General features: G+C 46.9%; 4 protein-coding genes across 4 annotated transcripts in view; 3 read left to right on the top strand and 1 right to left on the bottom strand.

The window, feature by feature from the left end:
* Nucleotides 1-3,961: 3,961 nt before the first annotated feature.
* Nucleotides 3,962-80,905, top strand: kcnh1b (potassium voltage-gated channel, subfamily H (eag-related), member 1b). The gene is made up of 11 exons (XM_056279987.1): nt 3,962-4,034; nt 9,164-9,287; nt 12,307-12,413; nt 12,838-12,966; nt 13,981-14,099; nt 15,327-15,719; nt 21,304-21,733; nt 39,031-39,230; nt 48,975-49,227; nt 56,681-56,877; nt 80,039-80,905. The coding sequence occupies exons 1-11, from the start codon at nt 3,962-3,964 to the stop codon at nt 80,903-80,905; spliced, it is 2,892 nt and encodes a 963-aa protein (XP_056135962.1).
* Nucleotides 80,906-103,662: 22,757 nt separating this feature from the next.
* On the bottom strand, nt 103,663-130,881 carry pex6 (peroxisomal biogenesis factor 6). Its single transcript, XM_056280243.1, has 17 exons — nt 129,772-130,881; nt 125,783-125,952; nt 124,307-124,390; nt 122,555-122,666; nt 122,165-122,301; nt 121,701-121,809; nt 117,705-117,907; nt 117,088-117,274; nt 114,867-114,943; nt 114,086-114,224; nt 113,271-113,476; nt 112,421-112,482; nt 111,689-111,797; nt 110,369-110,485; nt 109,577-109,654; nt 108,696-108,835; nt 103,663-104,244 (listed from the first exon to the last, which is right to left on the bottom strand). Exons 1-17 carry the CDS (start codon nt 130,876-130,878, stop codon nt 104,108-104,110), a joined length of 3,174 nt encoding a protein of 1,057 aa, XP_056136218.1. The 5' UTR covers nt 130,879-130,881; the 3' UTR covers nt 103,663-104,107.
* Nucleotides 130,882-135,359: 4,478 nt separating this feature from the next.
* Nucleotides 135,360-143,109, top strand: part of tpcn3 (two pore segment channel 3) — a 62,858-nt gene continuing 55,108 nt past the window's right edge. Inside the window, exons 1-2 of the mRNA XM_056280171.1 lie at nt 135,360-135,394; nt 135,892-135,974. Coding sequence (XP_056136146.1) covers nt 135,972-135,974 — 3 coding nt within the window. The 5' untranslated portion in view covers nt 135,360-135,394; nt 135,892-135,971. The remainder of the gene's footprint in view (nt 135,395-135,891; nt 135,975-143,109) is intronic.
* pgap4 (post-GPI attachment to proteins GalNAc transferase 4) lies at nt 135,369-138,038 on the top strand. The gene is made up of 3 exons (XM_056280172.1): nt 135,369-135,394; nt 135,892-135,974; nt 136,121-138,038. The coding sequence occupies exon 3, from the start codon at nt 136,271-136,273 to the stop codon at nt 137,456-137,458; it is 1,188 nt and encodes a 395-aa protein (XP_056136147.1). The 5' UTR covers nt 135,369-135,394; nt 135,892-135,974; nt 136,121-136,270; the 3' UTR covers nt 137,459-138,038.

Raw genomic sequence — 143,109 nt, forward strand, 5'->3', positions numbered from 1 at the left:
TCATAATGATTAATGACAGAAATTAATGCTGATACAGACTGAGGCAAGATAGAATAGAAATGTATAATTCAACCAAGGCTGGACACTTTTATTCGGTCTTTCCTCAGACACGACGAATAAAAACCTCAGAAAGACATTCATAATACAATACATACATTATAAAAACCATACAACCACACACAAGCCACACAAGGTCAAGGGTTATCAAGTACACTATGTTCATCTAGTCCATTTGTGCCACAATGAAGATGAGTTATTGTGAAAATATATCGAGAATTTTTATCCATAATTTTATTTCTGCAAACTAACACATGACGTGTAACAAAATAATGTAATGTATACAAATCTATAAATAATACATCCATTGTACTGTCATGAAAACTGACACGATGTGAATCCACTCTGTGACCTCACACGCCTGAAGGTGTGATGAGGCTGAAGTCCTTCATCATCATCATCATCATCATCATCATCACAGCGTTCCCTTCACCAGCTTGGCTTCATCTTCTGAGTTTCATTATTTGGGATTTCATTAGGAATTATCTGTGGGCCACACATGGATTCAGTCAGTGCTGCTCATCATATTCCTCAGTGTGAGAAGTCGGTTGTGCAGTGTGGAGATGTGGCCGGATCTTCACTGTTTTCCCACCAAACAGTGGAAAACCAGGCCTGTCATGCCTGCAGCAGATTCTGATGCATTACAACATGTCTCAGTTTCAAGCTGCAGAAGGTTGGTCCGTTCTTCCACGACCAGGACAGAATCTGCATTGTTCCTCCTGGATCCGAGGTTCGACAATCGGTTGGAGCCTTTTTTCGAGGCCCTGATAATTGGAGCACACCCTCCAGTCGCCCTTTTTGAATATGGGACCACCACCCCAGTCTGCCACTCCACAGGCACTGTCCCCAACCTCCATGTGACACCGAAGAGGCATGTCAACCAAGACAGCCCAACAGTGTCCAGAGCCTTCAGCATCTCAGGGCAAATCTAATCCACACCCGGCACCTTGCCACCGAGGAGCTTTTTAACCTCGGAGACTTCTGCCAGGAATATGGGTGGGGCTTCCCCTGAGTCTTCAGACTCTACCTCCTCCACTGAGGATGTGTTAGTCGGGTTCAGGAGCTCCTCAAAGTGTTCTTTCCACCGCTCAACAACATCCCCAGTCAGGGTCAACAGTTCCTCTCCCCGGCTAAACACAGCCTGAGTCAAGCCCTGCTTCCTCTTCCTGAGTCGCCGGATGATTTGCCAGAACGTCCTTGAGGCAAACCGAAAGTCCTCCTCCATAGCCTCGCCGAACTCCTCCCACACCCGAGTTTTTGCTTCCATGACCGCTGAAGCGGCAGCCCTTCTGGTCTCCCGGTACCTGTCTGCTGCTTCAGGAGACCCCTGGGCCAATCAAATCCGAAAGGCCTCCTTCTTCAGCCTGACGGCTTCCCTCACCGCCAGTGTCCACTAGCGGGTTCTTCAGTTGCCGCCTCGACAGGCACCAATGACCTTATGAACACGGAATCGCTCTTAGTCTGGCCAGGACCAATTTGCCTTGGGAGACCCTACCAGGGGCTATTGCCCCCGACAACACAGCTTCCAGGATCACCGGGACACACAAACCCCTCCACCATATTAAGGTGACAATTCACCTTAACATACTTACCTTTGCGGAAGTGCTGAAGGGGGAATGGGAGTTTGACCGCCCAGTCTACATGTGTTTCGTGGACTTGGAGAAGGCTTATGACCGTGTACCCCGGGGCACTCTGTGGGGGGTACTGTGGGAGTATGGGGTACCGGTGCAGTTACTACAAGCCATCCGGTCCTTGTATAACAAAAGTGAGAGCTGTGTCAGCAATCTCGGCACAAAGTCAAACACGTTTTCGGTGGGTGTCGGACTCCGCCAAGGTTGTCCCTTGTCTCCGATTCTGCTTGTGATATTCATGGACAGGATCTCAAGGCGCAGCCAAGGTGAGGAGTGTGTCTGTTTTGGGAACCTCAGAATTGCATCTCTGCTCTTCACAGATGATGTGGTTTTGTTGGCTTCATCAGAACGTGACCTCCAGCGCGCACTGGGGCGGTTTGCAGCTGAGTGTGAAATGGCCGGGATGAGAGTCAGCACCTCCAAGTCTGAGGCCATGGTTCTCTACGGGAAAAAAGTGGATTGCTCCCTCCGGGTTGGGGATGAGTTGTTGCCTCAAGTAAAGGAGCTCAGGTATCTCGGGATCTTGTTCACGAGTGAGGGTAGGATGGAGCGGGAGATTGACAGGCGGACTGTACCGGATTGACGGATTGTACCGGACTGTTGTGGTGAAGAAGGAGCTGAGCCAGAAGGCAAAGCTCTCAATTTACCAGTCAATATTCGGTCCAACCCTCACCTATGGTCATGAGCTTTGGGTAGTGAACGAAAGGGTGAGATCACGGATACAAGCGGCTGAAATTAGTTTCCTCCGTAGGGTGTCTGAGCTCAGCCTTAGAGATAGGGTGAGGAGCTCGGACATCCGGAGGGAGCTTGGAGTAGAGCCGCTGCTGTTTCGCGTCGAAAGGAGCCAGTTGAGGTGGTTCGGGCATCTGATTAGGATGCCTCCTGGGCACCTTCCTTTGGAGGTTTACCGGGCAGGGCCAACTGGGAGGAGACCCCGGGGTAGACCCAGAACTCGCTGGTGGGGCTACATGTCCAATCTGGCCTGGGAACACCTTGGGATCCCCCAGGAGGAGCTGCAGGGCGTTGCTGGGTAGAGGGATGTCTGGAGTGCCCTACTTAGCTTGCTGCCACCACGACCCGACCCCGGAGAAGCGGCTGATGAATGAATGAATGAATGGGAAAAAAACTGCAGAAGGTTCTGATGCATTGCAACACGTTTCAGTTTCAAACTGAGTGGAGACGGTGGCGCTCCGTTAGAGCAGAGGGTCCTGTAGAGCATGAGGAGCTCCGTTAGAGCAGAGGCTCCTGAGGAGGATGAGGAGCTCCGTTAGAGCAGAGGCTCCTGTAGAGCATGAGGAGCTCCGTTAGAGCAGAGGCTCCTGAGGAGGATGAGGAGCTCCGTTAGAGCAGAGGCTCCTGAGGAGGATGAGGAGCTCCGTTAGAGCAGAGGCTCCTGTAGAGGATGAGCTCCGTTAGAGCAGAGGCTCCTGTAGAGGATGAGCTCCGTTAGAGTAGAAGCTCCTGTAGAGGATGAGCTGCAGCTTTCAGCCAATCAGCGGAGAGAACAGCGCTGCGCTGCACCTCCCACGGATCTTGTCCTCCTCCTCCTCACCACAATTGTGTTGTCTAGTCAAGTAACACATGTAGAATATCTCTTTATCGCTCTCCGCTCTCCCTCTCCATGCATCAGTCTTTTCTTTCTTCCCTTCCATCTCTCCCCATTTCCCTTTCTCCACCTCTCTCTGTTCCTCTCCAGCCCCCTCCCTCTCCGCTTGTCTCTCTCCTCCTCTATCCATCCCTCTCTCCTCCTCTATCCATCCCGCTTCCCCTCACTCTCGCTCTCTCTCATACACACACGCACACCCACACACACCCCCATCCACACACACACACACGCACAGCATCAGCCTCCTACCGGTTTCTCATCAAGGTCACAGCGTCGGTAAAAGGCGGCGCGTCACCGGAGAGAGACGCAGACGCCGCGGCAGCAACGGCCGCGGTGACGGTCTGCCCGGCGGGAACCGCAGAGCACCTTCTGAAGAGGAGGGGGGGCGGGGAGAGAGAGAGAGAGACACGGAGAGAGAGGGGGGAGGGGGAGAGACACGGAGAGAGAGAGACACGGAGAGAGAGGGGGGGGAGGGAGAGGGAGAAAGGAGTGACACGGAGAGAGACCGAGAGCGGGGGGGACAGAGAGAGGGAAAGAAAGAGAGGGGAGAGAGAGAGCGAGAGAGAGAGAGGGGGGGGACAGAGAGACAGAGGGAAAGACAGAGGCTCCAGTGTGAACGCAGCAGTGACATGTGAGCTCCTCACGGAGACCAGTGGTCCTGGTCAGCATGGCGGGGGGACGGAGGGGTCTGGTGGCCCCGCAGAACACTTTCCTGGAGAACATCGTCCGCCGGTCTAACGGTGAGTCGTCCATGTGAAGACCATTTATAACGATCTAGAACATCTTCCTCTCTTTCAAAACCTTCCTCTCTTTCTACTGTCCCATCTGCTGTTATAACGTTTATAACAATCTAGAACATCTTCCTCTCTTTCAACACCTTCCTCTCTTCTACTGTCCCATCTGCTGTTATAACGTTTATAACAATCTAGAACATCTTCCTCTCTTTCAACACCTTCCTCTCTTCTACTGTCCCATCTGCTGTTATAACGTTTATAACAATCTAGAACATCTTCCTCTCTTTCAACACCTTCCTCTCTTCTACTGTCCCATCTGCTGTTATAACGTTTATAACAATCTAGAACATCTTCCTCTTTTTCAACACCTTCCTCTCTTCTACTGTCCCATCTGCTGTTATAACGTTTATAACGATCTAGAACATCTTCCTCTTTTTCCAACACCTTCCTCTATTCTACTGTCCCATCTGCTGTTATAACGTTTATAACGATCTAGAACATCTTCCTCTCTTTCAACACCTTCCTCTCTTCTACTGTCCCATCTGCTGTTATAATGTTTATAACGATCTAGAACATCTTCCTCTCTTTCAACACCTTCCTCTCTTCTACTGTCCCATCTGCTGTTATAACGTTTATAACGATCTAGAACATCTTCCTCTCGTCTACTGTCCTATCTGCTGTTAGTCAGATGATGTGGGTTTGGACAAGTGCTATATTAATAAAGTTCATCATTTTATTATTGTCATTATCTTGGTTATTGATAATTTGTATTAATAATCAAAATTGTGTAATATTGTTTGTTTTCTAGTAGTAGTCTTACTAGTTAGTAGTCGTATTAGCAGTGATCAATTAATATGGTACGTTGTTATTACTAACGATATTTCCTGTGACGTTTTTGTTATTGAGTAGCGTGTGGGAGGCAGCAGGTCCTGCTGCACGCTGTGTGTGTCTGTACGTGTGTGTGTGGGCGCGCGCATGTAGTGTATGTATGTAGTGTGTATAGTGTGTATAGTATGTAGTGTGTGTGTGGTGTGTATAGTGTGTATAGTATGTAGTGTGTGTGTGGTGTGTGTGTGTGTGTACTGCGTGTGCGTATGTAGTGTGTGTGTGTAGTGCGTGTGTGGTGTACGTGTAGTGTGTGTACTGCGTGTGCCTATGTAGTGTGTGTGTGTGTAGTGCGTGTGTGGTGTACGTGTAGTGTGTGTGTGTGGGCGCGCGCATGTAGTGTGTATGTAGTGTGTATAGTATGTAGTGTGTGTGGTGTGTATAGTGTGTGTGTGTGTACTGCGTGTGCCTATGTAGTGTGTGTAGTGCGTGTGTGGTGTACGTGTAGTGTGCGTGCACGTGCAGTGTGTGTCTGTGTGTGTGCGCGTGCAGTGTGTGTGCATGTAGCTAGTGTGTGTGTGTATAGCTAGTGTGTGTGTGTGTAGTGTGGTAGTGTGTATGATGTGTAGTGTGTGTGTGGTGTGTATAGTGTGTGTGTGGTGTATATGTGTAGTGTGTGTGTGTGGTGTGTGGTATGTGTGCATGTATGTACTGCGTGTGTGTGTGTGTGTGTGTAGTGCGTGTGTGGGGTGTGTGTGTGTAGCTAGTGTGTGTAGTGTGTGTGTGTGTGTGTATGTAGCTAGCGTGTGTGTACGTGTGTGTATGTAGCTAGTGTGTGTGTATGTAGCTAGTGTGTGTGAGTGTATGTAGCTAGTGTGTGTGTGTGTATGTGTGAGTGTGTGTGTATGTAGCTAGTGTGTGTGTGTGTGTGTATGTAGCTACTGTGTGTGTGTGTGTGTGTGTGTATGTAGCTAGAGTGTGTGTGTGTAGCTAGTGTGTGTGTGTGTGAGTGTGTGTGTATGTAGCTAGTGTGTGTGTGTGTATGTAGCTACTGTGTGTGTGTGTGTGTGTGTGTATGTAGCTACTGTGTGTGTGTGTGTGTGTGTGTATGTAGCTAGTGTGTGTGTGTGTGAGTGTGTGTGTATGTAGCTAGTGTGTGTGTGTGTATGTAGCTACTGTGTGTGTGTGTGTGTGTGTATGTAGCTAGTGTGTGTGTGTAGCTAGTGTGTGTGTGTGTGTGTGTGTATGTAGCGAGTGTGTGTGTATGTAGCTAGTGTGTGTGTGTGTGTGTGTGAGTGTGTGTGCGGTGTTGTCAGGATGTTGGTCCGCTCAGTGTGTATTCAGAATAACAGCAGGGACTTGAGACCAGTCACTAGCAATCTGGCACGGCCACACGTGGACTGTCAGGTCTAAAGATAACCTCATGAGGTCCAGATGAGACTAGGACCTGAGTTATTTGTCACATGAAGATCCAGGCAGCGCCTAACGTCCCTGTTTGAAATCTGCTTCCGCCTTCTGCCTTCTGTTAACCACTCGTCTTTTCAACTTTGCAGTTTGGACATTATCACATAGACAGACAGGTACAAAAACCAGTGTTTCCAAGTGTTGTCACCCCCGTGTGTGTGTGTGTGTATTTAACCCCCATCCTCTCCCTCAACCCTCTTCCTCGGGGGTGTAGCACAAAATTCTGCGCCCTCTACATAAGCCGTCTCTGTGGGCTCCTTTCCTCTTTTGTCTCTCACGCACCACGTTTTTCAGTTCTAACATACTGTATATTATTTATAATCACAGTATATTAATGTATTTGAACCTAATTTAACCTAACCTGACCTTAACCTAATCTGAACTAATTGGCAGTGATTGAAAAAGTGTATAGCAGGTGGCTAGCTTGCTGCTACCTAGTAGCAAGCTAGCTAGCTGTGGTAGCAGGCGTTAGCTAGCCACCTTTCTTTTAAAAGCCCCTCGCTCACCTTCCTTTTGGAGGAAATTACTCAACAGTTGTTGTCCCTCAGTTGGCCTTCTCTCCCGTTCCTTTCTTTTCTTTTCTTTTCTAGAACCCAGATTTTGCCTTCTTTGGGAAGGACGCGATCTGCTCGCGCCTGTATCAGCGGTCAAACGCGAAAGGACTAGATGAGCTGCAATGGGAGACGCTCGCGAGGCGGGCTAAACCATTTTGCATCCTTTGTAAGGGGTGAGCGGGGCCCCAGAGAGGGGGGGGTGAGCGGGGCCTCAGAGAGGGGGACTCAGAGAGCCTCCACTATTTTCTTTAAGTCCCTCAACCGACGTACTGAGCCCATTTTAACTGAAGTTATGACACTAATTAGTTAGAAATAAACATTTGCAGACCAAAGCAAACTTTTAATTCCAGGCTTGCCGAGGGCCCCCCCTCTCTTCTGGGCCCCGATAGGTCCCCCCTCCCCGCCCCCCACTAGCGCGCCGCTGCTCTTCCTCCTCATCCCTCTTCCTCATCCCTCTTCCTCTTCCTCGTCCGCCATTTTAGCCGTTAGTAAGGCTCCCCCCGGCCCACCGTCGATCTCCAGGATGGCGCCGGTATACAGTTGACCCGTGTCCAACTTGATAGACCAGCACAGGCCCGTTTTGGCTTCGCCGGCAGGATGTGAGGAAGGAGACCAAAACATTCAGGTTTATCTTATTTCCCTCGAAGGAAAACGGCTAACTGCTAACCGTTTTAGTTGGGCCTTTCGGCTAACGCCGTACTCTCGTGCTAGCTATGCTGCTGCTATGCTAACGGCCACGCGTTGTGCCGGGCGTCACGTAGGCGACATGGCGGACAGGAACCACGACGACTTTCTCCGGGTCAACAGACGAACGTACAACATGCTAATATGTCTATCTTCGCTTTTATAAAATCAATTGTCCATTGATTCATTTCAAAATTTGTTTCAAACATGTTTAAATCATAAACGTCACTGGACATTGGAGCGAAATTCTAGCGTCTGTTGATCGATGCTGAAATGGTATTTTACATTTGCGGCAATATTGATGATGTGATAGACTATGTGTGTTGTGTGTAGGCCTGACACAGACCCCCACAGGAGGTACTAGCTGAAAACTGCTGTGGGATATTCCGCATGCGGTGGCCCAGTGGTTAGCGCTGGCGCCTCACAGCAAGAAGGTCCTGGGTTTGACCCCCGGGGTTGTCCAACCTTGGGGGTCATCCCAGGTCGTCCTCTGTGTGGAGTTTGCATGTTCTCTCCGTGTCTGTGGTGGAGTTTCTCCGGCTGTTGCGGTTTCCCCCACCATCAGAAAGACACGCATGTTAGGGTCAGTACTCCTGCCTGTGCTCCTGACCGAGGCGGGGCAAGACCAACTGGAGCCGGTCCCCGGGCGCTGCACGGTGGCTGCCCACTGCCCCGTAGCTAGGGGCAGGTTACATGCAGAGCGTAATGTCCCCCCCAGTTAAGACGTGTCAGACAAGACGCCTCTTCACATGACCGCCACATCACAGGACACCCTCTGTTCTGTATCATAATCATGACTTGCTGAGAGGCACATTAGACTCCGCGTTGGTATACAGCACTGCCTGACAGAGCACCAAACACGTCACAGGGTCACTGTCATCCAGAATGTTCCGTTAATCATTGGCTTATGAGGCGAGTTTTTCACAAGCTCATCGTGTAATCCCCTCACAGGTAACCAACCGGCCCTGGTGACGTTTCAGTAGGTCAACGGTAAAAGTGCAGGACAGTATTTGCTCCTGAACTCTGTTTGGCACACATCAGCATCCTACAGCAGCCAAACAACACAGTCATTAATACTGATCCCCACCTGTTCACTTTAATTACCCGTGCGTGTAAAGCGGATGTGACTGATGACAGCGGGGAGCCATGAATGGCTGTCACACAGCTGTTCCCTACTTCCTGTTTGACTCCACCACCCTCCACCACGCTGATGGACATGGCTTTATTTAGGGTGTGACTGCACTGTCCACTGTTATCACACACACACACACGCTGCGTGTGTTGGTGCAGAGATGTGTTTCTGGTGTGTCTGTTGGCTGGATACCAGCTAACAGGATCTGTAAAAGAGAAAGTCGTCGTCCATTACGCTGTGTTTGAATGCTGAACTAGCTCTCACCTTTACGTAGACGTATCCCAAATCTGTACTACTTCTTAGACTAACACTGAGTCTTGTAAGTCTCATCTACACAATCCTGCTGAGCGAAGGACATCGATTCAAAGACAGACAGACAGACAGACAGATAGAAAGATAGATAGACGGATGACTCCTGAGGTAAACATTCTCTCTCTCTCTCTCTCTCCCCCCCCCCCCCCTCTCTCCCTGGGTAGATACTAACTTCGTGCTCGGCAACGCCCAGATCGTAGACTGGCCCATCGTTTACAGCAACGATGGGTTCTGCAAGCTGTCTGGCTACCACCGGGCTGAGGTTATGCAGAGGAGCAGCACCTGCAGGTACTGACCCCTCCCCACCGGAAACACCGCCCGGCCGGCCAGCCGACGCTGCTTCACCGCAGCACCCACATGGCCGCTGCAGGCACAGTAGCACTCTCACCCTGCAGACTTCGGGGCTCCAACGCACTACTGTTAAGACACAGCCACCTTTAACCTAAAGAGCATGGGTCATTCCAGGGAAGGTGCCGGCAAGGCTGTGCAGCCGGGAATGACAGCAGTAACGCTGCAGGGAAGTCCGTAAAGCGTCCCGTCCCTATGACGAAAGACGCGTTCACGTGGAGCGAGCAAACCAATCACAAAACTCCGCTGATGACGCATTTGAATCTGCGACGGTTGCCTTGCCTCGGGGGTAATTACCTTTAATGGTACAGGCTAGTTCCCATCGATGCAGAGAACGGTCAACTGAGCATGCGCAAGTACTCGTTGCCTCTTGTTTGGGTAGGTTAGAGTTAGGGCGGGGTTAGGGTTAAAGTTAGCTAATCAGAGTAGGGGCGGGGCTTCCTATAATCCCAGCGCCTGGATGCTACGCGGGGCGTGTGGAGGCGTGGTAGAGGCATTTCGCGCATGCTCAGTTGGCCGTTCTGTGCATCGATGGGAACTAGCCTCTACCGTAATTTAATAAGGTTGACGCTAGATCCAACGGGTTGTAGGCACGGAAGTAGCTGTGATTGGCTGTTGCGTCGGCCAATAGACAGCGCGGAACCTCGAAGCGCACTGACTTGAAACAAACGATGCGCCCTGAAACATTTAGCTAGCTAGCTTACAGCTGACCTTAACATTGCCAGATCGTACTGTAACGATGGCTAACGCTAACGCTTGCTAACAACAGAAATTCAAAAAGAGTTTGAACCCTAACCCTAACCAACAACCAATCACGGCTACTTCCGTGCCTACACCCCGTTGGATCTAGCGTCAACCATTTAATAACTTAGCCGGTCCAAGCTGACCTTTAGGAGCCACCGTAGGGATAGGTGTGCCATCCACTTCCGGGTTAGTGAATACTATTTATTTTTGTTTTTAGCAAAAACACAATACAGCTGCCTTAACGACCGGTTCCCACAACCAGTTTCATATGCAGACATGGGTGTGACCTTTAACTAGCGTTTCAAAGGCCATGTGTACTATTCACGTAGGATTAGGGATTGCTGCAATCACAGCATTGTAAAATGGCGACAGACGTATAGGCACTGTATTGTACTGTGTTGTTTATAAGGCTGGGCCAGGGATACTTGCAGTCAGCTTAGACTGAAGGAGGTCACTTAGTTGAGTGATGAAACGTATGTCAATAAACGTTGTGTCCAGATGAACCGATTCAACCTTCTTACCTGGATTATTGAGCATGCATCAAGACAAGTTGCCATAAAGTTGGTGATAACCAAACCCACCCAATTAGAGGGAAAATATGATCAGTCAATTTTGCTGTCGTTTGAAATTGAATTGCTATTGCTCGGACCTGTGTAAAATTATAGCTGGACCACCAATCACAGAGCTGAAAGCAGAGCGTTTTCTTCCCAGCAACTGCAGAGGCAGCAAAAATTCTGATAGGGAGACAAAGGGGCCTCGTCCATTTATTCACTCAGTCACTCTAAACCAGTGGTTCTCAACCTTTTTGGGGTCCTGGACCCCCTGCGTATTTTTGATCTACCCTGAGGACCCCTCCACCGGATCTTGGGGGAGGGGGGTTGCAATTTGATAGAAACAGTAGAAACTGCATTTTAAATTGCATTATAGCATTTATTCACTCTTTGGGGCAAAAATAAGAGCTTTCAGTTGTAACTTAGATATAGTTAACAAAACAGAATTCTTATGCAGTAACTTTCAGATATATGTAACAACAGAATTTTTATGCAGTAACTTTTAACAATGCAAACGGGAGCGAGATCTCTTATTAAAATACAATAAATTACACTTGTGAAACAGATGTAATTAGAGAAAAAAGTCCTGTTACCCTTTATAGTTTAGGTAGATAAAGGTCTCAGTCACATTTGAGTAAAATAATCCTATTTCTATAAATGTCATAGGATATTTTTTTAAAGATATTTTATTTTCACGGACCCCTTGCAATTACACCACTGACCACTAGGGGTCCGCGGACCCCCGGTTGAGAACCACTGCTCTAAACAAGGTGAGCGCCAGACATTTGCTGCTGTAGGGCTGGCTCTGTCAGGCCACATTGTGTCCAGGCTGCCAAAAGGCGTCCGGGTGACGTCACCGCCACGCAATCGTGACAGCGTGCATTCCTGACATTCCTCTCTCGCTGTAGCTCGTAGAGCCGGAACATCGCGGGCAAAATCAGGTTTAACAGTGTACTCTTCTTAGCTACATCGTACAATACATGCGCAGGGCCACCTTTTATAGTCGACTTGCAGTTGTTTATATTAGCATATGTTTTTCGAAGAGCACAGAAAAGCACACTTTTAGGCGAAAGTTCATCTACTGGTCGATCGCCTTGTTAGCTAGCTAGCTAGTGAACTACCTAGCTAACAAGGCGATGTAGCGTTGAGGAGATTTTCGATAAAGATGTTCTGTAAACCTATTTTCCATTAAAATGAAACGTCCAGTATTTGCAAACTAAAGCTAGCTAGCTAGCTAGCAATCTTCATTCTGAGGCAAGCAACGAACGCAAACAATATCAGCACAATATACAGGGAAATTATATAAGGGCTATCTGATGTCTTGGCAGTGATATTGTCCGTGGTAAGTCACGGTTCTTAAGTGAAGCAGGAGTTTATCTCGCCACGGTCTCTGTCCATGCTGAGGCAAGCAAACGTGCCAACGCTACTGGAGAATGCCAGGAATGCGAGCTGTCACGATTGCATTGCGATGACGTCACCCGGACACATTTCGGCAGCCCGGACACAATTTGGCCTGACAGCCCCGTTGGCCGGTCCAGCCAAATATGTTAATTTGTGTTCTGAAAGGGTTTGTAGCACTCAGAGAGAATGTGGCTCGTAAGTGTAAATGTTGTGGGTATTCAAATGTCAGTGGACATCAGTGAAACTTGGGTGTCTGTCCACAGCTTTATGTATGGGGAACTGACAGACAACGAGACAATGGAGAAAGTGCGCAAGACCTTCGAAAACTATGAGATGAACTCATTTGAGATTCTGATGTACAAGAAGAACCGTGAGTACACTTCTTCAACTGTACACTAAACATTAGATCAAGTTCATTTTGCTGATCACCAAGCAAGTTTTGTGCATGCAATGAATCAGACACCATGATATTTTCTCACAGAAAGACCCAATAGATGGAACACAGCTTTTTTGAAAAAGAAAGTCAATTATATTTGTATAGCCCATTATCATGAATTACAAATATGTCTCAGGGGGCTTTAAAGCAATACAACATCCTGTCCTTAGACCCTCGCACCGGATAAGGAACAACTCCCTAACAAACAAACAAAAAACATTTAACAGGGAGAAAAGAATAGGAAGAAACCCCAGGAAACCTCAGAAAGAACAAGACGGTTTGAGAATATCTATTTGCTGAGCCCGCCTAGAATAAAGCAGCAGCCAGTTGGCATCTGTCTTTCCTCTCCCGTCTCCAGGGATGCCTGTGTGGTTTTTTGTCAAGATTGCGCCAATCAGAAATGAGCAAGAAAAAGTTGTCCTGTTCCTGTGCACCTTCAGTGACATCACCGCCTTCAAGCAGCCCATCGAGGATGACTCTTCAAAAGGTCAGCGGGGTGCCACACCACTTATAAGCCATTTAAAAACCATTCCTGAACTGTGGCTTGCTGCCCTCTGTTGAAATATATCAACTTGATCACTCAGTCAGTTTCAGGTTTATTGTCTATACTGACAAGGCAGGTTTAAACTGATTTGTAAAGCACTGAAATAAAACAGAGCACTTACGTTGTGGTGAATATTCTCAAAATGTAGATGTTCAAATTAATTGCCTCTAATTTTCAAATGGACTGTCTGGAAAAAAATATTTTCCAGTCATAGGGTAGCTTCCCTTCTTCCATCTCGCCCAGCACACTATTCCTGCTGTGGGCTTCTCATCTGTTTAGCTTTTATGTGCTTCAAAACAGATTGTGATCAAGTTGCCATTCACGCTTTGGTTTTAATATAAAGTACGTTAATAAAATACCTGATTCTTCTTGTTCGCTACAACATAGGATGAGAAGCTCTTTCTTTTCTAAACTCCTTTGTTTATCATCTAAATTAAAACTAATTAACCTATCACGATTTGCTCATTTTCTAACTAAGCATATTATTCTATAACAGGTCAGTTCTTTTTTTTTCTTTTGGATTTTCCTCCTTTTTCTCCCCAATTGTATCTGGCCAATTACCCCACTCCTCCAAGCTGTCCCGGTCTCTGCTCCACTCCCTCTGCTGATCCGGGGAGGGCTGCAGACTACCACATGCCTTCTCCCATACATGTGGAGTCACCAGCCACTTCTTTTCACCTGACAGTGAGGAGTTTCACCAGGGGGACGTAGCACGTGGGAGGATTATGCTATTCCCCCCAGTCCCCCCCCCCCCCGAACAGGCACCCCAACCAACCAGAGGAGGCGCTAGTCAGTGACCAGGACACACACCCACAATTGGGTCTGTAGGGACGCCCGACCCAAGCCGGATTAGAACCGGTGATCCCTGTGTTGGTTGGCAACGGAATAACCGTTATGCTACCTGGAAGCCCAAAGATGTCGGTTCTGTGTTTGATTCTGGTGTTCTCTTTTTGTCAGGTTGGGGCAAATTTGCCCGCCTGACCCGGGCGCTGACCAGCAGCCGAGGAGTTCTACAGCAGCTGGCGCCGACAGTCCACAAAGGCGAGAATGTTCACAAGCACTCCCGTCTGGCCGAGGTAAAGTCGAGCAACCAAGACGTGCAAACAGCAATAATATTTCAACCAACAATTCAATATTTCAAAAGGCAAACTAGCAAATCCGAAACAAATCAAACAGATGGAAAGTATAACAATCATAAAATCAGTACAGCGTTTCATGAAACTAATGAAATAGTCAAGAACCACACCAACATTTGACAAAACAACTTAAAGAATGTAAAACCCGATCATTGTCTGAGAAATTATTTTAAAGAATCAACAATCACATTTGCCACATGAACTCAGTATTAGAGAAAGTGAAACGCAAGTGATCTTGTTAATGAGATTGGGACCTAAGCAGCATCTGGATACAGTTTATATGTAATGGAACAGATAGGTAATTATGTTATAATTACCACAGTTTATTTTACTGTAATGTTTCCTTGGTTTGTTAGTAAGCTCATTACCATGCTAACTGATCAGTCTGGCTTGATTTGTTTAGGAAGATCCATGATATGGCAGATGGAATGGTTTTATGAGGTACTTATGAGACTTGGGTTGGTACTTGGGTTAAAGTGGTGACCACCAACCCTGCTCCTGGAGCACTACCATCCTGCCGTTTTTCACTTCAACCCTAATTTAACACACCTGATTCTACTAATTACCTACTGACCAAGACCTTGATGAATTGAATCAGATATGTTAAATCGAGGTTGGAGTGAAAACCGGTAGGGGGGTAGCTCTCCAGGAGCAGGGTTGGGCATCACTGGGTTAAGTGGTTAAGTATAGGAGTAGTACCTTTCCTAGATGGCCTTTCATGGTGTTCTAGACTGGACTCCATACACCCCAGCATCATGTGAAGCGCAAAATATAGCCTCTCCCTGATGAATGGCCGTCTGTGCGTGGTGAAGAGCCACACCCTCCTCGCGGTAATCCTTTTAACGTTGTCAGGAGACAGCAGAGCAGAACATGGTGGATCTAGAGGAGTAAACCTTGATAATAAATTCTGCTATTCCTATGGGTAGCAGTAGTCCTAGGTGCATTCATCGATAGACTGATGTTATGGACTGGGGGACATCGTGGCATCATCTTTTCAAATATCCGATGGCTGGATTGAGTCTATTCCATGAGGACATGCTAATGTTTAATAGATCAAGGTAAGAGGAAAGTGTATGTGTGTGTGTGTGTGTGTGTGTATGCGCATATTGGGGCAGGGCACTGATCTGTTTTTGCTCTGTTGTTTTTGCTCTATGTTTTCTGTGCCAGGTCCTGCAGCTGGGCTCAGACATCCTGCCACAGTACAAACAGGAGACCCCTAAAACACCCCCCCACATCATCCTCCACTACTGCCTCTTCAAGACCACCTGGGACTGGGTCATCCTCATCCTCACCTTCTACACGGCCATCATGGTCCCGTACAATGTGTCCTTCAAGACCAAGCAGAACAATGTCACCTGGCTGGTGGTGGACAGCATTGTGGATGTAATCTTCCTGGTGGACATTGTCCTTAACTTCCACACCACCTTCGTGGGTCCAGCAGGGGAGGTGATCTCTGACCCGAAACTAATACGCATGAACTATGTGAAGACCTGGTTTGTCATCGACCTGCTTTCCTGCCTGCCCTACGATGTCATCAACGCCTTTGAGAATGTTGATGAGGTGAGTGGCCAGCCTTGAGTTTAGTTTTGTTATTTTGTTTTTTGTTTTGTTTTTTTAAGTGGTGTCTGTAAATTACCTGAAGAGCTTTGGTCCATTACTCAATTAAAAAAAAATTTTTTTTGAACAAATATCAATGTTATCAAGTGTGACTTACTAGCAAGAATCTAGCTTTGGCCTGCCTCTGAAGCCGTTTGTATGGAGGTGGTGGTAGAAGGGGACTGGTTTAGAGGAGGGGGTTGTGGTTTATAAAAAAAATGATGGACGTCATGCAGTAGGGGTGCATAATGGGCTATCTTTGTATGTCTACTGGTATGTGCTCAGAAACTCGCTAATCTATTAATCATCATCGGCGGTCATTTGGGATCAAGAATGACTGTCCTCCTTCTAGGTCCTTGTGGGTCTTCAAGTGAGTGTAGAGGCCAATCCTGGAGCTGCATATTTTGGGGCAATGTTGGCAAGGGTGTGAAGAAGTGGTTGAGGATGTGGTTTGGGCCTTTCTGGTAACTCGCTCCTTTCCAAGTCTTTGCTTGTTTTCTTTTGCCCTCCCGCGGTACGGTGTCTTGTCACGAACTGAGAGTCAAGAACTGAGAGACTTGTTTTGGGAGGTGAGAGTCACACATGCGGAAGACATGGCCAGTCCATCTCAGCTGATGTTGTGCGATGGTGGCAGGTATATTAGGCATGTTGGCCTCCTTGAGGACACTGAAATTGGTGTGCTTATCCTCCCAGTTGATCTTAAGGCTCTTTCTGAGGCATCGCTCTTGGTATGGCTCAAGTGCCTTCAGGTGCCTGCTATATATGGTCCAGGTTTCTGCCCCATACAGTAGGGTGGGCAGCACTACCACTTTGTACACCAGAATTGTTGTTCTGGCCTTAAGGTCGTGGTTTTCAAAAACCTTTACTCAATCTTGAGAAGGCCTGGCTGGCACAACTGAGACGATGGTGTATTTTAATGTCAATGTTGGCTTTAGAGGAGAGAAGGCTGGCAAGATAAGGGAACGGTTCCATGTTTTTGAGTCTGGAGTTGTCTACAGAGATGGATGGGGGCAGGGCAGGCATATTTGGGCAGGCATATCTGTTTATCAGTGGTTAGTGCTGTCGCCTCAGAGCAAGAAGGTCCTGGATTCGAACCCCGGGGTTGTCCAACCTTGGGGGGTAATCCCAGGTCATCCTCTGTGTGGAGTTTGCATGTTCTCCCTGTGTCTGCGGTGGGTTTTCTCCGGATGTTCTGGTTTCCCCCACTATCAAAAGAAACATACATGTTAGGGTTAATACTCCTGTCTGTGTCCCTGAGCAAGGCAATGGGAAAAGAACTGGAGTTGGTCCCCGGGTGCTGCATCAAGGCGGCAGCCCACTGCTCCTAGCTACACAGATCACAGCTAGAATGGGTTAATTTGCAGTAACTGAATTTCCCCAAGGGGAAAATAAAGGAAACCTATTCAATTAATTAATGAAATTTATTAATTATTTCTGTTGGGTGGGGGCTAATCTATTATACATCCATGTATTTATCCATGTATCCATGCATACTCTGAAGTGACATACTACACAGAAGAAGAGCACTAGTACATACTCATTCCACATCATAGTTAGCATATAACATGTGGGCAGTGAGAGTTGTTGAGTTCTGGTTAGTAGTTATCCTCCAAAATTCACAGAATTACATCACATCACAGCTTCTTCAACCACTGACCATGAAGAAATAGACTCTCCATCTCTAACTGAACGCTGAGTATGAATTCTCCATCTCTCATCTATCTCTCGGTGTTTCAGAGCATTTAGTCTTCTGGGCCGAGCTTGCTGTGTGATTTTATATTCATAGCTTGTGGTCCAGCATCATCTGGTGTGACTAAACAGTCTGATGTATTTTGGTAGAGACACAGATCAGAAGAGTAATGAATTTTAAACAAGGCACAGAGCCGAGCAGAGACAGACTCCATATTGAGACTCTTTTATGGACTAATTAGCTCACATTACTCTACAACCTGTCATAAGCTCTCAATGCCCCCAACAAATCTGACAATCTAGTTTCCTCTGTGAGAATATGGAAACTGATGCATATCCCCATTTGATATGGACATTAATGGGGTCAAAGTTTCCTGTTTTTTTTTGTTTTTTTTTACATCTTAGTCAAATGCTGACAGTGTTTGGAGCAAATGCTCAGCATGCAGAAACTGGCACAGTTCGATGTAAATTAGCAAGTTATTACTAACAAATGTTGTTCTGTCAATTTCTACTGTGACCGAGTCCTTAGAATGAATATGTGAAGCCTTCACATTCACAGATATCATTGGACAATCACTGTCCCCAAACCAAGCCTCAGTTTGGGATTTCCCCTCTGACAGTCAGGATTGGCGAACTGCATCAGCACTCCCCCCCTTTTTCTCCCCAATTGTATCCATCCAATTGCCCCACTTTTCCGAGCTGTCCCGGTCGCTGCTTCACCCCCTCTGCTGATCCGGGGAGGGCTGCAGACTACCACATGCCTCCTCCAATACATGTGGAGTCGCCAGCTGCTTCTTTTCACCTGACAGTGAGGAGTTTCACCAGGGGGACGTAGCGCGTGGGAGGATCACGCTATTCCTCCCAGTTCCCCCTCCGCCTTGAACAGGCGCCCCGACGGACCAGAGGTGGCGCTAGTACAGCGACCAGGAAACATACCCACATCTGGCTTCTCACCCGCAGACATAGCCAATTGTGTCTGTAGGGATGCTCGACCAAGCCGGAGGTAACACGGGGATTCGAACCATCGATCCCCGTGTTGGTAGGCAGCGGAATAGAGCGCTACGCTATCCGGACACCCTGCACCTTCTTTTAAACCAGGCAGTGTAGTTGCTGTATGGTCTCTGTTATGTCTTAGCAAATATCGAGCAGGTCCTCCCCAACTGAGGCGTGAAATTAAAAAGAAAGCAGCCACGTAGTGGAACATGGCTGCTCAAAATCTAATTAGATTCCATGCAATGGCTTCCACTAAAAACAAAAGGTCAAGACATAGCAGTGTACATTTACTGGGACGGCAAAGGTACTGACAGTACAGACGATAAGAAGTCCCTGGGTGACTTCAGACAGCAGTTAAACCTCGGTGTTGCTACACAATAGCACAGCTATTGAGTAAATCTATCATTGCTGGTAAATAATGGAGTGACTCAATTATCCTGAGGAGACCATCTGGTTAAACAGATCTGAGGACTAGTCCTGACTGCTTTTCTTAATGTCTCTATGCATGCTCAATAACCCAGGTAAGGACATGAACGGGTTCAACTTTCTGTGATTTCCCCCAGATAGCAAAGACTCTTTGGCCCAAATATGGCCCACATCTGCAGTTACGTTACGGCCCACATTTGGCCTTGAATGATGGCGTTGACTCAGGGTGAGTGTGGCTGCCTCAACTCAGCCACAGGTCCACCTCATATGGCCCACATCTGGCCCACATAGTAGGTGCTGTAACCCAAGTCAAGCCCGGTTCATTACATTTGGGCCATGACTGGCCCACACAACACTTGCCGTAACCCAAGTCAGGCCCGGCTTATGACAGTTGGGCCACGTCTGGCCCACACAAGTTGTCAGTACTGTAACTGAGCCGTAAGTACCAAAAGTGTCCCAGATTAGGCCCAAATGTGTCTGCTGCGCATGTTGAGGGATGTTACTGTGCTTTGCTACAGATACCTGCATGCACTAAGAGGGAAAGACAGTTGTCAGCATACGGGGTGGAACCAACCAGAAAATAGCTAATGTGTATTCATGTTGAAGGGGTTATAGGATTAGTCAGAAGGAAATACCAGATTCTGCAAAGTAGGGCCATGCCCATCGAACACATGGCAGCGAAACTAGGCGAGTCGCTGTCATTAATTGGTAAGATTGGAGTTAATTGCTGTGCGTTGTCAATTTCATCAGTCTGTCATCCCATAGGAGCAAGAAATTAGGAAAACTAGAGGAACACGGCTTCTAGACGGGTCACGGTAGGTAAAAGTAATGCTCTACCAAGTGGTTGACTTGTCATTTCAAGCTACAGTAACAAAGCTAAGTAGTGCTAAACAAATAATGCAATAAATACTGACGGAGGTGAAACGGGCCTGTGTGTGTGTCTATGTGTATATGTGAGAGTGTGTGTGTGTATGAGTGTGTATGTGTGAGTGTGTATGTGTGTGTGTGTGTGTGAGAGAGAGAGAGAGAGAGAGAGAGAGAGAGAGAGAGAGAGAGAGAGAGAGGGAGAGAGAGAGAGAGAGAGAGAGAGAGAGAGAGGGGAGTGTATGTGCATGTTTGTGCGCTGGCTAACGTGACGCGGGGCAGCAGTCTGTCAGCGTGGGTGGGTGGGTAATGGTCTGCTTCAGCTTCAGAGGAGCGGTGCATTATGGATGTGTCCACTGAGAGCAAAGTGTTTTAAAGGAGGAGAGGAGCAGTGACATTATTACATTATCACATTATTACATAATCACCACACATGGCATGGAGTCTGTGCTGGCACAGCATCACACTCCATCACCGTAGGTGTACTGAACATATTCTACTGCCAACCCATCACCCACACAACAACCAGTGTTGTGAACTCCATCACAGTCGGTGTACTGAACATATTCTACCGCCAGCCCGTCACCCACACAACAACCAGTGTTGTGAACTCCATCACAGTAGGTGTACTGAACATATTCTACTGCCAGCCCGTCACCCACACAACAACCAGTGTTGTGAACTCCATCACAGTAGGTGTACTGAACATATTCTACCGCCAGCCCGTCACCCACACAACAACCAGTGTCCTGAACATGCTGTGAGCATACATGATTTATACATGTTGGACACAGTCTGTATCTGGCTTGGTTTGACTTTAGAGGTACAATCCTCGATCCACATGTAAACCAACGGGTCTCCCTGCTACCAAACTGCACACCACAGGGTTTAACCCTGCTGTCACTCCCAGACTGACTGACAGCTCTCTTAATACAAGGACTAACAGTAAACAACAACTAAATCTGAGTTTCTAATGTTTTCTGATACTGTTAAAGGTTTGTTTGGGCGTAGTGTGGTGGGCTATTCTGTTGTCTACCAACACAGGGATCGCCGGCTCGAATCCCCGTGTTGCCTCCGGCTTAGTCGAGTGTCCCTACAGACACAATTGGCTGTGTCTATGGGTGGGAAGCTGGATGTGGGTATGTGTCCTGGTCGCTGTACTAGCGCCTCCTCTGGTCAGTCGGGGCGCCTGTTCGGGGGGGAGGGGGAACTGGGGGGAATAGCGTGATCCTCCCACGCGCTATGTCCCCCTGGTGAAACTCCTCATTGTCAGGTGAAAAGAAGTGGCTGGCGACTCCACATGTATGGGAGGAGACATATGGTAGTCTGCAGCCCGCCCCGGATTGGCAGAGGGGGTGGAGCAGAGACCGGGGCAGCTCAGAAGAGTGGGGTAGTTGCCCAGATATAATTGGGGAGAAAAAGAAGGGAACATTTCAAAAAAGGGAAAAAATTTTTTGAATTTGTTGACACCAGCCATCAGTTAACATCTCAGTGCTGTGACTACGTATGTGGAGCCATCACATCTGAACCTTTGAACTTTGAACTTTTGAATTTTCTCCATCTTCTCTGTTCGCAGGGTATTAGCAGCCTCTTCAGCTCACTGAAAGTGGTGCGTCTGCTCCGTTTGGGTCGGGTTGCCCGCAAGCTGGACCACTACATCGAGTACGGTGCGGCGGTCCTTGTTCTGCTGGTCTGTGTCTTCGGTCTGGTCGCCCACTGGCTCGCCTGCATCTGGTACAGCATCGGAGACTACGAGGTGATTGACGAGGAAACCAACGTGGTGCGGAGGGACAGCTGGCTCTATCTGCTGGGGGAGGCGGTGGGAACACCGTACCGCTTCAACTACACGGGGTCAGGCCACTGGGAGGGTGGGCCAAGCAAGGACTCAGTCTACATCACCTCGCTCTACTTCACCATGACCAGCCTCACCAGCATCGGCTTCGGGAACATCGCCCCCACCACAGATGGCGAGAAGATCTTCGCTGTGGCCATGATGATGATAGGATGTAAGTCAGGTCTTTTTTTGGTGCCTTTTAGCCCTTATTCACTGTTGGAATCCAGCAAGCTGGAACTTAACAGGCTTTGTATTTTGTTTTATCTTGACTATGTGCATTATTTTATCCTTTTGTGTGAAGCACCTTGTAACGTTGTTTAGAAAGGTGCGATATGAATAAAGTTTATTATTATTATTATTATTATTATGTTTTAGGTTCCAATTTTGATCCATTGGTGATGGCCTGGTTTTGGATAGTTCCCAGATCCTAATTTTATTCCTGCTCAGGAGGTAGTACTAAATCAAAGTACTGAGAACTTTGAGGCGGAGCTAACACCACTGTCAATCATGATCGGTCAAGTAATGTGTCAGCATCCTGTCCTCATGACGCTCTAGCTACAATCACCGTTTTTAAAAACCGCAGCGGGGGAAATGCTGTTGTTTGCTGTTCACACTAACGTCACATGGCAAATGATGTTGACGATGTTACTGCTGCTGTTTGCAGAGGCGATTTAATGCTCGGGCTTTCCTGGGCTGAAGCACAGGGGCCCTAAAGGTCAAAGGGCCTCTGTCTGGACGTGTAGTGCAGAGCCCATTCGGGTGTAATCCCCCGTCTGACCACAATGTGGGTTCTAATGCCAGAGTGGCGCTGTTTGTCTGGTCGCCAAGGGAAGAACGTCGGTCTGTATGTCTGTCCTTCAATTTCTTTGGCATCCGCTCATCCAAACAACTTCAGACTCAACACTGCACTTCCTTGGGTCCTCAGCAATGCATTTGCCAAGTGTGAAGTCGATCAGGTTAACGGTTGTCCAGAAAATCGAAGGACAGACATACAGACATAGAGATTCCTTCCATTTTAGTTAGATAATATTGTAATATAATAATAATAATAATAATAACAGTAATTTTTAGGGGAGGGTTAATGTCCTATATCCTGTGTACTGGTTGGCCAGTTTGTTGCCAATGGTGACTTTTTTGACACTGATTGGGCAGGTTGGTGTCATGGTGTTGCGATGTTATGAGCTCTGGTGACCTCTTGATTGAAAAAAAAAAACAACAACAACCATGAGAGCGAAAGGCCCAAAAAGAAAAACAAAAGCGAGACCAGGAGTTGTGTGACTCGACTACCCGACAAATCTCAGGAATTTCGCTGCCAAGAGAACCAGCCGTAGACACTTCTAATGGTAGATCAGTGTTTAATTTTAATGCTTGTTATTGTGATATTAATATGCGTTGGAGCAGGGGTCGGCAACCTTTTGGATGTCCCGTGCCACTTAAAAAAAAATTAAAAAAATCACAGACCCGAGTGCCAGTTCATTTTCATAATGAGCATTTATCCATCATATTTACTGCTCCTTGTTTCCATGGCTAGACTCCACATGCCAAAAGATCTGTGCTCTACACACACACACATCCTCACAAATGTATCCTTGTGGGGTCCCCTCATTCACTCCCATTCATTGACATCCCTTCCCTAACCCTTAACCCTAACCTTAACCATGCAAACTACATGCCTAACCTTAACCCTTACCCTAACCTTAGTTCTAACCTTAACCCTAAAACCAAGTCCTAACCCCAAAATAGAATCTTTTCCTTGTCGGGCCCAATAAAATGGCCCCGCAACACACTTTATTTGTGAAAATTACTAGGGTAAATTAATTCAATCTTAACTATTTAGTGTGACCCTTGTTTGTCGCAATATGTGGTAACCACTGCTAGACGCAGAGCGTCGTTTATATCCACACTCTGGTCTCGAGCTACGCTGAATACTGACACATCTTTCAATGCAGGAGTCTGCTGGGGTCTTAGGTTTTCAGCCATGTCTGTAATGCGCCTCTCCACAGTTCTCACAGGAACAGGCATTTCCTTTGGTCCTGTTGATGATCGTGTCTTTGTTTGGTAACCCATCAAATATGACCTGCGAACTGCTGAGGAAAGCCTCCTTTATATTCTCTCCATCGGAGAATGGCTTCCCGTGTTAAGCCATGAACTGTACGACTTTATAGCAGCCCTCTGTAGCTTGGTTTTGTACATATAGCAGCCCTCTGTAGCCTGGTTTTGTACATGTAGTGGCCCTCTGTAGCTTGGTTTTGTACATATAGCAGCCCTCTGTAGCTTGGTTTTGTACATATAGCAACCCTCTGTATCTTGGTTTTGTACATATAGCGGCCCTCTGTAGCTTGGTTTTGTACATATAGCGGCCCTCTGTAGCTTGGTTTTGTACATATAGCAGCCCTCTGTAGCTTGGTTTTGTACATATAGCGGCCCTCTGTAGCTTGGTTTTGTACATATAGTGGAGCTCTGTAGCTTGGTTTTGTACATATAGCAGCTCCTCTGTAGCTTGGTTTTGTACATATAGCAGCTCCTCTGTAGCTTGGTTTTGTACATATAGCTGCTCCTCTGTAGCTTGGTTTTGTACATATAGCGGCCCTCTGTAGCTTGGTTTTGTACATATAGCAGCCGTCTGTAGCTTGGTGTTGTACATATAGCTGCCCTCTGTAGCTTGGTTTTGTACATATAGCGGCCCTCTGTAGCTTGGTTTTGTACATATAGCTGCCCTCTGTAGCTTGGTTTTGTACATATAGCGGCCCTCTGTAGCTTGGTTTTGTACATATAGCTGCTCCTCTGTAGCTTGGTTTTGTACATATAGCTGCCCTCTGTAGCTTGGTTTTGTACATGTAGCAGCTCCTCTGTAGCTTGGTTTTGTACATATAGCGGCCCTCTGTAGCTTGGTTTTGTACATATAGCGGCCCTCTGTAGCTTGGTTTTGTACATATAGCGGCCCTCTGTAGCTTGTTTTTGTACATATAGCGGCCCTCTGTAGCTTGGTTTTGTACATATAGCAGCTCCTCTGTAGCTTGGTTTTGTACATATAGCTGCTCCTCTGTAGCTTGGTTTTGTACATATAGCGGCCCTCTGTAGCTTGGTTTTGTACATATAGCAGCCGTCTGTAGCTTGGTGTTGTACATATAGCTGCCCTCTGTAGCTTGGTTTTGTACATATAGCGGCCCTCTGTAGCTTGGTTTTGTACATATAGCTGCCCTCTGTAGCTTGGTTTTGTACATATAGCGGCCCTCTGTAGCTTGGTTTTGTACATATAGCTGCTCCTCTGTAGCTTGGTTTTGTACATATAGCTGCCCTCTGTAGCTTGGTTTTGTACATGTAGCAGCTCCTCTGTAGCTTGGTTTTGTACATATAGCGGCCCTCTGTAGCTTGGTTTTGTACATATAGCGGCCCTCTGTAGCTTGGTTTTGTACATATAGCGGCCCTCTGTAGCTTGTTTTTGTACATATAGCGGCCCTCTGTAGCTTGGTTTTGTACATATAGCTGCCCTCTGTAGCTTGGTTTTGTACATGTAGCGGCCCTCTGTAGCGTGGTTTTGGCGGCACATCAGGTTGTAAACACACTGCGTTGCTTCCCGTACTGGGCCGCTGCCCTCTGGATTGATTCAGCTTCATCAGCCTCATCTTGGATGTTTTTCTCCTGTCTTGTTTCAAAACGACATTTTACACTTTAAGTTCGCCACACATTTTCACAGCAGAGAGTGAACACTGCTCTGTCCTTTCGTGAAATAAATCCGAATTCGTTTGTCCAAGACAGCTTAAAGAGGTGAATATTAGACAACCTACTTTTTTTTGCTTCTGTTGTGTTTAGTTGTTCTTGACATGAAGCAAAACAGGAAGCTAGCTAGCTGTGCTAACTAAAGTTTAAGAAAATGTTTCACAGTGAAAGAGGAGGAGCCGCTTAGTTTCGGAGAAGGCCGCTCTCTTCTTCGCCACCGCCGCAGTGTACCCCGGGAAGAGGCCCACTCTCTTGCTGTGCAGGGTCAACAGAGCCGAACGCACAGCTTTGTGGAAAATCTCCTCTCTCTCTGAGAAAAGTGAAACGGTATGAATGGTGAAAAAAGGCACCGCCCTCTTTTCACAATTTAACAACTCCCCCCCAAAAATTAGCCTATTCAAGTCATCTGGTGAAAATTCCTGTATTTTTTCATATTGCAATATATATCGCAGAAATGGAAATATCGCAGTGAGTTTTTTTCCCAATATCGTGGAGCCCTAGGAGGAACTAATGTTATATATTATTAACATCCTGACTGGATGCTTAACGTTGAGATCATAAAATATTTAAATAGATGCTTTAGCAGCAGTTAAGCACCAAAGTTAGCTTGTCTGAATCATGTTTTTAGCTAACTGACAACCCAGAGAAGCAAAGCTGACACATCAAAAACACTTTATAATGTTCATCTAAAGCTTTGTGTGAACTTGTGTGAACAAGGTAAAGGTGGTAGAGGACATCTTACTTATGTCTCTATTGATGGTGTTTCAGTGAAATCCTACCTCTAATAAAACCACATTGGAAATACCATGTGATAGACCAGGGAGAGAATAAGGGAGAATTTGGAGGGGGGGCGGAAAAAAAAGAAGATTTTTGCCAATTTTCTAGTCAACGCAAAATCTTTAACATATTATAGCAGCAACTCTGTTTCGAAATCTTAGATACACTCACTCACAAGTACTTTTGGAGAGGTGGCAACCCCCCTCCTTCAAATCTACACAGATGGTACGGCTGAACGTGAGGCACGATCTGATATTGCCATGTTGGGTGTTGTTCCCATGACGTCACCATTAACGTTGCTGCTGGACCGTCATAGCAACGGACCAATCACGTTGTTGTGATGTCGTGCCTTTGTGACGCGAGGAAAAAGACCGCAAAAATACCAAAGCGATCCAAACATAACCTCAACTTCAACCTAACCCCAAGTTTAGCCCAACACTTACCTTACCCTAACCTGAACCGATAGCTAACCCACAATCTAATCCCGCAACCGTCTCTTTCCTCCGAGTCATAAAGGCACAAAAGCACAACAACATGATTGTTCCACTGCAGTGATAATCCTGGAGCAACAGTACTGATGACGTCACCAACACGGCGGTACCACATACTACACCGACTGGAAGCTTAAATGTCGGTTTGTGAATGAGTGAGTTAGAAGGCTCTTGAGGTGCTTCACATCTGAAAATGAGTTTGACCGACTCATCATCTGAATCCAGACATGTTTCTTTTGTTATCTGCCAGTTTTCATCATTGAAACAACAACAATTTAGTTCACCGAAAGTACCGCTGATGCCCGAAAAAGGGCTCTTTAATCTGACCGGATTAAAGATTTAAGATGACTTTTCTCAATAAATGTAGAATAAGATAGAAATTGCTGATATTACATTAACTCTTATTATCTGATCTACTTGAGATTGTTAGCCCGTAGCATGTACAGAAAGAAACTGTCCCCCAATGATTCCTCCCTAATTTTCTGCAAATCAAACGTTTAAACATTTTTTTGGTACAAAATTAAAAGAAAAGCTTATCAAGGTATTTCACCGTGTTTCAAGTCTCATAATGCTTATTTCAAGATGTTGCTGGAAAATCTTTCTTACCCCTATGATAGATATCACTGTTTTCAATAAAGTGCACTTGTTCTATGATAACAGGACTTTGTGAAAGATCTCTAATGCTCTAAAATGCCTGAGGAGTGGAGAAGAAGCATACTGGTACCGAGTTTCAAGAACAAGGGTGATGTGCAGAACTGTAGCAACTACAGAGGTATAAAGTTGATCAGCCACAGCATGAAGATATGGGAAAGAGTAACAGAAGCTAGGTTAAGAGGAGAGGTGATGATCAGCGAGCAGCAGTATGGTTTCATGCCACGAAAGAGCACCACAGATGTGATGTTTGCTTTGAGAATGTTGATGGAGAAGTATAGAGAAGGCCAGGAGGAGGTACATTGTGTCTGTAGATTTAGAGAAAGCATATGTCAGGGTGCCGAGAGAGGAGGTGTGGTATTGTATGAGGAAGTCAGGAATTGCAGAGAAGTATGTAGGAGTGGTGCAGGATACGTATGAGGGAAGTGTGACAGTGGTGAGGTGGGTGGTTGGAATGACAGATGGGTTCAAGGTGGAGGTGGGATTACATCAAGGATCGGCTCTGAGCCCTTGTTTGTGGTGATGATGGACAGGTTGATGGACGAGATCAGGCAGGAGTCTCCATGGACGATGATGTTCGCGGATGACATTGTGATCTGTAGTGAGAGTAGGGTGCAGGTTGAGGAGAGCCTGGAGAGGTGGAGGTATGCACTGGAGAGAAGAGGAATGAAAGTCAGTAGGAGCAAGACGGAATACCTATGCGTGAATGAGAAGGAGGACAGTGGAATGGTGAGGATGCAAGGAGTGGAGGTGACGAAGGCATATGAGGTTAAATACTTGGGGTCAACTGTTGAAAGTAACGGGGAGTGCAGAAGAGAGGTGAAGAAGAGAGTGCAGGCAGGGTGGAGTGGGTGGAGAAGAGTGTCAGGAGTGATTTGTGACTGAAGGGCACCAGCAAGAGTTAAAGGGAAGGTTTACAAGATGGTTGTGAGACCAGCTATGTGGCACTGACAGTGGCACTGATGAAAAGACAGGAGGTGCAGCTGGAGGTGGCAGAGTTGAAGATGATAAGATTTTCACTGGAAGTGATGAAGAAGGACAGGATATTCTTCATGTATCTTATAATGCCATTATAATTGTGTTATCCTCTTTCAATGTTGTGTGTGTAAATTGTGTAAACACAACATCATTGCACGTTGTCCGTCTTGGGAGAAAGATCCCTCCTGTGTTGCTCCCCCTGAGCGTTCTTCCTATTTTTTCTCCCTGTTAAAGGTTTTTCTTTTCTTTTCAGGGAGTTGTGAGGCTGTAAGGACAGGATGTTGTGTTGCTGTAAAGCCCACTGAGGCAAATTTGTAATTTGTGATAATGGGCTGTGGTGGTGTCAGAAGTGGGATGGTGAGGCCGTGAGGCCATTGGAAGCGCGTGCGCCCAGAGGCGTGAGGGAGCTTGTATGCTGAAGCGCGGGGATGCACTTCCCGAAGGAGGGGGGGTAGGGTAATGACCATGGATAAGTAGACTCACTAGCCCTTGACTAACGAGTCGGACCCTTTAGTCGACTCGTTAATGTAGTCGTCCGTGGTGTGGGAGACTCAGGTTCGCGTCCTGGCTGTGGCAGTTCCCGGGCTGCCCCCCAAATTCGCTACATTCGCTCTGTCTGCTGTTGTGTGTTGGGGCAGCAGGTTGAGGGCAGCGGATGCAAACAGGCTCAATAAACTGATCCGCAAGGGCGGTGACATTGTGAGGGTGGAACTGGATTCTCTGGCGGCGGTCTCTGAGAGGAGGACGCTGTTGAAGTTATGTGCCATCATGGACAATGTCTCCTACTCACTTCATGACGTGCTGGTTGGGCACAGGAGTACTTTTAGTAATAGACTCATTCTGCCGAAAAGCACCACAGAGCGCCACAGGAGGTCATTCCTGCCTGTGGCCATCAAACTTTACAACTCCTCCCTCAGACTGTCAGACACTCGGAGTTAATTGTCATTAGACTGCCCTTCCACTTGTTTTAACCTGTTGGGTTTTGTTTGTGCTGTTTTTTGTGCTGCGGTAGTGCAGTATAGATAGGGTGTTATGTGCACCATGCTTGTTGATATATTCTGTTGTTATTTCTATTTCTTATTTTATCTTTTATTTCTATTTGTTTCTATTTTCTTGTTGTCTTGTATCTTGTTAGTTTTTAGCTTTTTCTTACTAGAGCATGAGCGTCTGTAATAGAACCCAGCTTCTCCTCGGGGATGAATAAAGTATACTGATTCTGATGCAAATAAAAGGGACTTGACAGGATTAGGAACGAGTATATTAGAGGGACAGCTCAGGTTGGACGGTTTGGAGACAAAGCGAGAGAGACAAGATTGAGATGGTTTGGACATGTGTGGAGGAGAGATGCTGGGTATGTTGGGAGAAGGATGCTGAATATGGAGCTGCCAGGGAAGAGGAGAAGAGGAAGGCCAAAGAGGAGGTTTATGGATGTGGTGAGGGAGGACATGCAGGTGGCTGGCGTGACAGAGGAAGATGCAGAGGACAGGAAGAGATGGAAACGGATGATCCGCTGTGGTGCCCCCTACCAGGAGCAGCTGAAAGTAGTAGTAGTAGTCTAAAAATTATTTTTAACAGATCTTAAGTGAAGTTTCTTGTTTTCATGTTTTGTGAAGATTCCTTATCATGAAACAATTACACTTTCTTGAAATAAGGAATAAAATCTACCAGTGGGGTGAGAACATTTTACGAGCAATATCTTCGAATAAACATCGTGAGACTTGACAGAAGATGAAATATCTTGATAAGCTTGTGTTTTTTTCACAGTGTAGATGATCTGTAACATCCCGTGTTTGTGACTTTACAGCCAACACCCCGCTGAGATTAAGTCATCCTTGGTAAACTTAAACTGGGAGTAACGGTCGTAGCTGCCGCAGAGCCCAGCATTGGTTTCGCTGAAGCTGTTCAGAGATGAGATGTGACCGGATTTCCCTGCTGGACTAGAACCTTCCAACCAAATGGAACAGTCCTTCTTTCCTTTGCCCTGTTGAAACTTACCATTACAGTTTTTTTAATATTTATAAAGCCTGTCTGTTTGAGTCCAAAGCTACAGACGGCGGTTTGGAGCCAGCTGGTGGAGCACTGATGGGATGGTGGTGCTGTGAGATGAAGTCTCCTCTTACCTGATGAAATATTAACCGTCCTGACAGTGTGATGGAAAGTCTCTTCCTCTCTGCTGTCGGCCGGGTTAAAGTGTTCCCTGTCAGAGACCAGCAGCAGGATGGAGAGTCTTACGGTTTCAGTCAGGTTACAAAGCAGAATGCTGAGATCAGCACTCAGCCAGTTTGGAGTATTTAGGCAGGGTTGTGAAGGTTGGTCAGTCTAACTGTGTTATTTAAGTGAAGCAGAGAAGAGGATTTTCTTGAGCTCACAGTATGGTGGCAGTAACCAGGGAGGCCCAGAAGTCAGCCCAAGACAAATGAAAGGAAAAAGAACATATTAAATATGTTCAGTGGAGGTTTAAATGGAAATGGTTTCTTTCTATGATCCCAGTGAAACACAAACAGTGATCCATTTCCATGTCTTTATTGTTTGGGTTTAGTCTGGCACTCCCTGCAGTTGTACGAACTCTCTCCAATTTGGGGTTGAAGGCTCTTTATTCTTGCAGTTGTAAGATACTTGGTGTGGTTTTGCTCAATAGTCACGCCGCACAAAATGGCTGACAGAGGCAGCACCCTCTCAGTCAGCAAATTAGTCAGCAGTTACGTCTGTGTTCTGTAACAGGATAATTTCTTTTGTTATTTTCATTTTTATCATTTCTTCCAACAAACTGACCATCTACATTACCAGTATCAAAAAAACAAAACTATCAACTATCTTTGCCTTTTTGGAATCAGAATAAACTGGGAAATGAGTGGATTGGCTCAGTCCAGTAGAGTTTCACCATTGCTGGTCAGTGTGTGTTGTTGTTAGCATATTGGATTTGGAAGTATGTCTGCCAGAGAGCCTTCTACACGTCTTGTACTTCCAGAGTGCGTGAACTGCTTCACAGCATCATTTCCTTCTCAGTGTGAACATCAGGTTGTAATTTCATATTTTCTTGATTTCAAGATGCAAAGCAACTCACGAGATTGGAAAGGAACTCACTCATGCACTTACATATTAGGTTAGCAAGGCTATCTCTGTGGGGCTGAGCCCGGCAATAATTGTATTTCTAACCTCCTTCCTGAGTGTATCCTCCTCTCTACCCATCTAGAGAGAGACAGAGAGACAGAGAGAGACGGAAAGAGACAGAGAGAGAGAGAGACCTTTGACCTTTAACCGAGTCTTTAATGGTCCAATTTTTCATTCACGTTAAAATAACAGCAGTATTAACACAGATACTCATATACATATTGAACAACAATCCCCATACACAGCAAAAACAAAAGATACAGACCTTCCCTTTTTTAGAAATGAAAAATTAATTGGTTTTCTACAGTGCACAGAACATCTCCATATTCATTCATTCATCATTCACCATCAGCTGCTTCTCCGGGGTCGGGTCACGGTGGCAGCAAGCTAAGTAGGGCACTACAGATGTATCTCTCCCCAGCAACGCCCTCCAGCTGCTCCTGGGGGATCCCAAGGTGTTCCCAGGCCAGATTGGACATGTAGTCCCTCCAGCGAGTTCTGGGTCTACCCCGGGGTCTCCTCCCAGTTGGCCATGCCCGGTAACCTCCAAAGGAAGGCATCCAGGAAGCATCCTAATCAGATACTCAAACCACCTCAACTGGCTCCTTTCGACGCGAAGGAGCAGTGGCTTTACTCTGAGCTCCCTCCGGATGTCTGAGGTCCTCACCCTATCTCTAAGACTGAGCCTAGACACCCTACAGAGGAAATTAATTTCAGCCACTTGTATCCGTGATCTCACCCTTTCAGCCACTACCCAAAGCTTATGACCATAGGTGAGGGTTGGAATGAAGATTGACTGGTAAATTGAGAGCTTTGCCTACCGGCTCAGCTCCCTCTTCACTACAAAGGTCCGGTACAACGTCTGCATTACTGCTGATGCTGCACCAATCTGCCTGTCAATCTCCCGCTCCATCCTACCCTCACTCGTGAACAAGACCCTGAGATACTTGAACTCCTTCACTTGAAGCAACAACTCATCCCCAACCCGGAGGGAGCAATCCACCATTTTCCGGTAGAGAACCATGGCCTCAGACTTGGAGGAGCTGACTCTCATCCCGGCCATTTCACACTCAGCTGCAAACTGCCCCAGTGCGCTGGAGGTCACGTTCTGATGAAGCCAACAAAACCACATCATCTGCGAAGAGCAGAGATGCAATTCTGAGGTTCCCAAAACGGACACACTCCTCATCTTGGCTGCGCCTTGAGATCCTGTCCATGAATATCACAAACAGAATCGGAGACAAGGGACAACCTTGGCAGAGTCCGACACCCACCAAAAACGTGTTTGACTTTGTGCTGAGAATGCGGACACAGCTCTCACTTTGGTTATACAAAGACCAGATGGCTTGTAGCAACTGCCCTGGTACCCCATACTCCCGCAGTAACCCCCACAGAGTGCCCTGTGGTACACAGTCATAAGCCTTCTCCAAGTCCACGAAACACTTGTAGACTGGCTGGTCAAACTCCCATTCCCCCCTCAGCACTCCCGCAAGGGTAAAGAGTTGGTCCATTGTTCCACGGCCAGGATGGAATCTGCATTGCTCCTCCTGGATCTGAGGTTTGACAATTGGTTGGAGCCTCCTTTCGAGCACCTAGAGTAGATTGTCATGAAAACTGACACGATGTGAATCCACTCTGTGACCTCACACGCCTGAAGGTGTGATGAGGCTGAAGTCCTTCATCATCATCATCATCATCATCATCACAGCGTTACCTTCACATGCTTGGCTTCATCTTCTGAGTTTCATTATTTGGGATTTCATTAGGAATTATCTGTGGGCCACACATGGATTCAGTCAGTGCTGCTCATCATAGTCCTCAGTGTGAGAAGTCGGTTGTGCAGTGTGGAGATGTGGCCGGATCTTCACTGTTTTCCCACCAAACAGTGGAAAACCAGGCCTGTCATGCCTGCAGCAGATTCTGATGCATTACAACATGTCTCATTTTCAAGCTGCAGAAGGTTGGTCCATTGTTCCACGACCAGGACGGAATCTGCATTGTTCCTCCTGGATCCGAGGTTCGACAATCGGTTGGAGCCTCCTTTCGAGCACCCTAGAGTAGACTTTCCCATGGAGGCTGAGCAATGTGATGCCCCGATAATTGGAGCACACCCTCCGGTCCCTCTTTTTGAATATGGGAACCACCACCCCAGTCTGCCACTCCACAGGTACTGTCCCTGACCTCCACGTGACACTGAAGAGTCATGTCAACCAAGACAGCCCAACAATGTCTAGAGCCTTCAGCATCTCAGGGCGAATCTCATCCACACTCAGCACCTTGCCACCGAGGAGCTTCTTAACTACCTCAGAGACCTCTGCCAGGGATATGGGTGGGGCTTCCTCTGAGTCTTCACACCCTACCTCCTCCACTGAGGATGTGTTAATCGGGTTCAGGAGCTCCTCAAAGTATTCTTTCCACTGCTCGACAACATCCCCAGTCCGGGTCAACAGTTCCTCTCCCCGGCTGAACACAACGCGAGTCAAGTCCTGCTTCCCCTTCCTGAGTCGCCGGATGGTTTGCCAGAACTTCCTTGAGGCCAACCTAAAGTCCTCCTCCATAACCTCACAAATTCCTCCCACACCCAAGTTTTTGCTTTCGCAACCGCTGAAACGGCTGCCCTTCTGGCCTCCCGGTACCTGTCTGCTGCTTCAGGAGACCGCTGGGCCAACCAAGTCAATGCCTCCTTCTTCAGCCTGACGGCTTCCCTCACCGCCGGTGTCCACCAGCGGGTTCTTAGGTTGCTGCTTAGACAGGCACCGATGACCTTATGACCACAGCTCCTGCCTGCTGCATCTGCAATAGAGGCTTTGAACATGGTCCACTCAGACTCCATGTCCCCAGCCTCCCTTGGGATACACAAGAACTTCTTCCGGAGGTGGGAGTTGAAGACCTTATGGACAGGGGCCTCTGCCAGACGTTCCCAGTTCACCCTCACTACACGTTTGGGTTTGCCAGGTCTGTCCGGCAGCCTTCCCCGCCATCTGATCCAACTCACCACCAGGTGGTGATCAGTTGACAGCTCTGCTCCTCTCTTCACCTGAGTGTCTAAAACATATGGTCTGATGATATGACCACAAAGTCTATCATCTATCTTCGGCCTAAGGTGTTCTGGTACCAAGTACACTTATGAAATACCTTATGTTCAAACATGGTTGTTTGTTTATGACCAATCTATGATCAGATCAGGGAGGCCGTTCCTCCCAATCACACCCCTTCAGGTTTCTCCATCATTGCCCACGTGAGCGTTGAAGTCCCCCAGCAGAACTATAGAGATAGAGTCCCGAGGCGGAGCCCTATCCAGGACACCACCCAGAGACACCAAGAAGGTCGGATACTCCAAACTGCTAGTCGGTGCATAAGCACACACAACAGTCAGAGCCTTCCCCCCAGCGACTCACAGTCATATAGAGGCGAGTCAGGCGACCCTCTCATTCCCCGGGGAGAACTCCAACATGGCGGCACTCAACCGGGGACTTGTGAGTATCCCCACACCCGCCCGGCACCTGTCACCTTGGCCAACTCCAGAAAAGTAATGAGTCCAGTCCCTCTCCAGGAATTTGGTACCAGAGCCCATGCTATGTGTGGAGGTGAGCCCAACTATATCTAGTTGGTACCGCTCCACCTACCACACCAGCTCAGGCTACTTCCCTGCCAGAGAGGTGACATTCCACGTTCTGAGGACCAATCTACGATGCCAGAAGTCAGCACGCCCCGGTCCCCGCCTTTGGCTGCCGCCCGGCCTGCATTACATCCTACCCCAATGCTCATGCCCATGTGTGGTGGGTCCACGGGGTGTGGCTTCATGTTGTTTTTTTTTGGGCTGGGCCTGACTAGGCCCCATGGGCCAAGGCCCAGCCACCAGACGCTCGCTGGCAAGCTCCTCTCCAGGTCTAGCTCCAGGAGAGGGCCCCGGTTTCCCTTTTCCGGGCGAGGTGCTGTAACACTGCTGGTGTAAATTCACTGGGTTTTTTTGGGAATCGCTCTTAGTCTGGCCCCTCCCCTGTGACCAATTTGCCTTGGGAGACCCTGCCAGGGGCTTTCCTCTCATTTGCCACCATCTAAGGGACACTGAATGATACACATATTCACACACATATTTCCTACTTTTTACACAAAGAAGCCCAAGACCACACTCAGACACACACACATGCACGCACACACACACACACACACACACACACACACACACACACACACACACACACACACACACAGTCAAGCCCAGAGACTCATAAATGCACATGCACACACAGATAGTCGTCCTAACTATCCTACTGCTTTAAATAAAATAAAATTAATAACAGTAATAATAGTTAAATACTAAATAATTAATAAGTAATACTGGTATCTCATTACCAATCTGGTTTATATACTGCACCTGTATATGCTGTGATTTCTTGTGTCAGTCTGTAAGTACATGTTTGGTATATGTTGTGATTTCTTGTTTGTAATGACTGCTTTGGCAATACAAATGTCTATTTGCCAATAAAGCACTTCTGAATTTAAAATTAGAGAGAGAGAGAGAGAGGCACAGAAAGCGAGAGAGTGGCAGAGAGAGAGAGAGAGAGTGGCAGAGAGAGAGGGGGGGGCATGTACGTATATGTGACTTGGAGAAATAGTTTTGTTTACAGTGGGTCACAACACGTCAAACCAGCTCTCAAGGTGGTTTTAGGACTCAGATTATAATCACGCCCAATGCATCTGGGGTGCATTTACACCTGGATGTTCAGACACATTTTATCACCACGTGTAAACGGGTCTTCCTAGTGTCCGGATGGTCGGTTGGTGTCCGAGGTCCAAATAGGATCCCACATCTGTCTGCAGGTGGGGGCTTCCTCACATCTGCCGGCTGAAAGGCTGAAGGTGGGCTTGATGGATTTTGATGATCTGTCTGTGCTGTCGGAAGCTGCCGCCATCACCCTCTGTCTCTCATGTATCCCTGGTCATGTTAGAGTGCTTCCCTGGAAGCAGTTCAAATGAGAATCATGTTTCCTCTCCCCGACGGCAGGTCAGCCTCCCACATAAACTGTGATTTCAGATCCTAGACCTTCAGACTGGGGCCTGGGGCTGGATTAACTCAACCAGGTTATTAACCTCCCATGAATTCATTTGCATCACTCAGTCATTTTAGTCATATATCATGCACACATAGGACAGTTTCTCTTCTGTATCTTACCGTGCTTTTAATCATTTACCTTTATATTAAACTTTATCTTTACTTTGTTTACTAGTATGTCTACACTCCACACTGATGAAACACATCAGCCGGTACGAGTTTGTGTAGAAATTGAGTTCCACTTCATTTTAATTGTGTGAAAATGAAATGTTTGGTTCAGTTATTATGGTTTGTGTATCAAACAAAAACCATTTAAAATGCTGACATGTATTACACAGTAAAGATATATTTTCTAAGGCTGAAGTGTCAGTATGAGAAGTCATCTGTAGTCCTGCCACACCTCAAGGAGACTGGTCTGCCTGGCGTTACTGAGACATCTGCTCTCACATCCATCCTCTGGGAAAAGGAAGATGAATTCATTCTTTCACCCTTTCTGCACTTGGCTGTCGGAAAGCGTGGGCCGATATGTCAGTAAAAACTCTTGATTCCCACACGAAGCTGATGCGTCACTGTTCTTCTAGTGGTTACCGACATGATGGGAGCGACAGCACTCTGAGATGTTATCCAATTACCCCACTCTTCCGAGCCGTCCCGGTCGCTCCTCCACCCCCTCTGCAAATCCGGGGAGGGCTGCAGACTACCACATGTCTCCTCCGATACACGTGGAGTCACCAACTGCTTCTTTTCACCTGACAGTGAAGAGTTTCACCAGGGGGACGTAGTGCGTGGGAGGATCACGCTATTCCCCCCAGCCCCCCCCCCCCCCAGAACAGGCATCCCGACCGACCAGAGGAGGCATTCGTACAGCGACCAGGACACATACCCACATCCAGCTTCCCACCCGCAGACATGGCCAATTGTGTCTGTAGGGACATCCAACCAAGCCGGAGGTAACACGGGGATTCGAACTGACGAACCAACTTGGACTGTGAGGAATCTGGGTGTGACCCTGGATGACCAACTGTCGTTTGCTGAAAACGTTGCATCGGTTGCTCGCTCCTGCAGATTTCTCCTCTATAACATCAGGAGGATTCGCCCATTCTTCACCGACGAGATGGCACAAGTGCTCATCCAGGCTCTGGTCATCTCCCGGCTGGACTACGGCAACTCCCTCCTTGCTGGCGCTCCGGCATCAGCCATCAGACCTCTGGAGCTTGTTCAGAAAGCTGCAGCTCGTCTGGTGTTCAACCGCCCTAAGTTCTCCCACACATCTCCCCTTCTCATGTCCCTCCACTGGCTCCCAGTAGCTGCTCACATCCAGTTTAAGACTCTGGTGCTAGCCTACAGGGCAGTGAAAGGAACAGCTCCTTCCTATCTCCAGGCCATGGTCAAGTCCTACACCCCCGCCCAACCACTTCGCTCTGCTGCCTCGGGACGCCTGGTTACCCCGTCGCTCAGAGGCCCCTTGCTGCCGATCGACCCGGTCACGGCTCTGTTCTGTCCTGGCCCCTCAGTGGTGGAATGAACTCCCCACTGATGTCAGGACAGAGGAGTCGCTGCCCATCTTTCGCCGCAGGTTGAAAACTCACCTCTTCAAGAACTACTACCCTGTTACTTGTTCTTACCACTTATTGTATTCACTCATTTAAAAAACAAAAATCTTCTTTCTTGTGCTTTTACTTTAGCACTGGTTTTGCTCTTAGATGCTTGTTTAGATGCACTTATGACCTCTGATGACTAGTAGTTCTCCTGATTTCCTACGTTACATGATGCACTTATTGTAAGTTGCTTTGGATAAAAGCGTCGGCTAAATGACTGGAATGTCATGTAACGAACCCCGTGTTGGTAGGCAATGGAATAGACCGCTATGCTACCTGGTCGCCCCTTAACTCGGGATAGTTTCTTAAATTGATAAACGACTTTCTATGGTAGCTGCAGCTTCCAAGTGGCCTCGACGCCCTGACCTTTGACCTCCTGATGTCAGGTTATATATAATATTGGAAGTTTAGGAGTTGAACCTTGTTCTGTTTTTTCAGGACTTTGTGGACCATGTCCCCTTTAATGTAGTTTTTGTCCAAAAACGGATACCAAACTTAAAACGTACTTCTTATAGATTTTAAAATAATAATTTTGTCCAATAAATTTGATCTCCTCTCATCATCAGCCGCCTCTCCGGGGTTGAGGTTGGGTCAATAAATTTTCCATCTTTATGCTGAGTTGTTAAATTAAATTTATGAGTTTTTTCATGGTCTCTGTTGTGTTACAGACACTTAATTCCTCTGGGGAGCATTTCATCTTTAAGTGCTTCATAAATTAAGTTGACATGTTTCCCCTGTAGACAAATGGTTACAGCATATGCCACATGGTCGCAACTGTCGCCAGTTTGATTCCAGCCAGGGACCTTTGTTGCATGTCATACCCCTCTCTCTCACCCATTTCCTGTCTACCTCTTTATTGTTACTATCTAATAAAGGTAAAAAAACATTTTTAAAAAGTCAAAAAAAATCTTTAAAGAAAAAAAAAGTTGACATGACTCAACTGATATCTCCACCAAAGCCGCGCTGCTGCATTTATGTCTGGCATCAACACCTCCTGCATGTCTACAACAGGTCTGAAATGATGTTGTCATGAAGACAAGCACAGAACCACACACTTAAAAAAAACTCTCCTTTGTTTATTTGACAGCGCTTCTGTATGCCACCATCTTCGGCAACGTTACCACCATCTTCCAGCAGATGTACGCCAACACCAACCGCTACCACGAGATGCTGAACAGCGTGCGAGACTTCCTCAAACTCTACCAGGTCCCCAAAGGCCTCAGTGAGCGAGTCATGGACTACATCGTCTCCACTTGGTCCATGTCCCGTGGCATCGACACAGACAAGGTACAACTAGAGCTAACTAACCACTGTGTAACACTAACAACACTGACAGACACTTGTATAGGCATTTTCACACATGCAGCCTTTAACGTCAGTTTAGCATCATCTTGCCATCAAGGGGTCGATGTGTGAATAGGGGTCTGGTATTGATGTGACGTTCAATCAATGAAGGCAAGCTGACAACTTAGGACTTGCTAACATCTCCTCAGAAGTTTAGCACCAGCAAATGTGTGAACACAGGCGTTACGGTACCGCTGAGCATGCACAATGCCACAATGTTCTGATGTACAATGTTGTTCTGTCGCCCTGTTTGGATCAGTCACAAAACTCTCAGGAGGTGACCAGATTATTTATTCATTCATCATCAGCCGCTTCTCCGGGGTCAGGTCGCGGTGGCAGCAAGCTAAGTAGGGCACTCCAGATATCCCTCTCCCCAGCAACGCCCTCCAGCTCCTCCTGGGGGATCCCAAGGCATTACCAGGCCAGACTGGACATGTAGTCCCTCCAGCTTATTCAGTACCATCTAAAGTGATTAAAACATGTAGTGCGGGAGATTCTGTTGTTCATCCATCCATACAACACGTCTTCGGAAAATGAATATTTTGTCAAGTGGTTCGATAATGCTTGGCAAAGGTGTGAGGCAGAGCTGATTCTACTTTAAGAAACACATTCCAGTGAACCAGATTCTAAATTTTGGAAGACACAATGGGGTAATTTGATTTATTTTAGCCATGATACCAATCATTCAGTAGGAATCTCAATCCTTCTACATAAATTTCACCAACCTGAATGTCTTCTACTGCAGGCGTGAGAGGGACAAATTCACACCCCTTACCCACCCACAACAGACGCAATCACACCCCTGGCAACCCCCCTACTCCCCCCCCTCCCGATATTCGAGCCGCACTCAAGATATGTGTAAAGGATGTGTGCTGGCTTTTCCAGAGACAGAAGCCCAGGAAAGCACCAAGACAGCACCGGGTCCACATGGTGTCTCCCCCTCCTCTCTTAAAGCCTGTGCTGACCAACTGGCTCCATTCTTTACGCAGATCTTCAACAGATCCCTGGAGCTGTGTGAAGTCCCCTCCTGCTTCAAAATGCTCCACCATCATCCCAAGTAACTTTCCATCACAGGACTGAATGACTATAGGCCTATTGCTCTGACGTCTGTGGTCATGAATTCCTTCAAACGACTGGTGTTGGCCCACCTGATGAACATCACAGGGCACCTACTGGGCCCCCTTTAGTTTGCCTACCAGGCAAACAGGTTAGTGGATAACGTAGTCAACACTGGAATGCACTACATCCTGCAAAACCTTGGCTGGCCAGCAACATATATAAGGATCCTGTTTGTGGACTTAAGCTCAGCATTCAACACAATCATTCAAGAAATTCTCTCATCCAAATTCTCCCAGATCACTGTATCCCCCACCATCTGTCAGTGGATCATCAGCTTCCTGACAGGCAAGACACAGCAGGTGAGGCTGGGGGAAGTCAATTCTGCTATGCAGACAGTCAGCACTGGTGCTCCCCAGGGATGTGTCCTCTCCTCACTGCTCTTCTCCCTCTACACAAACGGCTGCACCTCCAAGGACCCAGTTGTTAAACTTCTATAGTTTGCAGATGACACTACATTCATCGCAATCATCCAGGACAGTGATGAGTCTGCATATTGGCAGGCGGTTGAGCGGCTGGTGCTCTGGTGCAGTCAGAACAACTAGGAGCTGCACATGCTCAAGAGTCTGGCGATTACAATGAACATTAGGAGACCTCCATCAGCACTGCTCCCTCTCACAATATCCAGCATCCCTGTGTCAACTGTGGAGAACTTGAAAGTTTATGGGAACTACCATTTCCAAAGACCTGAAGTGGAAGACCAACATCGATTCTATCCTCAAAAAGGCCCGGCAGAGGATGGGCTTTCTGCAGCAATTGAGGAAATTTGGTCTGCCACAGGAGCTGTTGAGCCAGTTCTACACCGCAGTCATTGAATCTGTCCTGTGTACATCGATCACGGTCTGGTACAGAGCAACAACAAAACAGGATAGAAACAGACTGCAGTGAACAGTCAGGACAGCAGGAAAAAAAATCATTGGCACTTCCCTGCCCACCCTGCAGGACTTGTACACCTTTAGGGCAGGCAAAATCAGCACAGACGCCCCCTGTACCCAGGAGGACACAGTCTGTTTGAACTACTACCCTCTGGCAAGCGCTACAGAGCAATGTGCACACAAACCACCAGGCATAGGAAGAGTCTTCCCTACAGGCCATAGGAAGAGTCTTCCCTACAGGCCATAGGAACAGTCTTTCCTACAGGCCATAGGAACAGACTTCCCTACAGGCCATAGGAACAGTCTTTCCTACAGGTCATAGGAACAGTCTTCCCTACAGGCCATAGGAACAGTCTTCCCTACAGGCCATAGGAACAGTCTTCCCTACAGGCCATAGGAAGAGTCTTCCCTACAGGCCATAGGAAGAGTCTTCTCTACAGGTCATAGGAACAGTCTTTCCTACAGGCCATCTCTCTCATGAACACTTAACAGCATGGTGCAATAATGGACTTATTATGTAAATATGACACTTATTAAATACCCCCCTCTGGTCAAGATGTCTCACTTATATCTATGATGTGCACTATCTCTGTAAACCAGATGTGCAATACAAATGTAAAACTGTACATACACATACAACTGCTGTATACTGGTTACAAATTATTATTGTTTTGTTATAATTATAACATAAGTATGTAATATAGTATATGATTATATCATAGAAAATAGGTAAATATATAGTATATACTTTTAGTATACAATATTAGTATATAATAATATATAAACATAATAAGTTATTACTTATTCAGCTATAACAAAACTCTGTATAGTTGTGACGTACCTGTTGTGCATTCATACTTAACTCAAGTATTCTGTTTATTATTCCATTTATTCCGTTAGTTTTTCATTTTTTTCTTTTTTGTTGTTTTTTTTTATATGCAAGTACTAGAAGCTGCCATAAACGAGAGTCAAATTCCTCATAAGCGTAAGCACACTTGGCCAATAAAGTTGATTCTGATAAATTATAAATATTTTAGAAGCGGTAGCGTCAAATGACAGCAGATCTTTCTCACAATTAAGCAGGATAATAGTACAATTATTATTCGCAATTTGTATGGTTACAACTCCTACATGTTTAACAGAGCCTTACTTGGTCAGATAGCTTGCAGACTGAAGGAACTTCAGGCAAAATACCAAAGTCTGTATACAATACGCTGTGGTGACTTTAATGAGTCTCCTGATGATATGTTGATTCAAAAAAAAAGGACTGGTTGTTAAAATCCCTAGTGTTTGCACTGCAACAGATTCAGTGGAGATCAAACTGGAGATGTCTGCCAAGGTGACATTGCCACCACCAGGACACATCATCAGTTGTGTACCTCAGCATCACAGGGTGTTTCGGCCTTTTATCACAAGACACCCTCCGCTGAGGCAGGCCCACCACAGGTTGATCGGTCCTGGGTGTGTGACCTGTGGTTAGCTGTTCACCCTGGCAGCCCAGACGGCGTCTCTCCTTTTGAGCCAGATCCAGTGGCTAGTCCTCTCAGCAGTGTTGGCTAGCTCTTTGATCACTCTCCTGTGGGCCTGCCCCCTGACTCCTAGTTCCCTCAGGAGTTTTGCTGTGGAGCTGGCAACAAAGCCCCTACAACCCACCTCCACAGGGCGCACCTTCACCTTCCAGCCTCTGTCCTCTGCTTCGGCTGCTAGGTTGGCGTACCGCAGCTTCTTACGCTCGTACGCTTCATCGACTGCATCCTCCCAGGGGACTGTGAGCTCAATGATGTAAGCGAGCTGGTAAGCGTTGGACCAGAGGACGAGGTCTGGTCGCAAGGTGGTTGTTGCGATCTCTGTCGGGAAGATGAGCTTCTGGCCTAAGTCCACTCGCATTTCCCAATCCCTGGCTGGGTTTAGTGAGCCTAAGTTGGGAAGTGAAGGGTTGGCCTTCAGTTTATCCCCCTCTCGAATGAAAGCTGGGAAACGCCGGGGCCCTTCCTGGTTGTTGAAGGGTTGGGCATTGATGGAAAAACCCTCTTGCAATCGAGTTCAGCTGCCAAGCACCTGAGCACCTGATTGTGTCGCCAGGTGTATCTGCCTTGGGTAAGGCTGGTCTTGCAGCCAACCAAGATATGCTTGAGGGTTGCTGGGGCTGTACACAGGGAGCAAGATGGATTCTCTCCAAACCAGAGATTTAAATTTATGGGAGAGGGCAGGACATCATATGTGGCCTTGATGATGAAACTCAGCCTGTTTGATTCCATGCTCCAGAGCTCACTCCATGTGAGTTTCCTCTTTTCAACACCCTCCCACCTCATCCAGCGACCCTGTTTGGCTTGTGCTACGGCTTTAGCACATCTGGCTGCTTCTTCCTGTCGGCGGACCTCCTCAACCACCATAGTTTGCCGTTCGGTAGTAGTCGCCTTTTGCCAGGTAGGTGTTTTTATTCCCAGGCCAAGGCCGCCTATGCCTTGTTGAACATGGCTTACTACGTCTCGGTGGCGGAGGGCAGATTTCGCCTCCAGTACAGCTGCAGCCGGGGTCCATTTCTTCCCTGTTGCTAGGGTTGGAGCAACTCCTCTCACTATTGGGTCTCGGGATTCTGTGAGGGACATGTCCAGCCTCACTTTGGCACATTTGAATTCCTCAACCAGGCTGGAAATTGGCAGTGCGAGGGCTCCATTGCCGTAGAGTCCAACACTGCTGAGGCACCTTGGCAGTCCAAGCCACTTCCTCACCTGCGAGTTCACTAGCCTCTCCAAGCGATTGGCATGAGATAGTGAGACTTCGTACATAGTTATTGGCCACATGAGTCGGGGTAGCAGCCCAAACTGAAGGCACCAAAGCTTCAGCTTCCCGGGCAGTGCCGTGTTGTTGATTTGCCTGAGGCCACTGATTGTATCCTGGTGAAGTTGCTCCAGTTGCTGGATGTCTTTGAGGTCTGCATTGTACCACCGTCCGAGGCTCTTGATGGGCTTCTCCCGGACCGTGGGGATTGGTTGATCACTAATGCAGAACCGTTCATCTACTAGTTGGCCTTTGATAATGGAGATGCTGCGAGATTTGCTTGGTTTAAACCCCATTCGTGCCCACTTGATGTTCTCCTGGAGTTTCTGCAGCAGGCGCCTGGTGCATGGTTTTGTTGTTGCTATGGTGGTCAAGTCATCCATGTACGCCCGGATTGGTGGAAGACGCAGGCCATTCCTGGACCTTTCGCCTCCCACCACCCATCGAGATGCACGGATGACGAGCTCCATTGCCATGATGAATGCCAGGGGGGAAATAGTGCAGCCCGCCATAATGCCTATTTCCAGATGTTGCCAAGTGGTGGTGGTGTTCTGTGTTGTGACACAGAACTGGAGATCCTGAAAATAGGTCTTGACCAACTCTGTGATATTTTTGGGGACATGGAAAAAATCAAACGCCGTCCACAGGATCTTGTGAGGAACTGATCCAAAAGCGTTGGCAAGGTCTAAGAAAACCACGTGCAGGTCTCTCCGTTCTTTCTTGGCAGCTTGTATCTGGTGCCAGATGATATTAGCATGCTCCAGACATCCTGAGAAGCCATGGATCCCGGCTTTCTGCACTGATGTATCAACAAAGTTGTTTCTTTGCAGGAATGTGGAGAGCCTTTGGGCAATCACACTAAAAAATATCTTTCCCTCTACATTAAGAAGGCTGATCTGGCGAAACTGACTGATGCAGGAAGAGTTCTTTTCCTTGGGGATCAGAATGCCTCCTGCTCTTCGCCATGCCCTGGGTATGACTCTTTTCTGCCATGCCACTTTCATCAGCTTCCAGAGGTATTTCAGGACTCCAGGAGTGTTCTTATAGAGTCTATACTGGATACCATTGGGCCCAGGAGCTGACATTAAAGTTGGATGGATTTCCCACCAAACCAGCACAGGGTACACAAGGAAGAAGCCTTCTTTTCCTTTCTGCTCAGATCTTTCTCTGACTGATTCATGGTGATTAATAAACCCAAACAAACAAGATTTTACTTGGTCTAATAGAAGTTTAGCATTGATCTAGGACTGATCTATGTTTGGTTCCTACATTGGCCCTCCAATATGTGAATGAGGTGGTCCATTTAAGTGCTCCGCTGACCATAAACAAATTCTTTTAAAATCAGGTTGTGCAAGGGAAACCTCTGGAAACTAAATAACTCCCTTCTGATTGCTCAATTACTCTTTTATCTATATAGATGATAAGATTTTGGCCTTGGTCTATGCTAATAGATTAAGAAAAGGATTGGGTCAAATAATAGCAGAAACTCAAACTGGCTTTATGAAAAACTGACACATAAGCAGCAATATTGGATTGGTGTTTGACCTGTTGGATTATACAGATGAAGTAAACTCTCAGGCTCTCATTTTGTTTTTAGACTTTTACAAGGCATTTAACGCACTTGAACACAGCTTTCTTCTTCAAACTCTGCAACTATTTGGCTTTTGGGATACATTTGCCTGCATAATTGATATAGAAATATGAATAGCTCTGTATTACTTAATTTTGATACTTATATAAAAGATTTCCAATTTACAGAGGAGTACACCAAGGTTGTCCAAATTCTCCTTTTTATTTATTTTGGTTACAGAATTATCTTTGAATATCACCAGTAACAGAAGTTTATAAGGAATCTCCATTTTTTATAAAGAAATCAGGCTCTCTCAGTTGGCAGATGAGAGGACCTTATTTTTAAGACAATAGTTAATTGCCACATGCCATTAACTTAATCAACTCTCGAATGCCTCAGGTCTAAAGCTAAATCTATGGAAGTGTGAAATGTTGTCCTTACATGACTGTTGTGACTATGTAAGGGGGGTATTTCAGTTAAGGAATTTGTCAAGTATCTTGGGATACCTGTTACCAAACCCCTGGTGGCTAGGCAACACCAACATTTTGCCAATAGAATCAAAAAGGTCAAAAATATTTTTAACCTATGACTTCAGAGAAATCTCTCTGTTATTGGGAGGGTGCTCGTCTCTAAGGCAGAAGGTCTGTCCTGCTTGGTCTACCCATCTTTGTCTCTGTTTGTTCAAGACTCCACAGTTAAAGAAATTAACAAAAACCTTTTTAGATTTTGTATGGAAAAACAATTGATTTGTTTTTCCATACAAAAAGGTTTTGGAAAGATGTAGGATCTCACATCATCTTAAATGCAAACATCACACATTCTTTTACCCCCAAAGACGCAGTTTGTTATTATGGCAATTCACACAAAATAAAGCCATATTAATAAAACACAATTAGACTGTTTTTATTTGTCATTGCCTTATATGCATGTCTCATACATACAAGGGAACGAAATTACGTTTCACAAGGACCTCAGTGCCACATAAAAACAAATAACACACAATAAATATTAAAAACAAAAAGTGCATTAAAAACAAAAATTACTTCACAGACCTAAACATCACAAGCACACCTGACACGGACAGTAAGACAGAATTAATAATAAAACACAATTAACAAATTAATACAACAGAGTGAATTAATTATTTCATTAATAAAACACTACTCACAAATAAAATGTAGTTAATTTTGTAATTTTATTGGCAAAATTATTTGTTCACAGAAATTTTTCTAATTCCCAACCTAACTTACATTTCCTGCTTGAGCTGGAATCTCTTAAGATCCATTAGAGTATTAAAAGACAATAAGAGCACAAAATTGTTAAAATACTATGAGTCTTTAAAGAGTCCCCTGACGATCCTATAACTTAATACTAACTTAATCTTATAGTTATTTTTAATTTCAATGCAACTGTTTTATGTTTGTTCTCTTTTTAAATGTTCAATTTTATCTTATTCTTTTCATTACATAGAACATTTTGACTTGTTTAATAAGAAGAGTTTGTATTGTTCATTGTTAGTTTTTCACTGAAGTTGTGCTCTGCTGATATTTTGATACCTGTAATATCTGCATGTGTGTTTTTTCGGTTAAAAAACTCATGCGTAACTGGAGGTTATACACGCAGGGCTGGGCATCGTTTGGATTTTAACCATTCTGATTCCGGTTCTGCTTTTCGATTCCGGTTCTTAACGGCTCTTGATTCCGGTTCTTTGAGAGGCGGGGTCAAAACAGGTCACATGCTTATTACACAGAAGCAGAAAATAACTTTATACAAGCCATTCTGCTTTAAGGCCGGTCATTCATGTGAATGTCTCATTCTTATATTTCCATTTACCACAACTGTCTTCACACGTGAGGATGCAGAAGTAAAGACACAGTCACCCCCTGGTCCGGTCCAGACTACCGGGTATTAAACTGCTGACATTAGAAACCGGTCTTGTTTAGAAACATGAGCACATCCGCCTTCTCAGGCCGGATACGCACGCGAGCGTCCAGCACAGGAAAAACACACGTCGGTGTTTGCATGCAGTTTATAGGTATGAGTTGTTTAATTAATGTTCACCTACCCAGTTGTGACGAGGTGCTGGTTGCTCAGGGTTGCTGAAGAGGAGCCGAGGCAGGAGATGGAGACCGGCGCCACGTGTCAACACGCTACACTGGTTCATCTGTGCACCGTGCACAAGACGGTGTCTGGCCATATTTGTTGTGCGTCCTCCCTTGCACGAACTAACTTTGCCACAGACGTTGCACTCTGGACCGAGCCACACTCTGGACCGAGCCACACTCTGGACCGAGCCACACTCTGGACCGCCGCTTGCTCTGGGCCATCATGGCACACATCTAACTGGCGGAGGCGGAAACTACAGAAGCCGCATGCTGCCACCACGGAAGCTGAACCTGACTTTAGCGCGAGGGACAGCTATTTAGGAACCGAGAGGCAGAATGGAAATGTGAATTTCTTAACGAGTCCTTTAGAATCTGAAGGAACCGGTTTGGTGCCCAACCTTGTACACAAGCTAAAGCACTTGGTTTATGATGTGCTGCCGCCGAGCGGTTCAACATCGTCATTAAACACTAATGTCACACTGACGTTTTTGCTGCAAAAATGCATTTGTGTGTATGGACCGGTTAAAATGTTGTGTGTATCTGCACATGTTTTTGTCCGCTGTGTGCGACAGCCTTTTTGAACCTTTATACCTAGGTGTTGGCCATGTGTGCGTTCTTGTGTGCTGTGTGTATGGGGCCTGATACTTGCAAGACTAGCGTACATGTGATTTATAGTGTAACGTGCATGGGTCAGTAGACACGGTGGCTGCTGGCTGACGGGTCGGACCCTTTAGTCGAGCGGTCAGCGATGCCTCCTTATCCATGCACGCTGCACTATCATAGTAGTCTGTGTTACATTAGAAGGTGATGTTGGGACTGGAAGTTTTCACAAAAAAGCTTAAACTTATGTGTATGTAGACAACAAGTACACACACACACACACACAAAGCACCTGCCACTACAGCACCCCCAACTTAAAGCCTCTTCCCATGGCTGTGGATCAGGTTTACATCTGACTGACCCACACTGGGTTTACACGTGTAACTACATGTAAAGACTAAATACATCACATTATACAGTGCTGAAAGGACACCCAGCATCACGCAAAGAAGGGCACAGCGCAGAGCCAGTAGATCACACCAGTGAAGACAGACTCCCTCTGTAATCTGCAGCATCCGTTTGGGGTTTGTGCAAACCAACCATTCGTGGCCGTGTAAACACCTGAACTGGATTAGGTGGGAACAGATGCTGAATGATGGGGTGTCAACACTGTGGGTATGTTTACTGTGTCTGCATGTAGGTGCTGCAGATCTGTCCTAAGGACATGCGGGCAGACATCTGTGTCCACCTCAACAGGAAGGTGTTCAAAGAGCACCCCGCCTTCCGGCTGGCAAGTGATGGCTGCCTCCGCGCACTGGCCATGGAGTTCCAGACCATCCACAGTGCCCCAGGGGACCTCATCTACCATGCCGGCGAGAGTGTGGACAGCCTCTGCTTTGTGGTATCGGGGTCGTTAGAGGTCATCCAGGATGACGAAGTGGTGGCCATTTTAGGTGAGATGGTTTGCTCCTTGCAGTTACAGTCCTTCGATCCTTCCATGCAAACAAAATGTCCGTTTTGATCCTTCCTGTCTCTGTCACAATGAAGACAGTAGGATTTGGTGTCTTGTAGGACACTGCCAGAAAAAAATGGTAGGGTGCATAGTGTTTTCTATCCTCATCATCGCAGCCAAATGAGGAAGAGGAAGGCAGTCACTCTATCCATCCATCCATCTATTGTCCAAACCACTTACCCTGCTCTCAGGGATGCTGGAGCCTATCCCAGCAGTCATTGGGCGGCAGGCAGGGAGACACCCTGAACAGGCCGCCAGACCATCATACAGGGCTGACACACACACACACACACACACACACACACACACACACACACACACACACACACACACACACACACACACACACACACACATTCACACCTAGGTACAATTTAGTACGGCCGATTCACCTGACCTACATGTCTTTGGACTGTGGGAGGACACCGGAGCCCCCGGAGGAAACCCACACAGACACGGGGACAACATGCAAACGCCACACAGAGGACGACCCGGGACGACCGCCAAGGTTGGACTACCCCGGGGCTCGAACCCAGGACCTTCTTGCTGTGAGGTGACCATGCTAACCACTGCGCCACCGTGCCGCCGCAGTAAATGTATTTATTTTAAAATCTTAGAAGAAGTCAAGTTTGTAGTGTCATGAAATGTTGTGTATGAGGTGTATGTAACATATTTAACACCACATCCAAGATAGTGAAAAGTCTTGAGGAACTGTTCTGCAAAATCAGGAACACTGTCCTTTCATTTCATGCACTTGTGTACATGAAATGAAACGAAATGTTGTTTCCCCCAGCCCACAGCAGCACAACACAAACACACAAACACACATCCAAATTACAGCAACACACATATCCAAACTACCAAAAAAACAAACAAACTACAAAACCACATATATCCAACATATCCACAAATAAAAAGTCACTGTCCAGAGAGCGAACACCAGCCAGGACGACTGTCAGAACCGCCGCTCTGCATGGGCTAGCGGTTAGCTTAGCCTGCCCCGCTTCCACGTCCTGCCAGACCGCCCTCGGTGTTTCCTCCTCGGGTGCAGCTCCAGGCAGGGCCGTGGTCCCTGGGCCCACAGGACGCAGCAGACCAAGCTCTCCCAGCTGATCCAGCACCAGCTCTCGCAGCCACCAAACGAAGACACACTTAGATGCAGACGTGGACAAAGACACTGCGTTGACATTGCTGGGTGAGGCCGCCGCAAATGTAAGTTCGCGCCGCCATCTTCCCACACCGGAAGTGGAATATTTCTATATTTCTATAAATACATTTATATATTTTTGTAAAAATATATAAATATTTTTTAAATAAATATAAAAATATCTTTTTATAAAAGATAAAAAAAAGAAACAAACCTTTTTAGGAGAAGGTGCCGCAAAGTTGAAATGTTGGACGTTTTATTTGGAAACCTTTTAGATCAGAGCAAACCAAGGAAAACACCAGTGTGCACACCTAGTGTACTAAAGTAAGCCAGTCAGGATGTTGTGTCACTGTCACAGCAGATATCAGAAATATGTTTGTGTAAAGTCAGGTAACAGCTCCATATAGTGTAGCATGATACCCCCCCCCCCACGCCGTTCACGCCAACACAAAACCTGCAGTGTCGAGTCCTGAGTGTGTCAGACAAAATGAAACCGGAGTTTCTCAGAGGGAAAGATGATGTTCTGCTTCCCTCAGCAAGAAAAGAAAACAAAAAAACACAGACAAAAGGTGTTGCTATTTTCAACCGCTTGCATATACAGGAATTTAGCTCAAGGGCCCTCATTAAGCAAATTATTGTTTTTATGCATGAACAGGTTTTTTTGTCTGATTTGTTGGTTGTCTCTTGCTGACGTGTGCAGTCGTCCCCTGCGGGCTGAAAGAGAGGAAACGCTTCTGTCCTTCAGAAAAGAAAGAGAGAGGAAGCCGTGGAGGCGTGGGACGTTCAGATGTCAGTATTTCTGAAATGTGTTTTATGGTGTTGTGTAAACTGCCGTGGGGTTTGTGTCAGTCACATTAAGAAATGTAAAACACCATCAAGACTACACTCTGTAAATGTTAATAACTCTGTTAAAGAGGTTATAAAAGTAGATTTCACCAAAACACGTAAAGTAAAACATGCTACACAACCACGACTAGACCAGACCAGACTAGACAGTAGTCTTTATCTCCGGCTGGAGACGCTGATGATCAGCTAACAGCAAGGACTAGACAACATGACAACAAGGAAGTAAAGACGCTCAGATATTCCCAACAAAAATCACAGGATACGGAAAACGATATCCACCCAGAAAAGAATTTCTTCAACAACAACTGTCTATACTACACTGATGATCAGTTTAACATGACGGCCAACTCCGACCATGACGTTTCAGTTATCCACATTACCAGCAGAAGCCTACATGCCAACTTCCAAAACATCCATCAGACAATATCTAAGTCACGTCAAGAACCCATTCAACACAATATCTGTATCTGAAACATGGATTACCCTGACAAAGTGTTGACTTTGAGTTAGCTGGATATGAATTGTCGTATAAGAACAGGAGGAACAAAAATGGAGGGTGGGGGGGGTGCTTTATATGTGAGCAACAGCCTCAGTTACAAGGTGGTAGAAGTTATGTCAGCAGCGGCTGCTGTTGATGTGCTGGAATGTACCACAACTGAAATCTGTATGGAAAAGAAGAAGAATGTAATCACAAGTTGTGTATACAGATCACCAGGATCAAACATTGAAATATTGAAGGACTGGACTGAAGAAACGTATTCAAAAGCAACACAAAAGAATATGTTCATATATGTGGGGGTTTCAGTATAGACCTGTTAAATCCACATAAACACAATAAGACAGAAGAGTTCATCAATGCAATGTGTAGTTTGGGTTTATATGCTAAAACCACTAGACCTAGCAGAACCACGCCACACTGTGCCACCTTAACACACAGTATATTCACACACATTCTAGAAGGCCACGCTGAGAGCAGCTTATAATACATGACATCAGTGACCATCTACCAGTTTTTACTGTCTATGACTGCAATTTTAGGGAGAACAAAGTTCCAGCAACATTAAATATATAAGAGTAAGAACACAGGAATCCATGAACGCTTTCAAACATGAATTACTAACTCATAACTGGAATATAGTACACAAAGAAAAGGACACTGCTTATGATTCATTCCGAAACATGTTTCACTCCTTATATGACAAAAATTGCCCAATAAAACAATTCAACAGTAAACATAAATATAAATATAAAGATGGACGATGGATCACAAAGGGACTACGTAATGCTTGTCACAAAAAAAGCTCTATAAAGAATTCATAAAGCACAGAACCATCCAAGCAGAAATAAAATACAAAACATTTAAAAAAAAGCTAACTAACTTTATGAGGATATGCAAGAAGGAATACTACAATAAAGAGTTAGCGACCAATAAAAACAACACCAGAGGTATATGGAATGTGTTGAATAGTGTTATCAGAAACGGGTCCAGAAGCCCAAGCTGCCCTCAGTACTTTACAGATAATGATAAAACTATAAATAACATGGAAGATGTGGTCAGTGGCTTCAACAGAGTCTTTGTAAACGTGGCCCAAAACTGGCAGGAAAAATCAACGACACACAAACCATCACAGAGGGGACTGATAGTGATTATCATTATGGGGACAGAAATCCAAGTTCCATTTTTCCTAGAGCGGTAGAAGAGACGGAAATCGTGGACATTGTAAACAAATACGAGAACAAAACATCTTCTGACTGGAATGATACTGATATGACAATAGTTAAGAAAGTAATCGAATGTATTGCTACACAACTAAGTCACATCTACGTATAACATGTCCTTTCAATCTGGTAAAGTTCCAAGCAAAATGAAAATATAAAAAGTTATACCCCTATATAAAACCAGAGATAGACACCAATTTACACACTACAGACCAATTTAATTACTGTCACAATTCACCAAAATACTAGAAAACTAGTTGCTGTTAGACTAGACACATTCATTGAGAAGCACAATCTGTTGACTGATAGCCAGTAAGGGTTTCGACTAACAGATCCACATCTCTGGTGCTCACTGAATTAATTGGAGAAATAACTAATTGCATATAACAAAAAAAGTTTGCTGTGGGGATGTTTATAGATCTAAAAAAAAAGTTTTTGACGCTATTGATCGATAGATTGACAGATTAATAGACAAATTGGAAAGGGGTGGTGTTAGAGGGGTGGTACCGAATTGGCTAAGAAGCTGTTTAAGTAACAGGCAGCAGTTTAGGTGAACATAAATCGTCATGCATGGATATTACTTGTGGTGTACCCCAGGGGTCGGTTTTAGGTTCAAAATTGTTTATTCTGTACACATATGATATATGCACGATATCAACAATGTTGAAATTTGTTTTATTTGCAGATGACACGAATATATTTTGTTCTGGTGAGAATGTACAGCAGCTTTTGGAGGTGACCACAATAGAAATGGAAAAATTAAAACGGTGGTTTGATAAAAACAAATTATCTTTAAATCTGGACAAAACAAATTTTATGTTGTTTGGAAATTATGAAATAAACACCAAAGTAAAAGTAGCGATTGACAATTTCCAACTAGAAAGAGTGTATGAAAATAAATGTCTAGGTGTGATGCTAGACCACAGAATCTGCTGGAAACCTCACATAACATATGTGTGAGCAAAGCTGCAAGGAGCATTGCATCATGAGGAAAGCAAGACACATTCTGGATCATACATCACTGTACACTCTGTATTGTTCATTTATTTTACCATATCTGATCTGCTGTGGGGAGGTATGGGGTAACACCTACAACACCACCCTACAACCATTATGTATACTACACAAAAGAGCCATAAGGACAGTTAATAATGTAGGACATCATGAACACACCAACAAGCTATTTTTAAAGTCAAGTGCCTTGAGGTTCAGGGATTTAGTAGAATTTAACACAGCACAAATAATGTTCAAAGCAAGAAACAACCTACTACCGAGTCTTCTTTTACTTCTTTCAGCTAGTTCCCTGTTTCCCAGGGGTCGCCACATCGGCTTTGATAGTTTCCATCAGTACCCTGTGAGGGCACAGCACCGATGGCGGTCTTGTCAATCCACATAATGATTTGGCAGAATTTTACATCGGATGCCCTTCCTGACACAACCACTAACCCTGTGGATGTTAATCTACTACCCAGTACTATACAACAATATTCTCAGATAGAGAAGGGGAATATCATTTGAGAGGGAAATTAAACTTCAAGAGATGATGTGTTGGTACAACTGTGAAGAGCATGGGCATCTCCATCTGTGGGCTAAAACTGTGGAACAGTGTGAGCATGGAACTCAAACACAGTACAAACACTACACAGTCCAAGAAGAAGTACAAAGGACCGGTTATCAAGAGATATAGGGACGATGAAGAGTTGTGTTCACTGTCTAAGTTTTACTTATCTCCAAACATTTCTTATTATATTGTTGTCATTCTTGCAATGACACTGAGTGGATCTCTGGGTTGTACGTAGCACTGAGATCTGTTTCTTCTTGCTGCATGACATTAGGACGTGTTCTTCTTTTTCTTTTCTTTCTCTCCTGTGTTTTTGTTGTTTTTCTCTCATATTCTTCACAGTAGGTGAGTTTGTATTGTGCAGCACAACATTGAATGTGAACTACACAGTGCAGTGAGAACTGAGTGTGTAATGTACAGTAGCTGAATTAACTTAAGAGTAGGTGAGAAGGGGTATAAGAAGCAAGTGTGTACTTCCTGCTACTGCTTTTCCAACATGCAACAAACAATCTGATGCACACGGAGATGTGTTCACTGAGTTTGATGTGTGCATTTGTTCTTCACATTATTGGCCATGGATTATCTGTATGTTATATGCTGCTTGTTCACATGTTCCAAATTCATCATTCATTCATTCATTCATCCATCCATCCACCCATTCATCCATCCATCCATCCGCTCACAATGACTAAGAACCAAGCTTACTGTCCCTTCTTGTAGCTCATATGAATGGCTGATGAGGTTTTCATCCTGCACTCAAGTAGTGTTGAGTATCCTGGATGGTGAGTTTCTGACTGCAAAATAGCACGTGAACAGAAAACTAAGTCAGACAAATGATGTTGGAAAGTCAGAGAAATATCTGATATTTGAGTCTCTGAACTGTGACACAAACATGACCTTTAACCTCTTGCAATCAGATAGTTGTTTCCTTTGATTGGGCCCCCATTTTTTGGCTAACTGTTCTTTGCTCAAACATTAATCACACGGCTGCTAAATGCACAACTTGCTCAGTTTTTAGAATATAAAATGAGTTAAGAATCAAGATGAGGCAAAAAAGGCCTCATGTTCCTTACACCTAGCACTCAGCACACTTACTGCAGTGCTCCTGACATGCAGCCGAGGCTTACTGCATCACGGTAACAGAGCTGTGAATTGTACTGTCACCTCCAATAACAACGGTAACAATAGTGAAAATGTGCAACCGACATGGAGGTGGATGTGCTTGTGTGTAGGGGTACTTGGGCTGCAGTTGCCCAGAGGCCGAGGAGGCCATGGTCTGTTCTTGCATGTTGTGCCTCCATTAGTGAATAAACAATCTCTCTGTCATGTCTTGATGCATGCTCAATTATCCAGGTAAGAAGATCACTGAAAGGTCAATCAGTTCATCTGGACACAACGTTTATTGACAGAAACGTTTCATCATCTAAGGGCCCTGACACACCAGGCTGACGGTCGTCGGCCAGTGTCGGGCCGTCGGTGAGCGTCTGTGACCCTAGTTTTTGCGGTGTGTCCCAGGCACCGTCGGCACTAGTTGGACCCCTGTTGGCAGCTTTTCAGTCGATTCTCGAATCGGTGGAGCCCGTCGGTGAGAGAGATCTCTGACTGGCTGTTCAGCTTAGCGAATCAGTGCAGAACATACATGCTAGCTGGCCGTTGGCTGTAGTCTTTGCGGTGTGTCCAAGTGCTACTTTTTGGCCCAGACAGCAGACGATGTGAGGCGACACAACAGTTGGTCTTTGTCGGCGCTGGTCGGTTTGGTGTGTCTGGGCCCTTAGTGACCTCTTCAGTCTCAGCTGACTGCAGGTATCCCCACCCTTATAAACAATACAGTGGCATAACGACCGAAAACAATGATCGATTTCATATGCAAATTGCCATGACCATTAACTAGAGTTACAATGACCATGTGTACTATTCACAGAGGATACCTGCAGTCAGCTGAGACTGAAGAGGTCACTTAGATGAGCGATGAAACATTTCTCTCAATAAACGTGTCCAGATGAACTGATTCAACTCCCTGGGAATCTCTGTGAGGACAAATAAATGACCGAAAAACAGAGTCAACTAGGACTCTTTTCCATACAAGACATTAAATCCATCGCTTCCTGTCTCTCCTGACAGGTAAAGGTGACGTGTTTGGAGACGTCTTCTGGAAGGAGTCAACACTGGCGCCGGCATGCGCCAACGTGCGCGCACTGACCTATTGCGACCTCCACGTAATCAAACGCGATGCTCTACAGAAAGTTCTGGAGTTCTATACCGCCTTCTCCAACCACTTTGCCCGCAATCTGCTGCTCACCTACAACCTCAGGAAGAGGGTGAGTGACCAAATAAAGGTTGACAGGAAGTGGCGGGGAACACTGACAGTAAGTGACAGGGAGAGCATGCACCCCAGTCTTGCACAAACGCAGACTTTCTGTGTGGAGGTCATGGTGTTTTGGACATATTGCTAAAGAAGTGCTGCTTCATTTGACACGTCACATGAGAGACATGTCACATAGCTGTCTGTCCAGAGACTTTCATGAAGTATTTCTGCACATGTAAGAAGGATCATAACCATGATGAGATTATATTTCATGTATGATTCTCACATTGGTTAAAAAACAGTAGAAGAGGGCATGCGGGTGGCTTAGCGGTCTATTCCATAGCCTACCAACACGGGGCTCGGCGATTCAAATCCCCGTGTTGTCTCCGGCTTGGTTGGGCGTCCCGACAAACACAATTGGCCGTGTCTGCGGGTGGCAAGACGGATGTGGGTATGTGTCCTGGTCGCTGCACTAGCGACTCCTCTGGTCGATCGGGGCACCTCTTCGGGGGGGGGGGACTGGGGGGGATAGCGTGATCCTCCCACGCGCTGCGTCCCCCTGGTGAAACTCCTCACTGTCAGGTGAAAAGAAGTGGCTGGCGACTCCACATATATCAGAGGAAGCATCTGGTAGTCTGCAGCCCTCCCCGGATCGGCAGAGGGGGTGGAGCAGCGACTGGGATGGCTCAGAAGAGTGTGGTAATTGGCCAGATACAATTGGGGAGAAAAAGGGGGAAAAATCCCTGCCCCCCACCCAAAAAAAGAGTCGAAGAGAGGATAAAAGATGAAATGCAAGGAATCAATCAGGAGACAAGTCATTAGAGGTGGACAGAAAGGTATCCATGACAGTGTCTAAATGTCAGTGAAAATCATTTTAAAAGGGCGCAGAATTTGATAAAAGCGTCCAAAGTCTGAGGGACTCAGACCCTATTAATCTGGACCACAGGACAAGAATAACAGTCTGCGTTCAGACTCATTTGCTGTTAATAAGTGTGATGTGTTACAGCATTAGACAAGTTTAAAACGTATCAATACAATTACCTAATCAGTTAAGCAGACTCCTGGAGAGCTGCAGTTGAACAACTCCCCCCTCCACCCTCACTTCAAGCACAGGTGCTGAACTGGTTTTTGCGAGTTGTTTTTTTTTTGTTTTTTTTTGGAGCGGATGAACACGGCAGCGTTTCTGTCTGCCCTCTCTGAAGGTGAAACAGACAAGTGATGATTCAGCCTGACCTCTCATCCTCTGGGCGTTAAAAGCAGAAAAACCTTCGGGTAAGCACCTTTGTTTCACATGTGTCCTCAGGAGCTGCTTAGATAAACACAGAGCTAACTGATCTTTTGCAAAGTCCTGACCTTCTTAGTTACCGTTGCTATGCCCACCAAGCTTTTCAGAGCCATCCAGGAGGTAGCCGGAAAACACCAAAACACTAAGGAAGACATCAGCACATTCCCACAGAAAATAAGTGATTTATTTTGGAATAATTCATACTTATTATCACCCTGTGCGAGTCTGAAGGGGTTACAGTATGTGGTGGAAGAATACATTCAGAATGTGATTAACACTGACTTGCGTGGACTCCAGGCATGGCTGTAATTGAGGGTAAAGTTTACCGGTCGCGATCAAAAAATGAGAAACCCCATCAGGTAATTCTGAAACATGCCCAAAATAACATTGTGGACCAATTATATTCTTGCACTGCAGGGTAAGTAAAATATTTCAGCTATTATTGATATCTTTTTCATAATCCATTGTCAACATCATCATATTATAGTGTTGACTTTGGCCTGGGTTCTTTTATCCAGGCTATTCTGGGGGCTCTGTATGGGCTTTTGGGGGTCCCGGGTGGTCAGGGACATGACTTCCAGACCGGGACTGGGATTTTCAATGAAATAAGGCCCATGAGAGGGCTCTGCAGGCGTGTTGACTTTGCCAAACGGCTGGTCCCCGCCAGGAGCTCAAGGAGGGGGAGAAAGGTTTAAAATAAGTCGGACATGGGGAGGGCAGACTGGCCAGAAACTGTTCGATGGCCCAGCAGACCTTCCCCGCGGGTCTTTATGTTCTGAAATGAGAGTTGGAACTTGGCTAGTCTATGACTAGGATAACGAAGTTATGTTAGTGGGCTAGCTGTCGCTAAATTAGGTATCTCTGGCCACAGACTAAGCTGGTTACGTTCATCAGGTACTTTAATAATGGCATTTTGTTAGTCAGGAATATGTTGATTTATTGATAATGGTAATAGTCAATGATCATGTGATGAGATCAAAGATGGCGCAATACTATGGTGACTTGCTACGAACTACTAGCTTTGTTGTTTGTTTTTGTGTTATATCTTGCTTTTGTTGCACAATTACCTATGATCGCCAGACTTTACAAGACATAAGATTAGACGTTCTCAACAGCTGGAAGCCGTGAGACTTGCCGAGAGAGATTACTACAACAAACAGGGACCACCATGGAATAATGGCTGCAGACAGCACTGCCGGAGGTGAGGTAAACAGGCGGCACCCTAGTGAGGCTACGACGGCATCCTACCTGGCCCCTGATTCCAAGCATACTGCTGTCTAACATCCAGTCCCTTGGCAACACGCTAGACAAACTTCATTGCTAAATAAGCTCTCAAAGGGACATAAAGGACTGTTGTGTGTTCTGCTTTACAGAGACTTGGCTGGGCCCTAACAAACCTGATAGGGCCAGACAACCGGAGGGTTTTTCTGTGCACCGCATGGACTGTTCCATGATGACTACTGGCAAGGTAGAGGTGGTGTATGCTTCTTTTTTAACAATTCATGGAGCACTGATGTGGAAATAGTCTTTCAGTCTTGTTCGCCAGTGTTGGAACAACTAACAATAAGGTGCAGACCATTCTATCTCCCAAGGGAATTCCCTTGCGTCTTAACTGCTGTCTACATACCGCCAGAAGCTACCGCTGGAGCAGCGCTGGATGAACTGTATGGAGCCATTACCAGGCACTGTAACCTGAAATCTGTGCTACCAAAATTTTACCAACATGTCCCCTGTCCAACCAGAGGCAATAAGACTCTCAACCACTGTTACTCCACAGTCAAGGCAACTTACAGGTCTATCCCACAACTTCACTTTGGGAAGTCTGACCACATGTCAGTGCTCTTGCTTCCTGCCTACGAGCAGAAAGTGAAGTGCGTGAAGCCCACAGTGAGAGCAGTACAGTGCTGGACTACAGAACACGAATCCAAACTTAAGGGATGTTTTGAATCAACAGAAATGGTAAATCTTTAAGGATTCAGCCTCGAGTTTGGATGAGTATTCTGAATTGGTCACTAGCTATTTTAGTTTCTGTGTGGATAACTGTATAACAGTACGGTCTATTTGCTCCTATCCCAACCAGAAGCCCTGGATTAACAGCGGCATTCACCTAAGGTTGAGGGAGCGTACCACTACTTTCAAATCGGGGGACAAAGAATGCTACAAAAAAAATCCAGGTATGACTTAAGGAGAGCCATCGAAGCCATTAAAAGACAATAAAGGGACAAGTCCTATCAACATCTCTGCCTCTCTCCTGGATGAGCTTAACAACGTTTGTGCCTGCTTTGAAGCTCACAGCTGGGACTCAGTGACAGCAGAACAGTCCCCACCCGATGAAGTCGATCTACAAGTGACAGAGGCCGATGTGAGTAAAAGGATTAAGGCTCATTAAGCTGCTGGCCCAGACGGCATCCCTTCCCATGTCCTCAAGGCATGTTGCACTCAGCTATCTCAGGTTTTTATTGACATTTTTGACCTGTCCCTGTCAATGTGTGGTTCCACTGTGTTTTTAAAAAACCACCATTGTGCCCGTACACAAAACCCCCCTGTTTCTTGCATTAATGATTATTGACCTCTGTTGTTATGAAGTGCCTGGAAAGATTGGTTATATAATGTATACAATATAACATTCCTGCTACCTTTGAACCATTACAGTTTGCCTACTGCTCCAATAGATCTGTGGACTACACTATCTCACTTGTTCTGCATACTGCTCTAGTACACCTCGAAAAGAAAAATACTTACGTCAGATTGTGTATATTGATTAAAGTTCTGCTTTTAATACAATTGTGCCATCCAAACTGGTGTTGGATTTCAGAGGTCTTGGTCTGGGCAACTTTTATCTGTAATTGACTATTTGATTTCCTGACAGGCAGGCCCCAGACTGTGAGACTAGGTAAAACATACTCATCCACATTAGTTCTTAGAAGCGGCGCACCTCAGGGCTGCTGTCTAGGTCCCCTATTGTACAGTCTGTGAACACACGACTGTATTGCCAAATATGACAACAACAACAGCATCTTTAAATTTGCAAATGATACCACAGTGATTGGACTAATAAGTGACAGTGATGAGAGGGCCTATAGGAGGAAATTGGAAGATTTAACCATATGGTGCCATGATAACTTCTCTCTAAATGTCTATAAGACAATAGAAACCGTCATTGTTGACTTTAGAACGATCAGAGGAAATCACATTCCTATTTCTATCAATGGATCATCTGTTGAAATTGTGGACAGTTTTAGATTTCTCAGTTTACACATCACAGACACCCTCACATCAGAATCAGAATACTTTATTCATCTCCGAGGGGAAATTTGGTCTCACGTGGTCTCTCAACACCAACTGCATCCTCAAGAAGGCACAGCAGAGACTGTATTTTCTGAGGCGTCCCAAGAGTTTTGGTATGCGTATCAAAACTCTTATGAACTTTTATCACAGTACCATCGAGAGTGTCTTGACAGGCTGTCACAATGTGATTTGGCAACCTGACTGCTGAGGGACTGCACACTGTTTCAAATGACTGCTGCAACAGCTGCAAAAATCATTGGCATGAAAGTACCACAACTTCATAATATTTACATCACTCGCTGCAAAAGCAAAGCCCAAAACATCATTAAGGACACCAGCCACCCCGCCCATGTTCTGTTCTTGCTCCTTCCTTCTAAAAAATGCTACTGGAGCATCAACTCTCACACCACCCGTCTCAGTATGTATGGTTCCTTTCCACAGGCAGTCGGGTGGCTGAACAGCTGACACACCCACATATACATGAATAATAACATTGTTGTGTTATTGTGCAATTTTCTATATTGTGTATATAATGTATGAATTCATTGTGTACTTACATTACGTTTTGGTTTCGTTTTGTGGGATGGCGTGTCCTTGTGTTTTGTCCCTGTGTGCCTTTTGTTAAGGCAGAGGCCCAGAGCACAAGAACTTCATTGTATTCTAGATAAATATGACACTAAAGTTGAACTTGAACGTAATCGTTGCGAGGGTAAAAGTAACAGTAATAATATGTTGGCTATATTAGCTATCGATAATAGCTAGTAGCAAGCTTACCTTGGAGCAGACGACGGTATTTTTGTTTATTTTGGATGGATTAAGCTGGCTATGGGGTCTGCCACACTGCTTAATCCCATTATTCCCACCATTATTCCACCCATGTTGGGTTTCATGAAGGAAAAGAAAACTACACCCCTTCCAAACTCTTCGGATACCAGATATTCGACTTGCAGGTCCATAGGCCCACTGTTCCGGCAGGTTGTTGTCTGTTGAGGCTTGGCGGACTTCCCTCACACCGGAAGCGTTGCTAAACGCGGTAGGACCACTAGGGCTCTGGTCCTACCTTAGGGCTCTGGTCCTACCTTAGGGCTCTGGGTAGGACCACTAGGGCTCTGGGTAGGACCACTAGGGCTCTGGTCCTACCTTAGGACTCTGGTCCTACCTTAGGGCTCTAGTCCTACCTTAGGGCTCTGGGTAGGACCACTAGGGCTCTGGTCCTACCTTAGGGCTCTGGTCCTACCTTAGGGCTGTAGTCCTACTTTGGGGCTCTGGGTAGGACTGGATAAGAACCGGCGGTGCTTTGCGAAAGGTCAGTTGTGCCGCTAACGCAGGTGTGACCGGGCAGGGAGGGCAGTAGAGAGGCGGAGTCCGTCTATAGCTAGGTACAACAGAAGGAATCTCTGTTGTCTGTCCTTCAAGTTTCTCGACAATCATCCGATCGACTTCACACTTGGCAGGTGTCCTGCTGAGGACCCACGGAAGAGCAGTGTTGAGTGGGAAGTTTGGAGGAGCGGTTCTCCGGAAAGCTGCAAGCAGCGCAGTTTCAGCAAAGCTCATAAAACTTTGAATCGCTGCTTCTGCTTCTGCTCCTGCTTCTGCTTCTGCTTCACTTCCTGCGGAGTCAACGAGCGGAAACACGAACAGCGCCAGTCTTCCATTGCAACCCACTCTGTGGTTGGAGGGGGGATTACACCCGTAGTCCTTCGGGTGTCAAGTTGTGCGGCTGAGTGGTTCTCGAGAAAGGCTGCAAGCAGCAATGGCGGAGGCCAAGCAGCCCGTTGTTAACGGGCCATGCATTAGTCGATAAACTGCTACAGTTTCAGCACAACAACAGAAATAAAACAAACACACTGACAACCAGACAGCTGTATTTAGGGAGGCTGACAGCCCAGAGCTTGCTAAGGCTCGGAGCTCGTTATGGTTCAGAACTTGACGCTCAGAACTCATCAAGTCATGTTTTGTCAAAATCAGCTAAACTTCATAGCGCCAATTTTGAAAATCTGAACACAGATGTTATCTTTGACCTTTGCATTACGGGAAACAAGTCAGCTTCCTGTAGAGGTCAAAGGTCGCGTGCTGATGAATTTGACAACATTTCTGTTTATTGGAAAGCAACCACAATGAACGGACAGCTCTGACTGACGTGTTTGTGATGCTTCAGTCTTGTTTCATCCTCTTGTTCCACACTTAGTTGAAAATGAGATATTAAGATATTTGCATAATGTTGTACATACAGATGCTTAATAATCAATAATGTTCTTGTGTCTTCACTGAACATCCAACCAAGACTAATTCCTGGTATGTGCAAACTTAAATGAAACTTAATCTTCTAGACAACCACAGCTGTTATGGGATGGCCCAGCCTGCCGCAAAAACAGATGTTTAACCTTTGTGGGTCTGGCCCGTCTGAATCAATCAAATCAAACTACAAAATCAAATCAAACTAAAAAAAGTTTTGGTTTTTCTTCTGGGACTATGTAAGCTAACTGCTAGCCCACGGCCCTGCCCGAGAGGAAACACCAGGCGGTCTGGTGGCGGCCTCGCCCAGCGTCGCCTGTGCAGTGCGTTTGTGTCGTCATGTGGAGTGCGGGGAGGTGTGTCGAAGGTGTCTGGCTGGAGAGCTGGCGTTGGAGCCTGGTCTGCTGCATCCGATGGACCCAGGGACCACGGCCCCGCCTGGAGCTGTGCCTGAGGAGGAAACCCCAAGGGCGGTCTCACAGGACGCGGAAGCAGGGCAGGCTAAGCTAACTGCTAGCCCATGCAGACCGGCGGTTCCGGCAGCCATCCTGGCTGGCGTTGGTTCTCTGGGCAGTAGTTTTTGGACCGTGTTGCACTGGGTGGACTGTTGTTGGCTGTTTTTTTTTTTTGTTTTTTTGTTGCTTTGTTCTCTCTGGTTTTGTATGTTTTTGGTGGTGTTTGTGGATATGTGTTTTTGTGTTGCACTGCTGTGGGCTGGGAGAAGTGGCATTTAGTTTCTTTTGGTGTACGTAGAACACAATATGAAATGACAAATAAGTTGTCCCTGATCCTGAGGGCCATTGCCAGCGTGACACCACAGAACCTAAACTGGGACATGTGTAGTGGAGTTGAGCTGTGATTAGAGGACGTAGAAAGTGTGGGTGAACACGTCCGTCCCTGTCTGGGTTAAAAACCAGTCACTTGTGTTTTCACGGACAAGACACCAAACCGACTCAGTATTTTCTACCTCTACGTTTAACATTAGCTGGAAGCAACTTGAAGTAATGCAAATATACTGTGCAAATGATCAAACGCAGTATTCAAATGACCAGTGTTTTATGAATACAATAGGTTGTGTTACCAATACAACATAAGTATTCTACCAGGGATCAGTGAGATGTTGCACACATTCACACGTTTGACAGCGACGCCTCCCAAAGTCCAAACTCACTGAGACAAACTACTGACTCTAACGTGTCCAGAGCTGCGAAGGCTGTATGTGTGTGTGTGTGTGGGGGGGGGGCTGGAAATAGAGTTGTGTGTCGATGGTGAGATGCTGCAGGAAAGGTCTAGAAAACATTATTTGGAATTTTCCAGAAAATGACAGATTCTCTGGGAGAGATTTCCTCCCTGGCTCAGAGTCCAGTTCCTCCTGTTTTCCCACCTTCATCATCTCCCTCCTCAGTTGGTGAAATGCCTCCCTCGCCTGCTGGCTCCTCCTCTCCCTCTCCCTAAATCAATGTGAAGGCCGCGGTGCAGGCGGCTCCTGTTCTGCCTCGCTGTGCATTAATGATGTGCTGGGAGAGGACTGACCCTTCCCGTCCGGCATCATCAGATAAAATGCCACGCTCACCTCCAAACCCTCCACCTCATCACTCCACCATGCAAACGACCACAACTAAAACCACAACCACAACTTCTTCTCCCCAACTACGTTTTCAACAGGCCTGACTATCGGCAAGAACTTGGTGATGTGGTTAATACCACGATGCAGATTAAATATACTTGGTTAATACCACGATGCAGATTAAATATACTTTATTAATGCCACGATGCAGATTAAATATACTTGGTTAATACCACGATGCAGATTAACTATACTTGGTTAATACCACGATGCAGATTGAATATACTTGGTTAATACCACGATGCAGATTAAGTCTACTTGGTTAATACCACGATGCAGATTAAATATACTTGGTTAATACCACGATGCAGATTAAATATACTTGGTTAATACCACGATGCAGACTAACTATACTTGGTTAATACCACGATGCAGATTAAATATACTTGATTAATACCACGATGCAGATTAAGTCTACTTTGTTAATACCACGATGCAGATTAAATATACTTGATTAATACCACGATGCAGATTACGTCTACTTTGTTAATACCACGATGCAGATTAAATATACTTGATTAATACCACGATGCAGATTAAGTCTACTTTATTAATACCACGATGCAGATTAAATATACTTGATTAATACCACGATGCAGATTAAATATACTTGATTAATACCACGATGCAGATTAACTATACTTGGTTAATACCACGATGCAGATTAAGTCTACTTGGTTAATACCACGATGCAGATTAAATATACTTGGTTAATACCACGATGCAGATTAAATATACTTGGTTAATACCACGATGCAGATTAACTATACTTGGTTAATACCACGATGCAGATTAAATATACTTGGTTAATACCACGATGCAGATTAAGTATACTTGGTTAATACCACGATGCAGATTAAGTCTACTTGGTTAATACCACGATGCAGATTAAATATACTTAATACCACGATGCAGATTAAGTCTACCTGGTTAATACCACGATGCATATGTCACAGTTCAATACACTGTGATATGATGCTGCAGAAACTGTGATCTGTTGTAATGTTTTTTCAAAACATTTTGGAAAGACAAAACAGTCCAACATGCACCACAACAGAGTAATCAGAGTTATAGCTAGTGTGTCGCTGACCACGCCTGTTGTTGTCGTATACTGCCCATGCCCCCTAGGGGTTAGAGATGAAACTACAATACCCAATTGTCCCTTGTCCTGACCCTGTTATGGATGACCGGGACAACAGGCACGGGAAACGGAAGACTGTATTTTGTGTTGACCAACCACATAGCCGTGTTTTCGTTTCATACCATGTTCGTGAAAATGTCCTGTTGTAGGTTTTCCCGTTGTCCTTTGTTCGCTGAGTAATGTTAGTCTGGTCTATCAGGGCCAAGCTGCTTAATTACTAACTTGTCTTGTAATTGTAGGCGTTTAAATTTTATTCATATTTTTTAATAAACTACACTGTTAGACACAGCAGGTGCAACAATGCTGGTCGCCATTTCTGCAGTATTCTAAACGTGCGGACTAACTCAAGAAAACAGACTGCGGAGTACGGGAATAGGGCAGACTCATTTCTGCCCCGATGAGCCTCTATTGGCTCGTATTGCAGTTCCCATCTTTGACCACAAGGCGCTATAATAAATCTGCCAGCGAACGCGGGGCGCTGAAGTCTCCTGCCCCAATATTGCGCAACGCACTAAATTGAGACCGAATCCCTGAAATTACGGTTTTAACTTTAAAAGATCAAAAGTTGTTGACTAGTTTGATTCAGTAATTGCAAAAAAACTATGTAATATTTATAGCAATGTAAATTATGTCCCGCACACATTTACAGCGATGTATAATGTTCAGCAGCCAACACTTGCACCGGCGTGGTATGCGGGACGCACTGGCTAGAAGTGGCGCGTCAGACGGACCGACTTCCGGCCTGAACACCACACTTGCGCGCGCTCTCTCCCTCTCTCTACAAGGCTTCGCAGCTCCCTCTGCTGTTGCAGCATCACTCGCTGGCGTAGAGAGGCAGTAGACCAACGTTACACAAGAAGCTTTTTCACGCAACGTCGTCACAACGGAGTTTCGTCAATCGCATGTATCAGCCCTTGTAAGTTGCAAGAAACTTAGTTACATCAAGTTGAAACTGTTTCAACTTGATGTAACAAGGTTCATGCAACAACCAATCAGAGCGTACCCGTCGTTTGATGTCACGTCACTCCGCAAATCTGACCCGTTCTGTTCTGTTCTGTTCTGTTGGACTTTCAAATCCCGACATTAAAACCGCGATGGAGAGACATCTACCAACATGGACCTTCACAAGGAAACTTGTTTAAAATGCAATGTCCACAAGTACATTTTTTTAAGATAATAAATCAGTTTAAGAGATACATGTGTTAATTTAAACAGCTCTACCAGTTCGCAATGGGGGCATACAGCACTTTTGTCTTACTTAATGTCATTTGAAATTTGTATCCATTCTGTTGTTCGCTCCGAAATGTAGGCTGGTTAGAAATGCAATTAAATCTTCAATACATGAGAAAGTTTGACTTTGTGCCGAGAATGCGGACACAGCTCTCACTTTGGTTGTACAAGGACCGGATGGCTTGTAGCAACTGCCCCGGTACCCCATACTCCCGCAGTACCCCCCACAGAGTGCCCTAGGGTACACGGCCGTAAGGCTTCCCCAAGTCCACAAAACATATGTACTAGACTGGCTGGTCAAACTCCCATGCCTTCCTCAGCACTTCGGGAAGAAGGGTAAAGAGTTGGCCCGGTGTTCCACGGCCAGGACGAAATCTGCATTGTTCCTCCTGGATCCGAGGTTCGACAATCGGTCGGAGCCTCCTTTCCAGCACCCTAGAGAGGCTGAGCAGTGTGATGTCCCGATAATTGGAGCACAGCCTCCGGTCCCCTTTTTTAAAAATGGAAACGACCACCCCAGTCTGCCACTCCTCAGGTACTGTCTCCGACCTCCACGCGACACTAAACAGGCGTGTCAGCCAAGACAGCCCAACAGTGTCCAGAGCCTTCAGCATCTCAGAGTGAATCTCATCCACACCTGGTGCCTTGCCACCGAGGAGCTTCTTAACTACCCAGAGACATCTGCCAGGGATATGGGTGGAGCTTACCCCGCGTCTTCACACTCTACCTCCTCCACTGAGGACGTGTTAGCCGGGTTCAGGAGCTCTTCAAAGTGTTCTTTCCACCGCCCGACGACATCCCCAGTCCGGGTCAGCAGTTCCCCTCCCCAGCTGAATACAACCTGACTCAAGCCCTGCTTCCCCTTCCCGAGTCGCCGGATAGTTTGCCAGAACTTCCTTGAGGCCAACTGAAAGTCCTCCTCCATAGCCTCACCAAACTCCTCCCACACCCAAGTTTTTGCTTCCACGACCGCCGAAGCTGCAGCCCTTCTGGCCTCCCGGTACCTGTCTGCTGCTTCAGGAGACCCCGGGGCCAACCGAGCCCCAAAGGCCTCCTTCTTCAGCCTGACGGCTTCCCTCAACGCCGGTGTCCACCAGCAGGTTCTTAGGTTGCCGCCTCGACAGGCACTGATGACCTTATGACCACAGCTCCTGCCTGCCGCATCTACAACAGAGGCTTTGAACATGGCCCCCCCAGACTCCATGTCCCCAGCCTCCCTCGGGATACACGAGAACTTCTTCCAGAGGTGGGAGTTGAAGACCTCACGGACAGGGGCCTCCTCAGAATTGCATCGCTGGCTTCATCAGAACACGACCTCCAGCATGCACTGGGGCGGTTTCAATTCAATTCAATTCAATTTATTGTCATTAAAAAGAATGTGCAGGAGGCACATGTTAAAAATTAAATGAGGGCTGTGGCTTCTCCAAACAGTGCAAGAGAGACACAGACAAACACAGCAAACACAGTATAAGATATACACACATGAAGACCAAAAGCTAAAAATAAGTTAAAAGAGAGCTGGAGTACAAAATATTTAAAAATATCTACAGACATTCAGTGGGTGGCCAGGTTCAGGTGGGCAACAGCTTGTGGAAAGAAGCTGTTTCTGAGCCTGGTAGTGGGCTCTGAGGCTCCTGTAGCGCCTCCCAGAGCACAGGGGGGAGAACAGTCCATGGTTGGGGTGAGTGGGATCTCTGCTGATGCTCAGACCCCTTCGAAGGCAGCGTTTGTGATAAATATCTTTTCTGGCTGGGAGCTGGGTACCGGTGATGTGCTGGGCCGCCTTGACGACCCGCTGCAGAGCTTTCTGGTCTACTGAGGTGCAGTTGCCGTACCACACTGAGATGCAGATGGTCAGGATGCTCTCTATGGTGCAGTGGTAAAAGTTGGTGAGAATTTTGGGGGGTAGACGGGCGCTCCTCAGCCTCCTCAGGAAATGCAGGCATTGTTGGGCCTTTTTCACAAGGGCCTGGGTGTTTGATGTCCACGATTGCAGCTGAGTGTGAAATGGCCGGGATGAGAGTCAGCACCTCCAAGTCGGAGGCCATGATTCTCTACTGGAAAATGGTGGATTGCTCCCTTTGGGTTGGGGATGAGTTGTTGCCTCAAGTGAAGGAGTTCAAGTATCTCGGGGTCTTGTTCACGAGTGAGGGTAGGAAGGAGCGGGAGACTGACAGGCGGATTGGTGCAGCATCAGCAGTAATGTGGACGTTGTACCGGACCGTTGTGGTGAAGAGGGAGCTGAGCCAGAAGGCAAAGCTCTCAATTTACCAGTCAGTCTTCGTTCCACCCCTCACCTATGGTCATGAGCTTTGGGTAGTGACCGAAAGGGTGAGATCACAGATACAAGCGGCTGAAATGAGTTTCCCCCGTAGGGTGTCAGGGCTCTCTTAGAGATAGGGTGAGGAGCTCAGACATGTGGAGGGAGCTCGGAGTAGAGCCGCTTCTTCTTCTTCATGAATGCAACCAAGATGTGTGAACAAGTTTCAAGTGTGATGTCGGTCATGGGAATCAGACAAAATTCGTGGTGCTGATAATATGAATTGAAGACAGGCAAACATGGACCACTGACTGGCCTATGGCCACAGGAAGCTGAGTCAGTTCATCTGGACACAACGTTTATTTATCTGTCCATAAGCGTCGTGTCCAGATGAACTGACCCAACTTTCCGTGGTTTTCTTAACCGGATTACCGAGCATGCGTCGAGACACTGGCTACTGGTCTGTTCAGACGGGGAGCGATGACGAGCCCAAGTATTTCCTTTTCAGTGAGAGGGGAGTGGGCAGGGAGGCGCGGGCAATCTGTCAGGCGGAGTGACAGGCAGGCCCAATCCCGTGAAACTGTTGCGCTCGTGCTCGTCTCACGCACACGCCTGCCCGCTGACAGGGTTGAATTGTCTCGAACTTGCGACGCGCAGTGTCACCCCGCAAAGTGATCCTTGGCGTGTGAGTTCGTTATGTTGCTTTACTTACACTCTTTATTTCAATATTTCTGGAACATCTGTTGGGCGGCACCGTGGTGGAGTGGCAGTTAGCGCGGACGCCTCACAGCAAGAAGGTCCTGGGTTCGAGTCCCGGGGTAGTCCGACCTTGGGGGTCATCCCGGGTCGTCCTCTGTGTGGAGTTTACATGTTCTCCCCGTGTCTGTGTGGGTTTCCTCCGGGGGCTCCGGTTTCCTCCCACAGTCCAAAGACATGGAGGTCAGGTGGATCACCGTACTACATTGTTCCGAGGTGTGTGTGAGTGAGTGTGTGTGTGTGTGTGTGTGGTGGTGGTGGTGGTGGTGGTGGTGGTGGTGGTGGGGGGGGGGGGGCGGGGTCGGTCCTGTGATGGCCTGGCGGCCTGTCCAGGGTGTCTCTCCGCCTGCCGCCCAATGGCTGCTGGGATAGGCTGCAGTATCCCTAAGAGCAGGATAAGCAGTTTGGATAATGGTTGGATGGATGAAGGATAGCATTTAATATGTTAAAGTAGTAGTAGTAGTAGTAGTAGTAGTATATTTTAATATGTCATAGTAGTAGTAGTAGTATATTTTAATATGTTATAGTAGTAGTAGTATATTTTAATACGTTATAGTAGTAGTAGTAGTAGTATATTTTAATATGTCATAGTAGTAGTAGTAGTATATTTTAATATGTCATAGTAGTAGTAGTAGTATATTTTAATATGTTATAGTAGTAGTAGTAGTAGTAGTAGTAGTATATTTTAATATGTTATGGCCTATAAAGAAAATACAGTGGTACCGGCCGGGATACGGTAGTGAACATAAGCCGTTTCCGTGGTTACCACGCGTAGAGCGCCTGTCTGATCCCACGAGGAGCGTGTTGTTGAGAGCCCGCGGGGCCACAGACGGAGTCTCGCCTACCTTCTGAAATGACCATAAAGCCTGAATCTACGTCGTGTGAAGTGGAACCCACTCAGAACCCCCCGGACCCTAAAAGGACTAGTGCACATGGCGGTGCTAATGATGTCGGCTTTAACAGTGGCAGAAGTACGTTGTTGTGGCGGTTATGTAATTCCACTCTGTCCCCAACGAACAGACACACGAGCTCAGACGCTTGTGGTGTCCTCACCTCACTGACCCGAGAGCCCAGCGTCTCTGCACCGGGCAGTAGAACGGCGCCCGCTGGTTTGATCACAGTGATACGTACACTCACTGGCCACTTTATTAGGTACACCTTGCTAGTACCGGGTTGGACCCCCTTTTGCCTTCAGAACTGCCTTAATCCTTCGTGGCATAGATTCAACAAGGTACTGGAAACATTCCTCAGAGAGTTTGGTCCATATTGACATGATAGCATCACGCAGTTGCTGCAGATTTGTCGGCTGCACATCCATGATGCGAATCTCCCGGTCCACCACATCCCAAAGGTGCTCTACTGGATTGAGATCTGGTGACTGTGGAGGCCATTTGAGTACAGTGAACTCATTGTCATGTTCAAGAAACCAGTCTGAGATGATTGGAGCTTTATGACATGGCGCGTTATCCTGCTGGAAGTAGCCATCAGAAGATGGGAACACTGTGGTCATAAAGGGATGGACATGGTCAGCAACAATACTCAGGTAGGCTGTGGCGTTGACACGATGCTCAATTGGTACTAAGGGGCCCAAAGTGTGCCAAGAAAATATCCCCCACACCATTACACCACCACCACCAGCCTGAACCGTTGATACAAGGCAGGATGGATCCATGCTTTCATGTTGTTGACGCCAAATTCTGACCCTACCATCCGAATGTCGCAGCAGAAATCGAGACTCATCAGACCAGGCAACGTTTTTCCAATCTTCTATTGTCCAATTTTGGTGAGCCTGTGCGAATTGTAGCCTCAGTTTCCTGTTCTTAGCTGACAGGAGTGGCACCCGGTGTGGTCTTCTGCTGCTGTAGCCCATCTGCCTCAAGGTTCAACGTGTTGTGCGTTCAGAGATGCTCTTCTGCATACCTCGGTTGTAATGAGTGGTTATTTGAGTTACTGTTGCCTTTCTGTCAGCTCGAACCAGTCTGGCCATTCTCCTCTGACCTCTGGCATCAACAAGGCATTTTCGCCCTCAGAACTGCCGCTCACTGGATATTTTCTCTTTTTCGGACAAATCTCTGTAAACCCTAGAGATGGTTGTGCGTGAAAATCCCAGTAGATCAGCAGTTTCTGAAATACTCAGACCAGCCCGTCTGGCACCAACAACCATGCCACGTTCAAAGTCACTTAAATCACCTTTCTTCCCCATTCTGATGCTCGGTTTGAACTGCAGCAGATCGTCGTGACCATGTCTACATGCCTAAATGCATTGAGTTGCTGCCATGTGATTGGCTGATTAGAAATTTGCGTTAACGAGCAGTTGGACGGGTGTGCCTAATACAGTGGCCGGTGAGTGTATGTACCCACACGCTCTTTGTCATGAAGAGGAAGGAGGTGGAAGTGAGACTAATTTAGCCAATGGTTTAGACAAGGTGGGGTTTCTTCTGATGGGAATAATCACACTATAAAGTCACACGTCCGAGCCTGGTCATCAACTGCCTCAGATCAAATTCAGATTATTCACTGACCAACTGAGGCCCAAGAACCGAAGGGAATATGATCGGATGGCTGCTAATTTAGTAACCCAGATCAACATTTTGATGGGCTTTGAGAATACAAATCCGTGTGCAGCCAATGTTCTTCATTCTCCATGCTTCTTATAAACTTAAATAATTATAATAATATCTTTCAGGTATTACACACATACAAGTTTGAAATAAATGGCACTGCGCCCCCTAGCTGTGCCCCCTGCTCCCCCTAACTGTGCCCCCCCCCCTCAGGTCAATCTCTCTCAAAGTGAACATATATATATATATAGTTTATACACATAATTCTGCTCTTTCCCTTCTCTCCCCTCAGGTAAAACTGCTGCTACAGTAACACTGCATTCTTGCCTCTTCTCCATGCAGTACCAGTTACAAGGCAGTGAATCATCTGCTGCTGCTGCCAGTCGTGTCTTGTCGTTAATATGTCGGATGCTAAGCTGAACAGACAGTGTGGACAAAGCTTGATAGGGCTTGCTAGTACACACATATATAGAGATTTTTTAGCCATTTCATTGGATGAAAGATGCTTTGGTAATAATGATAATACTAGTGATCATAATAGGAACAATGATAATCTGAGATTAAGAGGGTCAAGGTCTTGCTACTTGCTCCAGTCCAAGGTGGATTGGATTAGCATGAGAGGAGAGAAAGACAGGCTGACGGACAATGTGATTATTTCTTCTTTGTGGGGACGATGGGACCAAATTGGTCAGTTCAAGACTGTAGCCCCCCCCCCACCCTTGTTCCCTACCATTCCTTGGTCAAAGAGTCACCCAGAGTCTCTTTGTCATGAAGAGGGGGTAGTTTCCACCACAATGGACCCTCCAGGACCGCCTCCCACGACACTCAAAGGGCTTTCACACCTCCCTCTGTTATCAGGCCCTTACCATATTACATGAAGAGGCCCTTTTAACACCCCCTTTGTCCTGCTAAACATGAGCCCCCAGGCGTCCATTCAGACAATGTAAACATAGCATAGCTGGTCTGTGCTCAACGATCAGGTAAGCTGCATACATATGTCCATTGCCTTCACAGCCTCCCTTCTGATTACTTTTACAGTTGACCGTGGAACGTCCAGCAGGGAAGAAATTTCACCAACTGACTTATTGCAAAGGTGGCATCCTATGACAGTACCACGCTTGAATCCACTGAGCTCTTCAGAACGACCCGTTCTTTCACAAGTGTTTGTAAATGCAGACTGCATGGCTAGCTGCTGGATTTATACACCTGTGGCAATGGGTCTGCATGAAACACCTGAATTCAATGATTAAGAGGTGTGTCCCAATACTTTTGTACATATAGTGTATCTGTGACTGATGCCCTGCTGGCACATCTGCATCTATATGGCATGTTAGTTTTCCATCTTTTTGGCGCCAGACCGCAGACTGTTTCAAGCCCCCAGCTGTAAGTCGGTCTGTGACCAGCGCTTTACAATATTCTGTTCCTCATGTACTAACACGATAGTCATTTTCACTTATCCATGACCAATTAACTTCGCCAGCTTCAACCAACCTTCGACCAGGGTGAACTGTAGGGTCAATGGTTAGTAAACAGCTATCTCTATCACACGTATCTCTCCTGCACAAAAAGACATTCATCCCCCGTCATCTTTACATCAGGCTATTTTTCCATGGTGGGGGCGAAAGGTATTGAATGAGAATGTAACGGGGGTCATCGTTACCATATTGTTATCTTGCAGGGAATCAAAAACCCATAAAACGGGACCGACAATCACAATAGTTGCTGTTGTAAGACAATACATCGCTCCCCTGACACTAAAGCCCATTCTGCTAAAAGGATGCCAGGGCCTGCTTTCAGGTACGGGCCTCATCACTACAAAGTACCTCAATGGGGCCCTATTGTTGTCAGACTCCATTATATAAAGAATGCTTTTCCCTGTCGCGTAGCAACCGTTGGCTCTCGGTAGGTTTTTAAGCCTCAGTGAGAACTGGCCACGTCTACTTCTCTTCCTCGCTTGTGAGCGGAGCGGGTCTCTAACCCTGGACCTCCGTCTCCAGTGGTGGCACCTTCTTGCAGTGGCTGGCGTGTGTCCAGCTGACTCTCCCCTCCACCTTCACTGCTGTAGGTGTGGTCAAGAGCACTTGGTGGGGCCCCACTCATGGGGGTTCCTCCAATGTTTCCTCTTTAGGTCCTTCATCAGCCCCCAGTCTCCTGGCGTCAGGCCATGTAGCTGACCCTCTGTTGGCTGTGGAAGTGCTGACCTCACCTGCATGTGAATAGCACTCCGCATTTGGTTTAACTGCATTCAATAGTTCAGCATCACATCCTCCATGAGGTCTGAGCTGAGGACCTGCTTCTGTGGGGGAAGGGCTATTCCGGTGTTCATGGGTGTGTCTGTGAGGATTTCAAGAGGTGACAGACCTGTTGCAGCCCTCCCTCTCGCTCTCACGGCTTTGCGGCAGTGCCTTTATCCACGCGAGTCCTGTCTCATCACAACATCTGAGCAGTTTATGTTGAATCGTCCCGTTTTCTCTCTCCACTGCTCCACCACTCTGTGGATGACGGGCACAGTCTTGCCTCAGATTAATGGCCAGAAATGTTGAAAGTTGTTTAAGAGCACTATTTACAAAGTGAGTTCCGTTATCACTGCTGGTCTTCCGTGGTGTTCCCCATCTGGGAACAACCTCTCTTACTAGCACCTTTGAGAAAACATCAATGATCACAAGACAAGACTTCTTTCCCTCACATGGCGTTAGTTCAGTGAAATCCATCCTGAGGTGAGGTCAGGGGGAGGGTGGCTTGAGGCTTGTGTGGTTTGCCCTCTTACGGCGTTATTTTCCAAAAAATTTAACCATTTTGAACAAACATTTTAGGAATAATTTGTGAAACCTCTCAGAAACCAGTATTTGTTTGCTGTGTCCACCATCCCCCCTTTTGACACATGGTCAATTGTGCCATGTCCCATGTGCCAATTTTACATAATAAGGGAACTAAAACAAACACGTAGACAGTCACGTGTGCCAAAATCATGTGCAACTCCAAATACGTATCTGCTATCAGTGTACACAGTCAACAATTTTCCTTCCGCTAGTCGGTTTAATGCAATCAGTTCAGCTGCCTGTGCAGACAAATGACCACAGCAAAATGCTCTTTCAGTGATGTCACGATCATCCACTACTGCATACCCAACTTCAATTTGCCCTGTAACTGGGTTTTTCCTAGCAGATCCATCAACATACCGTACATAGAGTTAACGAGGGGCCTTTCCTCTCAAGCCGCATACTTGTGCTGCCGTGGTTAAACAGCCACGCGGCTCCCCCTCTGCAGCAGTGGGGAGCAGGGTGGCTGGGTTTAGAATTGTGCTACGTCAGACCTCAACATTAGCCTCAGATATATTAGGCAGAGATGGAGGATGCTGTTATATGTCAGCCTACGTGCTGGAGACAAGCGAGCCTTTTTCTGGTCTAGCAGAGTAGAGGCCACTGAATGAGGTGGGACTTTCGGATACCCGACTATATCCCATGACGACGCACTCATGGCTTTCTGTGCTGCCGCTGTTGCTCGTAGACAGGGACGGGTAGGTCCAGTGCTGCACTGTCTAGACAGGGACGGGTAGGTCCAGTGCTGCACTGTCTAGACAGGCACGGGTAGGTCCAGTGCTGCACTGTCTAGACAGGGACGGGTAGGTCCAGTGCTGCACTGTCTAGACAGGGACGGGTAGGTCCAGTGCTGCACTGTCTAGACAGGGACGGGTGGGTCCAGTGCTGCACTGTCTAGACAGGGACGGGTGGGTCCAGTGCTGCACTATCTAGACAGGGACGGGTGGGTCCAGTGCTGCACTATCTAGACAGGGACGGGTGGGTCCAGTGCTGCACTATCTAGACAGGGACGGGTGGGTCCAGTGCTGCACTATCTAGACAGGGACGGGTGGGTCCAGTGCTGCACTATCTAGACAGGGACGGGTGGGTCCAGTGCTGCACTATCTAGACAGGGACGGGTGGGTCCAGTGCTGCACTATCTAGACAGGGACGGGTGGGTCCAGTGCTGCACTATCTAGACAGGGACGGGTGGGTCCAGTGCTGCACTATCTAGACAGGGACGGGTGGGTCCAGTGCTGCACTATCTAGACAGGGACGGGTGGGTCCAGTGCTGCACTATCTAGACAGGGACGGGTGGGTCCAGTGCTGCACTATCTAGACAGGGACGGGTGGGTCCAGTGCTGCACTATCTAGACAGGGACGGGTGGGTCCAGTGCTGCACTATCTAGACAGGGACGGGTGGGTCCAGTGCTGCACTATCTAGACAGGGACGGGTGGGTCCAGTGCTGCACTATCTAGACAGGGACGGGTGGGTCCAGTGCTGCACTATCTAGACAGGGACGGGTGGGTCCAGTGCTGCACTATCTAGACAGGGACGGGTGGGTCCAGTGCTGCACTATCTAGACAGGGACGGGTGGGTCCAGTGCTGCACTATCTAGACAGGGACGGGTGGGTCCAGTGCTGCACTATCTAGACAGGGACGGGTGGGTCCAGTGCTGCACTATCTAGACAGGGACGGGTGGGTCCAGTGCTGCACTATCTAGACAGGGACGGGTGGGTCCAGTGCTGCACTATCTAGACAGGGACGGGTGGGTCCAGTGCTGCACTATCTAGACAGGGACGGGTGGGTCCAGTGCTGCACTATCTAGACAGGGACGGGTGGGTCCAGTGCTGCACTATCTAGACAGGGACGGGTGGGTCCAGTGCTGCACTATCTAGACAGGGACGGGTGGGTCCAGTGCTGCACTATCTAGACAGGGACGGGTAGGTCTAGTGCACTGTCTAGACAGGGACGGGTGGGTCCAGTGCTGCACTATCTAGACAGGGACGGGTGGGTCCAGTGCACTATCTAGACAGGGACGGGTAGGTCCAGTGCTGCACTGTCTCGCTTTAAGGAAAAACATGCCACTGGTCGCTGCTCCCCGTGTTCTTGTGGGATGGTTTAGATGAAGAACTCAAGGAAAGCAGGAGTTTAAATCGATTCAAAAAGAGGTACAAAAATATTTTAAAGAGGTACAAGGATAACAATAAAAATAATAATCATCATCATCATCAGCATCATCATTACATTTATGAGGAGAAGGTTTTGTGCCTCTCATGACCGTGACACCTTTAGTGGATGCTGTTATTGTTGTTTTTTGGAAATCATTGTTATTGTTTTTGATGTTTGTTTTTGTTGTTTTGTTGTTTTTATTTTTATTGCTTTTAATATTTCTTCATTGAGTCATGTGAGACAGATATTGAGAATGACATACTGTGATGTGTGAGAAGCTAAGTTTCTTATTTAGGTTCAGGAACTGAGCATTAGAGAGGGGCAGGAAATGATAAAAGTAGCAACTTCCTCTTGCTCCTTTTCCAACATATATTTGTTGGAGTCTCTATTGAGCATTCTTTTGTTGAATTCTTCTGGTTTTATTTTTGTCATCTGTTGTTTTTTGTGTTTTTTTATGCTTACTCATTTTCTGTCATTAAATATAAAAGAAAAAAGACATTTGATTAAATTTGATTTGAGCAGTTAATCCTCAGGACCCCCAGACAGGTAAAGGGGATGTTAGTAGGGTGAAGCAGCAGTGTGAAGACGAGGTTCTAGTTAACTGGCTCAGAATAAATCCATGACTCGTACTTCACATGGAGACATGAGCTGCTGCTCCATTTGTAAGACCTACAGCGCTGCACCTTTTACCAGCGGTGTTACAAAACAAGAGAAACAGACAACCAATGACAACTGTCATATATATATATATATATATATAGTTCAGAAAAGCCCTTCAGTTGGAGGAGAGTGAGGAAAGGCAATCTGATGCAAGAGTAGGACATGGTAAAACCTGTAGGTTAAGCTCACAAGCAGTATCCCCCCAAAGTGTATAAAGCCCCCCTATGTGAAGCATTTAAGGGGGACCCCCCCCGTTATAAAATGAATTTAGGCCTTGGGTTCAGGAGAAACCAGTTTACTGAGGACTGCAAGTGAAGCAAGTCAAACCTTTTTAAAATATTTTCCTTCAACTCAGATTTGTTTTGTAAGTGATGTCTCTTATTCTGTTTTTATATTGTTGTTTTTAACTTCTGTGTTGTTTATACTTTCTATTCCTCTGTTAATCTTTTAAAGGCATCTTTATTTTATAATAACTAATCATTTTAATCTTAATTTGCTTCAAGAACGCTTTTGTTTGACAGTTAAACCATTTTCATACTTTGTTTTAAAAAGGCCTTAAAAAGAATGACATATTATTTTTGATTAATATTCAGTGACTTCATTCATTCACTCAGTCGTTGATTCATCAGCCTGTCTTGGCATCAGGCAGAAATGATCACTTCTATTAGTAGTAAATTCTACTGTTCCCCTTGTGAACCAACACTCTGGTATGCAGTGATCAGTTGGTTTTCTGTGACGTTCTCCAGTGAAAAGCACCTGTAGGAGAACAGACCTCCTGCTGTTAGCTCACGGGCTCCTGGTCCAATTTCCACCTCTCAGGATCTCCAGTGATCCACTTCTGGATGAAGGGCTCAATGCCAGCGGTGTGGCTCTGTCAGGAAAACCTGCAATCCCAGCACTGGCAGACGGATTTGCCCATGGACTGCGTTCCCAAACCCAGACCTTTATGTCCCCACACTCAGAGACGTTCACTTACCCGGGTCAGGGTTTGAACCCACTCAGTGTTTTTATCTGCTTTTAATTTTGAAATGTGTTCCCATGGAAATGTTGTTTTAAATCAAATCAAGCCAGCAGGTTAATGTCACCGGAGAATTCACTGGTTGGTAAAATAAACGTTTTCAACGGTAAAAAGACACTCCCTTATTTTTGTCTCGTAACAGATTGTCTTCCGAAAGATCAGCGATGTCAAACGGGAGGAGGAAGAGATGCTGAGGAGGAAGAACGAGGCGCCGCTGAACCTCCCGCCCGACCATCCTGTCCGACGCCTCTTCCAGCGTTTTCGGCAGCAGAAGGAAGCACGTCTGGCTGCCGAGAGGGTCACTCAGGGTGATGGGGACATGGAGAAAGGTTCTGCTCACCTCGAGAAGCCCCCAATCCAGGAGGTGCTGGCTTCCACCAGCATTGTAATGGTGACCGAGAGCCCCGCCACACCGATTGCCTCTTTCACCCCTACTGCTTCCTCCAATTCCACAGCCTCCTCTTCCTCCAGGACCTCCAGCCGAGTCACCCTCCATGCCCCATCTGCCCAGAATGGAAACGCCAGTGGCTGCAAATCAGTGGAGCCACCAAAGGCCAAGGGCTGGGGCCGTTTTAAAGAGTCGGTGGTGAAAGCTGAGTCGTGGACCAGTGTGTCCAAGGCTGAATCAATGGACACACTCCCAGACAGAACCAAGTCTCAGAACGAGATGTGCCTCAAGAAAACTGACTCCTGTGACAGCGGCATCACCAAGAGTGACCTGCGATTAGACAACGTCAGTGATGGTAGAACACCGCAGGACTGCAGCCCTGCCCAGTCCGAAGGCAAAAGGGTCTTTTGTCCAATACCGGAGCAGAGCATGCAGGCCTCCCTCCTGGAGCTGAAACAGGAACTAAGGGGAGATATTACTTCTCTGAATGGGCGAATGGCAGTGCTGGAGGCTCAGCTTGCTGAGATGCTTCAACTTCTCAAATCCACCAAGAGGTCCAGGTCCATGTTTGAGATCTCCAGACCATCCTCCCTGGACTCGGACAAGGACAGCCTCTCATAAACCAGACACAGCATCCATTCATTAAGATTTAAACCGAAAGCATCCTGATCTTTGGATGTTGGGGAGGGAGGAGAGAAGGAGTGGGATTAGCATGTGAAACTAAGGGATTTTGTTTGGTCATTGGGTGACGTCATTTTGACCGGGCTGGGTTGTCTTGAATAAAGATGCACTGTCAGGGTCACTTTCTTTCTACCACTGGGTGCTTTATTAACAGTACTACATGTTATCCAGAGAACTCTTCAAAAGGCCTAAAAGGTGTGGGGTGTTTTTTAGTTTGTTTTTCTAATCCAGTTCTGAAGAATGAGCTTGAGAGTACCAGTAGACTGACTGGTTCAAACGACACCTTTGACCCTATAGATCTTGATTTGATTATGCAAACATAAATCACTTCATTTTAATCATATTCAGTGCCATGATGAAAGAAGAAGGAAGTCATGTTCCCGGAGCTGAGGTGATGGCTCTGACAAAGATGCAGAGGCTGCATATGCAAAAAAGACGATGTGCACAAATGGCAATAGAATCTACACTCAACCGTCGACTGTGCTTCCAGACGAATGATACGCCTCGGATTCACGAGGTTGTGGCCTTTTTATATCAAGTATGACTGAGATCAGAATATCTTTTTTTAATATTATTTTTGGTCAGTTTTTACCTTTTATTAGATAGCAACAGTGAAGAGGCAGACAGAAAATGGGGGGGGGTATGACATGCAACAAAGGTTGCTGGCTGGAATCGAATCAGCAGTAGTTGCAACCATGTGGTCTGAGCTGTAACCATTCAGCTACGGAGGTGCTCCAGAATATCTCTCTTAATGAGCCTTTAACATCGCAACACAGGTGAATCCTGGAAGACCTGGAACGTCTACTACCAGGATGGATGGGATGCTGTTGGTTAATTAGTGCTTTTTTTTCTTAATAAATCTGTTTTTAGACGTCAGGAAACCAGTGGTCTGCATGTTCTAATGACAGTCAGCCCCCAGTTCCTGCAGGTTTTGCTCTTCAGTGGACATTTCGGCCGGGGTGGACCCGGTCCCACTAAACCAGTGGTTAAGACTGAGCACCACCATGCTCACTGCACAGTTTATGGTAGGCTAAATACACACGACTTTTTCAAAAGCTGTTTGCTAATAATTTGACCCCATTCTAGATTCTGAATAAAAATGACACATTAGGTCACTTCGCCCTTTTTTGATTTTTGATTTTTACTTTTGTATCCACACCAAGTCAACTGGTTTGAGTCAATAAGGGTTTCGTGTTCCTAGAGGAACACGTTGGATCCCTCACCTTTGTTCCAAGTCAACGTCTCGTGTTCCACGTGCACACAAACTGGGTTTCCATCACACTTTTTTATGCAAACCTTTAAGTAGCAAAAACTCAGTACTTCATTTTTGTGGCGTCTGGGTAGCGTAGCGGCCTATTCTGTTGCCTACCAACACGGGGATCGCCAGTTCGAATCCCCGTGTTACCTCCGGCTGGGGCCGACCTCCTGGCCGATCAGCCAGTGGGTCGGCTGATCGGCCAGGAGGTCGGCCCCATTAGTCGAGCAGTTAGCGATGTCGCCTCATGGTGCAGCACAACCCCAGATCGAATCCTGCAGCGGGCGGAAATGCGCTCGGTGGCAGCGGTGGGATCCGGAAATGTCCAGAAGCGTGCAGGTCCTCAAAATAAGCGTGAGGGCATGCTTCCGGGAGAGGGTGACTACTGTAACCTGCTAAAAAAGACTCACTGGCTGATAGGCCAGGGGGTTGGCCACCTTAGGCGAGCAGTTAGCGATGTCGCCTCATGGTGCAGCACAACACCGGATCGAATCCCGCAGCGGGCGGAAATGCGCTCGGTGGCAGCGGTGGGATCCGGAAATGTCCGGAAGTGTGCAGGTCCTCAAAATAAGTGTGAGGGCATGCTTCCGGGAGAGGGTGACTACTGTAACCTGCTAAAAAAGACTCACTGGCTGATAGGCCAGGGGGTCGGCCACTTTAGGCGAGCAGTTAGCGATGTCGCCTCATGGTGCAGCACAACACCGGATCGAATCCCGCGGCGGGCGGAAATGTGCTCGGTTACACAGGGTTAGCCGTTAGCTGTTGCTAGCTTTGGACTGTGATAGTTGTGTGTTGTAGCGGTGATGAAAGACAAGATGGTTTTTATCCAACCGAGCATCAGTCGTCTCTTCACTCTCCGGTCAACCAAACGGCTTCTGTCTGAGTCCTTTTCAGTCTGGATTTGATCTCTCCCCATTTCTCTAACTTTGTCCCTTTCTATCTATATATGTTGGTTCAGGTGTGCTTGTCCATAGAAACAAGGGAGGTATGGCGTACAGTTTAAATCAGGAGAGAAAAGGAAAGGCTTTATGACAACAGCTTGTTGCACTTTAGTCCTCTGTTGGTTCATGTCGCTGCCAGTGTGTTTACGTCCGTGGAAAGGGGGGTTTCCTGCTTGGTTTGGTTGGATAAACCGCTGTGTGGAAGTCTGTATCCCCTTCCTGTCGGGCGGGAAAGAGCTTAACATGCCCCGCCCACCGCAGTCTGAAGACCAAAGAACTACTTCCTGCTCTGTGGGACTTTGTAAAATCCCCTCATGTCCTCCCGTTGTCTGTCGTCTGGTCCTTCCCGTCTTCTGCTGCATGTCCACACAGTCTGGAAACAGGTGCTGTCCAAACACATACCAGTCAATATGGCTTGTGTAGTATCTGTACTGTCTTGACGTATAATGACAGTAAATATCATAATACAAGTAAATATAACGTGACTTGTAAATATAACTAGTAAATCATTATAATGTGACCGGATATGACTGGTTTCTGATTTCTCCATTTAAAAACACAGGAGGCGGCTCAGCTGACCAGTTCTGTTGTTTGGTTCCCAGTCCCCCTCTCGTGTTTATCTGTTGTTGATATTCACATCACTGAACAGCAGGGGGCAGCACTTAGGTGGAAATGACAAACTGCAGCTTTAAGAGCCACATGACTGCACTGGAGGTTACTACACCGGACGAGTTCACGGATTGTAGCACCAGTCTCTGGTGCGTCAGTCAGTTTAGAGTTAAAGACAAGTATTATTGGCTGTAAATACAAGCTTTTCAGTTTCCTTTGGTGCACGTGTGTGGTTTTATTATGTTACACTCATTAATTGCCTGTTGCTTAGACAGGGAGTTTGTATACAACAATGTTGGGGAGGGGACAGCTTTGTTTTTGTTGGGATTGAATTCCTTTTGGAGGGTATTATATCACACAGTGCACCTTCAAGGATAGCGCTTACGGCTGCCATTTATGTAGAGGAAGCTTGTATGAAAGTCATCTGCATCGGTTTCTGCGGTCTGTCGTCTCCTCACAGACTTTTGTCTGTCTCTGCTTGGAATGACCCCCACCACTATTTCAGTGTCCAGCCAATGAGCTGCCAGGAAGTTCTTGTTTGTGACTGGTCTGGACTGGACCGCACTATTTGAATTTGTCTTTTCTGTGGTTTAATCCTGGCTGAAGCTCAACATTAGCACCATCCATAAACGTGTTTAAATAACAAAAGTACCCTGTGCAGGAATACCACAGTATACTTCAGTATTTGCTGTGGTATTTGCACCCACGTAACGTGGGTGGTGCGGTGGCCCAGTGGTTAGTGCTGTCGCCTCACGGCAAGAGAGTCCCGGGTTCGAACCCCGGGGTTGTCCAACCCTGGGGTCATCCCAGGCTGTTCTCTGTGTGGAGTTTGCATGTTCTCCCCATGTCTGTGGTGGGTTTCCTCCGGGTGCTCCGGTTTCCCCCACCATCAGAAAGACATGCATGTTAGGGTCAGTACTCCTGTCTGTGCCCCTGACCCAGGCATGGCAAGACGAACTGGAGTCGGTCCCCGGGTGCTTCACGGCGGCTACCCTCTGCTCCTAGTAGCTGAATTTGGGGATCAAGGATAAAGTATCTCAAAATAAGAGTAAAAAATAGCCACGTGGTATTGAATATTTGAATGCTTTAATCCCGAGGGATGCTGTCGTCTTTTCTGTCTTGTCTGAAAACTTCCCAGGAAGCTCGAGTGTCTAAAAGAGAGTGTGAGATGCACATCTGTCCCAGCTTTGATGTCTTGTGGAGGTGGAATAATACGCTGTGATATCAGGCGGTTATCACCATGGATACTGTTTCCATGGAGCGACTGGTTGTTGCCGTGACACAAACACGTTTGGTCCCTGCATGACACCGATGTGTGACTTATTTTTCTTTCGTAAAGGAGAGAAACTCAAGATTGGGTCTCACCAAATCCTCGCTGGACTAACTGCCGACACATTTCCAGTGTGTCGCTTTGTGAACTCCTTCTCTCTGCCTGGATGTTAAAGTTCATGTGCACGAACACACCACGACACCCCGACAACCAATCACGCGCGTTTCATGTTTGTGGAGGTTTCACACTTAGAGAGAATGAAACGACAACACCCACTAATATAGTCCCACATTTTACCCGCGTACTGACTGGAATGACAACTGTATTTATGGCACAAGATATATTTGTAAAACAGATGTCCAGTGTTAACATTAAATGATTTTATACTGAGGACACTTTCTTTGTGTGTGTGTTTTTTCTTTCCATACCAGTAAGTAACTTCTACCAAAGACGTTAAGGTCAAAGAAGTTTCCACAAAAAAAATCTGTAAAATGAAGTTATTTGGAAATATTTAAAAACAAAGAACATTACGTAGTAATATTGACGCTAATTAATATTTATTTATTCAACTCATCCGCGGGTTGGGGATGAGTTGTTGCCTCAAGTGAAGGAGTTCAGGTATCTCGGGGTCTTGTTCACGAGGGTAGGAAGGACTGGGAGACTGACAGGCGGATTGGTGCAGCGTCAGCAGTAATGTGGACGTTGTACCGGACCGTTGTGGTGAAGAAGAAGCTGAGCCAGAAGGCAAAGCTCTCAATTTACCAGTCAATCTTCGTTCCAACCCTCACCTATGGTCATGAGATTTGGGGGGTGACCAGAAGGGTGAGATCACGAATACAAGCGGCTGAAATGAGTTTCCTCCGTAGGGTGTCTGGGCTCAGCCTTAGAGATAGGGTGAGGAGCTCGGACATCCAGAGGGAGCTCGGAGTAGAGCGGCTACTCCTTTGCGTTGAAAGGAGCCAGTTGAGGTGGTTCAGGCATCTGATAAGGAGGCCTCCTGGGCGCCTTCCTTTTGAGGTTTTCCGGACACGGCCAACTGGGAGGAGACCCCGGGATAGATCCAGAACTCGCTGGAGGGACTACATGTCCAATGTGGCCTGGGAACACCTTGGGATCCCCCAGGAGGAACTGGAGGGCGTTGCTGGGGAGAGGGACATCTGGAGTGCCCTACTTAGCTTGCTGCCACCACGACCCGACCCTGGAGAAGCGGCTGAAGATGAATGAATTATTCTCTCTACCCACTGGATCCCATTCAGGGTCACTGGAGTGTATCCCAGCATGCATTAGGGAGGAAGCAGGAGGACACTTTGGACAGGTATCCCAGCGTGCATTAGGGAGGAAGCAGGAAGACACTCTGGACAGGTATCCGAGCATGCATTAGTGTAGCTCAGGGGTGGGCAATCTTGTCCAGAAAGGGCCAGTGTGGGTGAAGGGTTTTGTTCCAACCAAGCAGTTACACACCTGATCTCACTAATCAACCAGCAGAGTCTTTGCTGAGGAACTCGACTAGGAGACACAGGTGTGTAACTGCTTGGTTGGAACAAAGACCTGCACCCACACCTGGCCCTTTGGATAAGATTGCCCACCTCTAGAGCCCCTTTTACCCCAAGACTATAGAGGGCAAGGCCCTAGGTTCCCTCACTGTAATCCAGTTTACATTTATGTTAGTTTGGGTTCCCTAATTAAACCAGTTCTCGTGAAATGAACAACCTTTAGATGAACAATCAAACAAGACAAAGTCGCAACTCGAGATATTTAGTCACTGTAAAAATAAATAAATACAAATAAAATGAATACTGCACTTTCACTCTATCAGGCCCAATACAGGTCAAATACTAAACTACGGTAGGGGCCTGTTTCAAAAGTCCAAATCACACCCATTAAGCATTAACCTTAAGTAAAGCCGGCACCTATCAAGCTAATAAAGAGGTCCTCAACAACCCGCCCCGCTGCAGGCCTGGTGTCACGTGACCTTCACTCAGCGAGCTAAACGGACAAACTACTCACCCAGTTCAGGAGGACAGGACGGCACTTCCAGAATGTTCCCACAAGGACAGATAATGGCGGTGCGCGCGAATGGTCCAGGCGCGGGTGCAAACGAGACGAAAGGCTTGCTTCCGGTGACTTGTTCCCACGTGAGAATCCCACGTAGCCAGAGGAGGTCTGAGCAAACCCTGGTGGCTCAGACCGCTATCTGGTGCTTCTGGTCCCGTACGAGTGTTCTTTTAGTAGCCGCGTAGGTTCACCGAGCTAGCCAAAAAGGCTACTATATCAGCTAGCTTAGCTAACTAGCTGGCTGGCTAACGACATCTTTTAGTAGCTGAACTAGCCAACAAGGCTACTACATCAGCTAGCATAGCTAACTAGATGGCTAACGACATCTTTTAGTAGCTGAACTAGCCGACATGGCTACTACATCAGCTAGCTAGCTGGCTAACGACATCTTTTAGTAGCTGGACTAACCAACAAGGCAACCACATCAGCTAGCTTAGCTAACTAGCTGGCTAACGACATCGTTTAGTAGCTGAACTAACCAACAGGGCTACCACATCAGCTAGCTTAGCTAACTAGCTGGCTAACGACAGTCACGGTGAACTGGAGGATGACGCAGTAACATCTAACCGACGTTCACTTTACATCCACCAGTATCACGTGTATAGCTACACCTTCCAGTAATGTGCGATTAAACTTGTAAGCCATAAGACTGACGTTTGCTACGTTTTCCATCTATCTCCCCTCACAAGCCTCCCCCTTCTCTCTTCTTCATCATCTTCTTCTTCCTCTCTCCTCGTCCAACCGCTTGCCCCTCCCTTCGCCGTGACACTTCCCCCTTACTCCTGATTGGCCTTACGTAAAACAGGTAAGTAAAATAAAACGTATATAATCACGTATACATATCTGAAATAACATTGAACATTTCAACATATGTTAATCATATTTCAATGCAGTACAACTGTAACAGCCATTTATTTATGTCTTTATTTTGAGTCAATTCACCTTTTGGTCAGTAGGTGGAAGTTTCTTATTATGGGAGGGGCATTTATACAAGTGGGTTAATGAGGTCAGGTGTGGATGCTAGGCGGCATACAGTTTTTTGACCGCGTCCGAGGCGTCGAGTACAGAGTAGCAGTGTAAAGTTACTATAGGCTACCTGACTGTGAGAAAGATGCAAAGAAACGCTGTGAAGGAAGTGTGCGAGTAATGACTGAAGATGCAACAGCTGATGCCGGCGCGCGTCAATTACTTTCACTGGCATGCACCAGTGACTTGTTGGAAAACCACTTACAACAACTGTACCAAAATGATAAACTTGATGAAATCAAAACCGGGTTACAAAACCAAGGGAGCAGGAGGACACTCTGGACAAGTATCCCAGCATGCATTAGGGAGGAAGCAGGAGGGCACTCTGGACAGGTATTCCAGTAAGCATTAGGGAGGAAGCAGGAGGGCACTCTGGACAGGTATCCCAGCATGCATTAGGGAGGAAGCAGGAAGACACTCTGGACAGGTATCCCAGCATGCATTAGGGAGGAAGCAGGAGGACACTCTGGACAGGTATCCCAGCATGCATTAGGGAGGAAGCAGGAGGGCACTCTGGACAGGTATCCCAGCATGCATTAGGGAGGAAGCAGGAGGACACTCTGTACAGGTATCCCAGTAAGCATTAGGGAGGAAGCAGGAGGGCACTCTGGACAGGTATCCCAGCATGCATTAGGGAGGAAGCAGGAAGACACTCTGGACAGGTATCCCAGCGAGCATTAGGGAGGAAGCAGGAGGGCACTCTGGACAGGTATCCGAGCATGCATTAGGGAGGAAGCAGGAGGGCACTCTGGACAGGTATCCCAGCATGCATTAGGGAGGAAGCAGGAGGACACGCTGTACAGGTATCCCAGTAAGCATTAGGGAGGAAGCAGGAGGGCACTCTGGACAGGTGTCCCAGCATGCATTAGGGAGGAAGCAGGAGGGCACTCTGTACAGGTGTCCCAGCATGCATTAGGGAGGAAGCAGGAGGACACTCTGGACAGGTGTCCCAGCATGCATTAGGGAGGAAGCAGGAAGACACTCTGGACAGGTATCCCAGCATGCATTAGGGAGGAAGAAGGAGGACACTCTGGACAGGTGTCCCAGCATGCATTAGGGAGGAAGCAGGAAGACACTCTGGACAGGTGTCCCAGCATGCATTAGGGAGGCAGCAGGAGGACACTCTGGACAGGTGTCCCAGCATGCATTAGGGAGGAAGCAGGAGGGCACTCTGTACAGGTGTCCCAGCATGCATTAGGGAGGAAGAAGGAGGGCACTCTGGACAGGTATCCCAGCATGCATTAGGGAGGAAGCAGGAGGACACTCTGGACAGGTGTCCCAGCATGCATTAGGGAGGAAGCAGGAGGACACTCTGGACAGGTGTCCCAGCATGCATTAGGGAGGAAGCAGGAGGACACTCTGGACAGGTGTCCCAGCATGCATTAGGGAGGAAGCAGGAGGGCACTCTGTACAGGTGTCCCAGCATGCATTAGGGAGGAAGAAGGAGGGCACTCTGGACAGGTGTCCCAGCATGCATTAGGGAGGAAGAAGGAGGGCACTCTGGACAGGTGTCCCAGCATGCATTAGGGAGGAAGCAGGAGGGCACTCTGTACAGGTGTCCCAGCATGCATTAGGGAGGAAGAAGGAGGGCACTCTGGACAGGTGTCCCAGCATGCATTAGGGAGGAAGCAGGAGGGCACTCTGTACAGGTGTCCCAGCATGCATTAGGGAGGAAGCAGGAGGGCACTCTGGACAAGTATCCCAGCATGCATTAGGGAGGAAGCAGGAAGACACTCTGGACAGGTATCCCAGTAAGCATTAGGGAGGAAGCAGGAGGGCACTCTGGACAGGTATCCCAGCATGCATTAGGGAGGAAGCAGGAAGACACTCTGGACAGGTATCCCAGCATGCATTAGGGAGGAAGCAGGAGGGCACTCTGGACAGGTATCCCAGCATGCATTAGGGAGGAAGCAGGAAGACACTCTGGACAGGTATCCCAGCATGCATTAGGGAGGAAGCAGGAGGGCACTCTGTACAGGTATCCCAGCATGCATTAGGGAGGCAGCAGGAGGGCACTCTGTACAGGTATCCCAACATGCATTAGGGAGGAAGCAGGAGGGCACTCTGTACAGGTATCCCAGCATGCATTAGGGAAGAAGCAGGAGGGCACTCTGGACAGGTATCATGCATTAGGGAGGAAGCAGGAGGGCACTCTGGACAGGTATCCCAGCATGCATTAGGGAGGAAGCAGGAGGACAGTCTGGACAGGTATCCCAGCATGCATTAGGGAGGATGCAGGAGGGCACTCTGGACAGGTATCCCAGCATGCATTAGGGAGGAAGCAGGAGGACACTCTGTACAGGTATCCCAGTAAGCATTAGGGAGGAAGCAGGAGGACACTCTGGACAGGTATCCCAGCATGCATTAGGGAGGAAGCAGGAGGACACTCTGTACAGGTGTCCCAGCATGCATTAGGGAGGAAGAAGGAGGGCACTCTGGACAGGTCGTCGTTCCATTGCAGGACATCAGTCTATATGGTACCATATCCCTAACAAACTATTCAATAAAGTTGGAGGGATGGACTTTTTTTAAGTGTGATTTTGAGGTGTCAAAAATTCATATAAAGCTGTCTGAGTTCCACAAACAAGCATTACATTATGGGAAATGATATTTCCCCCCAGATTTTCCCCACACAATTCTTTAATATGGAACAACAGAGTTATTACCACAAATAGAAAATCGATTTTCAGAACGGATTGGTTTGACAATGGTTTAATATCGGTACATGATTTACTGAATTCAGACGGGCTCCTATTATCCTTCGATGAGTTTACTATTATGTACAGAATTGCTATTTCAAGAAAAGCTTATGAAAAAAATCTGCAAAGCAATTCCCATTCCTTTACTTGGAATGTTGTACAGTATCCTTCCATCGTACCTTCTTTGCCTTCTCTAAAGGCTGAGCAAGATCTGCTAGATAAAAGATGTGATCACAGAAAAGTTAGTTTAGTCTTCAAATACAAACATTTCAGGGACTTTAACTCTTGTCTTGTAGGAGATGACATTGAGGCCCCTTTGAGAAGGCGATCCTTTTCTTTTTATTTGTCTTGTCCTATTGCTCCTAAGGTCAAAGAAACCCACTTTAAAATAGCACCAGCAACATACCCTGTTAGTGGTTTTCTCCACCCATTTTCTACCCGACTATACTTATGCCCATGTAGCTCGGGCAAATCAGCAAGGTGGGGGTGTTGCCTTAATATATAAATCTATTTTGAATCTGACTTCTAGACTCGAATCTAAATTCCAGTCTTTTGAGTCTCTTTTTCTTGGTCCATCTCCCTCAGCCATGAATAGACTCGGCTCAGTCCAAATTGTGATACTCTACCGGCCTCCTGGCTGTTACTCGTTATTTCTTGAAGATTTTGGAGAGTTTGTCTCAGGCCTTGTTACTCACTCTGATGAGATTCTAATTCTAGGTGATTTCAATATTCATCTGAATGAGGCTGCTGATCCTCTAAGTAAAGCCTTTCTGGCACTAGTTGATACTTTTGGGTTCACTCAGTTTGTTCAAGAGTCGACTCATTGCAGTGGTAACACCCTTGATTGGTTTTATCTAAAGGAATAGCTGTTTCTGATCTGAATGTCTTACCAACCACATCTGCTGTGTCTGATCATTTTCTCATCACATGTGAAGCATTATTGGGGTGTCCAGTTAATGTCAGCACAGAGGTAATTGCCACTCGCCACATTGGTCCCTCCACTGTAGCTGCATCTGGCCAGCAGCTGCCTGAAGTCTTGGCTCCTTTCACTGTAGAGACTGACTCTTTTTTTGTCATTCACACTTTTTATTTATCCCCCCTCCCCCAAAAAAACACCAATATTACAGTACAAACAAAACCAAAACCAAAAACAGAAGCAAGCTTATCAGCACAGCATGACAGGCCACAACACCCCATATGATGTACATCAAGGCTCTCTTTTACAGACTGCCACCTAATGAGCCGTACCACTAATAAAGCTGAGAAAGCTACCCCACATTTCAGTGACTCTAGACACAGAATCTCTCACTTTAGCTATCATCAACTCGTGTGAGGCTGTACCCATCACGAGTTCGATCCTGTCCTTATAGCACAGTGTGCTTGTATTTTTCCAGTTCCTTAATATAACCCTGGCTGCATTAAGGAAGCCTGCGAGGCCTAACCTAGACTGCACCTTTGTGAGTCCTGTTGGTGCAGCACATTTATCTCCAAGAAGGCAGAGACATGGCAAGCTTGGCAAGGGCTGGTCCAACCACTCCTCAATTACCCCCGGCCAATCATTTCCAAAATGGGGAAACCAGCGGACAGTCCCACACGAGGGGTACAAAAGTACCCATAGAACTTTTACATTTCCAGCACTCGTTGCTTTGAACTAGACCAAACTTCTTAAGTCTGACTGGAGTCCAATAACACCTATGAGTTATTTTATAATGTATGAATTTGCTCTTCCTATCACTCACTGACCAGCCTGTGTTCTGGACAATATCCCCCCATACCTCTTTGTCAAGCTCGATGTCCAGGTCCCTTTGCCGTATTATCCTCAGACCCTCACTTTTACCACACAGACTTGTATAAAAGGCGGAGGATGGTTGTACAATATTGGGACGCTTTAGGAACCTCTGTAATATATTTTCCTCCTGTCCCATAATAGACTGTACACAGCTCCGTAATTGGAGACCTTTCCAGAAGCCCCCTTTATCAGTCAGGTTATAATGATCCTGGAGGCCTTGATAGGACCAAAAGCATGAAGGAAACCCGTCTTACGTTTCCAACTGCCCACCTGCCGACGTCCCAAACGAGGCCTGCTCGGGGCTCCCGCCTCCCCGGGTAACACGTTTCCGCTCTCTCACCGCTTTATTATTCCACTTCCGCTTCAGTCGTGACCGTCTTCCGTTTTTCGTGTGTGCGTCACGACCGCCTGCACCTGACGTGCGCTTCGACGCCGTGATTACGCGGCAACACACGACACACAACGCGCACAACAACGTGGACGCATCCGGCCCAACATGGCGGCGGCGGAGGCGGCGGGGCGTCCGCCTCCCTCCAGCCGACGAACCGCCTCAAACGCGCAGTGTTTTCAGCATCGGGCAAAGTAGTCCGTCCGAGGGGCGTCCGGGCGGCGTGGCTGTCTGTTCCGTTGCCTACCAACACGGGGATCGCCGGTTCGAATCCCCGTGTTGCCTCCGGCTTGGTCGGGCGTCCCTACAGACACAATTGGCCGTGTCTGCAGGTCGGAAGCCGGATGTGGGTATGTGTCCTGGTCGCTGCACTAGCGCCTCCTCTGGTCGATCGGGGCGCCTGTTCGGGAAGGGGGAGGAATAGCGTGATCCTCCCTCGTGCTACGTCCCCCTGGTGAAACTCCTCACTGTCAGGTGAAAAGAAGCGGCTGGTGACTCCACATGTATGGGAGGAGGCATGTGGTAGTCTGCAGCCCTCCTGGACCAGCAGAGGGGGTGGAGCAGAGACCGGGACGGCTCGGAAGGGTGGGGTAATTGGCCGGGTACAATTGGGGAAATACTCCCCCCCCCCACACCAAAAAAAAAAAAGGCTTTACGGAGGTTGGTTCGTAAGTTCGGGCGTTCGTAACCCGGGGACGACCTGTACTTCAAACTAATTAGCTTCTTTAATTAGTATCACACACGTGTCCAGTCATGCGCCAGTCGTCCGGCCCGCTTAAACGCAGAGAAGGCGTCACTGGTGTCATCGCGTGCACCACACTGGGGGGGGGGGGTAGAGGTAGAGAGAGAGAGAGAGAGCCGTCTGAGGAGAGACCAGGAAGAAATGATTGACAAGCACGGTGAAGGGGAAGACCCCCTCCGTCGTCCACGCCATAGTGTGTTGAACAGGAAGAGGAAGTGACGCGTGGCCTGTATGACCCCTGGAGGAGACGCTGTCGGGCCCTGCGCAGCTTCCGGTGGTGTCAGACAGCTGTGCGGTCTCTGCTTTGTGGAGCACGTCAGCACATCTGTAACTGCTGTGTGTGTGACGTGTGTGTGACGTAGGTGTGACGTAGAAGCTGAGAATAAAAGCAGGCTGTCCAGAAACAGAACGAGCCCTGAGGAGGTTTGGAGCGCGCAGCGCAAATCCCGGTTCGGGAGTTTAATCCCGACTACACGACACATTTCCCACGCAACCCCCCCCCCGCCAAAAAAAACCCCAGACAGGTGTTGATTTGTCTTTGCAGTTAACTAATTAACTAATTATCGTTTGCAGCCTCACTTCCCATTTCCTGCTGTGACGTGTCGAACACGCGCGCGTTCCACCGCGCGCAGCCGCCCGCGCCTCTGCGGCTCTCTGGGGAATGCGTGGCGATGGCGTTCTGCACCACCCACTACAACACCCCAACCCGACACCTCACCGCAGATGTGCTCTTTAACACCTCGCTCCACAAACACACAAACAAACACACAAACCAACACACAAACCCACACATGGAAATACAGCAGCGCAGCGCAGCGCAGCGTCGGGACGCGCGCGGGGCGGCGGAAACCCTCCTCCCCTCCTCCGGACCGTCACGCTCGGCAGCATCAGTCAGGGAATCCCGAACCGGTTTCTGCAGAGCCAGCGGTTACCCTCCAACACCTACCCCCACCCTCACCCCCACCCTACAATGATCTGCATTGCAGTGCCAACACCCCCCCCCCTCCTCCTCCACCCCGGGGCAGTCTCCGCTGCGCTGTGCCCAAACAGGAGGGCTTTTCCTCAGCTGAGCATTCTGGGATTTAACATGCCAATAAGGCCTCCTTCCTCCTTTCACCCCCCTCCCCCCCCCACACACACATACACTCACACACGCTCGCCGCTATGTCCAGCCTGGTGTCATGGCGCCCCCTACAGCGCGAACGCCGTCACCACACCCGAGCCAGCTGAGGGTTCATTTCAACAAGACATTTGTGAACATTTTGAGCCTTTCTGTTCCCGTTTCATATGAACAGCCTTGCTCCACCCGCAGTGCAGTGTACAGGTCTGCCTGCAGCATGCCCGGCTGTCCTGGAGGCAAGTAAGGGAACGTGTTGGACCGCGCCGTGGGTCTCAACGAGCTGCACAGTACTGCTGGCTGGGCTTTGGTGCTTTGACTCCTCTGAGCAGCATGCGTGTTTTTATTGTCCGCTGTTCGGCTGTGCCTGCCCAGACGACACGGCTGAAAACCAGCCCAGCTGGTCCAAGTGCACCGCTTATCAACGGGCCCTGTACAACTAAGCTGAGTCGACTAAATTAAAGTTTGCACGGGGCGATGCTGTGATTTCTCCATCTTTCTTGTGGGGGCGGCAGGAGCTGAGATCAGTTTTGAGTCCAAACCGAGGTGAACGCCCAGCGGACCCCTTCCTCCATTGTCCACATTAAAAGACACCTAAGCTTGTTACATGGGGGATGAAGTGCTCATCCGGATTGGCTGTCCAGGGGCGGACCGTCCATTAGCGGGATCGGCAGACAGAAGTGCTGAGTGGACCCTCCTCTTTTAAAAGGCCCTCTCCCCCAGGGCAGGACATGGCCTCCTATTATTAAACCTGGTTTGTTTTTGCGTCCCGGTTGAACCTTCTAGTGGGAGAGGAAACCCCTCCATCGGGATCATATATCTTCCTCTGCCGGAGCGCGGGGGGCCATTATCTAACAAATGTGTGGGGTCAATTGGTAAGGACCACTTTCTGTCTGTCTTGTCCACAGATAGGGACCATAGCTATGGAGTGCTGCTAGAGCTAAGCGGTTGAAATAGAAAAACAAGCAAACGAACAACCCAGAAGGGTTGGAGATGGTGGGCTTAGCTGTCGATACAAAGGACGCCTATCAGGACGACGGGCGCCATTTCTGAAGGGTGGTATTTTCAGAGCCAGGGGTAAGGTCTCGCACGCCTAATGAATTGAGGCAAGTGTTGGCTGAGAGGCTGTAGAAGAAAGTAGTGCCAATGCTCGGGAGGGTAGGGTCACTCTGAGGACGTAACTCTGCTGCAGTTAGAGACAAGTCTCCTGCAACCCAGGACAGATCTAGTTGTGTCTTTATGCTCCGATCATCGAACGTCTCCTACTGTGTAAGTGTCTGGATGAATGCAAAATAAACTTCCTACATGGATCAATAACCTCTGGGATGATTGGTTCTTTGGCTCTTTCAGCTGAGGCGGGTCAAATGTTGTTGACCAGTACGGGTCGTGTCTGTTTGCTGGTTTGGTAGTGGCGGTCAGGGAGACCGAGAGAGGGCTCCTCTTGCTAGTTGCCTCTGAAGTGACGGAGGAGAAGGATGTCAAAGCTGCCAGGCTATTCTGACTCGAGGGACCTCAATGACCGGTCAGTAAGTGAACTCTGACAAGGAAGGGCTTTGATAGGGAAACCGGAAGGTAACTGGCATGTTGGGACGGGACACTTTGACTACAGGACAGTGAACACAGGGAGATAAAACTGATCTGAATGAAGAGCTGCGTGGAAAGGAAGAGCTCACAGCTTTTGTTTAAACCTAAAGTCAAATGTTTCGGGGGGGGGCACTGCACAGTTTGGAAAGGAAGAAGGAAGAATTGGTTTTTTTCTTCTTCTTCTTCTTGTTTAATTTAATCAGTGTTGCCGACTCCTCTACCAGGGTCAGTGGGAGGTCGCATGGAGCACCTGAAGCGAGGTGAAGGCCTCTTGACAGTGTGAGATGGTTCTGAGACGGTGGCTCAGTGCTGCCGGTGAACAGAATAGAGCAGCGGAAATGACTTAATTACGAGTCAAGATGGAGATCCCTCCATCTGAAAACCCTCACAGGAACACTTGGAGGGGGGGGGGTAGCCAGAGATAATCACATGAAGCGGATGAAAAGAGAGGGATGTGGGGCGATGAAGGGGGGGGGCACTAAAACAAACAATGTTGTCCTCGGTACATTTAACAACGCGCCCACAGGAGCACAACAATGGCATCAGCAGGGCCCTTCCACGTCTAAACGTTGCTAGATCTCTCTCTGGCTGCACCAGGGCTGCACGGACAGCAAAAAGTGGTACAATTGAAAGGTTTGATAGTTTGTTTGTTTTTTCCCCCCGGCGTGAAGCATGGCATTATATAAGGTCGGCGGGGTGACCCTGGAACCGTTTCCCCTGCAGCGCGGTAGCACAGAATGTGAGGCTGGGTGTTGGGAGGTGCCGCTCAATCAGGAGACTAAAAGTGTGACTATGGTGCTTCGGTGAGGAGTGTGCCTTGTTGAGGTACTGTTCTGGTTTTATTTTTCAGGCTCTGTTGATGAGGGACGCAAGTTTGAGGTAGACCTGATGAACTGCTGCGGAGTGCATGTGGTCAGTCCCGCTGACCGGCCCGTGCAGTATTCCAGTGCAGAAGTGCAGCTAAACAGGGGAACCCGGCTCGGGTCAGCTCCCATGAACCACTCGTCTGTTGCAATGCCTCGATTTGGACCAAATTTAATCTGTACAGACCGAAACGGAGACCGGCTCTGAAATGTACAGCATATGAAGAGAATAAAAAGGTTGTAGGACCATTACGTTTTGTGATAAGACACCAGATATTCGTGCTTTGGCCTTTCTTTAAAAAGAGCGGACGCGGTCGGATGTCCAGAATCTGACCGTGTCCGCAGTGAGAAGAATAAAAGGCACTTGGATTTTTTTTTCAAAACCTTACGTAAAAGCAGTATGTCACATTGATATGTTCATACTCATGTGCACAGTCCTGTCATTTATCGACTGACATCTAATTCTCTGGGGATCCAAGTCACCATCAGTATTAACGGTCTTTTTCAGTCCGCATTGACTCGGGCCGTTAGACAACTAACTTCTTAAATGACCAAGGACATTTCCAAACTAGGGTTTTACAGTCGGGTTGTGACTCATTATATTTTTGGAGTACTTGGTGGTTTAACTAGTAGTGGGCTAGCATGAGCTGTCTGTTCGCATGCTGTGATGGGGGTGTTTGCAGCCAGAGAGGAAGTGACCCTCTGATGGCGAGCTCCACCCTGATGACGTAAGGAGCGGCTCGCTCTGGGGTTGTCCTTGTGTTTGAAGAGTGTGTGATGTTGTTAAACCGGTGTTTTAAACATACGAGCAACTGCAAGTGGAACCTGAAAAAATGAACAGACCGTTTCATGTCTTCTCTTTGAGACACGAGGCACCACCACGGCAATGGTTAGGGCAGGGGTGGGCAACCTTATCCAGGTGTGGGTGAAGGTTTTTGTTCCAACCAAGCAGTTACACACCTGTGTCTCCTAATCCAGTTCCTCAGCAAGGGCTCTACTGGTGGATTAGTGGGATCGGGTGTAGAACTGCTTGGTTGGAACAAAAACCTTCACCCACACCGGCCCTTTCTGGATAAGACTGCCCAGCCCTGCCCTCACCATTGCAGTGGGTTTCATTTCCCATGTTTCTCTGCGGCTAAAGATTTCCGGCTCAACGGTCCTGAGTCAGACAGACGGTTGGAAATGATTTCCCTCTCGGTGCTTTCAGCTGCATTTAAGGTTTACAAGTGAAGTTACGAGTGACGCTCGATAACGGCAAAAATTCAGCAATTCCTCAGAAGATGACGGGGATCTGGGATCTATTAGGATGAAGGGGAGCAGTGCTCTTCGGAGATCCACCTGCATTCTGAGTCGTGTAGATCAGCATTTCTTTCCTAATGATTAAAAGGCTGCCGGATTCTGAAAGGTCGTTTTACTTGCCAGAAAACTCCCTTTTCTCCAGAGAATTCTGAATTCAGGTCAAACAACCTGATCTCAGCAGGGTTTCTACTCTGCTACAGGTCATGGAATGAAAGATATCGGCAGGGTTGGGTTATTATTCCTTAAATCACCAGATTATTTGGACATTGTGGAAAATCAAATCTCATAAAACCCCAAAGGTCGTGTTTTTAACTCCTGTTGTGAACTTTTTTTCATTACCTCTCGTGCACGAAACAGCGAAGACTTGTCGTCTCGTCTTCTTCCGAACCATCGTCAGTGAAGAAGGTAAAAATAAGGAAGTAATCCTAGTCTGGTATTAACTTCATTTCATCCTGGGAGACCTGAGAGGGCATACTGACATGTTTTAGAGTGTCGGTTTGAGAAGATGAACATTGTTATTGAGAAAGACGAGGTGTCAGAAGAAGGCCGGTGGTGATCCAAGTGTGCTGGCTCCCAGCAGAGCTCTTCACAGCAGCTTCTTTCTTCCATCTTTGTCACTCAGCTGTGCTTTCTCCTCATGCAGGTTTCCCAAAGGGACGCTACTGCGAAGCTGGCTCACCAAGTCCCGGCCCAGGCTGCTGCTGCTCATCGCGGGGCTGAAGAGGCCTCAGGTCACCCTCATGAGGAGGAAAAGGATGAAACGCACCAAAGTAGCAAAGGCCACGTAAGCGGTAAATAAATTACAGTTCTGTCGGCACAAAGGGAAAGGAGAACGTTAGAGACAGCTGATATGGAGGGGACTGAATAAAAGAAAACCACGAGTAGTGCTAAATGATCTTATATACATGCCAGGCTGCTAAACGACCCTTCATATGAAGTTGCAGTTCAGGCCCATCAACAGTACTTCACTGAAAGCACAGTCACAGCCAGCCAGACCATCGCTCTACTGGGCCGGGAACCACCAAACTGGATTCTTACAGCCACTTGCAGATGGAATTAAAAAAAAAAACCTTTAGAAATTATTTTATTTTACTTTTAGCAATTTCTCTTCATTAGCCATGCGGGCTTTGAAAGCCCTCTAGTGGCTGTGATGGGTGTGTGTCTGCAGGTAATGGTGCAGAATAGAAAATAATAATTGTAATAGCAATAATAACATTATCTATATAGCACCTTTCTAAAACAATGTTACCAAGTGCTTCGCAAAAAAAAGATATCAGGTCAACAAATCACAAAAGTATGTAGGAGCAAGACCGTTTAAGGCCTTAAAAGTGAGCAATACATTTTTAAAATCAATCTGAAATATAACAGGGAGCCGGTGTAGGGAGGCAAGCACAGGAGTGATGTGGTCATGCCTCTTTGTCCCTGTAATGAGCCGAGCAGCAGCGTCTTGTACCAACTGCAGATGGTGGAGGGAGGAGCCCTGGCTGATACCAGAATAAAGTGAATTACAATAGTCAAGCCGAGAATAGATAAAAGCATATACAACTTTTTGCAGATGGGCAGTTGATAAAAATGACCTAATTTTGGAGATTAGCTTGAGCTGGAGAAAGCGTGACTGAACAACATGTTTGATCTGATTATCAAAACTGAGGTTGGCATCGAATATTACCCCAAGATACCGCGCAGCCTGCTTAAGGCTGAAAACAGACCGTACGTTTGTCTTTTCATCAAGTTCACATAGTTTACAGACATCCAAGTGAGTTTACGCACACTAACACTTTGTGTTGGTGGATGTCCAACATGAAAACATGAACAGTGTTATAAAGTAGACACAGTCGAATAATATCTTTGAAAAAGTATCTTTGTCCGAAAGAATATCAGAGTATTCAAATATCGTTTTCGTGAACAGATAAGGATTATAGAGTAACGTGTATCTCTCTGTACATAGTGCAAATAAGAAACAGCAAAGATTCACAAATAGCTAACATACTGCAAGAGCAACAAATAGGTAACATACTGCAAGATACTGCTACTGCAGTACTTCATGTCTGGTAGTACACGTGTGGCAGCGCATCCTGCCTTTGGTCTGATTCTTTACGATAGTACTTCTGTAGTACTACTGTAGTAACGGTGTTCACAGTACAAAGAGAAAACACCATAAAAGCTTTCAATACAAAACCGTCCATTTCCTCCTTTCCTGTAGAACCTTCAGCCGGATGCCCCATTTTACTTGAGCCCTTAACGAAGAGGATCTCCTTGTCCGAGTCTGATATGGAGGACGAGGAAAAGGAAGACCAACGCTTCACATCACTGATCCAAGAACGAACAGAACGCCGGGAACCACAGAAACCCAGACCCCCCGACTAACACCCCCCCACCCCCAAACTCTCATCCCCCTTCAAATACACACCTGTTATGGTTCATTAGACTGTTATGAGTGAGACTTGTACATTATTTTCCATCTACTGACTTCCTTTTATTTAACAAAAAAAGAAAAAAAATGGACTGTGTTTTTAGTTTGGAACCTTCTCCAGCCTCGGTAACTTTGTCTGAGAACAAAAGCAATCCTCTAAAGCCGACTGTTGAACTTGCGGACTAGATGCCGGCCTGAAGGGATGTCGTGGCCAGTCTGGCAGTCACCTGTCAGATGTGAATCGCTCAAACGACACGATTAATCGCCATCTAGATGAATATGATGTTTTACTTGACACACAACCAACTACACGTACAACATACATGATGCAACAAGACAACAAACACGCCGGCACCCAACACTGATGCATCGGTGACACAACGGGAAAATGAGTTGACGTGATGAACTGAACCTTCAAAACATCTCCATCAGCTGAAGGACATGCACATTTAATCTGCTCTCCTAAAGAGCCCCCTTCTGCAGACCATCTAAGGCCTTCAGATTTTGGCGCCATCACTTGCAAAAAATCAAACCTTGCTTTTTACTGGATGACTGACAAACAGGCTAGACAGGTCAAAGTTCAATCACCAAAGACAAGAAGTTCTAGGTTGACGAAACGTGAACACCTCCAGAGATGAACTCCAAAGGTCTTCCAGATAGCGATGATCACCTTAAGGTGCCTCCCCCCCCCCCCAAAGGATTCTAACATCAGTCTTCATTGATTAGATTAAGATTTCTGGTTGTCCACAACTGGTCATGTTCTTTTTGCTGGTTTTGATGGGTTCCCCTCGAAAACTCGAGTCCTGAATCCGAGTTTCACCTAACATGGAAACACTTCTACTCCATGTTTATCTGATAACATATCATTCCCCTTTCACTTAAAAGACCAAATTGGAAAATTGAGTGATTTCAAATCAACCAATCATTATTTGTGCATGCTCTTAAAGCCTACTTCTGATGGCCCATAAACAACGTTATGTAAAAAACAAAGCCTTTACAAGAAGATGAAATGTCAGTAGATCTTCTCACTGCTTCACAAGGAGGCTGGAGTGGTCCTCTGGGTTCTCCTTCCCCTGCTTCAGGAGGTTCTGGATATCTTTTTCACTTGTGATGTGATTTATAATCTTCTGATTTGACCTTAAGTTTAACTGGTATGCGGGTTGGAAAACCAGACCACTTTCTCTGGAGTTGTGTCTCTCTCCAGTCAGACTCGAGAGAGGCACCAGAACTTCTCATTTCTCTTCTAAACCCCGTCGACTCAACAGAGGAACTTTGTCCAATGCAAACATGAACACTGTTGAAATAAAACTGGAAAAAGCTCATTCGCAACACTTCAGTCAATGAACGATTTTACAGTCCATTCTGAACAGAAGCAGCTAACTATGTACAGGCTAATATCTTGACAGGCTAGCTAGCATGATATGACACTGTTAATATTTTTTCCTTTTTGTGCTTAGCCCAGCCTCTCTGTGGAAGACTGATGTCAACGTGACGCTGAAAGCCTATATTAAGAGCACATAAAGGACTTTTTCCACGCTGCATTGCTGCTCAATGCGACCACGGAGGTTTTACGAGACAGCTACCCTTACTGTACAGGGAGGTCCCAGGATGTCCAAACCACTATGTGTTATGAATCTGAATGATTTCTGAATACAATGATGCATAATTAAAGGACTACTTCAATGTGACAGAACGTTTATAGTTTTTAACACTTCAATACTGTCCTGCTCTCTCATCCCGAGCCACCAGTTGGCGTCTTGACAAATAAATTCCAAATGAACATTCCTTGTTATCCCTTATATATTACTAACTATATAGGAACCTTTTCCAAACAAGCTGCACCCATCAGTTTAGAGACCCTTCCATTAGGGCGTCTGGGAAGCGTAGCGGTCTATTCCGTTGCCCACCAACACGGGGATCACCGGTTCGAATCCCCGTGTTACCTCCGGCTTGGTCGGGCGTCCCTACAGACACACTTGGCCATGTCTGCGGGTGGGAAACCGGATGTGGGTATGTGTCCTGGTCGCGGCACTAGCGCCTCCTCTGGTTGGTCAGGGCACCTGTTCGGGGGGGAGGGGGAACTGGGGGGAATAGCGTGGTCCTCCCACGCGCTACGTCCCCCTGGTGAAACTCCTCACCGTCAGGTGAAAAGAAGCGGCTGGTGACTCCACATGTATGGCAGGAGGCATGTGGTAGTCTGCAGCCCTCCCCAGATCGGCAGAGAGGGTGGAGCAGAGACCGGGACGGCTCGGAACAGTGGGGTGATTGACCAGGTACAATTGGGGAGAAAAGGGGGGGGGGGTGAAAAGGTAAAGCCTTCCATTACCACCTGCAGTATTCTTAAATTGGTCCAGGAACTGGAATTCGGCAGCATCTCGGGAGGTGCCACCAACAACAGCTCCGGGGACCCACTCAGGGAGCATCACAGTTCCCCTGCCACCTTCACATGGCTGTATTCACCATGAATGAGAGTCAGCAGTGCTGTTGTGTCGCCCCTTTCCCACCGCTGAACAAAAAAGCCTGGCTGAACCTGAGTTTTACTTACTGATGCTGCACCACCTGTTGGTAAAGGTCTCCTACCAGCTTCTGCTCACGAGACTCAACCATCTGCTGAATGAAGCTCAAGAGAAGCACAGCACTTTTGGTCTTTAGATGTGCGACTGTGTTTATTATTGCGAGAGCTTACAGTTTAAACACTATACAATCCGTCAAACTCAACAACAACGAAAGCATTGTTATATTAGAATTACAACTTTAAGCATATTTACAATATTTTTCGACAATCTCTCCAAAAGTGAGATTGGATTTTAATATCTGACCGCTGAAGATCGCCCTGTGAAACTGAAACCACACTGGGAAACAAGACCCTCAGCACCCAGCAACAAACTGGGAACCTTCTGGCTGGGTCTGCAAAACCAGTATAATCTATCGCCCAGTACAAGAGGAAACCAGCCATCATGTGAAGGTGTTACTCTCACCACCATGTCGCTGGTTGGCAGGAGAGTGAAACGCCTGGTGCACCCAGGATTTACCAGCCACTGTGAAGTGCAGATGGAGCGGCTCCTGCTTCCTGGCCTGGGAGGAGGTGTGCGTTACTTTGCAGCCAGTGTCTGCTGAATATGTTGATATCTGAGCAGCTCCCCATCAGAGACCGATGGCTGGAGGTTTTCCAGGGCGCTGGTGAAGTCTTCTGCAGAGAGCAGGAGAGGAGACTCCTCTGTCTCCAGGCCTGAGAGAGAGAGACAGAGGAGAGAGAGAGCGAGTGAGAGAGAGAGAGAGAGACATATACACACAGATGATTCAATTCTCAAGTTTATTTGTTCATATGCAACAGTCCAGACAGTGTAAATGTTTACTTACAGTTGTCCTAAATCATGAAATTCCACCCATCCATTATACAAGCCGCTTATCCCGAGTAGGGTCGCGGGATGCTGGAGCCTATCCCAGCAGTCATTGCGCGGCAGGTGGGGAGACACCCTGGACAGGCCGCCAGTCCAGTCCAGGGCACACCTAGGGACAACTTAGTCCGGCCGATTCACCTGACCTACATGTCTTCGGTTCACCTGACCTACATGTCTTTGAGTCACCTGACCTACATGTCTTTGATTCACCTGACCTACATGTCTTTGATTCACCTGACCTACATGTCTTTGAGTCACCTGACCTACATGTCTTTGAGTCACCTGACCTACATGTCTTTGATTCACCTGACCTACATGTCTTTGATTCACCTGACCTCCATGTCTTTGAGTCACCTGACCTACATGTCTTTGATTCACCTGACCTAAATGTCTTTGATTCACCTGACCTACATGTCTTTGATTCACCTGACCTACATGTCTTTGATTCACCTGACCTACATGTCTTTGAGTCACCTGACCTACATGTCTTTGATTCACCTGACCTACATGTCTTTGAGTCACCTGACCTACATGTCTTTGATTCACCTGACCTAAATGTCTTTGATTCACCTGACCTACATGTCTTTGAGTCACCTGACCTACATGTCTTTGATTCACCTGACCTACATGTCTTTGATTCACCTGACCTACATGTCTTTGAGTCACCTGACCTACATGTCTTTGAGTCACCTGACCTACATGTCTTTGAGTCACCTGACCTACATGTCTTTGATTCACCTGACCTACATGTCTTTGATTCACCTGACCTACATGTCTTTGATTCACCTGACCTACATGTCTTTGATTCACCTGACCTACATGTCTTTGATTCACCTGACCTACATGTCTTTGATTCACCTGACCTACATGTCTTTGATTCACCTGACCTACATGTCTTTGATTCACCTGACCTACATGTCTTTGAGTCACCTGACCTACATGTCTTTGAGTCACCTGACCTACATGTCTTTGATTCACCTGACCTACATGTCTTTGATTCACCTGACCTCCATGTCTTTGAGTCACCTGACCTACATGTCTTTGATTCACCTGACCTACATGTCTTTGATTCACCTGACCTACATGTCTTTGAGTCACCTGACCTACAGGTGTTTGATTCACCTGACCTACATGTCTTTGATCCACCTGACCTACATGTCTTTGGACTGTGGGAGGAAACCGGAGCCCCCGGAGGAAACCCACGCAGACACGGGGAGAACATGCAAACTCCACACAGAGGACGACCCCCAAGGTTGGACTACCCCGGGGCTCAAACCCAGGGCCTTGCTGTGAGGCGACTGCACTAACCACTGTGCCACCGTGCCGCCCTATTCCAGTTATGAGTTAGTAATTCATGTTTGAAAGCGTTCATGGATTCCTGTGTTCTTACTCTTATACATTTAATGTTACTGGAACTTTGTTCTTCCTAAAATTGCAGTCATAGACAGTAACAACTGGTAGATGGTCAGTGATGTCATGTATTATAAGCTGCTCTCAGCGTGGCCTTCTAGAATGTGTGTGAATATATTGTGTGTTAAGGTGGCACAGTGTGGCGTGGTTCTGCTAGGTCTAGTGGTTTTAGCATATAAACCCAAACTACACATTGTATTGATGAAGTCTTCTGTCTTATTGTGCTTATGTGGATTTAACAGGTCTATACTGAAACCCCCACATATGAACATATTCTTTTGTGTTGCTTTTGAATACGTTTCTTCTGTCATAGCATCATGAAATCAAGAAATTAAATCATGAAATTGGAAAACAAAAAAGAAGATAAAAAAAAAAGCAAAACAGGATGACGCTAACTGCAGTGGTGTTTACTTGTAGAAGTGTAAGAAAACATCGATACACTCGAGTACCGCGATATTATCTTTTGTGATACTGTATCGATTCTCAACACCACTGTATCAATTTTTAATTGTTTACATGTAAACGTTCGTGACAAACATGTTGTGTTGTGTGTAACCCCACGACCGCTAGATAACAGTGTTGTAATCTATCTTCAGCCATGTGACTCTTCCACGCCAACCCAACAACGTAAACTGAGACAGGAAGTAGCATAAGCACAAAGAACACAGGCCTATGAAGTCACAATATATCACCTTTCTTACAGTATCACAATATATCACCTTTCTTACAGTATCACAATATATCACCTTTCTTACAGTATCACAATATATCACCTTTCTTACAGTATCACAATATATCACGATACATTGAATCGTAACCCTGTATCGTGATACGTATCGTATCGCTAGATTCTCGCCAGTACACAACCCTGCTTTGTATGTCAGTCTTCATGATAGTATTTTAAACACTGACAGTGGACACAGAGAAAAAACTTGTGAAACTGAGCAGAAACAACCAAAATGACTCAAATGGCCTGAGAGTTTGCAATAAACAATTACTTTATCAAACTGTCTGAACTCATCAAGTCAGCTGAAGATTCACCACTCTTCTTCAGGTCACATTCACTTTCATCACATCTTTCTTCTTCAGGTCACATTCACTTTCATCACACTTTCTTCTTCAGGTCACATTCACTTTCATCACATCTTTCCTCTTCAGTTCACATTCACTTTCATCACATCTTTCCTCTTCAGTTCACATTCACTTCTTCTTCAGTTCACATTCACTTTCATCACATCTTTCTTCTTCAGTTCACATTCACTTTCATCACATTGTTCTTCTTCAGGCCACATTCACTTTCATCACATCTTTCCTCTTCAGTTCACATTCACTTTCATCACATCTTTCTTCTTCAGGTCACATTCACTTTCATCACATCTTTCCTCTTCAGTTCACATTCACTTTCATCACATCTTTCTTCTTCAGGTCACATTCACTTTCATCACATCTTTCCTCTTCAGTTCACATTCACTTTCATCACATCTTTCCTCTTCAGTTCACATTCACTTCTTCTTCAGTTCACATTCACTTTCATCACATCTTTCTTCTTCAGTTCACATTCACTTTCATCACATCTTTCCTCTTCAGTTCACATTCACTTTCATCACATCTTTCCTCTTCAGTTCACATTCACTTCTTCTTCAGTTCACATTCACTTTCATCACATCTTTCTTCTTCAGTTCACATTCACTTTCATCACATCTTTCTTCTTCAGTTCACATTCACTTTCACCACATCTTTCTTCTTCAGGTCACATTCACTTTCATCACATCTGTCTTCTTCAGTTCACAAGCACTTTCATCACATCTTTCCTCTTCAGGTCACATTCACTTTCATCACATCTTTCTTTTTCAGGTCACATTCACTTTCATCACATCTTTCCTCTTCAGGTCACATTCACTTTCATCACATCTTTCTTCTTCAGGTCACATTCACTTTCATCACATCTTTCTTCTTCAGGTCACATTCACTTTCATCGCATCTTTCTTCTTCAGGTCACATTCACTTTCATCACATCTTTCTTCTTCAGGTCACATTCACTTTCATCACATCTTTCCTCTTCAGTTCACATTCACTTTCATCACATCTTTCCTCTTCAGTTCACATTCACTTTCATCACATCTTTCCTCTTCAGTTCACATTCACTTCTTATTCAGTTCACATGCACTTTCATCACATCTTTCCTCTTCAGGTCACATTCACTTTCATCACATCTTTCTTCTTCAGGTCACATTCACTTTCATCACATCTTTCCTCTTCAGTTCACATTCACTTTCATCACATCTTTCCTCTTCAGTTCACATTCACTTCTTCTTCAGTTCACATGCACTTTCATCACATCTTTCCTCTTCAGGTCACATTCACTTTCATCACATCTTTCTTCTTCAGGTCACATTCACTTTCATCACATCTTTCCTCTTCAGTTCACATTCACTTTCATCACATCTTTCCTCTTCAGTTCACATTCACTTTCATCACATCTTTCCTCTTCAGTTCACATTCACTTCTTCTTCAGTTCACATTCACTTTCATCACATCTTTCTTCTTCAGTTCACATTCACTTTCATCACATCTTTCCTCCACTCTTTCAAGGCTTGCCTCAAACAAAACGAGGAAATATGTCATTTAAATGACAAATGGACAGAAAATAAATAAAAATGTCACTTTCATCAAATCAATCAAATGCTCACTGGATTTATCAAATCATTTAACAATATATTGCTCCTTTTTATCATTTGCACATTGTGAAGTCACGCCTGTCCATCACATTGACCTTTCTGTCCATCACGGTGACCTTTCTGGAGGAATTTTTGTTTCTTTCAGGCCTCGTTCGTAAGCTCCTGGGGATAAAGCGAGAGCAGGTTCTCACCTCTGGTGATAAGGGCGATCTTCCGCGTGATGGCAGCCATCATGGCATCTGAGCAGAGGGCATAGAGGTCGGCACCGGTCAGCTGGGGAGGGCAACGCTCCACCACCTCCTGCAGACTGACACCAGGGTCCAGGTGGAACCTGCACGAGGAATGCACACATTATCCAAACCACAAGAGGGCGGAGTCACAAATTACCCCGACTCGGAGTCTTCTCCACTGGGGTTTACACCAGTCATTAGTTTGCGGTCCTCGGCAGTCTCTGTGGATCTGGCTGAGTCTGAATCTTGGTAACGAAACGAACAGTGAGGAAAGAGCACTTCTCGTAATCAGTTTGGCGCTCTGCACAAAATAACGTAGAAATCATCAAAAAGTAGAAGGGCAGCGCTCCATAAGTAAAAAAATGTACCTTAAATTCTTATGGTTTTTATTTTGATGTTAAAGTAACATTCGTTACTAATTTACAAAAATAAGTAACCCCTCTACTTTTTCAAGGTTACTTTATAAGCAGCAATTTTACAACTCAGAAACATGAACAACGCTCAGCGTTTTCGGTTTTTACCGATTTTCACCGAAAAATACCAAGATTTTTTAAAAGGAGCAGATCGGTTTAAACTGATTTTCACCCAGATTTTATGTTTCCACGGATCCAAAAGTTGTTCCTGTTCATGTGAGGTTATGTAAGTGTCCTCTTGTGGTGAAATTCAGCATGCTGGATGGCTTTGAAAAGTAAAAACTGAAAACGCTGAGCCTTGAACATGAATCATATGAGAGGTTCATTCCTCCACTCTACTTTCAGGTTTACTCAAAGGATCATGGACATAGTAAAGTAAAAATCTCAACATTTTTCCTTCAAAATATTCTGCACTGTGGTCTGACTTACTTCCTGGTGATGGCTTTGAGAACCTGAAGCTGAGAGCTTCTGTCCGTGTTGATCCCGACGTAGACGAGTTTATCAAACCTGACAGGGAGGAAGGAGCAGAGAGGAACGCTAACATTTACAACTGGATTCTGAGCCAGGTGATTAAATATGGTGGAATATAGAAGCACAGTAATTAATCTGAAAAAAAAAAATCTTCATCAGACTATGGATGTCTTCAAATTCCAAATCACACCAGTCTGTTTTGATCGGAGAAGAAACGCTGAGATGTTATATGGGACAATCCTCAAGCTACACAATGAAGACGAAGGGCAGCAGTCCCTCATTTGTTTTAGCTTTGAAGACACAGTGAAAATTAACTATCAGTAAAACGTTGTACCCACATAATGTCCACTTAATATTCTCATGAAAACCTCTAAAAACGAGACGAATCTTTCCAGTCGACTGGTGTCGTGCAGCTCTGATTTATTTGGATCTCAACAAAATCCCTGAGGCAACTGTTCTCCATCGGTTGATGTCGAGAGCTGTAATGTGTTGTGTCTACCCTGCGTCACCCCCCTTGGATCAACCCTCAATGCTGTGACTGGTCCATCCGCTTTTTGGACAGACCTGTGTTTTTGAAATCGCTCTCGGTGAAAGGACAACCACAGACTCCACAGAGAGACTGACTGGTGAGACTTGTAAGCTTACAAAGCTCCAGTTCTAATCCATATGAAACCACTACACAAAACACTAAGAAAACAGATTAATGTGTTTGCATGGGCCCCGTCCCCTGCTGGACTACTGAGCACTCACCTTCCTGGCCGGAGCAGGGACTGGTCCAGTAGGTCCGGTCGGTTGGTCGCCCCGATCACAAACACCCCGCCGGACAACTGCAGAGCATCCATCTCTGCTCCCAGCTGCGACACCACCCTGGAACATCAGCAGAGAATTCATAACAGCACCACAACCAATCCAGGAGGAGACAAGACAATGATATCTTGATGCATGCTCAATAATCCAGCTAAGGAAACCCCAGGGAGTTGAATCAGATCATCTGGACACAAAGTTTATTGGGAGAAACGTTTCGTCAGTCTCTGATGAAGTCACTTAGATGAGTGATGAAGTCACATAGATAAAACGTGAAGGGTGAAGAATGAAGACAGTGATATGTCAGGCCACTGATACCCCTTTCCCACTGGCCAACAAACCCGCCAACACCCGCTAACATCCGACTTTTTTGGCCAGTGGGAAAGGGTACAATCGGCATTCAGCCCTGGGTCAAATGACTCTGCAATAGACACCGGTTTTTATCGGCTCCCGCTCCGATTGGCACTGATGGGAACAGGACATCCGAGTAGACCCCCTAATTTTTGCTCCTTCTCCGACCCACATATGACGACCGGTCGGGGCCCCACTACCAACAATAGCTATCATGGAGGCAATGAAGGCTTGTTGCCTCCGTTGGGGACTTCTGCGACTCCTAGTCATCCTAGGAGTCGCAGATCACAAATTCCGTCCGTCTCCACGTAAGCAGCGCTCGAACATCGTTCCAAATGAGTCGGCATGGAGTTTGAAAGAGGGACTGAATAGTAAGGAACAGATATAAAAAAGAAGTAACCACGTAACATTTTCACTGTCCTCCATGCTGCTTTCTACTGTTTACTTCCCAATCACACTGAAAACCTTTTCCGGCGCACGTTCTGACGTCGAATGTGACACGCCAGGAAAAAAACAAAACACAGAAAGACGTACTTGGCTACCGGCAGTGGGAAAGGTGTCAATCGGCAATTTTTAGCGGGTTCAGCCGCGTTTAAAAAAACCCAGGTAATTTTGGTGGGAAAGGGGCTTGACTGATGCCACCACCCAGAAAGTCCATATGTTGGCCAGTTCTGGTGACATTCACCATCAGTCTCAAGTTGAAAACATCAGAAAAAAAGGCAAGATAACGGTCTAGAGTGCAACAAGATAAGGTGGCTACCAGAGATGTTTTTTTTCCATTAGAACGAATGTAAATACTATGAGGACGGACCAAATCTGGATACAGTCTGGATTCATGAAGTGTATAGTGTAAATGGAGCGTTTGTGGTGTTTTACTGAGCAAGACTCGGACTACACACAGCCAGTGAAACTCACCGGTCCATAACCCCGCCAGAATCTCCACTGCGCCCCCTGCTGGGTGCCAGAGAGTCCAGCTCATCGAAGAAGATGACGCAGGGAGCAGCAGCTCGTGCTTTGGAGAAGACTGGCAGCAGAGAACGAGAAATGACAAAAAGCTGTGGGCCATGGTTGAGTATACGAAGAATAAGATCTGTGACAGATTACTGCTCTAACAAACACATTTAGGGCAGTAAACACGGCTAATCTGCCCCATAACTTTTGTGATATTTTCTGTCCGTGGTGCATTCAAAAAAGTATATAATCCATAAATGTCCAAATCCTGCAGACTTTAGTAGTGTGTGATGTGGATGTTTGTTGTCTGGTAGGACTTTGCCAGGAAAAATGACAGGGTGCATAGTGTCGCCAGACGAGGACTAGGAAGACAGGTAGTGTTGAGAGTGAAGAAGAAGCGAAGGTGTTGTGTCTAGCCAGCAGATATGACAGAACAAGCTGGTAGAAGACCTTTACCAACAAACAGTACGACATCATTAAGTAAAACTCAGGTTCAACCAGGTTTTATTGTTAATGACACCACAGCCCTACTGACCCTCATTCACCTGAATGGAGCTCAGACAACAATCATCTCACCACCACCTACACAGGAGACACACTGGTCCAGTAAACCCAGCAGACTCAGGACGGTAGCTATTACATGTTTACCTTTTATAAGATTGATAACAAATGCTTTGATAATGGAGTGATCCAAACCTTCTCTGATGTTCTGCTCACTTTGTCCAATATACATATTGATGAGCTCTGGGCCTTTCACACTGAAGACAAGACAGAAACACAACAAACTCAACAAACAGTTGACCAGATACTGAAAGCAAAGGTTCACATACTTTTGCTCCTCACCGATATGTAATATTGGATCATTTTCCTCAATAAATAAATGACCAAGTATAATATCTTTGTCTCATTTATTTAACTGGGTTCTCTTTATCTACTTTTAGGACTTGTGTGAAAAGCTGATGATGTTCTAGGTCAAATTTATGCAGAAATATAGAAAATTCTAAAGGGTTCACAAACTTTCAAGTACCACTGTAGAATAACAACACTACAACACAACAATCTTCACATATATACACAAGGGTTGATTCCATCCATCCGTTATCCGAACCACTTATCCTGCTCTCAGGGTCGCGGGGATGCTGGAGCCTATCCCAGCAGCCATTGGGCGGCAGGCGTGGAGACACCCTGGACAGGTCGCCAGGCCATCACGGGGCCCACTCACACACACACACACACACACACACATTCAGACCTAGGGACAATTTAGTACGGCCGATTCACCTGACCTACACGTCTTTGGACTGTGGGAGGAAACGGGAGCACCCAGAGGAAACCCACGCAGACACGGGGAGAACATACAAACTCCACACAGAGGACGAGCTGGGACGACCCCCAAGGTTGGACTACCCCAGGACCCGAACCCAGGACCTTCTTGCTGTGACGCCACCACGCTAACCACTGCGCCACCGTGCCGCCCACGCCACCGTGCATAGGATTGACCTATGCAGGCGAAATAAAAAATGAAAATGATGATGAAAATTGTAACCTGAGGAAGGTCATTGAGCACTCAGTGGCCACAGCTTTTGCCAGCAGGGTCTTCCCAGTGCCTGGTGGGCCGTACAGGAGGAGTCCAGCGCGGTGCAGACCCAGCGTGAGGAGTTCTGGACGCTCCAGCGGAAGTTGAACTGTGTCCAGGATCTCTTTCTTCACCTCCTGCAAACCGCCCACATCCTGCCAGCGTACACTGGGGATCTGGGTGGGGTGGGGTGGGGGAGGAGCGCGACAGAGCGAGAGAGAGAGAGAGAGAGAGAGAGAGAGAGAGAGAGAGAGAGAGAGAGAGAGAGAGAGAGAGAGAGAGAGGGAGAGAGAGAGAGAGAGAGAGAGAGAGAGAGGAGAGAGAGCGAGAGAGAGAGAGAGAGAGAAAGAGAGAGAGAGAGAGAGAGGGGAGAGAGAGAGAGAGAGAGAGAGAGAGAGAGAGAGAGAGAGAAAGAGAGAGAGAGAGAGAGAGAGAGAGGAGAGAGAGCGAGAGAGAGAGAGAGAGAGAGAGAGAGACATGCACACAGTAACTTGACATCAGCATCCGTCTCCTGAAGGAGGTTCAAGAGACTCAGGTTGTCTCTTCCAAACCCAGATAACTAGTCTGGCCTCATGAAGCTGGTCATAAACGCCTTCTGTCAACACTGTTTTCCAGTCAGAAGAAAACCCAGAGAAAATACTGCCAGTTTAATCATTTCTGTAATTCTGTGACTGTTTGAGGACTAAAGCATGACAACCCTTTTCCATCTCACACAACTCTGACCGGATCCTCATTTCATATGGCTGAACCCAGTTGGAACAGAACCCAAAACCAGGCGGTTTTACCTTCGGGGCCCCGATGTTCTGGGCGTAGGCGTTCTGCAGGTTGTCCAGGGCCGCGGTGAAATCTTGGGCCCGGATCGTCACCCCACTGGAACGCAGGACCACCTCCAGCTGGGCCGGGTCCCCAGGCCCCTGAACAGAACTACAGACAGACCAGAACCTATGCTGAGAAACAGAATCAATGTGTCTGAAGACAAGTCAAATCGAGGATTACTCACTTAAACTGTCAAACATGATTTTGTTGATTTGGATGTTGTAGACGACTGTGCATCAACACAGGTGTTTCATGTGGCGTAAAACACTCTTGCAACAGCTTCAAGTTTTACAAAATGTTTGCAGAAAAAAAAACCTCCCTCTCTTCTTTCCACACCTGTCTCTCCCTCCCTCCCGTCTCTCTCTCTCTAGTTTACTGCTGTGTCCATCAGGGCTGCTTTACTTTCTTCTCATTTTGAGAAGAACAGAGTCTGACTAAGAGGTGCTCATGTGGACGTCTCAGAGGAAAGTGAAACTGTTGAAAAGAGGCCATGTGACGTTAATCTGACCAATCACCTCCAAAGACAAGTGAAGATTTGTGCGACATATGGATCAAGAGTTCAACTCCAACACACAAAAAATGTGGTACAGGACTTGGTGTGTCACCAGGACACTGTTTCGGGGTGTCTCGTATCTCTGTGCGGGTCTTTGTGTGGCAATAGTGTGACGAAGTTTTTAGCTTCTTTCATTCCTAACAAGCCCTCACGAAGAGGAGCGGGGTGAAGGTGGGGGTGGGGAGATGGAGCTGTACCAGGTCTGGAGGAGTCGTCTGCGGGCAGTTCTGCCAGCCTCAACCAGCAGGGCGCCAAGATCTCCCAGCAGAAAACCCTGATGAAGAGAATGAGGCGTAAGACAGCAGCAAGGTTTCTATTCAGGAATCAGGAACACTTTATTTGTCGATTCATTTCATGCACTTGTGTACATGAAATGAAACGAAATGCGGCTTCCCATTGCAGTACAACACAAAGACACAAACACATCCAAGAACTACAAGAACACACATACCCAAACTAACACATATATCCAAACTAACAAACATACCCAAACTAACATATAAATCACTGTCCAAGGGAACGAACACCAGCCAGGATGACTGTCGGAGCTGCCGGTCTGCAGGGGCCAGCAGTTAGCTTAGCCTGCCCCGCTCTCCCAGCCGATCCAGCGCCAGCTCTCCCAGCCATCAAACGAAGACAAAACTTAAGAAGCAGAGGTGGACAAAGACACTGCATGGACGGTACTGGGTGAGGCTGCCGCAAATGTCAACTTACGCTGCCATCTTCCCACACCGGAAACTTCTTTTATTATATTTAAAGAACTGATGTGGGGATTATTTAAAGGACTGTGGTGTATGGATTATTTACAGAACTGTGATGTAGGGATTATTTACAGAACTGTGATGTAGGGGACTATTTAATGAGCTGTGATGTAGGGGACTATTTACCACAGAACTGTGATGTAGGGGACTATTTACAGAACTGTGATGTAGGGATTATTTACAGAACTGTGATGTAGGGGACTATTTACCACAGAACTGTGATGTAGGGGACTATTTACAGAACTGTGATGTAGGGATTATTTACAGAACTGTGATGTAGGGATTATTTACAGAACTGTGATGTAGGGATTATTTACAGAACTGTGATGTAGGGGACTATTTACAGAACTGTGATGTAGGGGACTATTTAATGAGCTGTGATGTAGGGGACTATTTACCACAGAACTGTGATGTACGGGACTATTTACAGAACTGTGATGTAGGGATTATTTACAGAACTGTGATGTAGGGATTATTTACAGAACTGTGATGTAGGGATTATTTACAGAACTGTGATGTAGGGATTATTTACAGAACTGTGATGTAGGGGACTATTTACAGAACTGTGATGTAGGGGACTATTTAAAGAACTGTGATGTAGGGATTATTTACAGAACTTTGATGTAGGGGGTTATTTAAAAAATGTACGTTAAACTTTAGGCACGTAGTGCTGCATGCTGATTTTAGACGACATCATTTCAACACTTCATTTAAAGGTGCCTACTGGTCTGTATTACTTCTCATGAGCTTTGAGTCCATCCAATAAGCAGTGAGCTCCTTCACTAGCTCCGCCGATTCAACATGCTGAATCGGCCAAAAAGCTGCCGACAGGGGTCTGACTAGTACCGACGGTGCGATACACACTGCAAAAACTAGGGCCACAGACGCTCACCGACAGCCCAACATTGGCTGACGGCCGACCGTCGGCCTGGTGTGTCAGGGCCTTTAGAATGTATGATGTAGATTAACATCAGCATACAGACAACACAGTAAACAGACGGTGGGGCGCCCGGGTAGCGTAGCGGTCTATTCCGTTGCTTGACAACACGGGGGTTGGCGGTTCGAATCTCCGTGTTACCTCCGACTTGGTTGGGCATCCCTACAGATACAATTGGCCGTGTCTGTGGGTGGGAAGTCGGATGTGGGTATTTGTCCTGGTCGCTGCACTAGCGCCTCCTCTGGTCGGTCGGGGCATCCCCCAGATTGGCAGGGAGGCGATGGAGCAGCGATCAGGACGTCTCAGAAAGAGCAGGGTACTTGGCCAGATACAATTGGGGAGAAAAAGGGAGAAAATTGAAAAAAGAAAAATAAAATAAAATAAACAGACGGTGTCTGCTGGACCCGGGCTGGACATGACAACCAGACTATTACAGCTGGACGTTTGTCTCTGGTAAGCCAGTCGACTCCTGCAGTGACTTTACTAAGTAAATAAGCAGTCAGACTAACCAGTTAAATCTTTAGAACTGCCTCGACTCATTCGCAAAATTCTACGTAATTATTTCTGGGAAAAACTTCAATTTTACTTAAAAGCTCCCGTCAGAAGCTTCTCGTTCATCATCTATGGACCCAGCTGAGTGCCGACACTGGTTAATAATGTGTTTGTTATCACAGCATGAGAGAATGCGTATTTCATGAAGCAGTTTGCGTGGCGACTCACTGCTGTATGTTTTGCGAGGAGTTCCAGGCTCACGTCTCTCCCCAGTGGGAGGTCTCGGCTGAGGCCAACCAGCATGGCCCGGCGGTCCTCCTCGCTGGGACTCTGCACTGACACCTGGTGGACAAACCCTGCCATGATGCCTGCAGGGAGGTCGCGAGGCCGGCTGACTGTCGCGACGACCACCACGCTGGAAAACAGACGGGGTAGTCAGTCAGTAAGGCTCACCATTACAGAAGATAACCACTGGACTGATGTAAGGATGATATTACATACCAGCTGTCCTATTAAATATCATGTCAGTCGGTGTTACTGACTGGTACTGATTAAAACAGCTGGTTGACTGGTTCTGTGGTAGTTGGTCTCAGTAAACTATACAGCCATCACAGTAAACTGACTTCTACTGAAGGAGAGGATCCACTACCTTTCTATTTGAGTTACTTTATCTTGTTCAGTTTATCTGTTGTTGTTATTCACATCACTGAACAGTAGAGGGCAGCACCCAGGAGGAAACAATTCATAACTGCTTTAACTTAACAGTTTTCTAACCAACAAACTACCCACCCATTCCCCAACAACCCCAGCAGCTCTAACACCCTTAGGTGGGGATTCCATGTCACCTGCTGGGGGTGCTGGAGAGCAGCTGGCAGAGCGAGGCCAGGATCCTGGCGTCCTCCTCAGCACCCTCTCTAGGTTGGCACAGGAGCTGCAGGTTCCTTAGCAAGAGGACGCAGGGTTGATGGGCTTCGGCTCTCTGGAAGACTGACTTCAGCTTGGCCTCGCAGGCTGCAGCAGTGTCTGCACACACACTCACACAGTCCACCTGCAATATGGAAGATAAATTCATTCACTTTGGTCCCAGCTCATCTTCGGTCACAAGACCGTCATAACGGCCGTGTTTGAACCTGTCTCACAGTGAACCTGTCTCACAGTGCCACGTAGGACCACCGTTTAGGAGCCACAACCAAATATATCGCCACATTTAGTCATCTTTCATCTGAGACGGCCCACATCACACAGTCTGTAGCAGGCTGTGGAGAGGATGAGGACTTCAGTGCTACAGTCCATCTCACAGGGAGCTACAACCTGACTTCATTTGTACCGCCTGTTCCCAAACAGAGCAGCGCGGTCCTTACAGCCAGCTGAACGCTAATTAAACCACATGAAGATGAGCAGTTAAAAGAAACCACAAACGAGTCAACTCAGCAGGACAAACTCAGTCAGTTATTTCTTGCCAGACGGTAAACAGATTTTAAACATTTCTAGATGTTCGGCTTGTTCAAATGAACACAACACTGTCAAAGAAATCCAACCATGTTGTATACACTGTACTGTACATGTTGTATACACTGTCCTGTACATGTTGTACTGTCCTGTACATGTTGTATACACTGTCCTGTACATGTTGTATACACTGTCCTGTACATGTTGTATACACTGTACTGTACATGTTGTATACACTGTACTGTACATGTTGTACTGTCCTGTACATGTTGTATACACTGTCCTGTACATGTTGTATACACTGTCCTGTACATGTTGTATACACTGTACTGTACATGTTGTATACACTGTACATGTTGTATACACTGTACTGTACACGTTGTACTGTCCTGTACATGTTGTATACACTGTCCTGTACATGTTGTACACACTGTACTGTACATGTTGTATACACTGCAGACATGGGGGACCCGAGTCGAGTGACTTGACTCGAGTCAGACTTAAGTCGCCAGATTGAGGACTTGTGACTTGCTTGACTAACAGCGATAAAAGACTCGACTTGACTTTGACTTGCTATTCATGACTTGAGACTTGACGTAGACTTGCATGCAATGACTTGACAAGTCATTGCTTTCTTCATTAATATGTGAATTATTAAAAATATGATTTTTTTGTCAAATGGATGTTTCCTGTTGCATGTGGGCTAACCTGGCAACCTGTAATCTAACCAAGTGACGCACGCATCACCCCAGGGCCGGTGGTTGCAGAGTGGCCGGAGTGGAGCTTTGGAAGATGGAAGGTGCAGCTGGCACCGCTGTTCCCAAAATTATAAGATTTGGCTTCAAAGAATATTCGACTGAAAACAAAAAAAAAGAGTAGCTGTTTGCAAGGTCTGCAGAGCCAACGTTTCGGACACCTCCAGCACCACGTGGAATTTTATTCGGCATTTCAGGCTACACAAGGAGAAGTACGGTATGATTCAGCTGGCAGATCAGTTCTGGCCAGCTGCTAGGTCTACATTTCAACGTAGAGTTTGTTAGCTGCTAGTTAGCTAGCTGCCAGTTAGCTAGCTGCCAGTTAGCTAGCTGCCAGTGTCTGCAGCCTCAGGGCTATGAAACGTAGTGCTAATGTATATCTAACTTAGTTATTTGTAATCGGTATTGTTATGAGGAAAGTTTGAGAGGAGGCGGAGTGAGGCTATCGTGCTAAATAACATATTAACTATCATCTAAGTCAATGTAGTGGCTTGGTGCTAGCAAGGGTTCTTTGGTAAAAGCGCGCACTCTCCCTCGCTTTCACACACTTTCCCATAGCCCACAGCACGGTAGTACATGATAGAATGGTTCCGACCGTGTAATCGGGCCTGAAGAGTCTTAGTATAGTTTATGTCACGGCAAGGAGTTGATATGAAATATAGAAGAGTACTTGCACGTATTGAACGTACAATGTACAGCGACTCAGCGTGTAGCCTACATTAGGGGTCCTTCCTTGGACGCTCCATGCAACTCTAGTTTTATGTTTGACAGTCAGTAGTTTACATGACCCTTAAAACATCGAGTTATTCCGTTAGTCCGACTAAAACCGGACTTTTAAAATACATGTAAACACGTTAGCTCGACTGAAATCGAAGTTGTAATAGTGGGACTAACACACCCAGATGACGCCACTGGAAGCGGATTTACTTCTGCATGTGTACACCTTAGTCGGACTGGAGCTGGTCGAGGCGATCTGCGCACGCGCTAACTTTCCGCGCCCCAAGTCTGACCCGGAAGTCGAACAGCGTAAACCGAAGAAGAGGGGGACACAAGAAGAGGAAGCCAGTAACTGCAAACATGGCGAAAACATCGAGAGCTCATTTTTGGACGGATGAAGAGACGGATTATACGCTTACTCAGCTGAAAGAGCCGAACTGCTTCTTCTTCGTCTTCTTCGGAGGGGTCGCTAACTTCCTAGTTCACCACGACGATTGTTGTGCTCTGCGTGTGTGACGTAATAGGTCAACCGGTAATGGCCCAATACAAACAAGCTGAAAGAGTGCATAGCGCCACCTATCGTGGCGGAGCCCACATGACTCCCTCAGTAAATCCAGTTCCCTCCCGCGCATGTGTACTGGGACTCCTTCTTTGAAGGAGTAATGGACATAGAAGTCATAGTTGTTCAAGTTCACTATTTAATGCAATGGTTTGTTGCGACATATTGAAATATTTGTTGCAAATAAAAGTTCAGCACTTTAAGACGGTTGTCTTCCAGCTTATTATAATTTTGTGACCTGACTTGTGACTTACTTGACCAAAGCTATGACTTGACTCGACACTCACAAAAATGACTCGAGACTTGCTTGAGACTTGAGGGTTAAGACTTGAGACTTACTCGAGACTTGCATATGTGTGACTTACTCCCACCTCTGATACACTATACTGTACATGTTGTATATACTGTACTGTACATGTTGTACTGTCCTGTACATGTTGTATACACTGTACATGTTGTATATACTGTCCTGTACATGTTGTATACACTATACTGTACATGTTGTATATACTGTCCTGTACATGTTGTATATACTGTCCTGTACATGTTGTATATACTGTACTGTACATGTTGTACTGTCCTGTACATGTTGTATACACTGTACATGTTGTATATACTGTCCTGTACATGTTGTATACACTGTACTGTACATGTTGTATATACTGTATTGTACATGTTGTATATACTGTCACACACACACACACACACACACACCACTGAGAGAGTTGTGTTGTTATTCTATGTTCAGTACACTGAGAGAGTTGTATTGTTATTCTATGTTCAGTACACTGAGAGAGTTGTGTTGTTATTCTATGTTCAGTACACTGAGAGAGTTGTGTTGTTATTCTATGTTCAGTACACTGGGAGAGTTGTGTTGTTATTCTATGTTCAGTACACTGAGAGAGTTGTGTTGTTATTCTATGTTCAGTACACTGGGAGAGTTGTGTAGTAGTGTTGTTATTCTATGTTCAGTACACTGAGAGAGTTGTATTGCTATTCTATGTTCAGTACACTGAGAGAGTTGTGTTGTTATTCTATGTTCAGTACACTGAGAGAGTTGTGTTGTTATTCTATGTTCAGTACACTGGGAGAGTTGTGTTGTAGTGTTGTTATTCTATGTTCAGTACACTGGGAGAGTTGTGTAGTAGTGTTGTTATTCTATGTTCAGTACACTGAGAGAGTTGTGTAGTAGTGTTGTTATTCTAAGTTCAGTACACTGAGAGGGTTGTGTAGTAGTGTTGTTATTCTGTGTTCAGTACAGAGAGAGCCACGACACCAGAGTCACCTTCCATGTGGTGTAAACCCACATGGCCAGTTAACATGATTCTGATCAACACTGGTATGGAGTTGAGTGACGCTACCTTAAACAGATGCAGGTGGAGCCTCCTGCTGGCGGCCCTGACGGCGGTGACCTTCCCGCTGCCCCGTGGTCCCTGGATGAGGACCGTACAGCTGCTGAGAGCGGCACAGCTTCACGAAACGACAGGACACAACACACACCGAGGTCAGAGAGGACTGCGACACGACTTCTCACCACAGGAAGTGTGCTTCTATTTACAGTCGATGGCAGTTTGTGCAGGTGGGATACGGCATCCACCCAACACCACCGCCCCTGTATTTTTATGGTGTAGGAAGATGGCGGAGCGGACTCGCGTTTGCAGCGGCCTCACCCAGTACCGGTTATGCAGCGTCTTTGTCTGCGTCTAAGTTTGTGTCGTCGTGTGAAGTTTGTATTTTGGTCGTCGATCAGGCCCGGCTTTAGTTTCAGTTGCTTGAAAGAAGCGGCAGCAGTGTGGGAAGTGTTCACGTGAATGCTCCGCCTCACCTGTGGTTGATGTATGGGAGGATAATGGCGACGACTTGGTCCACAGTGTTTTTGAGGCCGGGTGGTGAAAGGCTGTCCCACAGCGACCCTCCATCGCCAGCAGAACAGTACGGAACCGGGCTATTGGAGGACCCTGCCTGCACACAAACAAGAAGTCAGGCCGTTGTTGGATGCACCCTGTCCAAATACGAGGAGGCACAAACACAATTTCAAAATCAGTATCAACCTTCAAATGTCTTTGAAAGGAAATCGAGTCAAATTAGCACTTGAATCCCCAACATAAATAACAGTGTCGTCATTCTAAAGGCTAAATATCTGCGACATAACACGGCGGTAGCAGATTCTGTGCACTTGCTAACAAGCAGCTTGATGTTAGAGGTCAAAGTTCACCGTGTACAAGGACGTATGCAACCGGTCTGCCAGGTAAGATCCTCCCCCATCCTCTTCCTCTCTCTCTGCAGAGCCGCACACCTTCTTCACTCTGAAGTACCGTACAGGCCACCTGACGGAGGTCAAAGGTCAAACAAGCTGTTCAAACTTCAAGAGAAATTGGGACGTGTCCACACCGAGACATTTCGAGTTATAATCCATGCTTCTCCACAAGGGGGAGCTACAGTTTAACCAGTAGCTTTTATCTAGGAAGTACAGGAGGAACTGAACCTATCAGCCTAAACCTTTTGTGCGGTTATGCCTGTATGATCAAGGACCTCGATTCAGAACCTCTGAAAAACCTGTTCTATACCACGACTGAGTGCTCACCCCTCAGCTGGTTTTTCACCCAAGTCCGAGCACCGGAGCAGGGCAGATACGCAGGCAGTGCCTCCGTATTTTCCCTTCCCCCAGTAGGCCAAAAAAAGGGGTGGTTTGTCACCAAGTCTAAGCGCAGAGGGGGAGCGCCACCTGGTGGGGATCTGCACTCGACTGAAAGCCGAAAGCCTCTTTATTTGAAATTGTGTCCTGACATAGGATTGTATTCTTACAATGAAATCTACTCTCTGCATGTAACCATCCCGTTGTATAGCAGCACTGGGCAGCTGCAGCGCCCGGGGACCAACTCCACTTCTTCTTTCCACTGCCTTGCTCAGGGGCACAGGCAGGAGTTTTAACCCTAACATGCATGTCTTTTTGATGGTGGGAGGAAACCAGAGCACCCGGAGAAAACCCACACAGACACGGGCAGAACATGCAAACTCCACACAGAAAGGACCTGGGACGGCCTGGGGTTCGAACCCAGGACCTTCTTGTTGTGAGGCAACAGTGCTGACCACTGGGCCACCATGCCATCCATGTGCACACTCTTCTAGTTTTCTATATTTTACCTTTATCTCATATGTTTCTCTATATGTGAAGATAGTTGTGTTGTTATTCTATGTTAAGTTCTCTGTGACAGCCATTGAACCGGAGTCACAGTCCATGTGTGTGCAAGCCTACACGGCCAATACACATGATTCTCATTACCTTTCTATTTAACTTAATGTCGCTGAGCTGAGAGTATTTCACTACAAAACACTTCACTGCTCTGGCAACACCGTGTTGAACTGCTGCATGTTCCATATGAACCTTAAACCTTCAGTCATGATCCAAAACCAGCCAGTCCTGCTCCATAACCAGCCAGTCCTGACCCATAACCAGCCAGTCCTTATCCATAACCAGCCAGTCCTGATCCATAACCAGCCAGTCCTTATCCATAACCAGCCAGTCATGACCCATAACCAGCCAGTCATGACCCATAACCAGCCAGTCCTGAGCCATAACCAGCCAGTCATGACCCATAACCAGCCAGTCCTTATCCATAACCAGCCAGTCCTGACCCATAACCAGCCAGTCACGACCCATAACCAGCCAGTCCTGATCCATAACCAGCCAGTCATGACCCATAACCAGCCAGTCATGACCCATAACCAGCCAGTCCTGACCCATGACCAGCCAGTCATGACCCATAACCAGCCAGTCATGACCCATAACCAGCCAGTCCTGAGCCATAACCAGCCAGTCATGACCCATAACCAGCCAGTCCTTATCCATAACCAGCCAGTCCTGACCCATAACCAGCCAGTCATGACCCATAACCAGCCAGTCATGACCCATAACCAGCCAGTCATGGTTAGTTTCCATTCAGAGGAGAGTATTCAGATCAGATACCTGTTGGCTCCCTCAGAGCTGCTTTCCAGCATCTCTGGATGGGCTTCGGCAGGAATGGTCAGAACATCACCAAGAGTCACCAGTCTGGAAGAGATAAGACAGCAGAAACACTTCCTGTGAGTTCACACGGCACCTGAAATCCATTTTGTCCTCAAATGTGATGGATCAGTATTTCAGAGCAACGTGAACACAACACTGTCCACTACACAACTTGCTGTGCTATATGACACCCTACAGCGCCCCCTAATGGAGGAGTAAAGAGCAGATACCAGCTGATACCAGCTACAACCGGGGGGGGGGGGTAGTCACATCACAGCTGTGCAGGCTGATTCCAGGTGTTCAGAAGCGGTGACTGGTAGGATGAGATGTGTGAGGAAGCCATGTTGTAGAATAAAGAGTCACATGACAAGCACAGGGCACAACAGGATGATGTACGTTGGCTGTCATGGAAACCCCCCTACTCTGTCACACGTGTGACGTTTCCACGACCACCAGCGTTGCTGCTGTTGTTGCTGAGTAAAACTCATCTTGGTACATCTGTCCCTCAGTCTCGTCTCCACTGCTGTGATGGGACAGGTTATGTTTTGGACCGGCTGCCTCCCCAGACTCGCTCTCAGTGAGCAGAACGACGGACGCAATCAACAGCCAGACCCAGACTGGTCTCGCTCACGAGGCTTAGAAGAAGACTCTATCCCACAATTCCTAGCGTGTCGATTGTTCTTCTCTGACCTTCTGCTTCTGGTGTGGGAAGATGGCGGCACGAACTCGCGTTTGTGGCGGCCTCACCCAGTGTCTCTGGCCACGTCCAAGTTTGTCTTCGTGTGAAGCTTCTTATTTTGTTCGTCGATTTGTTTTGTTTAACGGCCATCATCCGAGGACACTCGACCTGACGACTGGCCGGGAGAGCTGGCGTTGGATCGGCCAAGAGAGCTGAGGGCCCTTTCTGGAGCTGCCCGGAGCTGTACCCGAGAGGAAACACTGAGGAGGTCTGGCGGCGGCCTCGCCTAGCGTCGACTCCGCGGTGTTTTTGTCTGCATCGTCGTGTGGAGAGCGGGGGAGGTGTGTCGACGGTGTCTGGCTGGGAGAGCTGGCGTTGGATCGGCTGATCTGCTGCATCCGGTAAGCCCAAGGACCACGGCCCTGCCCGGAGCTGTGCCCGAAGAGGAAACACCGAGGGTGGTCTGACAGGCCGTGGAAGCGGAGCAGGCTAAGCTAACTGCTAGCTCATGCACACCGGCGGTCCTGACAGTCGTCCCGGCTGGCGTTCGTTCTCCCGGACAGAGGGATTTTTTCGGACGGTGTGGTTAACGGTTTGTGTTTTTGTTGATTTTTTCCCTATTTTTGTATGGTTTTGGGGAAATGTTGGATGTGTGTCTTTTGTGTTGCACTGCTGTGGGCTGGGGGGAACGACATTTGGTTTCTTTGTGTATGCAAGTACATGTAAGACAGGACAATAAACGGTTCCTGATTCCTGACCTTGGTAGGGTGAAGTGGGCACACAGCAGGGCGTCGCAGCAGACGTGGGCGCTGTACTCCGGAGAGACAACTGGCTCGATGTGAAGCTCCCTGGCAAACGGGGGGGACGCCAACCGGCAGAAGCTTTCGGACAGCCGGGCGCCTGCCTGAGGAGAAGTCTGCTTCCATCTCTGACAGGACACAGAAAGCAGAGGGTCATTTACCAGTGAAAACATTTCAACTTTCTCTGCAGCTTCAGAGAACATCAGTCGTCAAAACCAGCAGACCATTTTAAACGGGTGTTCTTTTAAAAAAGGTGGAGGATCCTGATGGAACTCCTCCCTCCGTCAGCAGGGACGTGAGACACTGAACACTCATCAGTCTTTCCATGGACATGTTATTTAACTTCCAGACTCCTATGTAGGTGGTGGTGAGGTGGTGTCTGAGCACCACCCAGATGAATGAGAGTCAGCTAGACTGTGGTGTCAGAAACACAGTATAAAACCTGCTGGAACCTGAGTGGTACTTATTGATGCAGTACTGTGTGTTGGTGAAGGTCTTCTACCAGTTTGTTCTGTCATATCTGCTGGTTAGACACAACAACTTCACTTCTTCTGCTAACTCAACACCACCTGCTGTCCTCCTCTTCCTCATCTGGCTGCTATGATGAAGATGGAAACACTATTGCACCATATCAGATACTACCAAAGTTTTCACAATGTGGAATCCCCCCCCCCTTTTCTCCCCAACTGTATCCGGCCAATCACCCCACTCTTCTGAGGCGTCCCGGTCTCTGCCCCGCCCCCTCTGCTGATCCAGGAGGGCTGCAGACTACCACATGCCTCCTCCCATACATGTGGAGTCACCAGCTGCTTCTTTTCACCTGACAGTGAGGAGTTTCACCAGGGGGACGTAGCGCGGGGGAGGATCACCACTATTCCCCCCAGTCCCTCTTCCCCCCTGAACAGGCGCCCCGACCGACCAGAGGAGGCGCTAGTGCAGTGACCAGGACACACACCCACATCCGGCTTCCTACCCACAGACACGGCCAAGTGTGTCTGTAGGGACGCCCGACCAAGCCGGAGGTAACACGGGGATTTGAACCAGCGATCCCCCTGTTGGTAGGCAACGGAATAGACCGCCACGCTACCTGGACGCCCTACAATGTGGAGAATTATGGATTAGTTATTGTCTTAGATAAACCAGAGACAGAAGGGTTCTGCTACGGTACGAATTGGACACAAATCCACAAACACGTAGGAGGGCGATCACAAAACCGACAGGAAGTGATACACACATGTACAATTGATCCACAAATGTGTAAATCTGTTGTAGTGAAACCATTTGTTTGTAAAATTAAAATACACGTTTACAGATTAAGTTATGCATATCTGCAAATCCCTATTTTTGTGGATAGTGAGATGTTTGTGGCTCATGGTACGCATTTGTGCATGGGAAGTGAGAAAGAGGCATCGGGACATCTCTACGTAGTGTGGACCATGGAGCTGATGAGCCTTTTGCCTCCGACGAGCCACAAGCCTGCAGCTCGGACGGCTCCCTCACTGAAACGGCGTCCCTGATGTTTCCCCTGTTCGTGGTGGTGGTGGACCAGGAGTCTGGAAATGTGGTGATTCTTAGGCAAGATGAGAGGATTCTTCGCTCGGCTTTCCAGCCGTGCGTTCTTCAGCCGGCCTCCAGTCCTGGTAAGACTTGCTCCACCGAGCTCAGGGCTGGGTTTAAAGAGAGCACTGTTCGTAGGGATGGGCTTCCCTGCTGCAAGTGTGGCCATTTCCTCCACGAAGGTCTCACCTTGTGCCGACTTGACGATGACGTATGCAGCTTGAGACGTCACTTGAGGAGTGCGTGGCTTATGGCACCTATGCCGTCCTCTACAGCTGTCACCTTGTCGGGCTGCTTGGTGTGAGCAAGCAATGTGAATGAGAAGAGCCGCAGTTCTCACCAGTGACTTCCATGCTGAACACCTCTGGAACCCGCTGGTGGTCAGACTTTAGTCGAGTTTGAGTAGCCCAGCATGTCACACTAGGCCGGATCTCAACCTCTTCATCTGGATCGACTAGCTCATGTGACTGCGTTGTCTCCTGTCCCTCTTCATAGCGCTCGTGGAGGAGGGCCGGTCCAGTGAGCCGAGCTGTTGCGGCCAGCTATGAAGTGTGAAGGGATCTGGATGCGATGTCACCTGGATTCTGCTCAGAAGGGATGCAGAGCCACTGCTCAGGCTTTGAGGAGTGACGTATACACCGGCTCCTATGTGCACATACACATAAAAGCGTTTACTCTTGTTATGTGTGTACCCCAGGACGACTTGGCTTTCGCAGTAAAGCTTGACCGCATCTGGCCGGAAGTCGATTTCACCGAGGATGAAGTCTGCCGTTTCCACGACCATCACAGCGGCATATGGCAGACTTAGATTGGGGTGCTAGCCGGGCTTTTCCAAAGACGAAACCCACGTCGCTGCTCCCATCTTCCTTTACGGCTCTGATGTACGCCACCACTCCCATGGCTTGATGTGTCAGAGAAGAAGCCCGGCTCCCTGCGTACTCCCATTCTTGCCGCCTCTCTTCTGGTGTGTCTCAGTCACAGGTGTCGCTGCTTAGCTCCCTGCCATGTACTGTCACTGGGGCAACAAACCCGAGGGGGTCAAACAGGCGGTCCATGGTGGACGAAACACCACGCAGTGTGAACGGCTTGTTGAAAAAGCATCATAGGCAAATGTCTTAAATCTTATTGCAAATTAGAAAGAGTTGGTGAGATATATATGGACCTGTGATGGCCCGGCGGTCTGTCCAGGGTGTCTCCCCGCCTGCCGCCCAATGACTGCTGGGATAGGCTCCAGCATCCCCGCCACCCTGAGAGCAGGATAAGCGGTTTGGATAATGGATGGATAAAGTTCATGTAGCCTACATGAATAAGAAATGTATTTTCTTAAATTTCTCCAATACTTACAACAGAACCGTTACCGCCCACGCTTATCAACACTACGGTAATACCGGGGTTTCAGTACCCACCCCCTAATTAAAGTCCAATAAAAATTTCCATACACTTTGTAGCCAACCAGCACAGGGCCAAACTTGGATGATGTCACGTTAACCCTTTTGTAAAATCTACTACTAGTACTAGTAGTAGCACTTCCAGCTGCTCCCGTTAGGGGGCGCCACAGCGGATCATCCGTTTCCATCTCTTCCTGTCCTCTGCATCTTCCTCTGTCACGCCAGCCACCTGCATGTCCTCCCTCACCACCTCCATAAACCTCCTCTTTGGCCTTCCTCTTCTCCTCTTCCCTGGCAGCTCCATATTCAGCATCCTTCTCCCAGTATACCCAGCATCTCTCCTCCACACATGTCCACACCATCTCAATCTTGTCTCTCTTGCTTTGTCTCCAGACCGTCCAACCTGAGCTGTCCCTCTAATATACTCCTTCCTAATCCTGTCCTTCTTCATCACTCCCAGTGAAAATCTTATCATCTTCATCTCTGCCACCTCCAGCTCCACCTCCTGTCTTTTCATCAGTGCCACTGTCTCCAAACCATATAACATAGCTGGTCTCACTACCATCTTGTAAACCTTCCCTTTAACTCTTGCTGGTACCCTTCTGTCACACATCACTCCTGACCCTCTTCTCCACCCACTCCACCCTGCCTGCACCCTCTTCTCCACCTCTCTCCTGCACTCCCCGTTAGTTTGGACAGCTGACCCCAAGTATTTAAACTCACCCGCCTTCGTCACCTCCTCTCCTTGCATCCTGGCCAGTCCCTGTGTAAAGTATGACGGGGTTTAAACTAAAACAAGTGCCTTTGGCTGGAAACGCCCTGGGATTGAGGCAGTTCACACTTTATTGGATAAGAAGGGAAACCCCCCAGAACCGAACTGTAATATTATCAATATTGTGATGTTGGAAATGGTGTTAAATGTGTGAAAGTACCGACTCGGCACTAAAGGATCGTTCCAGTATCAAATCAGCCCTATCGAACCGTATCTAGAATCAGACCAACCTTGATCCTTAGAGTCCTGGTACCGACGGGGACCGCTTCTCCCTGCGTCAGGTTGAACCAGTGAGTTCCGGATATGAACCCGACGTCGTCCTGGACTTCCGGTTCGGTACTGTGCTTAAAATCCGAAACCACGACTGCAGCCAGGTGGACTTTCCTCCACCCGTTCGTCTGACCTCGCGGCGTTGCAGCAGGTCCATCCCCGGACAGAACCACCCACTCCCGGTCAAACATGCCCAGTCTGAGGAGCAGCTGTCTGCTGACGAAGACGGCGCTGTCCCGGTCTACATCCCGAACCCCGGGACACTGGACCACCCGGACCTCCAGCCGGCATTCCAGCGCCTGGAGGAACCCGGAGAACCCGGAGCCCAGCAGCCTGCTGTGGGCGAGCAATGACCCGGCTCCGCCCAGCCCGCCGGCGTAGTGCGCAAAATCTGAGAAGAACAATTCAGTCACGGCTTTAGAGGAGGAGGAAGTCGCCGCGACGGTTCGGTCCATACTCCCCGAGGAGTCCGTCACCACCACGGCAGTGTTGGCCGTGATGACTCCCTGGATCACCGGGCTGCACTCCAACACCTCCAGATCCACATCCTGACCCCGACCCACACCCTGCGCCACGTCCTCCGCTGGCGGAGCCCCTTGATGAGGGAGCAGAAGCGGGTCTCCCTCCCGGACCAGCAGCCTCCGTCCCGGACAGGACGCGAGGAGCAGCAGCCCGGCGGAGAACCGGTCGGAGCTGGCCCACTTGAAACACCCCCTGCTCCGAGCTCCGAGCACCACTCGGGTCAAAGAGACCGGCTCCAGGGAGCGGACGGACCCCCGGCTCCGGTTCTGCAACCCGTAATGCTGCAGGAAAAAGACGGAGGTGAAAAGTTTGAGGGGTTTGTTGGAATCCTCCTCCTCCTCCTCCTCCTCCATTCGGTGGACGCAGACCAGGAGTCCCGGTTTTCCGGGGCCGTGGTGTCGCTGCGGGGTGAAGATGAGGGTCGAGGTGTTTTCCGTGTGGTTCTGGAAGACGGAGTTGAATCTGGATCTAGAGATTAAAACGTCCAGCGGACTCAAGTGAGTCGGAAATTTGTCCAGACGCGACAATTCCACCTGTTCCGCCATGTCTATTGACGCATGCGCAGCAGCTCCACGTCTTCTTTTATATTTAGTGGCGGTTTCCTTTGAAAAATTTACGATGTCGCCACCTAATGGCTCACCACAGTTACTGCACGACAAACCCATTAATCAAGAACTCAAGCTATCTCTTCTTCGGCAGTCAATAAATCAAACTATCTCTTCTTCGGCAGTCAATAAATCAAACTATCTCTTCTTCGGCAGTCAATAAATCAAAATATCTCTTCTTCGGCAGTCAATAAATCAAACTATCTCTTCTTCGGCAGTCAATAAATCAAACTATCTCTTCTTCGGCAGTCCATCGAAACGATGACGACTGTGACGCAGTTTAAGCTCGGCAAGCACGCCTGTGGGCCACCAGGCGGCATTAGAGCGACAACATGGTCCACATTTGTCACAGACGAGCGCTGTTTGACTTGGTCTGGTATGTCTTGCATGGTGGGCCTTCTCGTTATCTCTACTGACAATATCTAGCATTTATCTACATCTTCCAACCCTTTATATTAGTCTTTAAAAATGCAGCCTTTAACTCGTTACTTTCCAGTAGTAACTCCAGTACTACATGTAATGCTAACATAACCTCACTCCTGACTTCAGTACTATGTATCATAATTCTCACTTTAATATTGAGTTTAATACTGATATCAGCTCAGTACTAACATAGATACTAACTTCTATATTAGCACAGCCTCACTTGTCATAATTCTAACTTTAATATTGAGTGTAATACTGATATCAGCTCAGTACTAACATAGATACTAACTTCTATATTAGCACAGCCTCACTTGTCATAATTCTAACTTTAATATTGAGTTTAATACTGATATCAGCTCAGTGCTAATATAGATACTAACTTCTATATTAGCACAGCCTCACTTGTCATAATTCTAACTTTAATATTGAGTGTAATACTGATATCAGCTCAGTACTAACGTAGATACTAACTTCTATATTAGCATAGCCTCATTGTCATAATTCTAACTTTAATATTGAGTTTAATACTGATATCAGCTCAGTACTAATATAGATACTAACTTCTATATTAGCATAGCCTCACTTGTCATAATTCTAACTTTAATATTGAGTGTAATACTGATATCAGCTCAGTACTAATATAGATACTAACTTCTATATTAGCACAGCCTCACTTGTCATAATTCTAACTTTAATATTGAGTGTAATACTGATATCAGCTCAGTACTAACATAGATACTAACTTCTACATTAGCATAGCCTCACTTGTCATAATTCTAACTTTAATATTGAGTTTAATACTGATATCAGCTCAGTACTAACATAGATACTAACTTCTATATTAGCACAGCCTCACTTGTCATAATTCTCACTTTAATACTGATATCAGCTCAGTACTAATATAGATACTAACTTCTATATTAGCATAGCCTCACTTGTCATAATTCTCACTTTAATACTGATATCAGCTCAGTACTAACATAGATACTAACTTCTATATTAGCACAGCCTCACTTGTCATAATTCTAACTTTAATATTGAGTTTAATACTGATATCAGCTCAGTGCTAATATAGATACTAACTTCTATATTAGCACAGCCTCACTTGTCATAATTCTAACTTTAATATTGAGTGTAATACTGATATCAGCTCAGTACTAACGTAGATACTAACTTCTATATTAGCACAGCCTCACTTGTCATAATTCTAACTTTAATATTGAGTGTAATACTGATATCAGCTCAGTACTAACGTAGATACTAACTTCTATATTAGCATAGCCTCATTGTCATAATTCTAACTTTAATATTGAGTGTAATACTGATATCAGCTCAGTGCTAATATAGATACTAACTTCTATATTAGCATAGCCTCATTGTCATAATTGTAACTTTAAAAAAAGGCCAGAAGACAGACAGAATATTCAGGAGATTGTACGGCCTCTTCCATTGGTCCAAATGACAGTGAACAAGAAACAATGGGAAAAGTCAGACTGTGCCTTTACCATTTTAAAGTTGTACTATCACCTCCAGTGTTCCTCCTTGTGACTGCTGTTCTCCTGTGTTACCCCTGCCCTCCTCTGTCCCAGGGTCACCGCCTCACTCTGCCTGCCGCTCTCCACCACCCGGCGTTCACCCACACCACCACCGGCCTGCAGCCAGGCCGCAGCTCCTCACTACCCTCGTTCCTGGTGTTGTCTATTTGCAATATGATTGATTGATTATCGATTGATTTGATTTTTTATTATTTCATTCAATGTCACGCATCATGAAACCGCCCAGCCCACATGGGCTTATAAGGCACCATTATCTTATTAAACAATATAAAATGAACAGGTATAAACAACCCAGGACACTGGCATTAATTACAAATACTAACTGGACATTCACTGGCATTAATTACAAATACTAACTAGACATTCACTGGCATTAATTACAAATACTAACTGGAGTTTCACTGGCATTAATTACAAATACTAATTGGACATTCACTGGCATTAATTACAAATAATATCTAGACATTCACTGGCATTAATTACAAATACTAACTGGACATTCACTGGCATTAATTACAAATACTAACTGGACATTCACTGGCATTAATTGGAAATACTAACTGGACATTCACTGGCATTAATTACAAATACTAACTGGACATTCACTGGCATTAATTGGAAATACTAACTGGACATTCACTGGCATTAATTACAAATAACAAGTGGACATTGCTCGCCACGCCATGTGCAGGCCCTGCCACAGACGTCATGTCTGTCCCTGCCACAGAGGTCATGCCTGTCCCTGCCACAGAGGTCATGCCTGTCCCTGCCACAGACGTCATGCCTGTCCCTGCCACAGGTTATTAGAGATTCATGGTAAACATGTATTATTATTATGTGTCATGTTTTGAAAAGTGAAACCTTATTCGCAAATTTAAAGAATTTGTCGGTTTTTCAAAATGGCTTCGGTCAAATGTTCAAATATTTTGACAATTCACATCTGGCGCTATGTCCTGACCCATATCTGCGGCAGGTTCGATTCCCCGACGGGGAGAAATGTCCTTGGCCCTGTGACGGCCCGGCGGCCTGTCCAGGGGGTCTCCCCGCCCAGTGGCTGCTGGAATGGGCTCCAGCATCGCCAGCGATATTATGAACCCTACATAGCCCTCGCCAAAATCCCGTACCCTGTCCCAAATCTCGCGAACGGACGCCGGATTTCCGCTGCGTTGCTAAGGAAACAATCAACTATCAACTCGGTGCGAAGCAAAGCTAACGTTAGCTACCTTCAATTTTGTAATTTTGTATTTTTCGCAATTTTGGACAGCTGGCTGCTTTTGTAATTTTGGACTGGATAATGGATGGATATGGTTGGGTTTGTGGACACTACATTCCATCGCCACTTGGTGGCACTGTGAGACGATGGCTGGCGGAGAGGGCTGCTGTAAGGGGACAGAAGAGCAAGCAGCGGGGGGGGGGGGCAGGCGGGAAGTTGGCTGGATGGACGCGTGGTTACTTGGTCGTGCTAGGTGGAGACACGACCGTCGTGTTGTGAATGTTCGTGTGGCATGAAGAGGCCCAGCACCAGCTGGCGTTGCTGTGTTCATCCCTGTTCAGAGTGGTACAAGTGGAACAAGGACTCTGTATTGTTCTGTCCTCTCCTGTCCCCCCCCCTCCCCTATGCACATGTCCACTCTCTCCCACTTCCCAGCCTCCTTGAGCAAGTAAAGACACGCGTGTGAAAACAAAACAAACGAAGGGGGGAGCTGTTGGGAAGCTGTGGGGAGCTGTTGGGAAGCTGTGGGGAGCTGTGGGGAAGCTGTGGGGAGCTGTAGGGAAGCTGTGGGGGAGCTGTGGGGAGCTGTGAGGAGCTGTGGGGAGCTGTTGGGAAGCTGTGGGGGAGCTGTGGGGAGCTGTTGGGAAGCTGTGGGGGAGCTGTGGGGAGCTGTGGGGGAGCTGTGGGGAAGCTGTTGGGAAGCTGTGGGGAGCTGTGGGGAGCTGTTGGGAAGCTGTGGGGGAGCTGTGGGGAGCTGTTGGGAAGCTGTGGGGAGCTGTTGGGAAGCTGTGAGGGAGCTGTGGGGAGCTGTGGGGAAGCCAGGTGTGGCTGCGTACCGCTCAACAACACCGCTCGTCTCCTGCGGGACCCCCGCCCACATTTCAGCCGTCTGGCTCCCCCCCCCCCCCCCACGGCCTCCTTTTGCCTGCACCTCCACTTTCCCCCAGCGGGAGGCGCGTTGCCCGTCAACGGAAGAGCTGAACTCCACGCGTCGTTTGTTTGGCTAAATTAACATTCTGGTCGGCCTAATATGTTCCTTCCTTTTTAGCTTATTTTTTATCCTTTATCTTCTAAAGTTACCGTCTAGTTTTTCAATCACTTGGGCTTTTAAGTGTCGCCTCAAATATAAATCATCACTTCCGCGTCTCCGCCGTGAGTATTACGGTAGAAAGTGCGCGTCTATTACCGTAAAGTGTAAGCGATACGCACGGCTCTGACGGCCGCCATGGAACAGCTGGACGGCTGGCCGCGGTCCGTGTGGGTGAGTGGTGGTCTCGGTGTGGTGCCTGGCGGTGGTGGGCTTGGGTCGTATTGTAGTCCGCGGTGGGTGCAACAACAGGTCAGGTCTGCCTCTCAAGCCGCGGCCGCGTTTCCCCGCAGAGCCCCGGCAGGCGGGCGGCAGGGCTGCCGCTGGTTCTGGACCTGGCTGGTTAGGAGGGATGGCGGCTCTGACGGGGGGGGGGGTACAGATCAGCTCGCGTTACAGGAAACCAGCGGGTCTGAGGGACCACGTCCCGGCCACGTGTCTCCTGTATAACTTGTTGCTGGTGTGAAGAGAGACCGACAGACAGAAGCGTGGACAGCAAGTCTGCGCAAAATGGCCAGACGGCGCTAAAGTGAAGGGAGGGCAGTTCCGGTGTACTGGGTGTACTGGGTGTACTGGGTTCGCCGTCTCCGCGTCCGAATCCGCCTCGTTAACGCGTTGTGTTTTGTGACTTCTGTGAAAAGTAATGGGTGTGATTTGCTCTCTTTCTGCAGATGAAGACGGAAGTTTACTTTTCCGCCTGAGCTACGTCACACACAGGCTGAACCCAGGAGGAGGTGTGGTCTCCGCACGAATGGTGGGCATTCCTATGACGTCACCACACCACATTTAATTTGTCTGTTTCGAACCGCTCTCTGCATTTTTTATCTCCTGTTGCTTCCGCTGAAGACCATCAACGTCACGTGGCGTGTGTAAAAACAACCCGTATCTGTTTGATTTTAGAGGCAGACCGGGATGAGTTCCAACCCATGACAGTCCAGCCTCATCCTCCTCTGCCCAGCTGGAACCTGGTGCATACCCTCGGTCACAGCAGCCTGGACCACCACGTGGGGTCCTTCTGACCAGGTCGTTGGTAGCCGTAGTGTTGGACTGATGTCTCGATGGAAGCTGTTTGAGCGTCAACGTCTCAGATGGTCCAGCGCCGTCACTCAAGCTCTGGTCCTCTCTGTGCTGACATTCTGCATCCTCCTGCCACTCTGCTGCCACCGCCTCCTCTACTCCTACTTCTTTATCCGCTCCTTCTATCTGGACTCCCTGAGCGAGCAGGTTCTGCAGGATAGCTATGAGAAGGGCCAGGAGGCACTCCGCTACTGGCAGAGCCACTCCACCGCCGCCTCCACCTTCTCCAGCATCACCAGGGGGCCCAAACTGCTGGTTACCGTGGTAACGGCCAGGCGCACTGAGGGGCGGGACTTTCACTACCTGCTCCAAGTGATGCAGCGTCTGGCCGGCCTCCTGACAGGCTGTGGGGAGCAGCGTTGTGCAGAGGTGCTGGTGTGTGATGTGGAAAGCAGTCCCCTGGGGAATGAGGATGCCTCGCTGCTGGAAGGGAAGTTCTGGGTGGTCCGGCGGTCACCCATTGAGCAGCAGAGGGTTGATGCGCACGTCAACACCTTTGAGAAGGAGAAGAGGGACTATGTCTACTGCCTTGGAAAAGGATGGGAGCTGGTGAGGCCCCAAAACATGGTGGTTCTGGAAGACGATGCCCTGCCGAGACAGGACTTCTTCACTGTCGTCCAGAACCTCCTGTCCCGTAAGTTTGTGCTCCAAACTCTTTATGTCAAACTGTACCACCCTGAGAGGCTCCAACGGTACTGGAACCCAGAACCCTACCGGATCTTGGAGTGGGTCGGGTTGGGTGTGGTGGGAGCGACCATGCTGCTTCTCGCTTTGCCTCTCTGGAACCCCCTCGCCCTCTCCTTCACACTCTCCCCCGCCCACCTGCTCCTCCTCAGCCTCTACATCATGGCTGTCGTAGAGCTGGTGGGGAGACACTACCTCCTGGAGGTCCGCAGAATCTCCCCCCAGCTCTACGCCGTCTCCCCGGCCACCGAGTGCTGCACCCCAGCCATGCTGTTTCCCGGGAACTCCTCGCTGAGAGCCATGGACTACCTGGACGGCTCCTTCTGTTTCAAAGGCAATGCCAAAGACACGGTGCTGTACCACATGGTGCGTTCCACGCCCGGTGAGAGAGCCCACAGCCTGGAGCCCAACCTGGTCAACCACATCGGAGCCTTCTCCTCGGTCAGGATCAACCCACCCAGACCCAAACTCCTTTGATGGGAAACTGTCAGAAAAAAAAGAAAACGTATACTTTGTATTTTTTGATACTTTATCGAGGGAATGTCTCTAAGTTGTAAGACCATGGTACAGGCTGTGGAGTGTGGGACTTACATTGGTCCTGAGAACAGCTTCTTGTTCACTCCTAGTCGTCCTCTGTGGTCTTGAAATGCCTTTCTTTTGTGCTGGTGTGAATGAGCGATTCCTTACAATCACGATAGAGCGGTTTAGACGGGCTCAGACTGGGTTTCTCCTTCTCCTTGATGTTTTTCTCCTCCTCTCCTCGGTAAAAACAGCATATTGTAGAGACTCATGAGTTGCGCTCTCTGTCTGCTGTTTTGAGGAACCGAGACAGATATCTTGCTGCCGTGGCCTTTTTCTCTAAACGCGAGACGATATAAAGTTAATATCGAGACACAGTGAAGTCACAGGAGAGGTTCTTTTGCCCAAGTTTGTGGTGCAATTTGCTGCAGTAGCTACTACTACTACAGGTACACAGTACTGAGTACCATGATACCAAGTTGAATGGAGTACTGTCTGTGAAGTAGTGATGAGTTTGATACAGCAGGGAATGACAGCGCCGCCTTGTGATTACCTCAACCTCCATTTTATATCATATCTATTGTTTGATAGGCAGTTATGGACTATCTATCAAACAACTTTCATCAAGTCAGAGAGAAGCTTTGAGCCGAACCCACATGCTGTAAAACCTAGTGGCTGCCTCCAGGCATACGCCCTCATGGTTCAGACCAACATCACACTGATTGTGCCTTCAGTCTTTTATCCGTTGAACACTGAAAGAAGCATTTTCCCCTCCTGTGCAGAGCTGTAGTCCACCGACTTCCGGCCTCTACTGCAGCGGTCACACCAGCTTCCTGTTTGCTGGCGTGTGCTATTGACAATGGCGTATGTTTCGCAATGCCTGCAAGATTCACCGTGGATACATGTCCACCACATGCACACAACTGGCGACACACTTTCACCTGCACCTGCCAGCAACCGGGCGAAAAGTGTCACCCGAAAAATACGCCGTTGTCACTAGCACGCGCCAACGAACAGGAAACTGGTGGGACCGCTGCAGTAGAAAGCGGAAGTCAGTGGACTACAGTTATGCACAGAGCCGATACAGATGTGTCTGACAGGATGCGGAAGCGGGGCAGGCTAAGCTAACTGCTAGCCCATGCAGACCGGAAGTTCCCACCGTCATCCTGGCTGGCGTTCCTTCTCTGGGCAGTGATATTTTGGTTAGTTTGGGTATATGTGTGTTATTTTGGGTATATGTGTGGGTTAGTTTGGGTATACATATGTGTGTTATTTTGGGTATACTGTGTGGGTTAGTTTGGGTATACATATGTGTGTTAGTTTGGGTATACTATGTGTGTTATTTTGGATATATGTGTGTTAGTTTGGGTATATGTGTGTTAGTTTGGGTATATGTGTGTGTTAGTTTGGATATATGTGTGTTAGTTTGGATATATGTGTGTTAGTTTGGGTATATGTGTGGGTTAGTTTGGGTATATATGTGTGTGTTAGTTTGGATATATGTGTGGGTTAGTTTGGGTATACATATGTGTGTTATTTTGGGTATACTGTGTGGGTTAGTTTGGGTATACATATGTGTGTTAGTTTGGGTATACTATGTGTGTTATTTTGGATATATGTGTGTTAGTTTGGGTATATGTGTGTTAGTTTGGGTATATGTGTGTGTTAGTTTGTTAGTTTGGATATATGTGTGTTAGTTTGGGTACATGTGTGTGTTATTTTGGGTATATGTGTGGGTTAGTTTGGATATGTGTGTGTTAGTTTGTGTATATGTGTGGGTTATTTTGGATATGTGTGTGTTAGTTTGGATATATGTGTGTTAGTTTGGATATATGTGTGTTAGTTTGGATATATGTGTGTTAGTTTGGGTATATGTGTGGGTTATTTTGGGTATATGTGTGTGTTATTTTGGGTATATGTGTGTTAGTTTGGGTATACTATGTGTGGGTTAGTTTGGGTATACATATGTGTGTTATTTTGGGTATATGTGTGGGTTAGTTTGGGTATACATATGTGTGTTAGTTTGGGTATACTATATGTGTTAGTTTGGGTATACATATGTGTGTTATTTTGGGTATATGTGTGGGTTAGTTTGGGTATACTATGTGTGGGTTAGTTTGGGTATATATGTGGGTATACTATATGTGGGTTAGTTTGGGTATACTATGTGTGGGTTAGTTTGGGTATATATGTGGGTATACTATATGTGGGTTAGTTTGGGTATACTATGTGTGGGTTAGTTTGGGTATATATGTGGGTATACTATGTGTGGGTTAGTTTGGGTATACTATATGTGGGTTAGTTTGGGTATATATGTGGGTATACTATATGTGGGTTAGTTTGGGTATACTATGTGTGAGTTAGTTTGGGTATATATGTGGGTATACTATATGTGGGTTAGTTTGGGTATATATGTGGGTATACTATATGTGGGTTAGTTTGGGTATACTATATGTGGGTTAGTTTGGGTATATATGTGGGTATACTATATGTGGGTTAGTTTGGGTATACTATGTGTGGGTTAGTTTGGGTATATATGTGGGTATACTATATGTGGGTTAGTTTGGGTATACTATGTGTGGGTTAGTTTGGGTATATATGTGGGTATATATGTGGGTTAGTTTGGGTATATATGTGGGTATACTATGTGTGTGTTAGTTTGGGTATACTATATGTGGGTTAGTTTGGGTATATATGTGGGTATACTATATGTGGGTTAGTTTGGGTATACTATATGTGGGTTAGTTTGGGTATACTATGTGTGTTAGTTTGGGTATACTATGTGGGTTAGTTTGGGTATACTATATGTGGGTTAGTTTGGGTATATTATGTGGGTTAGTTTGGGTATACTATATGTGGGTTAGCTTGGGTATACTATATGTGGGTTAGTTTGGGTATACTATGTGGGTTAGTTTGGGTATATGTGTGTGTTATTTTGGGTATATGTGTGTTAGTTTGGGTTATACTATATGTGGGTTAGTTTGGGTATACTATGTGGGTTAGTTTGGGTATACTATGTGGGTTAGTTTGGGTATACTATGTGTGGGTTAGTTTGGGTATACTATGTGGGTTAGTTTGGGTATACTATGTGGGTTAGTTTGGGTATACTATGTGTGGGTTAGTTTGGGTATATATGTGGGTATACTATATGTGGGTTAGTTTGGGTATATATGTGGGTATACTATGTGTGGGTTAGTTTGGGTATACATATGTGTGGGTTAGTTTGGGTATACTATGTGTGTGGGTTAGTTTGGGTATACTATATGTGGGTTAGTTTGGGTATACTATGTGTGTTAGTTTGGGTATACTATGTGTGTGGGTTAGTTTGGGTATACTATGTGTGTGGGTTAGTTTGGGTATACTATATGTGGGTTAGTTTGGGTATATATGTGGGTATACTATGTGTGTTAGTTTGGGTATACTATGTGTGTGTGGGTTAGTTTGGGTATACTATGTGGGTTAGTTTGGGTATACTATGTGTGTGGGTTAGTTTGGGTATACTATATGTGGGTTAGTTTGGGTATATATGTGGGTATACTATGTGTGTTAGTTTGGGTATACTATGTGTGTGTGGGTTAGTTTGGGTATACTATGTGGGTTAGTTTGGGTATACTATGTGTGTGGGTTAGTTTGGGTATACTATGTGTGTGGGTTAGTTTGGGTATACTATGTGTGGGTTAGTTTGGGTATACTATGTGGGTTAGTTTGGGTATACTATGTGGGTTAGTTTGGGTATATGTGTGGGTTAGTTTGGGTATATATGTGGGTATACTATGTGTGTTAGTTTGGGTATACTATGTGTGTGTGGGTTAGTTTGGGTATACTATGTGGGTTAGTTTGGGTATACTATATGTGTGGGTTAGTTTGGGTATACTATGTGTGTGGGTTAGTTTGGGTATACTATATGTGTGGGTTAGTTTGGGTATACTATGTGGGTTAGTTTGGGTATACTATGTGGGTTAGTTTGGGTATACTATGTGTGTGTGGGTTAGTTTGGGTATATGTGTGGGTTAGTTTGGGTATACTATGTGTGGGTTAGTTTGGGTATACTATGTGTGTGGGTTAGTTTGGGTATATGTGTGGGTTAGTTTGGGTATACTATGTGTGTGGGTTAGTTTGGGTATATGTGTGGGTTAGTTTGGGTATACTATGTGGGTTAGTTTGGGTATACTATGTGGGTTAGTTTGGGTATACTATGTGTGTGGGTTAGTTTGGGTATATGTGTGGGTTAGTTTGGGTATACTATGTGTGGGTTAGTTTGGGTATACTATGTGGGTTAGTTTGGGTATACTATGTGTGGGTTAGTTTGGGTATATATGTGTGGGTTAGTTTGGGTTATACTATGTGTGGGTTAGTTTGGGTATACTATGTGTGTGGGTTAGTTTGGGTATACTATGTGTGGGTTAGTTTGGGTATACTATGTGTGTGGGTTAGTTTGGGTATACTATGTGTGTGGGTTAGTTTGGGTATACTATGTGTGGGTTAGTTTGGGTATACTATGTGTGTGGGTTAGTTTGGGTATACTATGTGTGTGGGTTAGTTTGGGTATACTATGTGTGTGTGGGTTAGTTTGGGTATACTATGTGTGGGTTAGTTTGGGTATACTATGTGTGTGTGGGTTAGTTTGGGTATACTATGTGTGTTAGTTTGGGTATACTATGTGTGTGTGTTAGTTTGGGTATACTATGTGTGTTGTTGTAGTTTTGGGGTGTTGTTGTCTTTGTGTTTCACTGCTGTGGGCTGGGGGGATACCATGTTTCGTCTCATTTGATGAGCACAAGTGCGTGAAGTGGAACGAGGAATAAAGTGTGGGTGGTTGTGATGAGGAACAACACAAGTGTGTACTGTGTTTTGTTGTTCTCCTGTGGGATGTCTCGTAGTCCTGTGACGAGCTCAGCCAGAGATCAGCCGACGTTGTAGTCGTCACCCCAGAAGGGGACGGACGAGTCGGGTCCAACTCTTACCCCCCCTGTGTTGTCCACATTGTGTGTCCTGTCCTTGTCCTAGGGGACATTTATCAGCCGCCTTCGTTAAACCGTTAATTAAAGCAACTTCATTTAGGGTGAAACCCCAAATCTGTTGTGCAGGGGGGAGCAAGCTGTCATTCACCCCGAACCGTGTGACTGTCTGGCTTTTGCCTCTGCCCAGGGCAGAAAGACTGCATCTAATCACCGGACACCCCTCGTCTTCATAGGGTCACATGACCCACACATGTTAGGGTCACACATGACCCTAACACGTGACCCTAACACGTGACCCTAAGACCGTCTTAGTACCCTGGTGGTGTACAGCTTTCATGGAAATATGAACCCAAACAGTGTTTCCCTGTTTGTAACCTTGGGGTGACTGCTTGTAATGTTGGGGTGACTGTTTGTAATGTCGGGGTGACTGTAACGTTGGGGTGACTGTTTGTAATGTTGGGGTGACTTTGTAACGTTGGGGTGACTGCTTGTAATGTTGGGGTGACTGTTTGTAATGTCGGGGTGACTGTTTGTAATGTCGGGGTGACTGTAACGTTGGGGTGACTGTTTGTAATGTCGGGGTGACTGTAACGTTGGGGTGACTGTTTGTAATGTCGGGGTGACTGTTTGTAATGTCGGGATGACTGT

The sequence above is a fragment of the Lampris incognitus genome, chromosome 5, assembly GCF_029633865.1.
Source record: "Lampris incognitus isolate fLamInc1 chromosome 5, fLamInc1.hap2, whole genome shotgun sequence".
Taxonomy (NCBI): domain Eukaryota; kingdom Metazoa; phylum Chordata; class Actinopteri; order Lampriformes; family Lampridae; genus Lampris; species Lampris incognitus.

Excerpts from the sequence above, each read along its gene's own strand:
- pex6 (XM_056280243.1), bottom strand. The coding sequence starts at position 130,878 with ATGGCGGAACAGGTGGAATTGTCGCGTCTGGACAAATTTCCGACTCAC. Across the intron at positions 109,655-110,368 it reads TCCCTGCTCCGGCCAGGAAG|GTTTGATAAACTCGTCTACG; the intron begins GTGAGTGCTCAG and ends CCTCCCTGTCAG. Across the intron at positions 104,245-108,695 it reads GATCGCCCTTATCACCAGAG|GCCTGGAGACAGAGGAGTCT; the intron begins GTGAGAACCTGC and ends TCTCTCTCTCAG.
- pgap4 (XM_056280172.1), top strand. The coding sequence starts at position 136,271 with ATGTCTCGATGGAAGCTGTTTGAGCGTCAACGTCTCAGATGGTCCAGC.
- kcnh1b (XM_056279987.1), top strand. The coding sequence starts at position 3,962 with ATGGCGGGGGGACGGAGGGGTCTGGTGGCCCCGCAGAACACTTTCCTG. Across the intron at positions 9,288-12,306 it reads CAGAGGAGCAGCACCTGCAG|CTTTATGTATGGGGAACTGA; the intron begins GTACTGACCCCT and ends GTCTGTCCACAG. Across the intron at positions 12,967-13,980 it reads CGAGGATGACTCTTCAAAAG|GTTGGGGCAAATTTGCCCGC; the intron begins GTCAGCGGGGTG and ends TCTTTTTGTCAG.